General features: G+C 33.3%; 13 protein-coding genes across 20 annotated transcripts; 9 read left to right on the top strand and 4 right to left on the bottom strand.

Moving 5' to 3' along the window:
- Positions 1-3,674: 3,674 nt before the first annotated feature.
- LOC112777207 (uncharacterized) lies at positions 3,675-7,771 on the top strand. 3 transcript variants are annotated; one of them, XM_072227289.1, is made up of 4 exons: positions 3,675-3,865; positions 5,268-5,612; positions 6,823-6,924; positions 7,518-7,765. In XM_072227289.1, the coding sequence occupies exons 1-4, from the start codon at positions 3,706-3,708 to the stop codon at positions 7,553-7,555; spliced, it is 645 nt and encodes a 214-aa protein (XP_072083390.1). In that variant the 5' UTR covers positions 3,675-3,705; the 3' UTR covers positions 7,556-7,765. The 3 variants fall into 3 exon arrangements, 2 of the variants coding, with proteins under 2 accessions (XP_072083390.1, XP_072083389.1); XM_072227288.1 differs by having other exon boundaries at positions 3,677-3,865; positions 5,217-5,612; XR_011877347.1 differs by lacking the exon at positions 6,823-6,924 and having other exon boundaries at positions 3,678-3,865; positions 5,217-5,612; positions 7,518-7,771.
- A 17,678-nt stretch (positions 7,772-25,449) lies between these two features.
- LOC112777642 (uncharacterized) lies at positions 25,450-30,052 on the top strand. 3 transcript variants are annotated; one of them, XM_029295977.2, is made up of 5 exons: positions 25,450-25,591; positions 26,321-26,422; positions 26,776-27,075; positions 28,897-29,057; positions 29,465-30,052. In XM_029295977.2, exons 1-4 carry the CDS (start codon positions 25,504-25,506, stop codon positions 29,049-29,051), a joined length of 645 nt encoding a protein of 214 aa, XP_029151810.1. In that variant the 5' UTR covers positions 25,450-25,503; the 3' UTR covers positions 29,052-29,057; positions 29,465-30,052. The 3 variants fall into 3 exon arrangements, with proteins under 3 accessions (XP_029151810.1, XP_025677804.1, XP_025677805.1); XM_025822019.2 differs by having other exon boundaries at positions 26,773-27,075; XM_025822020.2 differs by lacking the exon at positions 28,897-29,057 and having other exon boundaries at positions 26,773-27,075.
- Positions 30,053-30,603: 551 nt separating this feature from the next.
- LOC112777641 (anoctamin-like protein At1g73020) lies at positions 30,604-35,754 on the bottom strand. Its single transcript, XM_025822016.3, has 16 exons — positions 35,282-35,754; positions 34,911-34,980; positions 34,713-34,828; positions 34,399-34,525; positions 34,209-34,309; positions 34,032-34,123; positions 33,766-33,870; positions 33,374-33,649; positions 33,072-33,204; positions 32,870-32,983; positions 32,688-32,755; positions 32,460-32,590; positions 32,179-32,261; positions 31,957-32,064; positions 31,233-31,391; positions 30,604-31,137 (listed from the first exon to the last, which is right to left on the bottom strand). The coding sequence occupies exons 1-16, from the start codon at positions 35,450-35,452 to the stop codon at positions 31,012-31,014; spliced, it is 1,980 nt and encodes a 659-aa protein (XP_025677801.1). The 5' UTR covers positions 35,453-35,754; the 3' UTR covers positions 30,604-31,011.
- Positions 35,755-37,911: 2,157 nt separating this feature from the next.
- LOC112779887 (IAA-amino acid hydrolase ILR1-like 4) lies at positions 37,912-41,368 on the top strand. Its single transcript, XM_025824244.2, has 5 exons — positions 37,912-38,403; positions 38,875-39,000; positions 39,540-39,854; positions 40,405-40,533; positions 40,923-41,368. Exons 1-5 carry the CDS (start codon positions 37,951-37,953, stop codon positions 41,328-41,330), a joined length of 1,431 nt encoding a protein of 476 aa, XP_025680029.2. The 5' UTR covers positions 37,912-37,950; the 3' UTR covers positions 41,331-41,368.
- A 1,590-nt stretch (positions 41,369-42,958) lies between these two features.
- On the top strand, positions 42,959-47,526 carry LOC112779886 (IAA-amino acid hydrolase ILR1-like 4). The gene is made up of 5 exons (XM_025824243.3): positions 42,959-43,401; positions 43,699-43,824; positions 45,038-45,352; positions 45,868-45,996; positions 46,928-47,526. Exons 1-5 carry the CDS (start codon positions 43,039-43,041, stop codon positions 47,333-47,335), a joined length of 1,341 nt encoding a protein of 446 aa, XP_025680028.1. The 5' UTR covers positions 42,959-43,038; the 3' UTR covers positions 47,336-47,526.
- A 6,025-nt stretch (positions 47,527-53,551) lies between these two features.
- Positions 53,552-56,669, top strand: LOC140182096 (uncharacterized). Its single transcript, XM_072228202.1, has 3 exons — positions 53,552-54,710; positions 55,434-55,453; positions 55,569-56,669. Exons 1-3 carry the CDS (start codon positions 53,552-53,554, stop codon positions 56,667-56,669), a joined length of 2,280 nt encoding a protein of 759 aa, XP_072084303.1.
- Positions 56,670-56,781: 112 nt separating this feature from the next.
- Positions 56,782-58,006, bottom strand: LOC112777771 (uncharacterized). Its single transcript, XM_025822161.1, has 2 exons — positions 57,400-58,006; positions 56,782-56,924 (listed from the first exon to the last, which is right to left on the bottom strand). The coding sequence occupies exons 1-2, from the start codon at positions 58,004-58,006 to the stop codon at positions 56,782-56,784; spliced, it is 750 nt and encodes a 249-aa protein (XP_025677946.1).
- A 30,879-nt stretch (positions 58,007-88,885) lies between these two features.
- On the top strand, positions 88,886-93,013 carry LOC112779884 (IAA-amino acid hydrolase ILR1-like 4). The gene is made up of 4 exons (XM_025824241.2): positions 88,886-89,363; positions 89,962-90,087; positions 90,793-91,236; positions 92,344-93,013. Exons 1-4 carry the CDS (start codon positions 89,004-89,006, stop codon positions 92,737-92,739), a joined length of 1,326 nt encoding a protein of 441 aa, XP_025680026.1. The 5' UTR covers positions 88,886-89,003; the 3' UTR covers positions 92,740-93,013.
- Positions 93,014-94,648: 1,635 nt separating this feature from the next.
- Positions 94,649-95,107, bottom strand: LOC112777770 (uncharacterized mitochondrial protein AtMg00810-like). Its single transcript, XM_025822160.1, has one exon. It carries the CDS (start codon positions 95,105-95,107, stop codon positions 94,649-94,651), a length of 459 nt encoding a protein of 152 aa, XP_025677945.1.
- An 8,778-nt stretch (positions 95,108-103,885) lies between these two features.
- Positions 103,886-120,593, top strand: LOC112779881 (IAA-amino acid hydrolase ILR1-like 4). 3 transcript variants are annotated; one of them, XM_072227892.1, is made up of 4 exons: positions 103,886-104,370; positions 105,055-105,180; positions 106,436-106,885; positions 120,014-120,593. In XM_072227892.1, the coding sequence occupies exons 1-4, from the start codon at positions 104,008-104,010 to the stop codon at positions 120,416-120,418; spliced, it is 1,344 nt and encodes a 447-aa protein (XP_072083993.1). In that variant the 5' UTR covers positions 103,886-104,007; the 3' UTR covers positions 120,419-120,593. The 3 variants fall into 3 exon arrangements, with proteins under 3 accessions (XP_072083993.1, XP_025680025.1, XP_025680024.1); XM_025824240.3 differs by lacking the exon at positions 120,014-120,593 and adding an exon at positions 107,141-107,630 and having other exon boundaries at positions 103,887-104,370; XM_025824239.2 differs by lacking the exons at positions 103,886-104,370; positions 105,055-105,180; positions 106,436-106,885 and adding exons at positions 116,371-116,843; positions 117,656-117,781; positions 119,250-119,699.
- On the top strand, positions 107,729-115,038 carry LOC112779885 (uncharacterized). Its single transcript, XM_072227384.1, has 7 exons — positions 107,729-107,758; positions 111,423-111,616; positions 111,708-111,801; positions 112,989-113,050; positions 113,214-113,273; positions 113,907-114,012; positions 114,614-115,038. Exons 1-5 carry the CDS (start codon positions 107,729-107,731, stop codon positions 113,260-113,262), a joined length of 429 nt encoding a protein of 142 aa, XP_072083485.1. The 3' UTR covers positions 113,263-113,273; positions 113,907-114,012; positions 114,614-115,038.
- Positions 120,594-130,398: 9,805 nt separating the features above from the next.
- LOC112777634 (IAA-amino acid hydrolase ILR1-like 4) lies at positions 130,399-133,841 on the top strand. 2 transcript variants are annotated; one of them, XM_072227891.1, is made up of 6 exons: positions 130,477-130,648; positions 130,758-130,990; positions 131,646-131,771; positions 131,870-132,184; positions 132,724-132,852; positions 133,283-133,841. In XM_072227891.1, the coding sequence occupies exons 2-6, from the start codon at positions 130,784-130,786 to the stop codon at positions 133,688-133,690; spliced, it is 1,185 nt and encodes a 394-aa protein (XP_072083992.1). In that variant the 5' UTR covers positions 130,477-130,648; positions 130,758-130,783; the 3' UTR covers positions 133,691-133,841. The 2 variants fall into 2 exon arrangements, with proteins under 2 accessions (XP_025677795.1, XP_072083992.1); XM_025822010.2 differs by having other exon boundaries at positions 130,399-130,990.
- Positions 133,842-135,132: 1,291 nt separating this feature from the next.
- LOC112776406 (glycosyltransferase BC10) lies at positions 135,133-138,654 on the bottom strand. The gene is made up of 2 exons (XM_025820567.3): positions 137,407-138,654; positions 135,133-136,167 (listed from the first exon to the last, which is right to left on the bottom strand). Exons 1-2 carry the CDS (start codon positions 137,908-137,910, stop codon positions 135,526-135,528), a joined length of 1,146 nt encoding a protein of 381 aa, XP_025676352.1. The 5' UTR covers positions 137,911-138,654; the 3' UTR covers positions 135,133-135,525.
- Positions 138,655-143,646: the final 4,992 nt, after the last annotated feature.

Below are 143,646 nucleotides of genomic sequence, written 5' to 3'. Positions count from 1 at the left end.
ATGTCTCAATTAAGATATTCCTAGAAATGCCAAATAGAGACTTTGTTTCATGGAGCACTTTGATCGGTGCCTATGGTCTTCATGGATGTGGTGACCAAGCATTGCAATTTTTTCATGAAATGCAAGAGAGAGGAGTGAAGTCAGACGTAATTACCTTACTCGCCATATTATCTGCTTGTAATCATGCCGGTCTTGTAACTGAGGCGCAACTGGTATTCAAACAAGTGAGTGCAGATTGTAAAATTCAATTAACCTTAGAGCACTATGCATGCCTAATTGATCTTCTAGGAAAGAAATATAAAAAAAATATTCATTTAATATGAAAAAAAAACATCCTAATACTTAACAAAAGAAATATCTAGTTATATTTTAGCAAAAATAATTAAATATCTATAAAATTAAAAAAAAATAAAATTCTTAAAGAAATAGAGACATTCACATTTACAATACAAAAAAATTCGAAAAATATATAAAAGAACATCCATTTAGTATAAAAAGAAACATTCTGATACTTAGTAAAAGAAACATCCATATATATTAACTCATAGAAATTTTGAATTCACCCAGAGGTATTTGGCTGGTTTTTGGCTAATACCCTCTTGGTTCCCTAGCATTGTTGTTACAATTTTAGTCTTTATTATTTTATCTTATCTTATCTTTATTTGCTTTTATCTTTCGTAGGTCAATGCTCTATATATATTTAGTTTTGCCTTCATAATTTAATTCAATTCAATCAATCAACAATCAATAAAATTTTTTCATCTATTCTTTTCCTATTCTTTCACAATTTTATCATGGTATCAGAGCCTTGGTATCCTCCCTGAAGATGAAACATAAGCTATTATTTTTCTGGTGAGAAATCACCCTACTTCTTTTTCAATCTCCTCCCACAATGAGTAATTAATTTTTCAATTTAACTCTGAATCCAACCAATCTCTATTACATCCATCCAAGTAAAAATCCAACATCAGTCTTGGTTACCCCTATTCTAACAGGAAACAACTATCATTCATGGAATAGTCACTATGGCCGCCTTCTTGCGGCAGTTTAATCTGCACTCTTATTGCGCTCCATGCTCCCTCTTTTCTTGCGCTCTATGCCCCTCTGAAAACCACTCTTATTGCGCCATACGTGCCTTCTGAAAATCAATCTTATCCCGCTCTATGCGGTTTTTTTTTGAAGATCGCTGCTCAAACACAACATCTCCTTTTATATTTTTGCTGTCGGCAGCTCAATCTCCGCCGCACGCATCTCCCTCTGCGTCACCACGTCAGACGCGTCTTCCTCAACAATTTCATCAGAACTTATCCAAATTGTGGATTATTGACATCTTCCATCCACCAGCTTGTGGGGGCGTATTAGACTACTCTTCCACCTTAGTCCATAACAACAATAAAGAAATTTCGTGACCCACAAATTCAACCCAACAAATTTAGTCTTTATTATCTTATCTTATATTATCTTCTTATCTTATCTTATCTTTTAACTTTTGAGGCAATGCTCTATATATATTTAGTTTTACCTTCATAATTTACACTACAATTCAATTCAATTCAATCAATCAAGAAATACAAAGTATAATATTCTTTCTCTCTTCTTTTACTTTATCATGATGATAAAGTCGTGAAAAAATAAGAAAAGAATAGATGAAGAAATTTTATTGATTGTTGATTGATTGAATTAAATTGAATTATGAAGGCAAAACTAAATATATATAGAGCATTGGTCTAAGAAAGATAAAAGCAAATAAAGATAAGATAAGAACAGTTAAAGATAAGATAAGATAAGATAAAATAATATAGACTAAAATTGTAATTGAATTTATGTATTCTGTTGGGCTGAATTTGTGGGCTACGAGACTTCTTTATTGTTGTCATGGGTTAAAGTAGAAGACTAGTTTAATACGCCCCCGCAAACTGGTGGATGGAAGATGTCAATAATCCACAGCTTGGATAAGTTCCTATGAAATCGTTGAGGAAGACGCGTCTGACGTGGTGACGCAGAAGGAGTTGCGTGTGGCGGAGCTACAGCTGGCGACGGCAAAAAATATAAAAGGAAATGCTGTGCTTGAGCAGCGATCTTCAAAAAAAAAAAAGCGCGCAGAGTGCGATAAGATTGATCTTTAGAGGGCGCGTATAGTGCAATAAGAGTGGGGCGCGTAGAGCGCAATAAAAGAGGGCAGATGGAATTGCTAAAATAGAGTGCAGATTGAACTATTGAAATAGAATGCAGGCATGACTGTTGAAACAGAATGCAGACGGAACTGTCAGAAGAAGGCGTGGATGCAACTGCTGGAAGAAGGCGCAGGCAGGTCATAGTGACTATTCCATGAATGATTATTGTTTCTGTTATAACAGGGTAACCAAGATTGATGTTGGAGTTTTACTTGGATGGATGTAATAGAGATTGGTTAGATTCTGAGCTAAATTGGAAGATTGATTATTTATTGTGGGAGGAGGATACCAAGGCTCTGATACCATGATAAAGTCGTGAAAGAATAGAAAAAGAATAGATAAAGAAATTTTATTGATTGTTGATTGATTGAATTGAATTGAATTATGAAGGCAAAATTAAATATATATAGAGCATTGACCTAAGAAAGATAAAAGCAAATAAAGATAATATAAGAACAACTAAAGATAAGATAAGATAAGATAAAATAATAAAGACTAAAATTGTAATTGAATTTATGTATTCTGTTGGGCTGAATTTGTGAGCCATGAGACTTCTTTATTGTTGTCATGGATTAAGGTGAAAGAGTAGTTTAATAAATAGAAAAAAAAGTCATTTCAAAGAAGGTTAAACAAAATTATTACTTAGTCCTAAACATTAGTTTATCACTATGAAGCACGAACACATTTTAGACACGTATTTGTCGATATTCGTTCGACACACATATCTGTTATGTTTAACTGTATCTTAATAAAAAATACAATTTTTTTTGGATACGGCTGAATACACCTATATAAATACAATTACCTGTCAGCATGTCCAGTCTTATTTTTAATATGTATTCTTGAAATAAATTTAGAAATAGTATATATTATTATTATTTATTAAAATAAAAAATATTTTAAATATTTTATATAATTAAAATAAAATATTAAAATATTATTATAATTTATCTAAAAATATTTTATATTATATATGTGTGTGTTTTTCTGTGTCTTATAAAATTTTTAAATTTGTGTATTGTCATATCCCATATCCCATATGGATAAGTACTAGGTGTATCTCTCGTCTGAAATAGAGAAGAAGAATGGAAATTTTTGCTACATGTAACAAAGAAAATGAAAACAAAAGTTGAGGTTTTTTTCTCTTTATCTAATATAAATATATAATAGATAATAGAATAGAATAGATGGTAATTTCAGCGATTTATTTCAATCTGCCATAAATCGAACAATATGGTGGATGAGAAATTAAACCGCTACAGTAACTGCCCCAAAATTATCAAATAGCGGCATTTTTTTAAATTGTCCCAAATTTATCGCTGCTAACTCCCACTTCTATTGTAGTGCATATTGTATCGTGTCTCGTCTTATATATATATATATCAGTATTTGTGTATCATAAGTTTACCCTTTTAATATATTTCTTTCTTGATATACTACTTGACTCTTGGCTTTCTATATTGGCTAGATAATTGACTAAACCTTCGTAATATAATCATTTGCTTGCGAGAGAAGGTATTGATGAAATGTTATGATGGATTCCGAACATTATAAGAAGGTATTGATGAATCACTACATTCCATTCAAGCCAGCGAGTTACAACATGATTAACCCAAAGCTCTACCTTCCCTTTATTCTTCTTTTTATTTTTCACTTATTCTCTCATGTCTTGACACGAAAAATATCTGAGGGTAAGTATGATCTTTTCTTTTCATTTCAATTTTGCACTCAAACAAAATAGTTGTACTATATATTGAATAAACTTTTTCCATCTATTTTATGTAAAAAATAATTACCCTTAAATTAAAAGTAATTGTATCTTAAACTTTAGTTTTAGAGAATTCCATGTTAATACTATATCTTGTTATATCCTTTATATATTTAAAAGAATAATGTAATATATTATTTAAAATATAAATATTTGTTTCAATTATATATATATGCATCATTAAAAAAAATCTTCATTATTTCTCAGAATTATGAATAATATATATAGATATAATACCAATTAATTTGGTCCATGAGGTTTTCACCTAATAATCAAATTGTTTTTTGAAGTTTAAATTGATTAAATTAATACTACTATGACTAGCCATTAGACTAGCTGATACGATACTAAAAATGTTGCATTAAAAATGGATAAAATAAGATATATTTTTAGAAATATTGGACGAACATTTTTTTTAATCAAGTTCTGACTAAGTCTCTAAAACATTATTTAAAAAAAAAAATAAAAACATAAAAATTTCTTATAACTAACATAAGATCGAATGTTTGAGAAAACTATTTTATAAAAACACAAATATTTTATATAAATAATAGAGTATGAATAAGAGAAGAAGAAGAAGAAATATGTTGAGAAGGAAGAAAATAAGAAGGAAAAAAAATCGCGATAATGGTGAAGAAGGGAAAAAAAAAACATGTTAGAAGATAAAGTAAGAGGGAAAAAAAAAAGAAAAAAAAAAAGAGAACAAGGCGGGAAGAAGAAGAGAAGATAAGAGAGAGCGAAGAAAAAGAAATAACATTAATTCTATGTTTTGGATTTTTTAAGATATTTTATTTTAAATTTGATTTAATAAAAAAATGACTTATTCACTTAACAGTATTCTTGTATTTTTAGTTTTTTTACATAATACAAAGACCAATAAAAAGACATTATACATTAAAATTGCCTTTACTTAATATGTAAATCCTAGAATTAAATTTATCGTAATCAATAATAGAAAAAATAAATTATATTTCTAATTGATAATTGAAATTATTTTAACTTTGCATCTTACCCAAACATATCCATTCATTTCTTTTTAAGCAACAATTGTCTGCAATTTTTTTTCGATAATATTTATTAATTTTAATAATAATTAAAAAATATTAAATAAAATAAATTTAAACTATTTTTTATTATTTTTTTTATCAAATATTTCTCTTTCTTTTGAAAAAAAAAAAAGAAATTTCTATTTTTGAAGCCTTCTTATTACTTTGACATTAAATTTAACTTTAATTTTAATTTTTAGTTGTTAATTTTTCATCCTACTCATTTAGTTAGCTATTATCTCATTTATCACCAAAGCGGATTCATGGTATATTCAATAGGATTAGAACCAATTCCTCTGCCGTCTCCGGGTTCACCTCCGCCGGCCCCCCCTCCATCACCTCCCGATTGGCCGCCTCCTCGGCGGCATCCTGGTCCACCTCCTCGGCGGCGTCCTGGTCCACGACCTCCTCGTCCTCGTCCTAATTATCATACTGATTTGTTGGGTTACCATTCTAATGCCTTTCAAGGGATTAAGAAAAACCCTATGTGTACGTCTCACCTAGTTGGTTACTATGCTTGTTATGATTATCAACCTTATATTCCTTTTCTGGTGCCTTCAACTAGAAGCAATCACTATACTCATGCATCTACCCCTCCTGCCTTAAGCATGCAAGATACTATTGGTAAGATATTCTAATATTTAAAACTTTATTTTCTTTCTGCCATAGACTTTTAATATTACAATTAGTATAACTTCATCTTAAAATGTTATTTATTATAGGTAATATATATATGCAGAGAGTTTAATTTTGATGTATTGAAAATGTAAAAAACGATTCCAATTAAATTCATATGTTTAGATAAAAATTTTAAATAATAAATTTAAAAGATAATTATTTTTGTTGATTTAAAAATATACAATTATATAAACTTTTTTTTGTATTAACAGTGTATAAAAATTAAATTCATATATCTAAAATATCTTTGCTTAATTAGGTACTAGTAGTTTTATTTGTTCATTCTCTTTTTTTAGTCCCTTAATTTATGTAAATTAGGGATGTCAATGAGGCAGGGCGGGAGCGGGAGATGCCTCCCTACTCCCCATCCCCGCCCTCAGATTTGCTTCCCATCCCCGCCCTCATTCTCTGCCGTGGGAGAATATTGCTCCCCATCCCCATTCTCCACAGGGCCCCATTTTCCGTGGGGATCCCATTTCCCATCTACATAATAGTTCTAACTAATTATTAATTTCCATATGAATAGAGCTGCAAGTATCTATCTTATACAAAAACTGTAAGATTTTATACAAAAAGTCTAAATGACGCGATGATGTCTTCTTTCGAAATAACGCAATGGGGGATGCAACGACGAGCCAAAGGACAAAGCAGTGGACAAGGTGGGAGACGTGGCAACAGAGAGGAGAATGGACACGACGGCAGAGTTACGAAAGGGAACGCCACAAATAAAAATTACGACGCGGTAAGGGTAATGGCACGGTGAGGTGTGACGATGCGGTGAGAAGGGTGACAAGGGGGTGGCTGCAGAGAGGTTGGATAGAGTATAGACAGCCTTAAGGATCTCTAAATTGAAGAAGGATTATGCAAATAAAGATTAGGAGTTTTGGGTTTCTATATATATGTGTGTGTGAGAAATGACTAAAAAATATATATGAAAAATAAACTATTAAGGATCATTCAAGGAATTCATAAATTTCGGGGAATAGCGGGACGGGGCGGGAATCCCCGCTCGGGTCCCCGTGCCTGCTTCGGAAAAATTTTGTCCCCCATTCCCATCCCTGCAGAAAAAATTTCCTACAATCGGATCTCCATTTGGGATAATCCCCGCAGGATCCTCACCTCTCGAAAAATTTTGCCATCCCTAATGTAAATGTAGGGGTAGAATACTTTGACAAGGATGTCGGAAACAATTTTTTCAAGCATCCAACATTGTTGAAGGATTTGGAAAGAGGACAAAGACATGACCCTGCATATGTAGGTATGGTGAATTTCCAAATAATCTTGGTTGCTTCTTAAATTAAAATAATTAATCATCATTCCAAGGACATTCCATGGATTATTCCTTCTTTATTACCTAAAGTTGAAAAGTGTGATTATTACACACATTTAACTATAAAAGAGTGCATTAATATATACGTAGATATAAAGACTATCTTGGCTATTTATTTTCCTATTAGTTCACTAATTTTATTTTTTTTTATCGTTCTCTATCATATCCTACATTTAGTTATTTGCACCAGAGAAAGTTTAGGGGATAACACTTTTATTAAAATCTGATCAACACTTAATCAACAAAAAAAAAATGAATAATTTTAAATTATTATATATAATCTCACACTATTAAAAATACTAATAATAACTAATTAATGACTACAAATTAAATCATAAAACCTAGCACTCCTCTTTGCACTAAAGTGCTTGATAAGTGAACTTTTTATTAAAATCATAATATTATTCTAATTAGCAATATTTCTTGTCGAAACAAACTAAATTTGTTATTATTTTATCCTCAAAAAAAATATATACATGGGTTTGGGTTCTCTAACTAACACAATAATAAAATCTTAACAGATAAATATGAGGATGATGGACATGATTACATGAAGTGAGGCATTCAGAAGTTGACTGTGAAACTTTCATGTATTTGCATCCAAAACATCTACCATGACACATAGCTAGAGTTAGAAAAAAAAAAAAAAAAAAAAAAGGCTACGCACACATTACTACGAATTAGCTAATGTGACTATGTGAGTCTATGCATGGAAATATAGATATTAGCTATGATGGATTGTTATATAACTTATTTATACATGTCCTAAATAATATTAGCTATGATGGATTTGAACATTTAATCTTCAATTAATAGAAGTTCTGATAATATATCATAATATTATTTCTATCAAAAGTTTGAGCAAAGAACTTATGAATGAACAGAGCAACAATGTAGAGACAGTGAAGCAAGAATAGAAATCTATTATTAGAAGTAAGAGTGAGTTGTTACAGCAAGCACAACATTACTTTATATAGCACTCTTGTGCACCAGAACTGAATAAACTTGTAACTAATTATGTTACTTGACACTTAAGGTATACGACCAACTAACCAATTTAGATTCTATTAGCCATTCTAATTAGTCTTCTCTATGTCATTGTTACCTTCACTATTACCCTCCTTAAATTAGTAAACAAATTTGCCTTCCAATTAAAAAAATCTATGTAATTTTTGTTGATTGACTACTTGTTGTCTAACAAAGTGTAAGTCAAACTCAAAGTGTTTGATTTTGTTACATAAAATTGAATTAACTGCTAAGAAAATATAGCACTGATATTATCATAAATCACAGTAGAAGATAGTGTTGGATTCCAGAGACACAGATTTGAACTCAATCGGGAGATTTGTATCCAAATTTAGTCCGAATTGTTACTAATCAAGTCTTCTATACTCAATCTTCAATGCTTGAATGGAAATATAATATTCATATGTTAATCTTCTATATTATCAATGTCATAGTCTCAATGTGAATCTTAAAAAGCAAAAAGCCCCAAATTAGTGCAAGGATGAAAAATAATTCCCTGATCGCTAGTCAAATATTTGATGTTTTTTTCACACAATTCCAATAGGAATTCTGTTGAGTTTGGAAAATTCTAAATTATTATGATGATTAAAATATTGTTAAAAATTATTATTAGAAATTATTAATTTGATTTTGGGTTCAAACTATTTGATAAATAATTTTTGTTTTATATGCAGAATTTTGACCATTGAACATAAACAACAAAAGTCCAAAATGTTGACAAACAATTCAGCCTTTGGTTCAAAAAATTCTATATGATATGTGGCTGATATATTTAATGATTAATAAATGTGAATTGGGCCAGAAAATTATGAAACAGCCCAAAATTTTGTGTTGAAAGACCAATTTTTTCATGGTCCGAATTTGAACAGAAAAAGAAAGGAAAGAGAAGTGGTTCGGTTATCCACTCCTCTCTTTTGGTGGAATTCAAATTCAATTAACTTGGTTTAATTGCATTGGTAACAGAAAAGAAAAAGTTTACATTGATTTGATAGCTTTCAATGTCTCACACGATACAATGCATAAGGATAGGAAATGGATTTTAATTGATTTTAATTTTACTCATTACTTCCAAAGTTTTTTTTTCATCTCTCTCTTATTTTGGTATGTCACTTCCATCAGAAAAAAAAAATGGAAGAAGTTATCAGAGGTAGAAGCAGAGAAGCTATGAACAAGCAAGTTGCCAAGGTGATGATGGCCCTTGCAAAAAGAAGATCTACAGCATGACGTGGCTAAGATTTTTGCCACTAAGAGCAAGATGTGGAGAAGAAGTTTCAAGATCTCCATGCCAAAAATGGTAGCAATCCGTTTCAGTTAGAGAAGAAGATCTCTGAAGTGAAACTCGTTTCCACTTTTGTTCATCCATCACAGAAGGTAGCTACAAAGGCTACGTGGAGGAGGAAGCAAAAATAGAACAGATGGAGCTGTCAAGGATCAAGAGTTCATCAAGGGTCAAAATTCCTTCTTGGGGACTAAGTCAAGATGGAAGACTCAGATTGATGAAGCTTGATGAGAAGGGATGAGAGAGAGGTACATGCATGTTGGTTTTGCTTTCGGTTTCCCTCTCTCCTCTCTCTGTCCGAACCGGTCTTGATATTGAAGAAGAAGAAGTTGGCTCGGTTGAACCGTTTCAACCTTGGAAGCTTCTCCTTCTATAATAAGGGTGAACGGCCAAGGCTTGAGATAAGGAGAGTAAGCACAGAGTTCTCATAGCTACGCAAAGCTAACAGAAGTTCTTCTCTTTCAATGTGTTCTATTTTATATTTCTTTCTTTAGTTTTGTCTGTCTGAATCTCATGGTGAAAAAGGCAAACAATGTGAGGTTTGTAAGAAAAAGCCAGTGAGAGAAAAAAGCCAGAGTGTACAAAATTAAAGAAAAAAAAAATCATAGGTATCTTAGAGGTCCTTTGTACATCTATGTGTTGTGTATCATGAGTCTATGGGAATTCCTTTGCAAGTTGGGTTAGCACTTAGCAGTTGAAAGTTTGGTAGGTGACCAAGTCAAGTTCAGGATTGGGGATAGATTCTGGACTTGTCCCGGATAGGGTAGTTCCTAGGGAAGAATTGGTGTCTGCAGTGACAGACACAGAAAAATTTAGCAATGAGGGCAAAAATATAATATAGTTTAGGTATAGATAACTTTTTTGGCCTCCCACGATACCCAATAAGTTAAGAACTAATTCGTCGTGAATTTGAGTTTCATTTAAGAGTCTGCAATTGGGCTGGCAATGAGTTGCTACACATACGAGACGGAATTCGAACTCCCAATAATTATTTAAGCGGAAGACTAAATTAATCACTTGACCAATTCAAATTGGTTTAGATATATTTAAATTTTTAAATTAGAACTATCTATACATATTAATAAAAACTAGAAATATATACACAATCACTTATTATAATATTTAAAATAATAAAAATATAATTTCATACACACAGTATAATATTTAAAATAACAAAAAAAAAATTATAATGACTTTTTTTTTATTTTTAACATGACTAAATATTATTTTTCTATATATATTTTTAAACAATTATTTTATTTATTTTTTATTATCTCATATTTAATTGTCAACTATATTTATTACAGTCTTTATGGTATAAATAATTTTTTAACCAAAATAATTACAATATATTAACATATAAATAATATTTTTTATTTTAAATATTTTTAAAAAATTACAAATAATTTAAGTTATATTTAATTAGAAAATTAAGTTTTAATTTTATTATTAATTAATTAACTAATATAATAAAGTTAATTATCATTATTTTTTTAGTTTATTTATTTTTTATATTAAATCAAATTTAATAATATAATAATTATTATTATGTGTTAAGTTTAACAAAATATTTTTTAATATAAAACACAAAAAAATTATTTATATTTTACTTTGGACAAACATAATATATATAACAAGTGGTAATGTGATATATATATATATTAGTTTTTAGTTTTTTTTTTAAATGCCCCCTCTTTTTTTAGTGTAGGTCCATTTTTGGATGTCTGTAATCAGTTTGATTATAGTGAAATTCCGTCACTGTTGTGATGGAGACTGGACGTAGGCTGCATTGCACTTAGCAGCTGAACCAGAATACTTCTTAATGTGATTCTCTCTTTCTCTTCTACTCCATTACAATTCCTGTTGCATAGGAGACAAAATTGAAAAACATCTCCTCATTGGTTACGAGACAAAAAAAAATGTCTCTTGACTAGTGACGAGACAAAAAACAGAAATATCTCCTAAAATATTCTTAAAAGGCATCAAATGTTACTCAGCAAAAAAGGGGCTAAAATTCACCCCCTTCTCTTAGCCACCAATAATCATCAAATTCAAGTGTGTGTGCATGTATTAATTGATTTTGTTTACAGAAGAAGCAATCTTGGATTTAGTGTATCAGGATATTCTATTCATTTTATTATTATTATTATTATTATTATTATTTTTTTTTTTTTTTTTTTTTTTTTTTTTTTTTTTTTTACATTTTACATCTTAGTAGCCATTCTTCATCCATTTTCACCACTTTGTTGAAGAAAAATAAGTACTTTCTTTATTCTCTCTAAGAAAAGTTCTACTCCTTCATCTTCATTTTTATAACCATTATTCTCTTGCACTTGCATTCTTCATATCTTCACTTCCGCAGCAGAGAATTCACATTTAATCTTGATTTTAATTAATTAATAATGGCTTCCAAAACCTCATCAACAGTCTTGCATAAACTAGATTCTCATTGTTCCTTGAATACACTTCAAGCTAATTATAGTTACTTGACAGTTAAGACATACAACCAACTAATCAATTTAGATTTTGTTAATTATTTTTTCTATTTCCTCATTATTATTATTATTATTATTATTATTATTATTATTATTATTATTATTATTATAAAATTATATAATTATAGTATTATTAAAGCTCTAACTAAATTTAATAAAGAAACACAAAAAACTAAAAAAAAATAAAAAACCATTGAAAATAGCCCGAGAAAATATACTTTGACCCGTTACTACTTGTCTTCAAACAATAAGAGATAAAACAGTCACCAAAAAGAAGAGAGATAAAACTTTAGAAGCATGGGAAATGGTCAAATTCAAGATTGAGAAATGGTAATATAAAATTCAGAAATACCTCAAAAGTATCTCATGGTTGGGAAAAATGCAAGTTAGGGCATTACACATTGGATCATGTTATAGTGAGATCACCTTTCAATAAAGAATAAATTAAAGAGTGTATATTAATTTTTTACAATGAATTTTTTTAAAAAAAATATATCATAAGCAATAAGCAATGCACGGTACTCTTCATACAAATTTAACTATAATTTCCACTTTTTACTTAATTCTGCCTTTCACAAAAAATTTGCCTTGCACATTTACCAAACCACTATCTATAGGCATCCCATGACAATAATATGAAAGATGTAGAGTACACGCATATCCCAATCTCCGTAGCATGCGATCTCCACCTCTTTATCTTTACTATAAATCTATAATGGCCAACAGATATTTGATTGGCTTGTACCATGGATGATTGGTGTTTGTTAGAGAATAAGGGATAAGAAAATATATTCAATGTGAGAAGCTTGTGATTCAAAAATCCATTATATTATTAATTTCAAACTAATTTTTTTTTGTCTAAATATGTAAAGAAACAAACTAAAATATATATATATATCAAGTCACAAAAAAAAAAAACTAAAATATATCACATATGACTCTTTTATTATAATGAAATTATTTTTTTAAATAAAAAATCTCTCCCCTTTTTTATCTCTCTTTTTTATTTATCTTTTTTATTTTTTTATATATTATTATTATTAAAGTTTAGTTACTCTATTGGTCCTTATAGTTTCACTAAATTTTTAATTAGGTCTTTATATTTTTTTTTTCCTTTCAATTGGGTCTTTACACTACTTTTAATTTTGTAATTATGTCATTTGCATGTTAAAAATGTTAAAATTAAAGTAGTGTAGAGACTCAATTGAAAAAAAAAATATAAAGACCTAATTAAAAATTTGATAAAACTTCATAGACCAACAAAATAATTAAACCTATTATTAACTATTAATTTTATAACTAAAATACATATATCATATGATCTTTTTTATTGTAATTGAAATTTAAATTTATTATATATTATTAATTTAAAAATCAAAATGTATTACATAACACTATTTTATTGTAATTGAAATAGTCCATTTGATTAGAAATGATGCCAAAACTAGGGGTGGCGGTCTTGAACCTCTATCCACTCCACCTAAAAATTAATAAATTCATTAAGCAATGGCAACACTCAATAAGCGAAACCAGATAAATGATTAGCAAATAAGCTGAAAAGGTATATATGACAAAAGAAACAAATCTCAAATTTCACTTATCAACAAAGACAGAAACAATACCTTCTAATCAGATGGAAGCCAAGAACCAAGGACAAGAGAGAAAATAATGCAATATGAGAAATGTGAACGAACCTGAAGAAGCTATGATGACCTAATGCGATATGAGTACGAACGAACCAGCGATGATGACCTAATGCGATGAACGACTGAAGAAGAAAACTAAAAATTGATTTTGCTTCTCAAACAAAAGGAAAGTAGAAAAAGACAGTGCATAATATTATTTAGTATATCTGAATATTTATTACAGGAGATTATGTCTTTATTATTACAATTCTTTTAGCATCTATAAATATCCTTCTATATTATATAATTTCAGACAATGCAATTTGAATATACTCAATAATATACCATCATTTCTTTAGTTAAGTCTCTTGTTTCTAACTACATCCTAAGATTAAAAGAGCTTTATCCTTTCAGTTTCACCAAAATTAATTAATGACCTATGACATTGTTTATTAATTTCTCTTATTTCTTTTATTTATTTATTTATATATTAATAAATATTATGGTTACTTAATTCTCCCGAAAAACTTTGCTTAATTTCATCAAAAACAGTAGTAACATAGAACTACTTTCTGTGCTTACTTAGCTTCGTGCTTACTTAGCTTCCTTAGGGTTTAATTTTCCACCACAAGATTACTTATTATTATGGTTATTGTTATTATGATTATCATTGATATCTTTTGCATTGAAAGTTGAAACTACCAACTCACTACCAATTCCTTCTACAGAAAGAAAAAAAAAAGGGAAAATAAAAAACTGCATTTAAGAATCTTATTGACTCTTCTTACCTTAACAGCAACTCAGCTATATATCACCACAGATCACAAAAGAAGAAAAAGAACAAGTATAATTTTTAGGATTTAAGGCCTTCACTCTATTTGGCAGTAGGATCAGAGTGGAAAAAAAGCCTATGATTTTCTCAGTCAATCAGCAACAAGAGAGGAGAAAAAGAAAAGAAAAAACCTTTCTTTTCATCACAAAGCAACATTATTGACTAAGATTAGGTAGCTTTTACTGTTAAATCTTATCAGATGTTTCATGTGGTGAGGAGGCTAGTGGCAAACATGTAAGCTTCATAAACTACATCTCTAGGTTCAAGTCTCAATAAAGGCAGTGGAGTGTTAGAAGGTGTGTGAGTGTGTGAGTTGTATGAAAAAATATTCGCATACAAATATTGTCTTGCAGGACCATTCTCCACATATATGTTTGAAATATGAAGTTAAAACCTGGCATATGCTTGTGATTAGACTTGATAGCTCTGCCTTGTTCATGGATATATCTACTGAGAAATATAAATTCAGAGACATTAAAAGAAAATAATGAATAAAGATGTGAAAAGATTGAAAAGCTTCTACCTATTCACTTCAACTTCAATTGGATGTGGGAGATTCTGGGCTTGATGGAGGGACGTGATAGCTCTGCTTAGTTTTGCTTCTGCATAAAATCTGACTTAGCTATCTTTTTAGGGCATGCTCCACATCATAAAGGCTATAAATGCCTTAAAAGAAGTGGTAAAATTTTCATCACAAGACATGTTTTGTTTGATGAAAAACAATTCCCTTATGCAGAATTTTTTCCATCAAATATCACTATATCAAACCCATCTCAGTTTCCTCATACTACTCTTTCTATACCAATACTTACCTTTCCAACTACTTCTAATCAAACACAACCTCCAATCCCTTCTATTCACACACAAACCAATAACTTATCAACTACTACTCAGTCTGCCCAAAACTCCCAAACACCTGTATCACCTATTCCTACCTCTTCTGTCTAAAATCAAGAATTACACAATATTAAACCTCCTGATAGTATTCCTATAGGTGGGGTAGTTGTTCAATTAGGGAATTCACCCTCTACAGTTAAACCTATTAACAAGTATCATATGCAGACGAGGGCCAAATCTGGCATTATTAATCCAGAAGGACTAATTGAATTATAAATCTTGTTAAAAAATCATTCATTGGCTGCAGTTAGGCACGAAAAATTAATGATAACATATTCCAAAAAGACATCTGTTGAGTTTGGAAACTAATTCTTGATTATTTTTTTTTTTTGGTGACTAACTAATTCTTGATTTTTTTTTTTTGTGACTTAAAAGAAAAATAAACAAAAACTAAGAAAGAGAAAAAAAAAACAAGAAACTGCTTAAGAAAGGCAGTCCCACTGAATACTACTCTCAAACTCCTTCCAAGGCAATGGAAACTCCACTTGGGGAGAAATAGTCCTCATTGCAGTCTTTGCCATGATGTCTGCTACTGTATTTGCATCTCTCAAGATCAACCGAAGATCAGCACGCCATTTCCAAGACATGATATCTCGAATTTTTAACACCAAAGGATCAGTAAACCCAGAGCAATCTTGTAAATTATTGACAATAGTAAAAGCCTCCACACAGTCTGTCTCACATATAATGTCTCTTTGTCCCGAGTCCCATGCTAAAAGAAAGCCTCTCCAAATAGCAAACAACTCTCCTTGCAAAATGCTACGACTCTCAATTGTTCCCAGACAGCCTCGTTGCCACCTTCCCTTCCAATCTCTGCTAACACAAGCAAAACCAACTCGAGCACCACTGCCAGGATAGCTAGCATCACAATTAATCTTAAAGGTACCCACTGAGGGGGGAATCCAAGAGCCACTAATGGTTGAGGGGATAGATAGTCGTTGCAACTCAAAAATATTTTGGAGCTCCTTTTCTAAGGACAAAGCCATACCAATCACCTTGTCTGTGGTCCAATGCTCGTGAGGATGAAAGATCTCGTTGTTTCTCGAACACCAAATCCACCAGAGACCAGAAAAGAATCTAAAGGGGCGCTGTTTGCTATTATGTAAGAACCAACTCATCAAATCCACTGGTTGATCGGAGATCCCTAAAGCTTGCCAAACAAGTTGGGCTTTTGGACAATCCCGAATACAATGTAAAACCGACTCCTGACTTGAGAAACATCGTGGACAGCTATCCGTGTGTGAAATGCCCCTTCTAAAACGAAATGCAGCAGTAGGAAGAGCCTCCCGAAGACATAGCCAGGCCAAAAATTTGTGCTTTTCCGGAACATGTTGACGCCAAAGCCAAAGCCAATTACCCCTATCCTCCCAACTAAACATCTTCTTACTGAGCCATAAATAACCACTATGAGCATCATAAACCTTTGAGGCCGCACCAGTCCAACACCAACCGACCTCTGAACCAGCTTGAACATCTGGGTTGTAAGAATTAATGTTGCTCTGCAGAGACTGATTCAGAGGAGAATAGATATTCTCAAGGTTCCACTGTCCAGATGACCAAAGGTCCAAGATCCTGAGATCCGAATCAGAAATGTGAACATAATCCATCTCCTGACACAGTCGCCCCTCTCTTCTCCATTTAGAAAACCAAAAGTTCTGTTCCAAATCCCCAATGCACCAACTAAAACCTTCCTTTAGGATATCCCAAGCTCGACATATACTCTTCCAAACATAAGATCCACTTCCTCGAGACCGACTAAAACAATCATCCTTAGAAGAATGGTATTTCTCCGTCAACAGTTGAACCCATAGCTTGTTGGGATGGTGAAAAAGTTGCCAAACTAGTTTTCCAAGAAGAGCAATATTGGCACAAAAGGGATCTCTAATTCCCAGACCTCCAAACTTCTTAGGAGTGACCAACACTTTCCAGTTAACTAGATTCAGGCCTCTACCATCAGCTTGACCCTTCCATAGAAAGTTTCGCATCATGGATTCTATCTTATTAGTTACCCCTTTAGGGAAGAGAGATACTTGCATGCGATAAGTAGGAATCGCAGTCACTACCGAGTTGAGCAAACAGAGTCTGCCTGCCTTATTAAGCAATCTTCCTTTCCAGCTGGCTAGCCTTCCCCGAATCTTGTCCAAAACATCGTTGAAAGTTGCGCGTGTCACCCGAGAGTGATTAAGGTTCACCCCTAAATACTTGCCCAAGTTCTGAACGAATCTGATGGAGGAGACTCCAGTGAAAATCTCTTTTCTTGTCGCTGAAACATTCTTGGAGCATAGCGCTTTAGATTTTTCCACATTAACCTTCATCCCAGAGGCTCTGCAGAAATTTTCCAAAGCTACCATTACAGTTTGAACTTGCTGTTTTTCAGCTTTACAGAAAAGAAGCAAATCATCGGCAAACATCAAATGAGAAATTCTTGGACCCCCTCTAGAAACCGCAACTGGCTTCCACACGCCCTTATCAACTTGCTGATTAATAGAACAGGACAATCTCTCCATACACAACACAAACAGATACGGTGATATAGGATCTCTTGATTAAAATGATGAACACATATTATTAGGATATTTGTTTATATAATTTTGTTGTTGTGTGCAAAAAATTAATTAAGTAACAAGGGCCCAAGAAAAAAGAAAACGAGCTCACATACATACTGGCCCAAAACACACAATCAAAGTCCAATGGTCAAATATTCTACCACAAATTTTCTCATCCGAAACAAAGGGGTAGTGAGTAAAACAATTGAATAAGAAATCAAATAGGCCCAAACAAAGATCCAAGCCCATTTGAAGAAGCTTCCAAAAACACCACTTTCAGAAACTTGAACCTCAAGTTTAATTCAATTAAAATTTCTTCTAGCTTCCAAGCCAAACTCTCTCTCCTCTCTCTGTCTCTTCTATCATGTCAATCTCTGAACAAAGAAGAAAGAAAGAATAGAAAAGTTCTGGGGCTAGGTTCGGCGAAGAACAAAAAATGTGTTACTAAGTTCAAGCAAGTTTTTGACCTACAACAAAAGAAAAGATTGCATCTGGTCAGAACATCTTCAAAATTTGATTTTCTCATTTGAGCTACTCCAACATATACATTGAAAAAATCCACCAAGTCTCAAGCACAAATCAAGCAATCATGGAAAAAAGTGAAGTCAAATATGGTAAGAAGCTCATCAGAAATAAATCTTGGGGCCAAAGCAAAACTCAACGGACAAGATCAAAAGAGTTTAAAGAAAAAAGATGAGAGAGACGGTAAGTTGCATGCAACAAATTCGAAGTCCCCTCTCTTTTGACATTGCCGCTGTGAACTCTGATGTTGGAGGAGAAGACAGCATTGGGTTTGAACTTGTTTCAACATTGGAAGTTTCACTCTTCTATTATAAGGGTGAACGGCCAATGGTTGAAGGTAATGAGAGAAAAACAGAGCACCGAGTTCAGTTCTCATAGCTACCTATGCTGTTCTAAGTTCTTCTCCTTCATAGTTTCTATTTCATATTTCTTTTTCTCAGTTTAGTCTGTCTGAGTCACATTGAAAAAGGCAAATATGGTGAGATTTGTAAGAAAAAGCCAATGAGAGGTAAAAGACAGTGAGTTAAAATTGGAGAAAAAGCCTTAAGATGTCTTAGATTTTCTTTGTACGTCTTTCTGTTTTGTGTCATGATCCTGTGGGGATTCCCTTACAAGTTAGGTTAGCACTTGGCTATTGAAAGTTAGGGTGAGTCCTAGTCAAATTCAGATTGGGTTAGAATCTGGATTTGTCCCAGATAGGATTTGGTAGATCCTAGGGAGAAATTGGTATTTGTAATCTTGTGAAAAAGATAGTGAAATTCCATCATAATTGTGATGGAGAATGGATGTAGGCTACATTGCACTGGTTAGCTGAACCAGAATACATCTGGGTGTAAATCTCTATTCTCAACTCTATTTCTGTTTCTGTAATTTAGGAGACAAAAGCAAAAATATCTCCTAAAGTCACTTGACGAAAGCAAAAGTAAAATTCAGTAGAAAATGAGGCCAAGATTCAACCATCCCTTTTCTTAGCCACTGATAACCATCAACATTAGTGCAACTCTAACAAAATGTGAAACAAAAATTTGAAAAATAATCCAAGTGACAGCATCACTGATGCATGCTCGATCTAATATAATTACAATTTACATTCATCAACCTAGTTTAGTTTATTATTCATTAAGCTATTATTCATCAAGAATCCTAACACTTTAATGTTACAAATGGATGAAAACTGAAACGAAAAATACAATCCCTAACATAAACGGAATACAAATGTGACCTTTGGAAGAGCGAGGGACGGTAGCAAAGGCACGAAGCAGAGGAATGGAGGAACGTCGGCAGTGGCAGCACAACGAGAGCGGCGGAACACAATTGCCGAGGAACGTTGTCGGTGGCACAAACTGCGAAACTGACTTCTCCACTCGCGATGAATCCTCGCAAACGGCCTAAAAAGAGAGACTCATCATAGAGGAAGGAAAGGAAAGGAAGAGAAGGAAAGGAAGCTAACCTGGATCGTCGCAGAGGAAGGCGTTGACGATTTTGGCGGAGAAGACACAGAGGACGACAAGGAGAGGAAGCTGGAGGAGACATCACCGGAGAAAATCGCCGTTGTAGGAGATGTCGCCGAAGGAGATCGATGTTTGAGAAGATGTCACCGGAGAAGATCGTCGGAGAAGGCAAGAGAATGGAGATCATCGCACAGGCCATCCAGGAGCAACAACGTCACGCGCGTAGCGTTTCAACTAATGTTTTCTGAAATTTAGGGATTGATAATTCTTCTTTTATACTTAGGTGATAACGGCGGTTCAAACCGCCATAATTATCAAAACCATCACAAATCCAAAAATTAATTATGACAGCAACAGAAAACCTCGGAGTATTCAAATATTATAGTGGTTCTTCAAAATCGCCGTAATATAAATGTCATTTTAACCTTTTTTTATAGTGAATAAAGTATTCTGTGATACTACATGTACAAACGTTCTTGTAACTAAGTTCAACCAAGTTGGCACAAATCTAGTGAAAAAATACGTGAATACGTCGTCACTTCTCCTTTTCTACGCTTTTGTAGCACAAAAAATTTGTTAAAAAGTGCATAAATTTATTGATATGGCACAAAAAATTGTGCACATAACACAGATCTATCAATATAGTATAGAAATGTTTGTACATAGCATGTAAAGTTTTGCTGCAAATGTATTTTATTAGTTGAGTGAATCAATATTTTGGGTATGTATTCCTTCAAAAATTTTTGTGCTGCACATCCAAACTTTTGTTCTATGCACTAAAATTTGTGTTGTACACTAAAATTATACGATGTGCGTATTTTGTTGGTTATGTGTCAATGTTTTGGGCATGTGATTATTCAAAAAATTTTATGTTGTATACTAAAATTTTGACTGTACACCAAAATTTATATAATGTGCATAAAAATTTTTATACTCTAATTTTTTAAATATATATAGGAGAAAAAAATATGAAGTGACGAGGACAATGATGATGAATTGATGATAATAAAGGATCGATGCATGAGGAGAAAAAACACAAGAGGAAAAATTAAACAATAACAACAAGACGATAGTGCGTGGTGGCAGTAGTGACAATGACAACACACTATAAAAAATTATCGGAATAGCGACTGATTTAGCGACCTATTCGGGTGGTCGATAAAACATAGGTCTCTAATAAAAAAATAGCGACCAACTTCAATCGCTAAATGTTAGCGACCGATTTGTGAACAAGGCCACCAAACCCTCACCAAAGAGTATCAATCGCTAAATCGGTCTCTGAGTAAATTAGTCGCTAAATAACGACCAACTTTTCAGTCGTTAAATCGGTCGATAATTTGCGACCAGTATTTCGGTCTCTAATTCGCGACTAATATTTCAGTCGCTAATTTGCGACCAACGTTTCAATCTCTAATTCGGTCGCTAAGTAGGGAACTATATTTTAGCAACCAACATTTCAATCGTCAAATCAGTCGTTAATTAGCAACCAAATATTTTAGTGACCAAATTTTCATAGCTGATCCTAATTTTTTAATTATCAATTTTTTTTTTTTAATTTTTACATCTAGGCCATCAAATATTGAAAAACAATCAACACAAAACCTACACCTTAACACATAAAAGCCAACCTATAAAAGATATATCTCAAATAACATGACACACTTAACCAATAACCAAAATAACTCATCAATTCAATATCATAGACAACAACAATAATAAGTAAACAACACTCTCAAATTACTAATTACATCATTTAAAGTCTATTAACTAACTAGCATCACAACTACAATAAAATAATCACTCTTCAGACGTACGTTCACCATCTTCATCCTCTCTTATATTTGTTTCTCCACCTTCTAGTTGAGAAATCGAAATTTTAAAATTAAACTTTTTCATCATTTGTTGAAGCAAATGGTTATTGAGTTCAAATTCTTTTTCTTTCTTTTCTAACCTAGTTTTCAAGTCATCGTTCTCTTGCATTTTCTTCAATATTTCTTGATGTTCTGACCTTCGCAACCAATCGGATGATTGAGGACTGGAGCCATGATAACTAGGTCTTTTTTCAATTGTAGTGGATTCTATTCGAAGTCTATAAATTATTCCCTTTTTAACTCCGGCTATTTCACACCATACATCCATCTCATTTGGTGCATTACTTCATCCTTCAGACGTTTTTTGCGTAGCCTATTCTATAGCATTCTTAAATTCATCCTGCCAATATTAAAATCAGATCAATTATTACACGAGACAATAAAAAGAATAAGAATCACTATTATGCAAACAAAACCACACACATCATACATCACATAATATGATATATAAGCACAGTCTTATCCTTTTTTTTTTCAATTACAATGGTACTAGCTAGTGAAATCATACATACAGCAAATTAAAGTATATGTTAAGTGTTTTTTTTAAAACTAAAAAATAAAGCATGTTAAAGTAACAAAAATAGAAATAAATCCAAAACTTCCCTCATTCTAAATTTAATAAAATGATGATATAAGGGAGATAATAATTTAATAAGTACCAAAAATAGAATAAGAAAAAAGTAAAATATGGAAAAAGAAATGGTCTGCATAATTTTATACTAACTAATTTATATTTACTTGTTATCATCATCATACAATAAAAAATGCGTCAGCAGGATCACACGCATTGCATCAAGCTATTAACTTCAATAACTAACCTTTTAACTTGTAAAGAGCTTAATCTCAATTTGCTTAGCAATACAACGTAGATAAAATACAACAACATCTAAAACTTTATTTTACAGAGTTAAATGTTTTAAATAATTGTAGAGTCAAAGTAAGGGAGAATTTTAAGATGAAGGTAAATTTTCATGTATTTATCTATTAAATAATATAATATTATTTAATACATATAGAGGGAGAGATATATATTTTAATTAAAATAGATTCACCTCAATATATTTTAAATTTTTATCCATCCATGTCTCATCTTTAGATTTGTGGGTCTTCGCAAACAATTCTAACTGTGTTGGAAATTGGAATCCTCTTTAATAATTTTTTCTACTAAACATATAAATTAAAAATTCTATGAATATCAACTACCTTTGAGTATGTGGAGATTTCTCAAGAAAGCAAAGGGTTGTGACTTATTCTCCTCTGATTTCTTTGAAGATTTCTTGATAGACGTCTGTTCACTGGACTGTCCAAGAATAAAAGCAGTTGAATTCAAATACCAGAAATAATTTCAGAAAGTATCCACTTTCTAGGATTTAACCAAAAACAATCATTATGGAAGATAAAAATCACAGTATGATAAAGTGAAACTGTGAAAGATGAGCTGCGCAATTGAAAAAATAAAAATAAATATTATGTTATTGTTTCAAAATAGAAGGATGCTGCGTTATATTATGTTATAATTATGCTTATTGGAATGGTATGTCCTTCTAATAAAAGCACAAAATGAAAACAGGGCTACGGGACTAAGGTTGACTCTTTCCACTTAACTACAAAAATTTTCCTATAAACAAAATATAATTCACTATACTTGATAGTTCAAATGTGATCTATGAAATACGGACACTTCGCTGAATTATCGTGTTCGTGTGTCGGACACATTTTGGACACGATATTCACCGACACTCGTCCGACACGCGTGTCTGCTGTGTCCAACCGTGTCTTAATAAAAAATAAAAAATTCTTCTTCGGACACTTTTGGACACACCTAAATACCATTATGTATATTATTCCTATTTACTTAACTGGAGATATAACGATATTACTCCCATAATTAATTGCATAGCCCAAATTAACATTACTTTGTAGAATGAATTCTTTTCACACAAAATATATAACCAACAAAAAGATTAACATATAAAAAAAGAAATTAGCTAGTGATAGATATTTTATTCTTAGAAAAGTGATGCCAAATTGCTGATAGAAAGTGAAAATTCGAGACATTATATAGAAATTATATTAGCTAGTCCCTTAGTTGCATAGTCCCTAATTAAAGCTATATCTATGCCAATTTAGTTATTTTGTAGCATAAATTCTTTGTTTAAATGATTTAAGAATCAAAATATATAATCAACAACACACAAGAATGCAGCATATTCACATTAAACAAAAAAACATAAATTAATTTCAATCTCTTCGTTCTGCATGTCCTGTTGTAATTTCATTGAGTTCATCGAAAAATCTCTATATTTTTATATTGGACTAGTTTTAGTGACTAATTTTATTCTGATTGTATAAAACTAATTGATCATTAATTCGGTGGCTATAACTGAAATCAGTCACTAACTTAACAATTAGCAACCAATTTAGCGATCAATGTGTTAGCGACCGAATTAGTGACCAAACAATTGTTCACCCTATTTCACTATCAGTTGCAAAATCGGTCGCTAAAATAAAAAAATAGCGATTGATTTTGTGACCAATAGTCTCAAAGACGTTACTTTCTGTTTTAGTTGCTAATTCGGTCGCTAAAATATAAAATAGTGACCAATTTTAGTGACCAATTTTATCTTGGTTGTATTAAAACATTATCGATCGCTAATTTGATAGCTATTAGTGACCGATTTTGTTGGTCGCTAAAATTGGTTGCTGAATGTAATTTAGCGACCAATATTTTTTTTGTCCTAGAAATTGTATATCAATCACTAAATCGATCGCTATTAACAACTAATTTTTTTTATCGCTATTTTAGTACTTTCTTATAGTGACAACGATAACAACAACATTGAAGAAAGAAGTGTGCAAAAAAGAAGACTATGATGACAATGAAGAAGTAGCGCCGCACGATGACTTGATTGAACGTGCAAAGAAGACGACGACGATAACGACGAAGAAGAAGTAGCGTCGTACGATGACTTGATTGAAAATTTGGTTTAAAAAATGACATTTACTTTTATTGTAAAATATTTTTCTCTAAAATAATTAAGGAGTTCTCTCTTTCATTTTTACTCCCTCTATTTTTCTTAGTTTTTTTAACTAATATACTCTAATATATCACAATTTCTAAAACTTGTTACTAAAATACCACTCTTTTCAAATTATTTACTCAAATGTCACCGTTGTCGCTGTGACACTTTTTTTTGGGTATTTCAAGTGGATACTTTTAATTTTTTTTAACAATTGAGTAAATAAAGTGTGATTTCTAATTCTTTTATGCTTTTTTTCTCATGTTTTTTTTATCCCATTTATAAAATTAATGGTGAGAGATCGCACTTTACTTTCTCAATTATTAAAAAAAATTGAAAGAATATATTCTCTTTAACTTAAAAGCGACTATCTAAAACACACTTCTAACAAGAAATACTAACCCATAAATCATTCACCGTACAAAAAGTGCTTAAGTAGAATACGAATCTCAATTTTTTTCCTTTCATTTGATAAAATCTTTAATATTTATTAAAAAATAGATATTACTATTTTTTAAATTTTATAATAAAAATACCAGTGCTATACATTTACAACCGATTTCTATATCTCACTCAATGCTTTCATTGTTAAATTGGGCTTCTATGCAATTTGCAAAGGACGTATAGAAGAGGAGCAAATTGCAAAGGTTTTTCACACGATCCATGCAAATTTACATAAAATATATAGAAAGGGAATTAAATAGAAAAATTAGAACGGTCCATTCACATGTTAATAACTATAAAAGTTGAAATAATGGTATTTTTCTAATTACATACTTGACTCTTGGCTTTCAATATTGGCTATTATTGTTATTAACGATTTTCGATTCTTAACCTTTATATATAATGAGGTATTGAATCACTTCATTATACATACTTTAATCCCTTGTCTTCTTTAATTAATTTCTTTCTATTAGCCTTGGCAAAGAGTTGTTATTACAACATGACTGACTCAAAGGCCTATCTTCCCTTCATTCTTTTTGTGTTTCTTCACTTGTGCTCTCATGCATTGACTCGTCAACTATCTGAGGGTGAGTTATTAGTTTTCTCTTTGATTTTTTTTTTTTTCATTTTTTTCTCCACACACACTCGATGTATATCAAAATAGTGTAGTGTTAATTAATTATAGGTTTTTTTTTTTTTTTTTACCAAATATATGGAAACTCGAACCCACAACCTCTTAATTGAGTATGGGGAGACTATGTCATTTGAGCTATTGCTTCTTGGCAAAAATTTGGAAAGATAGGAGACTCGAACCCGCAACTTCTTAATTGAGTATGGGGAGTCTATGCTATTTGAGCTATTACTCATTGGCTAAGATTTTAGAAAGATAGTAGACTCGAAGCCGCAACCTTATGGGGAGTCTATGCCATTTGAGCTATAACTCATTGGCAAAAATTTGGAAAGATAGAAGGCTCATTTTAATTAATTATAGTTAACAAGATAAGGCAAGTGTTAGTAACATTATTGTTAGTATCTCTCATGAATATTTTATAATAATGTTACTCTTACATATAAGTGTATATGGTGATTTTAACTAACTGTTCTAAAAATTATATTTTACTTAAAAGGTTAAATTGATATAAGAGGAGTCATATATATTTCGATTATAAAAGTTTTGATATTATGTAATAAAAGAATTTTTAAAAAAAAATTTAAACTAATAAAAATAGACATATGAATGAATAATTATATTTTTAATAAAAATAATATAACCTATTTAATTTTATTAATTAATTACTAATATATCATACATGTAGGGTTAAAATACTCTCACAAAGACAAAGGAAACAATTTGATGAAGCATCCAACATTGTTGCATGATATGGAAAGAGGGCAGAGACATGACCTTGTGGATACTGGTAATAATAATAATGTGACTACCAAATATAATAATATTACGAAAATATTTGATAAAAAAAACTTAAAAATAGATAGAATTTATTTTATTTAATATTCATTAATTATTATTAAAATTAATAAATATTAAATAAAATAAATTTGAGCTATTTTATTATCTTTTACTAACACTTTTATGCGTTTTTTATTATTTATTAAATCATAAATAATATGTTTGGTAATTAAATATTGATAAAATCAGTCATATCTTTAGCTTATCTTATTTACACTAGAAATGGTTTTTGTCAAGAAAATATTTATTTTACAATCTAAATTAATTTAACACATTGTTTTTTCGTTTATTATGCATTAGAAGATTCAACAAGTGGCGAAGCTGATTACTATAAAAAAGAGAGAACCATGGTATATCCAATGCAAATAAAACCGGTTGAACCGGTTCAACCAATTCCACCGATGGATCCATATCCAACACCGCCACAACGTCCATATCCAGAACCGGAGCAAGATTTTCTTTCTCGTCGCCATAATAATATTCATACAACTAATTATTTGATTGGATACTACCAACCTTTTATTACTTCTCCAATGTCTTCAACTAAAACGGATCACCATACTCATTCAAAGGTTCATCAGCCATTAAGCTTGGAAGATATTGGTGAGCATTCTAATAATATATACTTTTTAAGGTGTGATTGTTATAGTCACTAAGTTTAGTGGCTAATTATTGAAAAAAAAATTAAATAATTAATATTTAATTTAAAATAAAAAATTAATAAATTTTAAATATTTAAAATTTATTATAAAAAATAAGTTTAGATAAAATTTTGACATCAAATAATAGTCAGCCAGAAAATTGGCCATTATTTAAAATTTATTTTTTGTTTTTTTTTTTGTCTCCATTAGCAATAATATTGTCTTCTTTTGTTAACGATTTTATGGGTTGTTTATTATTTAATAAATTATAAATGATATGTTCGGTAAAAGTTAATTGATAAAATTAGTTGTATCTTTAGCTTAATTATCTTGTTTATACTGGAATAATAGCTACTGGTTTTTGTCAACAAAATATATTTTTAAAACATTCTGATTATTATGAAGAGAAGTTGCTTAGATTTTTAGCAAAACGAACCTTTAAGTACCAAACATTATTATGCACTCTTAAAAAAACTTATTTCATATCTTTTAATCTCAATATTTTTTTATTATCCATATTTAATTTATAAAAAATGGATTAGCAGGTAGGGCCGTCAAGATGGGCTAAATTCATCGGGCCAGTTCATTTACTTATTTAAATAGACGGATTTTGCCTCCAAAATTAAGCCTATTTAAATTTCGGGCTAAATAAGCTGAACCCGATTAATCCGAAAAAAATAACGGGTTAAACAGGTGGTCCGTTTAATTTTTTTTAAAAAAGTAGCACTTTTAGTATATATTTTTCTCTATCCGACCAAAAATCCGATCCATCAACAAAAAAATATTATTTTTTAAAAATTTTTGACCTAAAATTAATATTTTTTGTCAAAATATTTTTTAAAAAATAAAATAAAAGAATAAACGGGCTGGCCCATTTAACCTACGGGCTGATCATAAACGATCTGGGTTAAAAAATTATGACCCGCGAATAAAGCGAGTTTAAACGGTTCAGCCCATTTAACCCACGGGTTTAACGGGCCGAACCTAAATGAGTCGGGTTAACCCGTTTGACAGCCCTATTAGCAGGCAGTTATTGCCTATTAATATTAGGTATGTATTAAAATTAATTACCAAAATCAATTATTAGTATAAAATATATATTAAAATATAAAATATATATTAAAAATAAATTAAATAATATATATATATATATAATAATAATAATAATAATAATAATAATAATAATAATTAATTGTGATGATTAATTTGAGTGTAGACATAATATTTCTATAATTGAAATTAGTTTGACCTCACATTTTATACATCCAAATATATCCATTAATTTATAACTCTCCAAGGCGCAACTAACAAAAATGTCAACTTTAGACAAACTATATTATATTATATAAACCCCCCAAAAATCAACCACAAATGTTCCATATATTTACATTTAAAATCAAACTAATATCACATTTATAATCAAATTTCACAAAGAGTATAATAAAATTAGATTTATATTGATGATCAAAATACGAATAAAAATATCAAAATACATTGATGTCATTTTTGGTTGTTATGAAAATTTGATTTTACTATAAATGTCTGATTATTTGTTAGTTGAATACTTGAATTACTTCATTAAGAAAACGTGAAACACAAATGTATGTAAATATGTGATAATTGATTTTTAATCTTCATAAAAAAATTTTGTTTTTTCAACCTTCTTATATTATTTTGACATGAACTTTATTTTTATGTCTTGAAATTTAAAGACTTTACAATCTTAATACATCCTTTTGTTAATTTTTTTTAATTTATTAACTAGAGTATAAACTTCCAACAGATAATGCAAAGGTTTCTGAGTTATTAGAAGATTCAACAAATAACCAAATTGATTATCATCCCAGTTACTACCAACAAGACAGAACTATGAGATATCAAAATTTGCCATCAGTAGCAAAAAGAAAATATCCAAAAAATCCACATACAAATCCATAAGTGGTTGTAAGTGAATATTCTTTGGCAATTAGAAATTAAAACATAATAATTCTATTCTAACACTTCTTGAATTGTTATTAAGCAAATAAACTTGTTATAAAATATGATTAAGGATCAAAATGCTAGTAATTTTAAGTAAATGTTATGAGGCATTGAATAATTTTTTATTTGTTTAAATTTTTACAAAATCAATTATTAAATTAGAAGTTTATATCGTATATAGATAATTTCTATAAAACTTTATGTCAACTGAAAATGATCTAATATACTTTTTATATGCTTAAAAACCAACATATTATATTATGTTTTTAAATTAAAATGTATATTAATAAGAGTGATTCAATTATTTAGTGTGCATATCTATATATGAATTGGAGTCTTCTAATTAACTATTAGAATAAATAATATTGTAGAATCAAATAACTTTGAGGATGGACATAAACCAAGGTCTTCAGCTGATATTGATTGGAAGACTTTCATGCATTTCCAGCCAAATCTTTTACCATGATACATGAAGAAAATACAGGTATAGTTGTGACATTAAATAATTGAATCTATGGACCGTAATACAAATTAAGGAGTGAATACCTAACTCGGCCCTAACAATTACCTCAAAGGGATTACGAGGCCCCAAAACAAATATCTTTTCCAGTCCCTGATCTTTATTTTTATGGGACCGATTAGTCCCTGTACCAAAAAAAAATATTGACACAGTGACTAATCAGTCCTATAAAAATAAAGATCAAGAGTAGGAAAAAAATTTTTTTTATTAAGAATTTCATTGTCTTTTGAAGTAATTGTCAGGATCGTTTAGAATTTTTTTCTACAAAATTATGTGTGTCCTTTGTAATAAACTATGTAGCACCGTATGTTCTTTAAAAGTTTGAGATAGTTTGTATGTCTGTCTGTTTCAACTATTACTAAAAATGTAACTTTATATTATATTACTGATGGGGGCATTTGATATATTGAAGTATGTTATATAACTATTGCCGATTAAATCATCCGTGCACTGCAAATACTTCATTATTTTAACATCAGCAACAAAGTCTAGTAATTTTTCTACGAGCCAATATAAATTATGAGTTATCTTGACAAGCAATCTGCTACACACCCCTTAGTAAAGGATGTCATACATAATTGAATTTGTTGAAGACATAAATAACACGAGTTGATTTGATTGAAATTCCGGCATTGAAATATAGAATTTTGCCATCAGGATTGTTTTATTTAAAGGTTATGATTTTTTCAAAAATATCCCTAACGTTTAGTTGCATTCAATTTTATCTTTAACGTTTTCGATTTGTGTCAAAATTACTCTCAAATTGTTAACTTCATGTAAAATATTAGGGACAAAATTGAAAACTTTTAGAGATAGCTTTGACACAAATAAAAAACGTTAACGACAAAATTGAATGAAATTAAACATTAGGAGTATTTTTGAAAAAACTCGCAAATGTTAGGGACAAAAAGAACTCTTTACCCTGAATATAATTATATCACATTCCTTTTTAGTCCAAGAAAATCCAAAACAGAAAAATAAACATAAAAATGAGAGACTACATTTCACTGATATACTTATTAAAAAAAATTAAATTCATTCTAATACATGTATTCACAATTATAAGTAATGAGCTATATAGTATAAGTAGCATTACCAACATCTAAGGTCTGGAGTTTGAAACTTTATGAATGCAGCTATCCCTGTTGAAAGACTATCTATCAAAGCCAAAAATGCTACCGGCCGGGTTGGGTCCGGATTAGTCGAGGCCGAACCTCAGACACCGGTCGGAAAAAAAAAAAAAAAAGTCTACCTAGCATTTTCTTATCACCACAGTAAAAACAAAATCCCTTCCTAACAACATACAACAAAAATAACAAGCCTGGCTTGTGCAATTTTTCACCACCTTGCAGCATTGAAGTGACTTCTAAGATTCAAAAAAATAAACATCATCAAAACTTACTCAATCTTCTTCAGCTCTCTTGTCTTTTCTCCTCCAGAAATGGTCCTCAAGAGCCTCTTAGTATACATGTCTCGTGCTTGCGAACTGTTTTTCGCACGGGCTGCTCTAACCCAAGCTGGTTCCTGTGATGAAAAACAGTGACATAGAGCAACATAGTGTGTCATGTCACATGAAACAACTTGAATTGGAAAGTAATGAAATGTAGAATGTCCATTACCGAAGGAACCAAACGAGAGAAACCAAACTTAATCAACAATAGAGCATGCTCCATTATCAAAATCACCACGAGTCCCGGCTCGATCTTCCATTTTCCCTCCTCATCGAATAGCCATGCTAGAAGTGCACAATTAGTGCAAATGGACATCAATATGAGAAACTGCAAAACAGAGAAAATCTCTTCTCAGTGTGATATAAAATTAAAAACCAGGTATAGTAATTTATAACATGAAGAACAGGGTTTAGAGATGAAATACTCATTCATGTTAGAAAACAATCTGCCTATTTGACATGCAACTTTTATTACTAAAACACCCTCCAACCATTTTTGTTTTTTATTAGTATCTGTAATAACTTCCATGTTCTAATAATATTTTCCTAATATACTTAAAAACTGGATATCGGTAAGTTCCTATCTATCCACTAGTTAAGAAAATGAATCTTCTATATTACTAATTACTTGTTGAACACGTTGTAATCTATCAGTTGTAGGGGATTGTTGGAGGATGAAACTGGGCACAATAGTAGGATCTGTGGTGTCTTGCAAGTTGCAACCTAAGAGGTTAAGGATTCATATCTCCGAAACAATCTCTTTGCTTGTGCCGCAAGGGAGGGGGATTTGCCCTTCCCAAATGCTACCAAATGGCTTGTGCAATGAGACGCCCTCATGAAGAGGATCATCCAAAATAGTTGGCATTACGATCTAAAGTCAATTAACCAAATACCTGAAAAATGTTAAGCCAGGCTCCTACTGTTGCAGACGCACGAGGGACAGGCCGCTTCATCATTGCTAGTAGCTTCAAAGCATCTGTCCTGATTTCCATAATGTTGTTCTGAATATGTAGGAATTAAGTTGTCAATAACAATGTTTAATAAAAGATAGTTAAACTAAGGGCCATTTAAACGAAAAGAGAATACAAAAGGAAGGCAGACAAAAGCATTTATACCAGAGCAGACATAGCGAATGCAGGTGGGAATGCGCAAGCAAACATCAAAATCATTCCAAACTGCAGTGCCAACTCCAAAAAATCTGCAATCAAACAAGGATGTTCTAGTTAAATCCATTAAACAATGTTACTGTTGTAAACCCAATATATATACACACAAAATGTTTGTCTTGTGATGCTTTTGAGTTCTTACTGGTGCATACATTTGATCATCCAAAATGAAATTAACCAAGAACTACGTATTTATGTGCAATTTGAAAGACTAGTGGATTCAGAAGTACCATCAAATAACCCATCCTCAAGCTCCTCGCCAGTGCTGGCAGTGTAAGAAGCCTTAAGGAATTCTTTCTCTACTCTAGAAGTAAACTCGAATGTTCCAGCTGATCCTTTCTCCTCCTTCTCCTTATTTTGTCTTAACCAATGAACAGTAATTAGCTACTGCACAGTGGCAATCTCATAAACAAAGTAAACCTTGCATGATCCATGTCTAAAGCAACAAAAGCTCTTACCGAACGGCATATTTTTTGTAGTTGTAGTTGATATAAGGCAATGAAGTTTCTATCAAGTTTTGAACCACCTGAAAAATGTTTTCTTTTGTTCAAATAAGCTAAAATGGAAAACCTCAAAATGAAGTAGGAGAAAATTAGGTAAGCAAGGAGAAGGATAACAAAAGGAAATCATTCTATGGAACCTCCGAAATTAGAAGCCGCTGAATCAGAACTTTGCGAAGAGTACCAAAGTTTCGGTGCAACAACGCGTGATAAAAGATTCCAATGTATGTCTGCATAAAGTACAGACCAAACACCTGCAGAGGAGAGTAATCCCTTAAGTTCCATGTCCAGTAGTACTAAGGAAAGTAAGGCACACGGAACCTTTTAATTTCCCATTTTTACCTTGTAGACCAAGCTATCAGCTCGTGTTTCCGGGTTTTCATTGTGTTCAAACATGATAAGTTTAACAGAAACCTTACCACCAAGCTTAGTAATGTACTGAATGGTAGCAAGATAAATAGCAGTGAGCCCAAACCTGAACCGCAGCATTTGACAAGAGAGTCATCTTAGTAGTTATAAGGGAACAACCAAGAATTATTGAAGTAATACAGAACAACTCAAAGAAAGAATTAAGAAGTTGAATAAGAGAATAATAGATTAACACTAAAAAGTAGAAGCATGAAAAGAACGACCTGGATTCTTACTTAATTATATCTTTATTAAGAACTTCATAAAGATGAGCATATGCCAACTCAAATGGTAACTGGAGGCATATTATGCTGATGATAATGAGTGCATCGTTCCTGATTCGCAAGAGATGATTAAACCACTCATATTTCGTGAACACTTTCTTTCCCTTCACTCTATCAGCCTCGAGTAATTTTATGAGGTCCATTGGGTTCTGTCGGGGTTGAGCATTACCCTTCATGCCAGCAACCTTGTATTCTTCATCAACTGCATTTCCATAGGTAATAGGCCACCTGCAACACCAGACCACAGAGAAATGTGTGAAGAATCGCAGAAAGCGAAGGCGTTCATATCAAATTGAATGTGCTGATCCCAAGAGAAGCAAGACATACTATGTAAAAGATATTACCTGGCTAAAAGTGCAGCATTTTTCCGTTTCCAGAACTGAGAAAACATAATAGCCCATAGTATGACCGCAATGAAGAAAGCAGGGAGCACTACTAAATTCGCTGACCTAAATGTAATAAGGAAGTCTGAAGTCATTAATCATTCAAGTATGTGTTTTGTGTCATGTTCAAGTCGAGCAAAATTTTGAAGTTGGTGTGTCCCAATGTCCCTCGCCGTGCCGGTGCATCATAACAGAAACTATCAAACCAACTATTCATATTGGCTTACCCATAATCTATGAAGTACACAATAAGCCCAACCACAGCAGGGAAGAGCAGCCACTGTGTATACATTCCAAGAAAAGCAAAATAGATTGCAATCTGCAGTTGATCATTCGAAAATTGGATGAGGAGAATGCAAGTTAATGTTTTCAAAAAATGTTCCAAATCTCATAATCATGTTCACCTTTGAACCATAATATGCATAAATTTCATCTACTGGCTGAGTTGTGAAGTCCCACCATTGAAGAGCCCAGGTTTTAAGGAGTTTCTTTCTAATCTTGTCATCTATCAGCCAAAAGCAATATATATTAGCCCAAGCTTCAAGTAATGCAAAATCTAAAGTAAACATTAATGGATATGTAAGTGAAAAACACCATGCAAAGGAAAGATTTGCTTAATAATGATCTCTGATTCCAATTTTGGAAGGAGATGCTCTCCTACTTCCCAACGGATTTCTCTTCTATTGAATTTAAGGATTCTGCTTGATTTGCTGTTGTTTACCTGCATATTCAAGTTACAACAAGGATCGAAACATTGTTCATTATTCATCACAAGAGCGCATTTGCTAATTAGTACAACTAAATAAACAAACGAAAAAATATGGTATTAGTTAATAGCTAATGCCGAAGCACATCCTTGATTAGGACCATAATCGAAAATTTGATAAACGGCTATGACAAGAACTCACAATTCCGTGCATTAAGTGGCAGTAGCACTGAAAACGTTCATACCAACTAAAGAGTGAACCATCTGGCTGTTTGACAAAAGCATCAACCTCCACCATATCAAATTGCAAATCCATACCTGCAATTGAACATGAGATGCATTAACATAAACAATGAAGCGCCGCATCATTTCATCATGCTAGGTTGCAAATTTATCTTACCAATGTGAGTTCTTTTCATGATTCTTAGTTCAGCTGCAGCCCTCCCCAATGTCTCCAAAGGTGCAGCCACCTTAACAAACAACAACTAAGTTTCAATACTTAACAAGAAGCTTAACTTAGACACAACTGAAAACAAAAATAAGAATCACAAAATTGCTTGTTTGGTAACTGCAAATACAATGCAAAAAGACATAATTCTTTCCTATCTTGTCTCTATCTCACATTATAATTATAGAAATATTTCAAGAGAAATCAATCAATGAATCAATCATATTACCATAACAGAGGACAAAAAAAGAAAATAAAATAATGATATTCTGCCACAGTATATATATGAAGAATTAAGAAATTAGAGAAGAAATTGTTGTAACCTTGAAGAACTCATCTGAATTGCCAATAACTCTGTCAACAACCAAGCCTGCATTCTTAAGCTCCCTGGCAAAGACATTGCCGCAATCGAAGTCTTCCTCTCCTTTAAGAACCGCCTCTCTCTTGGGAATCACCACACAAATCTCAAATACCAGTTCCACATTCTCTTTCATTTTCCAAAACAAAAATTCCCCTCCTTCAAACAAGTATTTCCAAGAAGGGATTTAAAAAATAAAGAATGAAGCTTTAAATGAATGTGAAACTCAAATGGCGAGGCATTCTAAGAAACAAAATAATAATAAAATGGAAATAGAAAGAGAGAGATGAAGGAAGAAGGGAAAGGGAAATGAGAATTGGAAGGGAATGTTGTTGTGTCATAGAATGGAACGGCCATTCGGCAGAACGGAAGGGTGTTCTTGTCATTGTCCACGTCCATACATACATATAGATAACTAACAGAGTACATACTATCTTTGGCGGTTTCTTTCTATTTCACTTTCCCTATATTTTCTACTTCATTGCACTCCTGAGAGCTTTTGTTCCATTTCACTTGTCATGTGACAAATTAATAATACACTTACATTTTAAGGGGTTTTTTTAAATAAATAAAACATATTCATATTTACCATTTCTGCATTTCATATCATAATACAAATATTTACCGGATTTTTTTTAAGTTAGGAATGAGATTCGAATTCGTAACTTTTAGGTGAATATAGAGAGGTAAAAATTTAGATGTAGTCGACTTTACGTGAAGTTGATAATTGAGAGCAGTTAGATAATTGACTAATTTGATTTAATTTTTATCTAACAACTCTCAACTATCAACTTCACATGAAATCGACTGCACTTGAATTTCCATCATATAAAGATTATGCTATTTGAACTATATTTACGGTTTACTTAATACTTTTTAAACTTTTAACTTTGCAAAAACATCATTTTGCAGCCAATGTTTATAAAATAAAAAAATATATATATTGTTTATAATTCCACAATAGTACCAGCAAAATTATATTAGAGTAGCAGAACAAAAATCAGTTTATTAATATTTATATTTTAAAGTGAATGAGAAGTAAATAAATTATTAAATTACTCTTTAATAATTTTAAAATATAAATATTAATAAAAAATATTTATATTTAAATTTAAATAAAATATTAAAAAATTTAAAAGGAATAAAAATATAAATATAAATTTTATATTTTAGTTCAAATTTACAAAAATTTGAGTTTTTACAAATTTATAAATTAAAAAAAATTAAATTCATTAAAAATAATCTTTTAACTCGTTCGCATGGAAAGAATTATTATTGAAACTTTTAGCGTTAAAAAAGTTAATATAAAGATTTAAAATGTACTATAACAAAATTATTTTTTAAGTATTGAATTTAAAAATTATTTGTTTTTATTGATGTAGTAATATATAATAAGTTATTTACATAAAAGATTTTTGCATTTTTTAATTGGATTAAATATAAAATTTTTTAGGTTATTACTATATATATTAAAACAAAACTTTATTTTTATTTATTAAAATTTAATTTTTAAATATAAAAATTCAGATTTAACTCTTTTTTTTCCTTTGATCAATATTGTTAATGTGTCACAATATGAATAAAATAAAATAAAAACTCTTATTTATTTTTAGAACTCAAAAGATTCTCTTTTCGTTTCCTCCGTCTACATCACATTTCAAATTTACTTTTAACTATGAGACTAATAGACACTAATAATCAATATGTGAACTACTGTAATTAGGTGATTATTCATAATATTTTTATAATAGTTAAAAAATATTAGATAATTTGATATATTTAATTAATTTATTTAACATAATACATGTTTATGTATTAATTATTATTTTTATATAAAAATATCTTTATATGAATAATCATTCTCTAATTAATTTGTTTTTCTTTAAATTATTGCTAGCATGTAAAATAATAATTACGACGATTTTATAAATCAATGATTTACAGTATTGATCCTAACAGTAAAATACAAAATAAAAAAATAAAAAAACAATAAAGATGCCAAATATATTTCTCTTGTTATTCATTTTCTTCAAGTGGAATTTAATTTGTATACACAGTACTTAAATCATTAGAATATAGCAAAGGAAGCAGTTGTCTAATATCTATATTTTTTCAATTATGTTATGTGTATATTAAAATCAGTATAATATAAGATATATATATATTTAAATATAAATATATATTAAAAATAATTAAATAATCAACTATAATAAATATATATCAAAATTTATAACTAAAATTAGTTATCAGTATAAAATATATATTAAAAATAAATTAATAACTAAATTTAGTATACAAAATATTTTTATTAAATAATATATTTTTATATACAAATATATTGATAATTAATTTTAATATATAAATAATATTTTTTATTTTTTTTTCTTCTAATAATATACCAAATCGAGTTTCAAAGTATCAATCACTCACTTTGATTCTTTCTTATATTTTTTATTAGTTAACATTCGTCAATAATAGCCATTCATAAATAAGTATACATAATTAATTTTCTAAGTTGTTTTCTTAATGTTTATTTTAGATGGCCATTTAATTAGTTGATACATATACATAGTCGTTGATAATTATTGGTAGTAGAAACTTTGCCACGTGTCGTGTAGTGATAGGGAAGCTGTCATGGTTCCATTTCCGTTTCACTTTTGTGCTCTCTCTCTCCCTCACACACACATTCACTACAACTTAGTTGGAGTAGATACCATCATACCAATGGCTTCCTTCACTTTGTTCCATCTCTTCATTGCCATCATCCTCCATGTCTTTCTTGCCGCAACACCCATCTTCTCAGTTTCAGAACAACTCTCATCATCAACAATCCCCACCAGGTTTCTCGATTTTGCCAAAAAGCCTGAAACTTTCGATTGGATGGTGAACATCAGAAGGAAGATTCACGAGTACCCAGAATTGCTATATGAGGAATTTAAGACCAGTGAGCTCATAAGAATAGAGTTGGATAAATTGGGAATTTCATATAAGCATCCAGTTGCTGGAACTGGTGTTATTGGATACATTGGAACTCGAAAACCTCCTTTTGTTGCTCTAAGAGCTGATATGGATGCTCTTCCTATGCAGGTCATATTACATGAATTCCATAGTCTATAACTAAATATTCTTTACTTATCACATGCTTCATATCACGCCTTTAACTTTTGAATCCTGATACTATAGTACAATGTCTATTGATTCATGTAGTTGACCCTATTTCATGAAATTAGGTTATTATTGCTGTTACAAGTTTAAAAGCAATTTTGTCATGTCATGAAACCACTCGTTCCAAAAGTTTAGGCGGATAGGAAAAAAAAATTAATGGTTATATCTTTTAATACTCCCCTCAATTAAGAGCCTTTTTGGATTTGCTTGATTTTTGTATAGTGCTCTGATCCTATGTCATGAAATCACTCGTCTCTAAAGCTTAATCTGATGGGAGAAGTCAATATTAATAGTTATATCTCTATCATGTCATTCTTCAATTTTTGCAGATTCATTGAATTTTTTTCCCTTTTTTAATATATGTTATTGAATTATTGCTGTATGTAACCTTAGGAAATGGTGGAATGGGAGCACAAGAGTAAAGTACCAGGGAAGATGCATGCTTGTGGTCATGATGCTCATGTTACTATGGTTCTTGGTGCTGCTAACATTCTCAAACAGCATGAAAAAGAGATACAAGTTTGTTTTCTTATAGTTCCCTTTTTCTTTCTGCATAATGTTATGTTCTTTTTTTATTATGCTTATGTGTTTTTGGTTTTATAATTCTCATCATATTAAGATCAATGATGGCTTAAATTGTTCAACATATGGGATTGATGCCAAATTATTTCCAATTCCAATTTACCTACAGTTGTAATTTGTAAAATTATGATATTTATCATGTGCCATACATCTTAAATCGAAGAAATTATTAGCTGTTCATGGAATGGAACACTTAGGTAGTTAAGTGGATCATGTTAATGGCATTGATAGAGTAACATTTAAGCTTAACATACAAGATTATGGTAGGTCTTAGCTAAAATGTGACACCTAATACTTTCTCCTTAAATCATGAAAGAATTAATTGTTGGTGCTTTTTCTTAGAATATAGGAGAATAGAGAAAAGAAAACAAACAGATGAAGAAGTTCTTACTGAAGCATCATCCATCTCTCCCTGCCATTATCTTCTACATTGTTAATAGATCTTCGATGGACTAATTATTTCGTTGCGCAAACAGGGAACTGTTGTACTTGTTTTCCAACCAGCAGAGGAAGGAGGTGCAGGGGCTAAAAAGGTTATAGAAGCCGGAGCTTTAAAAGATGTAGGTGCTATCTTTGGATTGCATGTTGCCCCTAATATTCGTGTAGGCGAAGTAGGCTCAAGGTCTGGTACATTAATGGCAGCAAGTGGTTTCTTTGAAGCAACAATAAATGGAAAGGGGGGTCATGCAGCTATTCCTCAACATTCTATAGACCCTATTTTGGCAGCTTCTAATGTGATTGTTAGCTTACAACACCTTGTATCTCGTGAATCCGATCCTCTGGATTCCCAGGTAATTTCAGTTGATTTCTTCATTTTCTCTTCCCATGATTCTCTTATTTGCAATTGTTTCTGTGAAAAGTAGTTAGCCTCTCTTCTACATGCTGAATTGTGCTGTATATGTGCATCAGAATGAACAATAGAAAATGATGGCAAGGCCTGAGATAGCAACCTAATTTGTTTAGCTATTTTTCAGCTTTCATAATGTGTTATGCACATAAACTTCAGAAAGACCAGTTTGGAACAACATAATTTGAGATCTTAGTTTGTGGAACTGCTCCTAAATTGCCAGTCAAACCATTCAATATGTTGTCGTTGAAAGAACTGAAATGATTCTTTATGTCTTTCCTTCCTCACTCCCTCCCTTTTACTTCATTCCACTAACAAAGGGAACCTTGAAACAACGGTTAAGTTGTCTCTGTGTGACTTCAAGCTCAAGATAACATGTTCAAGCCAACAGTCAGCTATGTTGGATCTAGTGAAAGACTTGTTTCCCTAAGGGTTTTTCTTGTGTATGGAGACCATAACTCTTTTTCATACTAATGTAAAGCATGTCCCTGTAGGTTGTGACAGTTGCAAAATTCCAAGGAGGTGATGCATTCAATGTTATTCCAGATTCTGTCACAATTGGTGGCACCTTCCGAGCTTTCTCGAAAGAAAGTTTCTTGCAACTGAGACATCGCATTGAGCAGGTATGCTATGTAGCAGAATAAATTAATTTTTATGTGCTAAACATAAACTAAGATTAATGATCTATACTTTTTTTACATCCATCATAACCTCAGTAATTAACTTGTGTTCTTTCCTTCTTATGGTTGTTAAACCAAAAGGCTATTTCATGAAGGTGTTACTTAAATAAAATGAGTAATCACTACATGTATTATGAAAATTAAAACTGCCCCATTTTAATAAACTTATGAGTTATGTTGCAACTTAAAGAACTTGTTTATTCGCTGCAATTCGGAACTTGCTAAAGCCGATTTCATGAGGAAAGGTTCTGATATGTTTTTTCTGGTGTATGATTAATTTTGTTCTCTGGTTTTTTGTTCATGCTTTCTGCTTCTTCATGAATCATATGCAGGTTATTGTAGCGCAGGCCGCAGTGCAGCGGTGCAACGCAACAGTGAACTTCCTAGAGGGAGAGAAACCTTTCTATCCTGCTACCATAAATGATGGGAAACTACACAAGCATTTTCAAACTGTGGCAGGGACTTTGCTGGGTGCAAGTAAAGTTATTGAGGTTCCACCAATGATGGGAGCTGAAGACTATTCGTTCTATCAAGAGGTTATACCTGGCTACTTCTTTTGGCTTGGAATGCAGAATGCATCAAATGAAAGGCTTCACTCGTTACATTCACCTTTTTTCACAGTCAATGAAGATGCACTTCCTTATGGTGCTGCACTTCATGCATCACTAGCTGCTACTTACCTTCTAAAACATCAGAATGTTGTGCCATTTGTAGAAGCCATGTATAATGATGAATTGTAATTACTTCTCCCAGTAAATAGTCAAATTAATCTCTAAAATCTTTATTTAATCAAATCCATCCTTAAAAAGTTTTAACTTAATCATTTTAGTTTTTCGGTCATTTTCGTTGCTAACCGCGTCAAAATTTTTTTAATGTGATACATTAAGTGACACCACCACATACACCTAGTAGTCTTAATTAACGGCTAACATGATAAGTTTATGAAATTAGATCAAATCAACCCTAAATTGAGGGATTCCAATGCCTCAAGTTCTCCCCTAAATTAGGTTTTGGTTTGATCTAATTTTATAAACCTATCATGTTAATAGTCAATTAAGACTTCTATGTGTGTATTATAATATCACTTAACGTGTCAAACTAACAAATTTTGGCACTATCAACAAAGAAAATGACAGAAGGACTAACGCGATTAATTTAAAATATTTAAAAGACGAATTTAATTAAAAAAAAATTTTAAGAACTAATTTAAAAAACGAATGATATTTCAAGGATAAATTTAACCATTTAGCCTTACTTTCGCCCAATAAAATGATGAACTATAATAACACTCATCATCATAAAAGCCAATATTGGCTTAATTCTTGGGGCGTAACCTGATATTTGATGTTATAATAATTGTATTAATTTAGTTGAACGATATACGTATCTAGATTTTTGTCCATAAAAGTAATTTTATCTGACACAAACTTATAAATAGGAGAAGATTATATTATATGATATACAAAAGAAATTTATACATTATATTGGACTCTACTATACTATTATAGTATTATGTTGTTGAATTCTTCACTGGACCTTATAATTTAAACCACTGAATTATAATGAACACGGTTGAATATAGTTGTTAGATATAGTTATAAACATAGCATTCTTGAAACTAAAATGATGTGAAATCTATATATTCTCTGATTACTTGCTTTTAGTTTTCTCAAGACACCTTCTGAAAAAGTACTCTTTTGTTTTAAATAGTATCTATCAATATAAATTTTGGGAGTAATTACCATTTTGGTTTCAAAAGATCTTTGATAAAACGTTTCCAAAAAAAAAATTATATTTCGACTTTCTAAAAATAATTTCAGTATAATTAAATGTATTCAAGATAAAAACACATATTCGAAAAAAAATTCTAGAAATAAAATTTTGAAAAATGATTTCTGCAAACTTGTCTAGATAAATGAGATTTTTCCATTTTCCTGCTGAGCGATTTTTTTTCCAATTATTTTTAAATAAATAAAAAAAATTTTAAAAATATTGAAAGAAATTTAGTATCAAATTTTTTCTTTTTTGCATAAACTTCATAAATAATTCTTCAAATATTTCAACAAAAAATGGATCAAATACATGATATATTTGTCACTAAGAAAAAAAAAAGCACATTATGTCAAACTAAAATAATTTAAAAATCAGAAGTATCATTTTTTAAGGTGACTTTATCATTTTATCAAAAATTAATTTTTTTTCTAGAGCAAAAATGTAGTTTAATTCTTTAATATGAACAAAATATTTTTTTATTTAAGAAATTATAACTCAAATAATATAATTTTTTTATATTTATTTAAAAAATTATGAATTTAATTTTTTTTTTATAAATTAGAAGTGAGATTGGAATCTAAATTTTTTTAACAAAAATTGAAAACTAAAACATTGCCATTTTCACTTTTGCAGTCTCACTCCCACTCCCACTCAGTAGACACTAAGAGAGTGCCAATGGCTTCCTTCACTTTGTTCTTTCTCTCCATCACCATCATCCTCCATGTCTTTTTTGCCGCAACACCCTCCTCCTCAGTTTCAGAACAACTCTCATCATCAACAATCCCCACCAGGTTTCTCGATTTTGCCAAAAAGCCTGAAACTTTCGATTGGATGGTTGGGATCAGAAGGAAGATTCATGAGTACCCAGAATTGCTATATGAGGAATTTAAGACGAGTGAGGTCATAAGAGCAGAGTTGGACAAAATGGGAATTTCATATAAGCATCCAGTTGCTGAAACCGGTGTTATTGGATACATTGGAACTCGAAAACCTCCTTTTGTTGCTTTAAGAGGTGACATTGATGCTCTTCCTATGCAGGTTACATTACATTCATATTGATTCAAAATATGTTCTTTACTTATATTACTGTAGTAATTTATTCTCATATTCTTCATGTTAAGCAGTGAAATGAGGTAAGTAATCATAGAGGGTTCTATTCTATCTTGGGTTATTGTTGTTAGAATTTAAAATAATAGTTATTTAGGATTATTGTTTTTAGAACAATAGAAGTTAGAATAAAGGTGTTTTTTTATACATATTTTTTATGCTATTGACACTATTTCTTCTCTATGTCTATGTCATTGACTTGTTGATTGTTGGTGTATGTAACCTTAGGAAATGGTGGAGTGGGAGCACAAGAGTAAAGTACCTGGAAAGATGCATGCTTGTGGCCATGATGCTCACACTGCTATGCTTCTTGGTGCTGCTAAGATTCTCAAACAGCATGAAAAAGAGATACAGGTTTGTTTCTTTATATTGGATTTATTAATTTCATTTCCCTTTTTGACATAATGCTATTTTCTTCCTTAGCTTATCCTTTTCCAAGGTTTGGTAAAAATAAATTAATTTTTTAAAGGTTAACTTGGTATGCATTGATTACAATATAAGTTTGCAATTTTTTCTATTAGTAGATTCCTTAACTGCTTATCAGAACTCTTTTGCTTTCCTTTAATGATTATGTGTTAGTTTTATTTTTGTACTTCCGGTCATGTCAAAATCAATTATGGCTTCTGTTTCTGGTTTCTACTTTCTAGCATATGGAATTGATGCCAAATTATGATTAATTAGACTATTTAGACCCACGTGATGTGGAGAGCTAAACAAATTAGACTATATACATAGATTCGTATAATAATGAAGGTCTAATATTTTAAACCTACCTTGTTTGGAGATTGACTAGAAAATATGTTAAATTGATGTTTGAATGAACATGTAATTTTTTCATTTTATTTATAAAATTCACTATTTGGTTATTGTAATTATGTTCTTTTATGCAAAGAATATTTTATTATGTTAACGACTTCAATTTAACATCACTAACATAAAACACAGCAATAGATAGAGGTATAACTAAATTGACAATTTAAGAAAGGTGTAGTAGCTAAGGTTTTAAGTTTTCAAGAATGCCACAAGTTTTCTTGATGCACCTACATGCAAAATGGCACCAACATAAGCAAATTTATATATTGGAACAGAGAAGACAAGGGCATGATGAGAACATATTTTCTTCTTTCTTTGAGTTGATTATTGACATCTATTAAAAATTGCTGACATGCACAATTAGAAAGAGTAATATGACATAAGCTCATTTTATAATAACTTGGTATCAACTTTTATATAATATAAATAGGTTCTGAAAATTTTGAAAAAGCTAAGTTTACTATGCAGGGATTGCATTATAAGTTTAATTCCATGTTACCAGCATTTGTAAATTATAATATCTATCATCTGCCATACATCTTAAATCATGTCAAAGTATTCATTTCTTTGTATTTGCTCTTAGAACATAATCTAGAAGAAGGGAGAAAAAGGAAAAACAAAAGGGAAAAAAGTTCGTCATCTTTACATTCTACTACTGTGATGAGTGTCACCCATATCTGCTAGTATTTTCTGAATTCGTTTTGTTTTGTAATTTGGACCTTTTCATGGACTCATTATTTTGTTTTCTACACAGGGAACTGTTGTTCTTGTTTTCCAACCAGCAGAGGAAGGAGGTGCAGGTGCTAAAAGGATCATAGAAGCTGGAGCTTTAGAAAATGTTTCTGCCATCTTTGGATTGCATGTGATGCCTAACTATCGTGTAGGTGAAGTTGCCTCAAGGTCCGGTGCAATAATGGCAGCAAGTGGCAGATTTCAAGCGACGATAAGCGGAAAGGGGGGTCATGCAGCTATTCCTCAACATTCTATAGACCCTATATTGGCTGCTGCTAATGTGATTGTTAGCTTACAGCACCTTGTATCTCGTGAATCCGATCCTCTTGATTCCCAGGTAAGTCAGTTGTTTTCTTCATTTTCCCCTACATATTGCCCTTAGATTGAAGTTTTTGATACTTAGTTTTTCACTATAAATAATATGTTCTTTACATTTTGCCAGTCAAATAATCCACTGTCTCCTTGTTAAAATGGATCGGAAAAAATTAGAGAAAAGATAAAGAACTAGAATACTTACCGGTTTACCCTGTTTCGGTCCTGATCGAGCAAGCAGAGAACCACATAATTTACTACTTCTCTTTTACCAGTCCTGCTAAATAAATGTCTAGATCACAAAGATGATGGATAGATCTTTTAGGCAAGGATTTAATAGCAATGTCAATGCAAAAATGAGATAGAGCAAGACAAATCTAGATCTTTTGGAAGTTTGCCTTCACTTCTGCTCATAAACTCTTATTTTCCAGATGTGATGATTAGTGATTGTTGGATACATTAGTTTTATTTCCTGAAAGGTTTTTCTTGTGTATGACAACCTTGCTCTTTGTCTTACTGATATAAAGCATCTCCCCATAGGTTGTGACGGTTGCGAAATTCCAAGGAGGCGATGCATTCAACGTTATCCCAGATTCTGTCACTATTGGGGGCACCTTCCGAACTTTCTCAAAAGAAAGTTTCAAGCAGCTGAAACAGCGCATTGAGCAGGTATGTCATGTCAAAGAATAAATTCATTTATATGCATGACATATCCAATGTTAATGATCACTATTTTTGTTACATACATCATAATCTCTACTGTAACATTCATGCAATAACAAACAGTCAAGAACCATATAAATGCTGCACAAGCTTTATATATGTAGTTGTCATACAAAACAATAGTCAACTTCACTGCAAATAGATACATAAACTACACAAATTTGGGGGGATTATGCTAATATCCATTAGGGGGTCTTTGATCATTTGTTAGAATAATATGGGTTGAGAGGTTTCTCTAATACCCTATCTATATTGTAATTCTGTGCAATACATCAACAAACACTGATATTCTGATACCATTCCCATCATGCTAATTTCTGTGAGGTAGGTTTCATTTTTTCATAGTGTAAAATTGTGTATGGATGCATAATTCCTGGCTCACTAAAATCTCGTAAACTGCATTACAAGTCACGCATCTCTCAAAGATATAGTCTCTAGGTAGTTTATAGGTTTAATTACTCTGTTGGTCCTTATAGTTTCACCAAATTTTCAATTAGGTCCCTATACTTTTTTTCTTTTGAATTGGGTTCCTACATTGCTTTTACTTTTGTAATTATGCCTTTTCATACTAAAAACGTTAAAATTAACCGAATATTTTTCTCAAAATACATGCGGTCAAAGGTCTAGTTAGATTTTTAATTATGAATACCTTCAATTTACGAAGAAATATTCAGTTAATTTTAACGTTTTTGGTATGAAAATGCATAATTACAAAATTAAAAGCAGTGTAGGGACCCAATTGAAAAGAAAAAAAGTATAGGAACCTAATTGAAAATTTGGTGAAACTAGAAGGACCAACAAAGTAATTAAACCTAGTTTATAAGTATGATGCAATCTTCACCTCTTGAGCTAAGACCGATTCGTGAATCATATGCAGGTTATTGTAGGGCAAGCTGCAGTACAGAGGTGCAACGCAACAGTCGACTTCTTTCAGGAAAAGAAACCTTTCTATCCTGCTGTTATAAACGACGGCGGATTGCATAAACATTTCCAGAATGTTGCAGGGAGTTTGCTTGGAACCAATAAAGTTATGGAAATGCCACCAGTGATGGCAGCAGAAGACTTTGCATTCTATCAAGAGGTTATACCTGGCTACTTCTTTTTTCTTGGAATGCAGGATGATTCAAGTGAAAGGCTTCCATTAATACATTCACCATATTTCAGAGTCAATGAAGATGCACTTCCTTATGGTGCTTCCCTTCATGCATCATTGGCTGCTACTTACCTTCTAAAACATCACCATGATGTAACCATTGTAGAGGGCAAAAATCATGATGAATTATAGCTACTTCCCCACATAAACTGATTAAAAGCCAATATTGGCTTAATTCTTGAATCTTGAGCACAACCTAACATGTGATGTTGTAATAATTGTATTGCTCTATACTTTTAAATTGTAAGAACTTAATTGAAAAAATTGAAAAAATTATAAAGACTAACAGTAAATTTATTGGGGTAGAAACAATGCCAAAAAAATTATGAGTTATAAATTTATAATATTTTATATTGAAATGATTTTTTATATTATTCTATAGATATAAAATTGTTATTTGATATGGATCATGAAACCTTATAATCGCTTTCAAGTAATAGTGAAGTAATTGTCAATAAGTTGTAGCTCATGTGGCATTTGTCTCCCTTCTCCGCATAGATTTTGGATTTGAATTTCTAATGACGTAACTAAATATAAACAAATAGCGAACAAATTATTCACATCGAATTTGATAAAAAAAAAAAAAAAACTATTATAATGGAGAAGAAATGTTTGCAGCAGAGGCCTAACATAGATGGCATACCTATCTGCCTCATACAACGTTGCATCTGGATTTTAATCTCAGCTGAGGCTGGTTGTTGGTTTAAGAACCCATGATACTCATGGTAGTGTGTGTGAGTGTGTTGTGTGTGTAAAACATGAGTGTAATACCTAAAATTGAGAGTTGTTCAATCCACTTGATCAAAAAAAAAAAAAAGAGAGAAGAAACGTTTTGTTCTCTATGATGTTACAAGTACATTATTCATAGATAAAATTGGAAACAACGTAGAGGAAGCTTGTAATTATACAACATGATGATAATTTTTACTAAAATAGAAATGGTTTTTATATAAAAAAATGTAATAAGTCATTTATTGATGACTTTGGTTCTATGATTAAGATCTTTTGCTCCAAATGAGAGGTTCTTAGTTCAAAATCCACCTAAAACATATTTTTATATAAGTATATAACATATACATATATAAATTGCGAATTAATCGAATAACGTTGAGGCTCAACTCACACAAAAACTCGATCCGTATAGAGTGCATGCTGCCACCCCTACAACCATGCACATACACTAGGATTTAGGATAAGGAAGTTCAAACATTAGGCTTAAGGAAACGTTCCAAAGCTTAAGAGAAAGACAAGACATTACCATTTAGTTGTTGCAAAAGGGGATTTAAAGCGAGACCTTAGATTTGGATGCGAAGCAATGATTCTATTTGTGCTTAACTAATTTCATTTGATTAAATGATTAACTTCGCCTTTAAAAGATTATCCGTTTCTCAAATTAGTTCTTAAAAAATATTTTAATCCTTCAAAAATTTTAAGTTTGTTACATTAATCCTTCTGTCATCTTTGTTTTTTTTTAATAATTATTGTTAATTAAGAATCTCGACCCAAAGGGGAGGATTGTTTAGACAAATTACAAACAACTCATAATCTCAAAAAGATTAACTCCTAAACACCTATTATACTTAATCACCTAAAGAAATATTTTTCCTCAAAAAAATCACATAACCATTTCATTAATCTCCGTAGTGTCTCTTTGGTATTGCCATCAAAACACTAGAAGACTAATTATATATGTAAAATTATAGCTATTAAATCATATACAACACACATTACTAGTTATACCAGATCACACAGAATTCATCACTATCTTTTGCTATTTGTCTCAATTCTCAATCAAAGAAAATTTCTTGGGCTTTGTCAATATAAACTCGATGTTTCTGAACTCTTACAGCAAATTTCTTAGCCTGTTTCTTTTAAAATTTTGTGTCCAGCAACTCCTAGTATCCACCCTTTACCATTTGATGATACTTTCTTCTACAAATTTTATTACAAGTTCCTCAGGTTGTCCTAGTGATTCTTCAATAACAAATTGTACAACGACTTCAACACCATAGACAACCGCCATTAACCTATTACCTGCACATATTAGTTCACTGACAATGGCCAGCAAATTGTTATTAGTACTAAGAACATATTCGCCTACTGCATATCTCTGTTTTTCTGGAGTAAATTCAACACATAACCATCAATGTAGTTTATGAGCCGATTGCGGTATATAAAGAGAAAGAGTTGGACTCACTTGATTTTTTTTACACACAAATCTCTTACTTTGAACCTTTTTCCACTCCTTCCAATGACTCAATATCTCCTCCCATGCCTCCTCTTCCTTTGTTTCTTTCAACTCAAAGACTCTACGATTTCTAATCCTCCATGTCACCCATATAATTGCAAAGAAAAGATTAACCTATTTTCTAAATCTCATGGCCATATCCTTTTTCGCACACCAAACTTTAAAGAACTCTCTAATACTACTCGGACTTACCCACACCACATCCCCCAATATTAAAGCTAAACACCACAACTTGTAAATGAATTTACAATGCACAAATAAGTAATCCTCAACCTCTTCATCCACATTACACAAAATACATTTAGATTCATCTCTACTTATAATATTAATCCTAACTAGCCTTCCTTTTGTATTTAGTTTACCTATTAAAGTAACCCACCCCATCATCTCCACTCTAGGTGGTACTATTCGTCTCCAAATATTGTAAAAAAAATGCCTTGATTCTGTCACTGATGATGTTAGCATTTGTTGATAAGACACGCTAAATAATACCACGGTATACACATGATAATCTTAATTGGTTCCTGCCATGATAAGTTTATAAAATTATATCAAATCAATCCCAAATTGAAAGATTTTAATGCCTTAAAGTCTTCTCAAATTGTGATTGATTTAATCTAATTTCATAAACTTATCATGTTAACAGTCAAATGACATAGTCTTCTCATCCTCACCTAGAAGTCTCGGATTCGAGTCTCACTCCTAACTTTGGAAAAAAAAAAGTTAATTGGGACCGTTAGATATCTATTGGAGACTTGTGGTCAGTGTGGTGTCTGTCACATTAACAAATTGTGACGTCATCAGCAATAGAAATGATGGAATGACTAATGTGACTAATTTAAAATTTTTAAAGGATAAATTTAATTTAAAATAAATTTAAGTATTAATTTAAAAAATAAATAATTTTTTAGAGATAAATTTAATTATTTACTCAATTTTATTTTTATATATTTAATAAATATAAAATTAAATCAATAATGCCTATTAATGTACTAGTTTATTGTAATTCTAATTGGCACATTATTATGAAGATATAATTAGATATTTTCACATGTTAATTTTTTATGTACATTCAAGTATTCAACTGGACAAATTGAAAACTCCGAGAAAATAGGTTTGGACTTCGGAGGAGGCAATGCTTCAATGGTGTCCGAAACTATTAAAATTTAAAATTACTTCATTAATAATTATAAAAAAATACTTAATCTGAATATCGGACAGTTGACTTATTAATTGATTTGGATTTGGATTTGAATTTGATAAAATTACATGATTATTTTAAAAAATATATATATTATTAATCACTCTTGGTTATAATATATAGTAAGATTCACAAATAATAAATGTTATAAATTTAAAAATAATTAAAATATTATTTTATTATTTTATTAATATTATCGCTTTAGAAGATATTTTTTATTTAAATACTATCAGATTATTTTTCATAATTAATGTAATAATTGATCAAAGGGGCCTCACCAGATAGAGAAGGCATTAACTGAAACTTCTGCATTCTTGAGAGATATCCGGCCAAGAGAATCAGTGCCATAAAATAAACTCCCATGGTTTCACATTTTTCCTTTCTTTCTAATAAAGTAATAACAATTAGGAATATATCAAATTGGTTAATAATATAAAATATATATTAAAAATAAATTAAATTATATATATAATTATACATAAATATATATAATTTTACATAATATATGATAGTTGATTTTAATAACTAATTTTAATATATAAATAATATTTTTAAAGTAATAATAATAGAATTTAATTTTAATATACTATTAATGTAAAATTATTTTACACGTACATACATTTAATTACATAATGTTATATAAATAAAAATAATTATTTTTAAAATTGATGACGTGAATAATCATTCAAAAAAATTATTGTGATTATACGATCGTATAAAACTCATAATAATAAATCTTGTGAAGATTTAAAATAAGCAAAATATATATGTATTAAATTCATCATAATTAGTCTTTCCTCCACATGTATAAACATCGCGATCTTGCAATAATAAACCTAATAGTGCAAGCATGGGAAATGAGTTATTCTATCCTCTGTTATTTATATGTTGGCACGAAAATTGTCAAACCAAATTCAGTGGTGGAACAAAAAAAAATGATTATGAGAACGTTATATTAAGTACTATCGATGTATTCACATTTATATGAATGTCCAAATAAGATATAAAAATGTTACGGAAAACTCTTTGAATATTTTTAATATTTTTTGTCATTATTTGATCAATATAAATATTAAATTATTTTTAATAAATAAATTTTATTAATTTATATATATAAATTTTAAAAAATATAGACATGTATAAATTACGTGTAAAACTTTGATAAATATAAAATGTATACTTTTTATATACAAAATTTTTATAAATACGAGTACAAATTATTGCTATCTAAAATCATGTAGCATTGTTCAAATATTACTTAAACAATCAGAATTTTAAATAAATTTTACAAATCAAAGACCGAATCAACCATATGTCTCCTGTGCATCCTGCAGCATATCACCAAGGAAGATTTTCTCAAACGTTAATAAAAAAAAAAAAAAAAAGGTTTTGATGAGATACCAAGTTATCCAAATTTGGTTGGTTCTAATAGATCAGGCCACAATATCATCCACATTTCAAATTCTTGTTCATCGATTATTGATATATCCTTGCAAGGATTTATTGAAGAAACGATGAAAACTTTGATCATTATTTTTTTTCAATCCACCTAAATGTGAATCTTTGATATAATGTTGTCCTCCCTATAATTCTTTATATGGATAAAACAATATATTTGTAATATTGGAACAATGAATAAATATACAACAGTACCTTATTGATAAAAATAAATAAAGAAAATGCCGATCTCTATGCATCTGGTTTGAATGTTTGACTTTCTTTTGTTTATGAGTTGATATCAATACTCAAGGTGCTTTGATGAATTTTTTTCAATGGTTTGATTTTGTGGAATAAAATATTATAATTTAATTTATATATTCTCACGTTAAGTTGGGATCATTCCGCGTGGCTTTGATATTTTGCCACTAGAACTCATGCTTTTTTTTTTTTTTTTTCTGTTTTTGAAATGTTATTTTAACACAATCGGTTTCTTTATAATTTAATTGCAATTTTTAAGCTATTTATTCCATGCACATGCTCGCATGCAAAATTGCAAATTTGTCGGGCTGGCCGTGTGAAAGCTTTTTTAATTTTTTTTACACACGTGTTTGAATTATTGAGTTGTATAATACAGTTATCAAATACGAACTAACATTTTTTACATCCTTTTTAGTAAGGGTAATGCTATAGAATCGAGTTATGCTATATGTATACTAAAATTAGTCATTAAAATTATCTATTAGTATAAAATATATGTTGGAATATAAATACATATTGAAAATAAATTAAACCACATATATTTTTATATAAAAATATATTGATGGCTAATTTTAATAGTTGATTTTTGTGTATAAATAGCATTTTTTTACAGAGCCATATAATTTATTTTGAAGACTTACATAGAATTGTCTTCGTATGAAATTAATAGTTAAAAATTGTTAGATAATAATTTAGTTAAATTTGTTAAATCATCTGATAATTTTCAAATACCAACTTCACATAAAAATAACTATATGCAAATTTTTACCATAATTTATTATTTTTATTCAACAGATAATCAACAGTAATATTTAAAAGTATAAACTATATATATATATATATATATATATAGACTACTAACTGAAAATATTGATTAATATTGATAGAGGTTATGAGAACCAGTTGAGTCAGTTAGCGATTAGTTAATAGCATTTAGCTAAATTCTGTTAGTTGCCATCTGTCCTTACACCTCACTACACTATATATATAGTGCACTATATAATGAACAGTTCAGTTAGTTCAGATTCAACTAATTCAGTTTAACAAACCCTTCTCTAGAAACTTCTCCTCTCTTTTCTCAATCCCCAAACTCTTTTTCTCAGTTTCTATCGTTCTTCTTGAATTCATTCCTCCTTCAATTCTTCTCTGTCTAAATCTGATACCTTTTATGTTATCAGAGCTTAACGATTGTTCTGCTTCCATGGCTGCGGAACCCCAGAACAGTCACAGCTCAATCTCTCAGGCACCAATGCCCCCAAGCTTCACGTCTTCCCCAATTTCGATGAAATTGGATGAGGACAACTTTCTGCAATGGAAGGACCAGGCGGAATCAACCATTGAAGGCCACGACCTGCTTCACCACATCACTGGAGAAAGGATTCCAACGCGATTCTTACCTTCAGGAGAAACAAATCCTAGATATGCAGTGTGGAAAAGACAAGACTCGCTGCTAAAGTCGTGGTTGCTGGCTTTAATGACCAAGCCATTCACAACTCGAATGGTTGGGTGCGTATACGCATATGAGGTATGGAAAAGACTCGATGATCATTTCTCTTCTCAGATTAGGGCAAAAATAATGCAATTAAAACATAAGTTGAGTAGCATCAAGATAGGAAACTCTGTGAATGAGTATGTGTTTGCCCTGAAAAGCACAATAGATGCACTAGCCTCTGTTGGTGAACCAATGCGTGAAAGTGACCATGTAAATGCAATACTAAATAGTTTGACAGAAGAATATGCAAATGTAATCACGTCTGTAGTTGCAAGACCAGTAAGCATATCGGTAGGTGAACTAGAAGCGTTACTCCTGACTCATGAGAGTATTCTAGAAAGATTCAGGAAACCTGAGTCCTTTATCCAAGCAAATTTGGCCCAGCACACACAAGGATATAACATAAGAGGAGGCTCTAGAGGAGGAGACTACAGAAACAGAGGAGGAAGGTCAATAAGAAGTGGCAGGTTTGGAACTGGTCAATTTCAGAACAGAAATGTTGAAAGTGGACAAGGCAACAATTCAAGATTTGAAGAAAGGTTCCAAAATGATAACTCAAGATTCATGAATAACAGTGCAAGATCAAGTGAAAGGCCAATTTGCCAAGTGTGTGACAAAATTGGACATACAGCCAAAACCTGCTGGTATAGGTATGAAAGAGATGACAACCCAAGGTCCCAATATGCTGCTCAGAACTCCAGCAACAATTCGACTCCTCAAGCACTCCTAGCTACTCCCTCAACAGCCTATGATCCAAATTGGTATCCGGACTCAGGTGCAACACACCACATGACTTCAGACGAGCAGGACTTGACAGAAGGAGTGATGTATGAAGGATCTGATCAAGTAATAGTAGGAAACGGCTCAGGTTTGCACATCAACCTAATTGAAAAATCTAGCTTTAAAACTGATTTGAGCATTAGAGAGTTCCTATTACAAAAACTTTTGCATGTGCCTAATATTACCAAAAACTTACTTAGTGTGTATCAATTTTTCTGTGAAAATGAAGTATTTTTTGAATTTTATGCTGATGGCTGTTATGTCAAAACTCAGGAAACTAAGGAGATTGTCATTCATGGCAAAGTTGACAAAGGGATGTATAAGTTTGTCAACCTCACCCCCTTCACCCCCAAAAGCTGCCCATGTCTCTATAATGTCCAGTACAGATAACTTTCAGTTATGGCACAATAGACTAGGTCATCCCTCAAATAATGTCGTTTAAACAGTTTTACAATCCTGTAATCTTCCTTTCAATATCAATAAAGCAGTGTGTCCAGCTTGCTGCATTGGCAAGTCACATCAGCTACCTTTTTCAATTTCTCATACTAAATATATTGAACCACTTCAGCTTGTGTACTCTGACATATGGGGTCCTGCCCCTATGCCTGATTCTAATAGAAATTTTTATTTTGTCAACTTTATTGATGCCTACTTTAAGTTCACTTGGCTCTATCTGCTCAAAATCAGGTCCCAACTTAAATCAGTCTTTAAAGCTTTCCAAAATATGGTTGAATTACAATTAAATAGGAAAATTAAAATGCTACAAACGAATAATGCTGCTGAATATGTAAGCTTATCTAAAGAATTGCAGGGTCAAGGCTTAATTCACAGGTTCTCTTGTCCACATATACATTAGCAGAACGGCAATGCAGAAAGAAAACATCGACATGTTGTAGAGAAAGGCTTGTCTATGCTGGATGGAGCTGGAATGCGAACTCGATTATAGAGAGAAGCATTCACCTCTGCTGCTAACCTCATTAACCAATTGCCAACACCTACACTAGAAAACAAGCCCCCAGTTGAAAAGCTATTTGGAAAGAAACCTGACTACACCAGCTTTCGAGTCTTTGGCTGCCTATGCTTTCCTCACTTAAGGCCTTACAACAAGAATAAGTTAGAATTCAGATCCTCCCCCTGTGTCTTTACTGGTTACAGCCCACTTTACAAAGGGTACAGGTGCTTAACCCCTGGTGGTAAAACCATAATCACAAGGAATGTTGTGTTCGATGAAAGAAAATTTCCTTTTAAAGATGGCAAATTCCTACATGAAGACTCCAATCCTCCCCTACTAGCCCTGCAGCAATTCCCTACAATCCCAATTGTTTATGCTCATAAGCCTTCACCAGTTCCCTCACTCACACAAAGACAACCCAACACTTTTTCTTCTTCCCCCCTTACTTCTGCTACAACATCCACTGCCTCTCACGAACCTTCAGGCGCCCAATTTCCAACCTCACCAGCTATTAATGACAACAGTCAGTCCATTCCATCCACTCAACAACCCTTCCTGTCCACCCAGTCAGCAGCACCCTCAAACATCCCAATACCAATTCCAATTTCTGATATAGAAATCCTTCTACTAGCAGAACCTGCACCTCCTACCACGACCTCCTCAACTAACACACACTCAATGATCACAAGAAGCAAGTCTAACTGCCTTAGACCAAGGGCTTTTCATGTCTCAGTAGAACCTAGATCAGTCAAAGATGCAATGGCTCATCCACAATGGAAAGAAGCAATAGACCTTGAATACAATGCTCTCATGAAGAATCAAACCTGGAAGCTTGTTCCACTTCCCAAAGGTAGAGAGGCAATTGGGAGCAAATGGGTGTATCGGGTGAAGTACAATGCTGATGGGACACTACATAAATATAAGGCAAGATTAGTGGCTCAGGAATTTTCTCAAAGGCCGGGCTTCGATTTCACTGAAACATACAGTCTAGTTGTAAAGCCTACTTCTATTCGGATAGTCTTGACTGCAGCATTACATATGGCTGGAACATTAGGCAATTGGATGTTAATAATGCCTTCCTCCATGGAGATTTAGGTGAAGAGGTATACATGAAGCAACCTCAAGGATATTCTGTAGGTAATGGCAATCTGGTCTGTAAACTAACAAAGGCTTTATACGGACAAAAGCAGGCTCCCTGTGCCTAGTACTATAAATTGTCTACAGCACTGAGACATTTTGGTTTCACAACAACCAAGTCAGATGTGTTTGTATTTACCAGGTTCTCCAAAGAAGGCAACATCTTTGTCTTGGTATATGTAGATGACATCATCATTACAGGCAGCTCTAGCTCTGCCATAACTCAGTTAATCGAACAGTTGAATGCCAAATTTGCCTTGAAAGACATGGGAGAACTTCATTACTTCCTGGGGATTCATGTTGCAAAAACTAAATAAGGGAGCCTGATTCTGTCACAAGAAAAGTATGTTGGAGATCTTCTTGCTAAAGCTGGCATGACCGGGTGCAAACCCTGCACTACACCACTACCAGGGGCGGAGCTAGGCTAACTATTTAAGGGGGCGGTGTTATATTTTATATTACTATTTCTATTGATAAAATTTAAAAAAAATAAATATATAATCTCAATCAAAATAAGACAATAATATATAAAAATTACTACTTACAGTTTTGTATCATGAAAATGCTATTCGACGTTTTTTTCTATTTTCAAAATCATCTATAATTGAATTTGTGTCAAAAATAGCTGCTAATTCTTTTTCTATATAGATGACCAAATTGTCTGCAAGAAATTCATCAGCCATCTTACTTCGGAGTCTTGTCTTAACAATTTTCATTGCTAAAAAAGCTCTTTCTGTTGTTGCTGTAGACACTGGTAGAGTCAAAACAAGACGTATTAATCTATCAACCATGTGATAAGTTCTTGATTTTCCCGTTTCTTGCAACTTGTTGCACAATTCCGAAAGTGTACCAATGCCTTTCAAATGATTTGGTATATCATACTGATAATGTTGCAACTGAGATTTCAAAATATTTAGCTCATTAGAAGGAAAGTCAAGGGGATAAAACTTCTCTGCTAACTTGCTGATTTCTTCAATATTGAATGATTTGAAATTGTCCTTAGGATCCAAAGCACAACTCAAAGTCAAAAGCTCTATTGTTTGCTCATTAAATCTACTATTCAACTCTTGTATTTGAGAGTCAATTGTTGCCAAGAATACATCTATTCGATAATGATGCTCAACTGTCACACTTGGTTGACGAGATCGACCTCTTCCAAAAACATATTGTGCACTCATATTAGGGACTTCAATTTCATGTTTTTCACAAAAATCTTTAACATTTGCAAGAAAATTGCACCATCTACCATCTCTTAATTGTTGAAGAAGTAACTTTGATGTAGAAACAATATGCATTGCATTAAGAATATCTTGAGATTGTTGTTGCAGTGTGAAGGTTGTGGTAGGCTTAGAGAAGGGGAGGTTGAATCTATGCCTTCCTTTTAATTGCTGTTGTTACCCTTTTAAAACAGATTTGCAATTCTGATTCTGTTTTAACTTAGCAGCGGAAATTTATGAGACAATTTATTTTTGTCTCATGAATATCAGAAAACAGAACACAGCAGAGAAGAGAAAAGCTAACACCAGCATGTATCCTGGTTCGGTTGCCTTGTGCTATGCAACCTACATCCAGTCTCCTCCACAACTATGGAAGAATTTCACTATAGTTAACAGTATTACATACACCAATAACACAGGATTGACCCAATCCTTTCACACTCAAGTTCTAACCTAACTTGACATTGGCTATGCTAATACCTAACTATACCTCTTAGTGCTAACCCAACTAAGAAAGGGATACCTCACAGGTACAAGATACAAGACATAAACACACCTAAAGAAATCTGAAAATAACTCTAGGATTTTCTCTCAAGTGTTTCACTCAGCCTTTTTCCACTCATGGCTTTTACTTGAGTTTTCTCACAATGCCTTTTCTCACTAGGAATTACAGAATGATAAACATTGAAAAGAACATTACAATCAGTAAAACATGAAGGAGATTGACTTCATCAACAGCCTCTGTGATATGCGAAAAACCAGATTAGCAAGCCTCTGATTCAGTTCTTCATACTGGCGGAATGCACCTTTGATTAGGTTACACTGTCCAGTTAGTTGAACTTCTTCAAAGAGCTCTCTCAGAACAATAACCTCTATTCACTGGTTTTCTCTCCTTGCTTTCTGAATGAACAGCAAGCTTCTTTTATCTCCTTGCATGTGGCTGAGTTCTTCTTCCAAGGTCAACACCTTGAGCCTTGAGCTTCAACAACTCACAGATTCACTTTTTCACCTTAATCCTCAGAGAAGAAACTTTCCCTCTGACTTTCTCATTTTGACCGAAAGCCACAAAACAGTAACCATGGAAATCTTCTCATGGTCAACCAAATCTGAACCATAGAAATGCAACTTGGTCCCCAAGAATCTCTTGTGACCGTGGATTTGTAGCAGTGAAGAACAGATATCAACTTTCCCTTGAAAGCCATTTTCGGATAGTGCAGAGAGTTGGGAAGAGGGGATGAAGATCTGATGCATGCAAGATGAGATGGATTACCTTTATCCTAAGCTTGATTTGGATTAGATTTTCTGCTTTAGCTTCTGTGCTTCAAGTTTAGTTTTTCTCTTTCTTGCTTCTTTGGTTACTGGCTTATGGAGGAAGCTTTTCTTCTCTTTCTCTTTCTTACTTTACTGAAGTCTTGATGTGACTTGATTAGAGAGGAAAAGGAACGTTGCTTTTGGTTAAGCAAAAGAGAGGGATTTTCATTTCTGAAACCAGATCGGGCTTGGATCGGGTATTGGTATGCTTGGCCCGATTTAATTTCTTTGGTTTCTTTCTTTGCTTTTTGCTTGGGCTCTTTATTTTGCTTTCAGCCCAATACTCTTTGCTGATTGCTTTTTATTCCATTTGGGCTATTAACATTTGGCCTGCAACAATAAACAATTAGTTAATAAGTAAATATAATTAATCAACACTAATTATTTATTTTGCTCAAAAATAATGTTTGTCATCACTAATTAATTTAGTTAATTTCTTAACTCAACAATCTCCCCCTTGATGACAAACATGATTTAAGCAATAATCAAAAGGAAATGAGTTTGAGTCAGGTTTAGAAAACTCCCTTTGAATTTTGTCATTTGCTTTTATGTTGCTCCCCCTTTCCTTTTCAAGGTTAGCTCCCCCTGAATTTATGCTCTTCTCTTCTTTCCTGTTTACATATACTTATATGGAACTAAACAGATGCTATGTACCAACTAAAAGTATAGCAAACAGTGATAGTTTAAATGTCCAAAATAGAGCTTTAATACATCAGGGTCAGAATCAGATAGCAACATATCATAATCAGCCAACATCAAGCTATTACCATCAGTAAACAGATTCAGCATGTGAGAACAAGTATTAATGCAGCAAAGATTATTCAACATGCAAACTCAAGTATGGATGCAGTAAAAATCCCAAAAAAATACTAGGGTCCTATTGCTATTACTCCCCCTTTTGTCATCAAGGGCGGACAATAAACAAGATCAACAAAAGCAAAGTCTTGTATCCTGCAGAAAAGAGTTAGAGCAGATTTCAAAGTGCTAACTAAACTACCAAAGGTGCAGTAATATCCAGAGTTATTACAGTCATCCAAAATGAAACAGTTTAAAAGTACTAAAGAAGCAGAATTCATGAGACAAAAAGAGAGCAGCAACAACAGTTTTTATGAGACAAATCCTAGGCATCAGAACCATTCCCCTCCGAAGCAGCTTCCTCTTCAACATCCGTGGCAATGTCTTCATCATTTTGAAGGTTGTCAATGAAAGTCATCAGTACAGCCACCCTATCCCTTGATTTCTTCAGAAAGTTCTCATGCTTGCTAGCCAGCTTCCTTTTCTCTTTGCTCAATTCAATCAAGTGATTCGATTGGGAGACAAACTCTTGAGCAACATCCCTGACCACATTCAGCAGAGTGGATTTCTTCCCAGTGGAGATGGAAGTACCCTCAGTGGAAGGAGCAGTAGAATCATCTGGAATGAACTCTTCATCATCATCATCTAGAACCACTCTCTCAGATCAAGTTGGTCCTTTTTGCTGTTTCACTGAACCACCTCCCTTTAGATATGAATGTCTATTTTCATATTTTTCATTGGTCAAGTCAACACCAAAATACTCAAAAATGCAAGTTAGCAACATGCCATAAGGAAGAGCTTTGTCCTTTTCACTTCTAACAGAGTCAAACATGTATCTAACATCAAATATGCAAATGAAATTTCAGTTTTGGTGAGAAGGGCATATAAAACAAGTGTATCAGTGTAGGAAACCCTTTGATATGAGCCGCTTTGAGGCAAAATAATATGATTGACTATTCGGTGCAGTTGAGCACGCTCATATCCTAGGACTTTGTGAGTGGGTGTAATGCCATCTATTAAGGAGATATGTTCACAAATACTAGCCAGGGCATCATTGTAAGAAACACCAACTCCTTCATCCCACTTAACTGACGTGTAGGCACAGGGCCCAACATCAGTATACTTCAAAGCATCACTGATGGTCTCATTGTTTAAAACGATATCTCGGCCCTTGACATACGAATGAGCAGTGCCCTCATGATAAGTCATGTTTGCATAAAACTCTTTGACCAACAAGGGATAAACAGGTTTTTTGATATCAAAAAGGTGATTCCAGTACAGAAAAATCAAGTTATCAACAAAAGGAAAACCTTTTCTTTTCAAAGATGGCAAATCAGCGAGAAAAGAGGGACATAGGGTACGATACTGGATAACCTTCTCATAAAAATCATTGTTCATGGCAGATTTGAATCTATAAGGGTTATAGTTCGAATGAGAAGTCAAAAAGTGAGCTTTGTGATCAAAAGGTCCAATGTCTGGTTCTTTAACATTCTGGAGAGGGACTCGAGTGTTACCTCGTTGAGAGCGCATTGGAACAGACCTGGATTTGGGTTGTGTTGGTTCGGGTATAGGTTCCTCAGTCGCCTGACGTTTGCCTTTGGAGGAGCTAGGCTTTGCTGAACTTGGTTTTGAGGAGCCAGGCTTGGAAGGTGTGGCCTTTGGTGGTGGCGTCGGCTTGGCAGAGGCAGGAAACCTTGGAGTGTTTTTTGTCCGAGCCATGGGGTCACAGCGAGGAGGAGAGGTAGGAGGAGAAGGAGAAGGGGTAAAGGTCCGGTCTTGAGAGCGAGTGGAAGGCTTTGTGGGTAGCTTGAAAATCTTTTCACGAGGAGGCCTTTTAGGAATGGTTTTCTTCCTCATTTGGTTAGTTTCAGTCTTTTGAGGGAAGAGAAGCAGTAAAGTGAGTGGGAAGAAACCGAAGAGTGTGTGGAGAAGTTATGGAGGGAAGAGAGGGAGTGTTGGTAACCGTACCCAAAAAGTGGATTTCCAAAACCATGCAACTGCATCACCATTTGAAAAGACTTGAAAAGACATGACCTCATTCAAGAAAGATTTTATTTTATTTTAAAAATAAAAGGGAAGTTAATTTTAAAATTTGAGAAAAACAACAAAATTAACCTGAAACACCTTTTTGGGCCAAAATTAAATCCTCTTGAAAACCTTTTGGGCCACAAAACATTTATTGAAAATCTTTCATGAAACACACAAGTCATTAAAAACTAACAAACAAGATTGTAACATTCATATTTGGGCCTTGAGGTGATATGAAATTAATGAAACACATTTGAACCACTCTTGATCTGAATATTGAGGTTGGCCCAGATTGAGATTCATTTGAAACAAGCCCAGAACACGTTGACTTGATGGAAACGTTCATCACCTGCCTAGAATTGTCTCATGCCTGTTTATGAGACAAAAAGCTCCAGCAAATACATCATCATTTTTCAAACAAAGAATCATAACTCAAGATTCCTAGACAAGTCCTAAGCATGCAGAATCTATCCTCAACTAATGGTTTTGTAAAAATATCTGCTAATTGCTCCTCTGATTTAACAAATTGAATGCAAATATCCCCCTTTTGGACATGTTTTCTTATTGAGTGAAATTTCACTTCAATATGCTTAGTCCTAGAGTCCAAAACTGGATTTTTAGAAATATTAATGGCACTCATATTATCACACATCAGGGGAATATTTTCAGCCTTTAATTTGTAATCAGCAAGCTGTGTTTTTAACCATAAAAACTGAGAACAACAAGAAGAAGCAGCTATATACTCAGCCTCTGCAGTGGATAAGGCCACTGTTGGTTTCTTCTTACTTGACCAAACATTTAAGGACTTTCCAAGGAAGCAACATAAACCAGAAGTGCTCCTTCTGTCAACTCTATCACCAGCAAAATCTGCATCACAATAACCAACTACAGAAAAATCATCAATCTTAGGATACCAAAGACCAAAATTGGATGTGCCATGAACATATCTAATGATCCTTTTAACTGCAGAAAGATGTGACTCTTTTGGTTTGGATTGGAACCTAGAACACAATCCAACACTTTGCACAATATCGGGTCTAGAGGAAGTTAAGTACATAAGAGAGCCAATCATTCCTCTATACCTAGTCTCATCAACATCTTTCTCAGTTTCTCCCTTATCTAATTTAGAATTAGGATGCATGGGAGTTCCCATGAGTTTGGCATTTTCCATACCAAATTTCTTAACTAATTCCTTAGCATACTTCTCTTGATGAATGAAAATACCTTTTTCAGTTTGTTTAATTTGCAGCCCAAGGAAGAAATTAAGTTCACCCATCATACTCATGTCAAATTCACTTGTCATGAGTTTTCCAAATTCAGAACAAAGGGATTCATTTGCTGATCCAAAAATAATGTCATCAACATATATTTGGACTAGAATAAAAGAATCATTAGAGTTCTTGATGAATAGAGTTGTGTCAGTGGTGCCTCTTTGAAAACCATTTTTCAAAAGAAAAGAGCTAAGTCTCTCATACCAAGCTCTAGGAGCTTGTCTTAAACCATAGAGAGCTTTAGATAGTTTGAAAACATGATCAAAATACTCTTTATTTTCAAAACCAGGAGGCTGCTCCACATACACTTCTCTATCTATCACTCCATTCAAAAATGCACATTTCACATCCATTTGGTATAATTTAAAACCACAAAATGCAGCATAAGCTAAGAGAAGTCTTATGGCTTCCATTCGGGCAACAGGGGCAAAGGATTCATCAAAGTCGATTCCTTCTTCTTGGTCATATCCTTGTGCCACCAGCCTTGCCTTGTTCCTTGCAATGCTACCATCTTCTCCCAACTTGTTCCGGAATATCCACTTGGTGCCGGTCACTTTCTTTCCACTTGGCATTGGAACCAACGTCCACACTTGGTTCTTTTCAAACTCAAGAAGCTCATCCTCCATAGCCTTAGTCCAAGAGGGGTCACTAAGGGCTTCCTTGACGTTTTGAGGCTCTATTTGTGAAAGAAGAGCAATGTTTGAACCTTCATTTGCCTTTCTAGTGAAAGACCTAGTTTGCACTCCATGAGAGACGTCCCCAATGACAAATTCCTCAGGATAATTCTTCAAGAATCTCCATTCATGAGGTCTGGTGGACTTGGAGGCAGATTCAGTCACCAAGGGATTCTGTGTGCTGCTGTCTGCAGAATTTCCTTCAGATTCATGAGACAAAATGGAATTGTCTCTTGAATTTTCAGCATTAGCTGTTTCTGGTTCAGATTGTCCAGAATTTTCTTTTCCATGATTCTGAGCAGTTTCATCCTCATTTTGAGCTTGATTTCCTGCATCACCATCTTCCAAAATGCTTTGCACCAAGTTAGTATCACAGAATGTAACACGTATGGACTCTTCAATAATTCTAGCATCTTGATGATAAACCCTATATGCTTTACTAGTTGAGGAATATCCTACAAACAAACACTCATAAGCCTTTGGATCAAATTTTCCCAAATTTTCTTTGTTATTTAAAACAAAACATTTGCATCCAAAGATGTGCAAGTAATCTAAGTTTGGTGGGTAGCCTTTCCAAAGTTCATAAGGGGTTTTCTTCAAAAATTTCCTTATGATTGTTCTATTTAAAATGTGGCAAGCTGTGTTAACCGCTTCAGCCCAAAGGAATTTTGGAACATTGCTCTCACAAAGCATAGCTCTTGTCATTTCTTGTATGCTTCTATTTCTTCTTTCCACAACACCATTTTGTTGTGGTGTTCTTGGACAAGAGAAGTTGTGAGATATTCCAAATTCCTCACAAAAGGATTCAAACAAATTATTTTCAAATTCAGTTCCATGATCACTCCTTATAGAAGAGATTTTCAAATCCTTTTCATTTTGAATTTTCTTGCAAAAAGGTTCAAAGGCCGAAAAGGCTTCATTTTTGTGTGCAAGAAATAAAACCCAACCAAACCTAGTGTAGTCATCCACAATTACTAAACCATAATGTTTACCACCTAGGCTTTGAGTTCTTGTTGGACCAAATAAATCAATGTGTAGCAACTCAAGTGGTCTTTTAGTAGAGATATCTTCCTTTGGTTTAAAAGAACTTTTTGTTTGTTTTCCCATTTGGCAAGCATCACAAGTGATGTTTTTGTCAAACTTTATCAAAGGAAGACCTCTTACTAATTCTTTCTTTACAAGTTTGTTTATTTGAAACATACTTGCATGGCCCAATCTCTTGTGCCATAACCACTTTTCAGATTCTTTAGAGTGAAGACAATCTACATTTTGATTCTTTAGTTCATCAAGAGTAAGTCCATACATATTATTGAAACGCTTGGCAACAAACATCACTTCATTTGTCTTTTCATTAACAACACAGTATTCAAGCCTTTTGAAAACAACTAAATATCCCAAATCACACAGCTGACTTATACTTAAAAGATTGTGCTTTAAACCACATACCAAAAGTACATCATCAATGAAAGTAGATTGCTCATTACTTACTTTTCCAACAGCAATGATTTTACCTTTACCATCATCTCCAAAGGTCACAAAACCTCCATCATACTTATTTAGTTTGATGAAGTAGGTTGACCTTCCAGTCATGTGCCTTGAACATCCACTATCCATGTACCACATGTCCTTTTTGTTCTTGGATGCTAGGCAAATCTGCATGATGAGTTTCAAGTAGCCTTAGGTATCCAAATTAATTTGGATCCTTTGAAGTTAATCCATCATGGTTGCCCAAGTGCATTGAAATCACAAACAACATTGTAGACTTTGTTTCCTACAACTCTCTTTTCAATGAAGCATTGTGCATATGAGTGACCAAATTTCTTGCAATTAGCACAATGATTTTCTGGTGTGTGTTGCTGAAACTGATGTGAGTTATATTGCTTGAAATGATTAAAGCTTTGAAATTTTCTGGTTCTTGGAGGAGATGCACTTCTTTTGACAAACTGATTTTTAATAAAGTTATTCCTCTTTGCAAAAGCATTTTCACCAGAATTTTTTTGAATATTTTTGCCTTTCGAAAAAGAGGTTTTGTTGTAAAGAGGTGGTTTCTTGAAAACAGCCTCATTTTTCGAAACATAACCCAAACCTGGCCGGTTTGAACTCGGTTCAGTTTTTGGTGAAGGCTCAGTTTCACTTGTGTATACTTCATCAAATTTTTCTTCAAGTGTTGGAGCATTTTCAATACCAGATTTGTTTGGTATGGTTTTAGTATTTGATGAAGAAGCCACAAACTTTATAGAGGAAATATTAGAAAATGCATCTCCCTTGGCTATGTAGCCTAAACCAGATTTTTCAAACAATGGTCTTTGACTTGCAAGTAATTTGTCCAAGTTACTAGAACTTTGAGCAAATTTTGCTAAGTCACCATTCAGCCTTTTAATCATATCATTTAATCTTTTATTTTCAGCAATTAACTCATGTGAGGGATCCATAATGTGTTTTCCTTTTAATTTTTCAAGTTTAGATTTTAGAAATCTGTTTTCTTCAATGATGTCCAAAGCACATTCAGTTTTCTTCACTTTTTCTTTTAAAAAATCATTTTCAGCTCTTAACACATTTCTTTCAGATCTGCATTCATTGTATTTATCAAGCAGTTTTGATGTGTTTAAAGTGAGATCATCAATAATAACATGCAAATCCTCAATGGTCAAATCATAATAGTTTACCTCATCAAGATTGTTGTTTCCAGCCATGAAGCAGTCTTTGTCATCTCCTTCAGATTCTTCTTCTTCATTTGAGTCATTCTCAAGATCCTCCCAAGCTGCCATGAGTACTCTCTTCCTTTCCCTTTTGCCTTTGTCCTCCTTTTTGAGCTTTGGACAGTTTGACTTGAAGTGTCCAGCCTCCTTGCAATGATGGCATGTCACCTTGCTCAAGTCCATCTTTTGCTCCTTTGAACTTGAACCATTGTATTTGCCCTTGCTTTTCATCATCCTTCTAAATTTTCTAGCAAAAAACAAAAGTTCGTCATTTGAAATACCATCACTAGACTCACTCTCTTTTGGTTCTATTTGTGACTTGAGGGCTATTCCCTTTTTCTTCGAGTCTGTGTTTGTGTGTGTGGCTTCATAGGCAAGGAATTTTCCTCTCAGCTCATCATAGGTTATGGGACTTATGTTGTTACTCTCGGTTAGGACAGTGGCAGTGTTTTCCCACTCTTTTGTGAGGCTTCTAAGGAGTTTTCTCACCAAGGTTTGTTCTGCATAGTTTGTACCCATAGCATCAAGGTTGTTGATTATGATTGAGAATCTCTCAAATGCTTCATCAATGCTTTCTCCATCCTTCATGCTAAACATCTCATACTCTTTTCGCAGCATATCAATCCTCGTTTCTTTGACTTGTTTAGTGCCTTCGTGTGTAACATGGAGTTTTTCCCAGATTTCTTTGGCTGTCTTGCATCTAGACACCTTTCGGTACTCTTCAAAGCTGATAGCACAGTGAAGAAGGTTGATTGCTTTAGCGTTCAGCTCTATCTTCTTCTTGTCATCTTCATTCCATTCAGCTTCTTCTTTCGGAGTCACCACTCCATCAGCACTTATTTTTGTTGGGATCTTGGGGCCACTCACAATGATCTTCCATAAGTTGTAGTCAATGGATTGGATGAAGATCTGTATCCTTTCTTTCCAGTAGGAATAGTTCTTTCCGTTAAAGAAAGGTGGCCGGTTGTTTGACTGGCCTTCAGTGAGGGTGTAGGCAATTGTGGTTGTGCCCAGATTATTCGCCATTGGATCTTTGCTCCAAGCGGTTAAGCTTGATTCTTGAGACCTTAGCTCCTGATACCAATTGAAGGTTGTGGTAGGCTTAGAGAAGGGGGGTTGAATCTATGCCTTCCTTTTAATTGCTGTTGTTACCCTTTTAAAACAGATTTGCAATTCTGATTCTGTTTTAACTTAGCAGCGGAAATTTATGAGACAATTTATTTTTGTCTCATGAATATCAGAAAACAGAACACAGCAGAGAAGAGAAAAGCTAACACCAGCATGTATCCTGGTTCGGTTGCCTTGTGCTATGCAACCTACATCCAGTCTCCTCCACAACTATGGAAGAATTTCACTATAGTTAACAGTATTACATACACCAATAACACAGGATTGACCCAATCCTTTCACACTCAAGTTCTAACCAAACTTGACATTGGCTATGCTAATACCTAACTATACCTCTTAGTGCTAACCCAACTAAGAAAGGGAGAGGAAGAGACCGGTTGTATGTTGAAAAATAAAAAAAGGGCATTGGGGAACTGATTAGTGATTATACGTTGGGAAATAAAAAAGGGATAGGGATTGGGAAATAGAAAAAGGGATAGGGAATGGGCTATTGGGCTGGGTTTTGTAGGAATTAAAAGTGAGAGGGGGAGGGGGGTTGGAAAAGATAGAACAAAAAGAGAGGGGGGCTGGGAAATAACAAAAAGGGGGATCAGACTATTTTTTTTTTGAATAAAAACTAAAATTTTGGGGGGGCCATTGCCCCCCTCTTTTTATACGTACCTGCGCCCCTGACCACTACCTTCTCCAGTCAGGCTATCTGCATTTGGTGGGCCTACCTTCACTGATCCACGACTCTACAGATCTGTTGTTGGGAGCTTACAATACCTTATCATCACGAGGCCTAAGCTATCATACTGTGTCAGCAAGGTGTCTCAGTTTCTGCAGCACCCTTTGGAAGAGCACTGGAAATTGGTTAAACGTGTGCTTCGGTATGTCAGTGGAACATCCACTTATGGACTACAGCTGCATAGAGTTAAGGACATGACAGTCACAGCCTATAGTGACTCAGATTGGGGAGGAGATCCAGATGATCGCAAGTCTACTGGAGCTTTCTGTGTGTTCTTGGGGAAGAACCTGATCTCTTGGAGCTCCAAGAAGCAGTCAGTGGTTGCAAGATCCAGCACAGAGGCAGAGTATCGAGCAATGGCTGACTTGGTAGCTGAGCTTCTCTGGAATAAGCACTTGCTACATGAGTTAAAAATTTCACTAACTAAGTCTCCAATGATGTACTGTGACAATCTCAGCGCAGTCCTCCTAGCAGCTAACCCAATTTTACACTCAAAATCCAAGCATTTTGAGGCAGATTTGCACTTTGTCAGGGACTATGTCAATAACAAAACGATACAGGTGAGTCATATCCCAGGGTCGGTACAAGTGGCTGATGCCTTGACTAAGGCTCTGCCAAGCAGAAGTTTCCTGGAGTTTAGAAGCATGCTGAATATTGCTGATGCAATGTTATTTCTCAGCAAGAGTGATGGCAAATTCACCAAGACAGGCACTGAAAGAAAAGTAGAAGATTTGGAGAGCAGAGAGCATGAAGGTGTGTGTAAAGAGCCAACTAGCAAAGAAAGGAAGAAGATTAGAAAGCAGGGGTCATGATAGAGGTTATGAGAACCAGTTGAGTCAATTAGCGATTAATTAATAGCATTTAGCTCAATTATGTTAGTTGTCATCTGTCCTTACACCTCACTACATTATATATATAGTGCACTATGTAATGAACAGTTTAGTTCAGATTCAACTAATTCAGTTTAACAAACTCTTTTCTAAAAACTTCTCCTCTCTTTTCTCAATTCCCAAACTCTTCTTCTCAGTTTCTTTCGTTCTTCTTGAATTCATTCCTCCTTTAATTCTCCTCTATCTAAATCTGATACCTTTTAAATATAAATTAAAATTGTTTAACTCTTAAATTTTTCTCGTTTCCAAATTGTAGGTTCTTATTTGATGTTGCATACTTCATTTATTTTGAATATTGAGAACTCCATTCAATTATTAAAAGAGAAAAATTTAAAGGATTAACAATTTTAATTTATTTTTTTTTTACCACTAATTTTAGTCAGTAATTTAATATTTTTAACCCAATAATTTAATCCAATATTTTTACTAATACTTTTAAATATTATTGATTAATTATTAAATAAAAATAAGGGTAAAATATACTTTTTGTCCTTGAAGTTTGTTTTTGTCCTTGAAGTTTGGCAAAAGTTTCAAAAATATCCCTGTTCATACCCTGGCCCAATCATAAAGGCCCAGGATCCAAGCAAAGGAGCCCAACCCAAAGGGATGGCCTTCACCCCGTACCAGCCTTCATCCCAAGAAGTCGGTACTAAATATGACCTGCTCCAAAGAAGTCGGATACGAGGGTTAGCTGGCAGATAACACTCATTCGAATGAGTAACTGCTCCTAGAAACTCTCTAACCACTTCATAGAGCCATATCTTAACCTCCCTAAGATATGGGAACGGTTATCCACCTAAAAAGGTGGCACTACTTCAGCGGTGGTTATTGGTTCACCACTATAAATACCCTGACACCTCTCAGGTATCTCTAAGTCCCAATACTCTCTAACCTGCTCACACTCTTGCTAACTTAGGCATCGGAGTGTCTTTGCAGGTACCACCCCCCATTCTCTCATACGTACAAGTCGGACGGAGGGATACCGAGTAACAGACCCCCTCGAAAGCCACCTCCTTCATACGTTTGGGTCAGCCAATGCCATCCAGCCTACTAATCTCCGGTTACCCATCGTAACATTGGCGCCGTTGCCGAGGACCCGAGAGATCAACCAGTAATGGCGGATAGATCCCCTGAAGAGGGTCATGTGGAGACAGATTCTGAACAAGAGAATCTGGACACTGGAAACAATGAGGCAGACCAGACCCTTCACCAGGAAGCCAATGATCAACACAGGGAAGGCACCTCCGGAATCAAAAACCCGAAGGTAAATTCTTCGGAGGGGCGCGAATCAGAAAAAGAAGGACCATCCCACGCAATTGAGCTCATGGGATTAGTCCACAGTCACCTCGAGCAGCTAGAACAGGAACGGGAACGACAAAAGGAAACTGAAAAGAACCTAAAAGAGGAGATGGAGCGACGAAAAGAGTTAGAAAGAAAACTCTTAAAGTTAGAATCCTCCCTCAAAGGTCAGAACTCCCACGACGGTAGAGAAGATTCGCCCTTAGGGGAGAAAGATCCTTTTAGCGAGGACATAATGAGGGCAAAAGTTCCGAGAAACTTTAGAAGCCCCGATATGGACCTCTACGACGGAACCACTGATCCAAAGCATCATCTGAGCAACTTTAAAAGTTAGATGTATCTGGCTGACGCTTCTGACGCTACGAGATGCAAAGCCTTTCCGACGACTTTGTCAAAAGCAGCAATGAAGTGGTTCGACAGCCTCCCCCCGAGATCTGTCACCAGTTTTGAAGACCTCTCAAAGAAGTTCTTGATGAGGTTCTCCATCCAGAAAGACAAAGTAAAACATGCACCAAGTCTCCTGGGAATAAAACAGGAGGTCGGGGAGTCCTTACGGGCCTATATGGAAAGGTTCAACAAAGCATGTTTGGAGATTCAAGACCTGCCCACCGAGGCAGTCATCATGGGGCTAGTCAATGGTCTTAGAGAAGGTCCCTTCTCACAGTCCATATCAAAAAGACACCCCGCCTCTTTAAGTGATGTACAGGAAAGAGCTGAAAAGTACATCAATATGGAAGAAAATGCTAGGCTAAGAGACCCGAGTTGGCGACCTGGTCACCCTCCCTCAACGAAAGAGAGGGAGAGGAAAGCTAAGAAGAAGGAAGAACTCGGCCTCGATAGGTGACAAACCCCAATTTGACGGTTTGTTTTGTACTGATTTTTGGGGATTTTATCACCTTTTACCCATATTTATTCAAGAAATAGCATGGTTTTGTATATTCTCCTTTAATTGTGCTTGAATGTGAAAACATGCTTTTTAGGACTCAAAATAGCTAAATTTAATTCATCTTGATTCTATTAGATGCCTTGATATGTTTGTTAAGTGATTTAAGGTTTAGGAGGCAAAGATTGGATCAAGGGAATGAAGAAAGAAAGCATGAAAAGTTGGAGAACTCATGAAGAAATGGAAGAACCGGAAAGCTGTCAAGCCGACCTCTTCGCACTTAATCGGCCATAACTTGAGCTACAGAGGTCCAAATGACGCGGTTCCAGTTGGGTTGGAAAGCTAACATCCGGGACTTCGAAACGATATAAGATTTGCTATGGTTGAACCGCTCATGATGACGCGTACGCGCATAGTACGCGCACGCGCCGTTGCTGCCACCTGGTTCACTTAAAGCAAAACGTGGCCAACGAATTCTAAAGCCTTGTGGGCCCAATCCAACTCATTTCTGATGCTATTTAAGCCAAGGATTGAAGGGGGAATGAAGACTTTTTCATACTTTAGAAGTTAGTTACCAATTAGTTTAGTTTAGCTTTGTAATTAGTTTCTAGAGAGAGAAGCTCTCACTTCTCTCTAGAATTAGGGTTAGGTTTAGTTCTTAGATCTAGATTTTAATTCATCTTCTTCTTCTCAATTCCTTGTTGTTACATTCATTCTTCTTCCATCCTTTTGTTGTAATTTCCTTTATGTTGTTCTTGCATTTTGTTGTAGATCTACTTTTGTTCCTTCCTTTCTCTTTCAATTCAATTCAAGGTAAATCATAATAATTGTGTTCATTTGATTTGTTGTTGTTTAATTCCTTGCAAATTGAGTAGTGTAGATTTACTTTTCTTGCAATTTTACTATGTTTTTCTTTTGTGCCTTCCAAGTGTTTGATGAAATGCTTGGTTGGATTTTAGAGTAGAGTTTTATGTTCTTGGCTTGAAAAGGTAACTTAGGAACTCTTGAGTTACTAATGTCCAAGTAATTGATGATTGGGATTCATTGACTCTAGTTCTCACTAATTGAATTAGTGGAGAGTTAGGACTTATGGACTAGGATTGATATAGCTCATTTGACTTTCCTTTACTACTAGTTAGAGGATGATTTAATGAGATTAATCCTTGCCAATTCTCATATTGTGGTTAGTGATTAGGATAGAGATCTTTGACCACCAACCCTTGCCAAGACCTTTTTAGCCATTAGTTTACTTTCTTACCATTTATCTTTCATGCTTCATATCAAAACCCCAAATATAACTCACAACCGATAACAAGACACTTCATTACAATTCCTAGGGAGAACGACCCGAGGTTTGAATACTTCGGTTATTAATTTTAGGGGTTTGTTACTTGTGACAAACAATCTTTTGTATGAAAGGATTATTGTTTGGTTTAGGAACTATACTTACAACGAGAATTCATTTGTGAAATTCTAAACCATCAAAAATCCAATTCATCAAAATGGCGCCGTTGCCGGGGAATTGCAATGGTGTTATGTTATTGGTTATTGTACATATGTGAATAGTGTGAATATCTTGCTTTTTGCTTTATTTGCTAGTTGTAGAATTTTGTTTCTTTTGTTTTCTATTAGCTTTTGTTTTTATTTTATCTTTTCGCCATGAATTCTCATTTTGGCTATGAGTGTGATTACAACTATGTTGTAGGTGATGGGAGCTACAATGAAGATGTGTGTCAAGGATGGGATAACCAAAGGTGGGAGGAGCCATATGCTTATGATCAATCCTCTTGGCAACAACCTCCACCAATACACTATGAAGAAGAGCCATTCTATGATGCATATCAATCCAATGGCTATGGTGAATCTCCTTGTGACTTTCAAGAACCACCACCATATGCCTATGAGTCATATCCTCAACATGAACCTCAACCGCACTCACAAGCCTATTTTCAACAAACACCTCCATATGACCATGATCCTTACCTACCATACCAACCTTCTTTTGAACCATATGAGCCATACATGGAACAACAATTCCAAGATTACTACTCCCAAGAACCACCTCAATACACATCACCACCTTACCAAGAAGAACCACCTTCCTATAATGAACTCTTTCTCCAAGACAATGAACCCTCTTATCCACCCCAATTCTCAATGGATGAAACCCTTAGCCTTATACTTCAAGGGCAAGGAGAAATGCAAAGGGAGACACTAGAATTTATGGCTACCTTGACCAAGGTAGTAAGCATTTTAGCCTCCCAATGCTTGAGCACTCAAAGCACTCCCATGGTCACATGTGGAGAACCAATTAAAGAGCATAGCATGAAGGAAAGATTGGAAACTCCGGTGGAAAAGGAGGAATGCTACTTTGTGTTAGAACAATTGGAGGAGCCTATGATTATTAAAGAAAAGGAAGAAGTGGTTGAAGACTTAGGAGATGCGGAACCTCCATGGGAAGCTAAAATAAAAGAAAATCCCTCCAAGAAGAGTAAATTTGATGTTGAGGAGGAATGTGCACAACCTCCGAGGTATATTCTATATGAAGACTTGGAGAGAATGAAGCAAGAATTGAGTTCCCTTGGTGATGAAGATCATGCACCCAATCTTCTTGGTGAAGAATCCTTTGAATTTGAAGAACCTTCTCCCAATGAATTTAAAAGTGATGTGGAGGTAGATTTCTCTCAACCTCCCATTTATGACTTGAGTGATGTTGAAGAGTTAGAGGAAGTTGATGAACAAAGGATTGAAAATGAAGAAGTTTATGAAGAGGTGGAGATTGACAAGGAAGCAAACAAGGGAGTAGAGCTTGCAAGCACATTGGAGATACCTCTCCCCAAGCCACCACCATCCATTCTCTCATTAAAGAGGGTAAATTCCTTATACTTAAGCTTTGTTATTCCCCTTGAATATGGTTTGCTTGAGACGGATGGTCAACTTAGAAAAATTAGTGGCTTTAAGAGTAAAAAGGAGATGATTAGTGGTTGGAAGCATCCTTCTAGGTTCATTATGGTCACATGTCCAAAGCTTGATAGCAAAGGTTGGTGTATAACTAGAGTACATGGGTCTAGAAGGATGTTTAGTCACTTTGTTGAGAATTCACCTTGCTCACCACCCACATGGATTAATGATAATCAACTTGGAGATGGGTGTGAAGACAAAATATGGGATCCGGGAACACATGAGGATCAACATTGGGAGCCCATGGTTTGTGAAGAACTCCATCAAAGCTTGGAGATATTAATCTTGAATGATGGAGCTTATTGGAAGTCCAAGCATTGGTGGAAGTTCCAAGATGAGTACAAGCACAAGCCACCTTGAGAGAAGCTCCCCATAAGTCCAACTTAAGGACAATAAACAAAAGTGCTAGGTGGGAGACACCCCACCATGGTAACTTCTTTTCATTTATCTTTTTGTACATATTGGTAGAATTAGTTTAATTTCATATTTTGTTTAGTTAGTTAAGTATGTTTGGTAGTTTAAGTATGTTGAATAAGGTTTTATGGTGTTTTGGTAGCTGTTTGGAGGTTTGGAATGCTTGGATTGGTGCAAAAACATAGAAATTTTTTTTTGAAAAACAGAGCACCATCCACGCGTACGCGTACATGGCGCGTACGCGCACTTCCAGCATTTTCGACCATCCACGCGCGCGCGCCATGCATGCGTACGCGTGGATTGAGAAGTTCTACATTCCATACATTTTCCAGAGAGTTATGCCCACGCCGCGCCAACGTTGTGCCTTTGGCACAAACCTATTTGCGCGCTCGCGCACATGACGCGTACGCGTCACTCTCGAAATAAGCCATCCGCGCGCGCGCGACATGCGCGCGTACGCGCGGATTTCCTTCCTTCACCACATTTCTTTTCTTCTCCTCTTTCCAATTCTTTCCTTCTCCTTTCTTCTTCCCTTCTCCTACCCCTCATCCAACACTTCCAAACACCATGGATAACCATTTATTTTAGTTAGTTAATTAGTTAGTTGGTTAGTTGATTAGCTAGTTTTAGTTTAGTTTTCATTTTATTTTCTCTCTTTTCATCATAAGTGTTGGAGTATTGACTTTGTTTACTATACATTGCTATATCCCTTATTGCCTAAATGCTATTTTAGCATGAATGTTTTTAGATAATCTTTGTTGGATTCTATGATTGAGGTTATATTTTGTTACTTGGTTTTGAGTTCTTCATGCTTACCTTTTGAAAAAATACCAAGTGATGAGAATTGTCTTCGAGCTTATAACTCTTTTGAATTGCATGTTGTAGCTAGCCACCATGTGATTTGGATCCTTTTCCCTCGATTAGGCAATCTCTTGATGGATGATGTTGTGCATTTACCTTAATGCATTGTGTTCATGATTATATCCATCCATATGTTTGACTTGAATGCTTTCATGCTTCTCTAATGCTTGTCTTACCTTACAAGCTTACTTAAAGCATCTCAAGCACACTAGGATAAGTGAAGTGCATGCTTCTTTTGTGACATAGCTTTTATGCTAATGTGTATTCTAAACCGCGCAATTTAGAATTCACACACCTAATATTTCTTAATGTCACACTAATTCACTCACTCAATTCTAGTGATTTACCTCATTCCAACAATGTATGCTTCCTTGCTTTTATATCTTCTCATCTTATGGTGTTATATTTTTGTTTTTCATAACGAATGCACCACAAGCAACCATGGAAGCGGAAGAAAGAACACATAGCAATCCGGAGAGTCGCCGTACCCCCTTGCTCATCTTTGAGTGCACCGAGGACGGTGCAAACTTTTAAGTGTGGGGAGGTCGTCCGACCGGTCGGCGATTTTGGGTGACAAATTTCTAATCCCAACACTTTTGCATTTCATTTTAGGATTTTAGGATTTTTACTTGCATTTTCTTATTTTTGCATATGTATACACAATAAGCTTAGTCAAGATAATGAGAATTTTTCAAGATTTCTATCTATAGGGCATGTCAATTGATTTGAGTGAAAACTTTTCATAGAACTTGCTTGAATTATATATATTGTGGAACATGTTTTGAGCTAAGAACACAAGCTTGTGAGATTTGAGCCTAACGGTGTGGTTACATCTTACAACCACTTATTTTTCCTTCTTGTGTGCATTATTCTCTTTCTATGATTGTAATCTTTGATTTGTTTGATTCTTTATGTCCATTATTTGGTGTATTCATGCATTTATATGATTGAGGCCATCATTTCATTTAGCTCACTTACCCAAATAGCCTTACCTTTTATCTTCCTTTGTTAGCCAAATTTGAGCCTACGCTTAACCCACTTATTCTTATTTTAGCACATTACAAGCCTTAAAGCGAAAAACAATAATTGTCCCTTAATTTGGATCTTTGATTAGCTTAGGCTAGTGTGTGTGAGTATCATTAAAGTGTGGGAACCTTGGGACATTGGGTGAATAAAAGGGTATTTTGTATTGTTATTGAAAATATTGGGAATTGGGCACATACTCATGTATTGATCAAATGTAAAACCTTATGCATTGATGCTCTTGTATATAGAAAGAAAAAAAATGAGAAAAACAAAAGAAAAAGAAAAGAAAAATAATATGGAAAAGAAAACAAATAGAAAAAAAAAGAAGAAAAAAATAATAAAAAGGGGACAAAATGCCCCAAGGCAAGGTCCAATAAAATCAATGCATAAGTGTTGTGAAATGAAAAAGAAAATGCATGAGTATGTGAAAAAGTGAAGAATGGGTAGCTAGATTAGAACTTAATTGTATAGGATGTCATAGGTTAGGTGGGAAGTTTAAGCTTATCAAAGATTCAAATTTCAAGCTCACTTGACCAAATATGCATCCTACCTTGACCCTAGCCCCATTACAACCAATGAAAAGACCTCATGATACTTGTATGCATGCATGAAATAAATGTTGATTGTTAGAAGAAAAACAAATCTTGGAAAGCATGAAATAGAGGAGAATTGAGTGAATCAACCCTAAACACTTGAGCGAATAGAGTGCAAACACATTCGGTGAGGGTTTGATGCTCAATTACATGTTTTCACCTATGATCATCATTCTTCATGCAAGTTTGTAAAAATATTTAATAACTCAATTCAATTGTGGATTAGACTTGCTAGTCCTTAGCCTTGTGCATATATGTTTCTTGGGAATTGATTTATTTTGACCAAGCACTTGCATTCATTTAGATAGTTGCATATAGGTAGATTGCATTTAGTTAGTTTCCATTGAATAAATGCCATACCCTTACTTCATTCTTGGTTTAAGCATGAGGACATGCTTGGTTTAAGTGTGGGGAGGTTGACAAACCCCAATTTGACGGTTTGTTTTGTACTGATTTTTGGGGATTTTATCACCTTTTACCCATATTTATTCAAGAAATAGCATGGTTTTGTATATTCTCCTTTAATTGTGCTTGAATGTGAAAACATGCTTTTTAGGACTCAAAATAGCTAAATTTAATTCACCTTGATTCTATTAGATGCCTTGATATGTTTGTTAAGTGATTTAAGGTTTAGGAGGCAAAGATTGGATCAAGGGAATGAAGAAAGAAAGCATGAAAAGTTGGAGAACTCATGAAGAAATGGAAGAACCGGAAAGCTGTCAAGCCGACCTCTTCGCACTTAATCGGCCATAACTTGAGCTACAGAGGTCCAAATGACGCGGTTCCAGTTGGGTTGGAAAGCTAACATCCGGGGCTTCGAAACGATATAAGATTTGCTATGGTTGAACCGCTCATGATGACGCGTACGCGCATAGTACGCGCACGTGCCGTTGCTGCCACCTGGTTCACTTAAAGCAAAACGTGGCCAGCGAATTCTAAAGCCTTGTGGGCCCAATCCAACTCATTTCTGATGCTATTTAAGCCAAGGATTGAAGGGGGAATGAAGACTTTTTCATACTTTAGAAGTTAGTTACCAATTAGTTTAGTTTAGCTTTGTAATTAGTTTCTAGAGAGAGAAGCTCTCACTTCTCTCTAGAATTAGGGTTAGGTTTAGTTCTTAGATCTAGATTTTAATTCATCTTCTTCTTCTCAATTCCTTGTTGTTACATTCATTCTTCTTCCATCCTTTTGTTGTAATTTCCTTTATGTTGTTCTTGCATTTTGTTGTAGATCTACTTTTGTTCCTTCCTTTCTCTTTCAATTCAATTCAAGGTAAATCATAATAATTGTGTTCATTTGATTTGTTGTTGTTTAATTCCTTGCAAATTGAGTAGTGTAGATTTACTTTTCTTGCAATTTTACTATGTTTTTCTTTTGTGCCTTCCAAGTGTTTGATGAAATGCTTGGTTGGATTTTAGAGTAGAGTTTTATGTTCTTGGCTTGAAAAGGTAACTTAGGAACTCTTGAGTTACTAATGTCCAAGTAATTGATGATTGGGATTCATTGACTCTAGTTCTCACTAATTGAATTAGTGGAGAGTTAGGACTTATGGACTAGGATTGATATAGCTCATTTGACTTTCCTTTACTACTAGTTAGAGGATGATTTAATGAGATTAATCCTTGCCAATTCTCATATTGTGGTTAGTGATTAGGATAGAGATCTTTGACCACCAACCCTTGCCAAGACCTTTTTAGCCATTAGTTTACTTTCTTACCATTTATCTTTCATGCTTCATATCAAAACCCCAAATATAACTCACAACCGATAACAAGACACTTCATTACAATTCCTAGGGAGAACGACCCGAGGTTTGAATACTTCGGTTATTAATTTTAGGGGTTTGTTACTTGTGACAAACAATCTTTTGTATGAAAGGATTATTGTTTGGTTTAGGAACTATACTTACAACGAGAATTCATTTGTGAAATTCTAAACCATCAAAAATCCAATTCATCAATAGGCCAAGAAAATATCACTCTTATACTCCACTGAAAGTTCCTGTAGTGGATGTATACAGAGAAATTTGCAATACCGAAAGGCTGCCTCCTCCCAGGCCCATTAAAAATAAAAGAGGGGGGAGCCGCGATGATTACTGTGAGTACCATAAGATATATGGGCACTCCACAAACGACTGTTACGACCTTAAAAATGTGATAGAAAAGCTGGCCAGAGAAGGTCGGCTTGACAGATATCTCATAGAAAGGTCGGACAGTCATGGAAAAAGAAAGCGAGATGATATGGATAGAAGAGACCCACCACCACAAACTCCGGAGAGACACATCCATATGATCTCAGGAGGGTTTGCGGGAGGGAGACTCACAAAATCTTCTCGTAAAAGACATCTCAAGAGAGTTTACCAGGTCGGAGAGGGGTCATCCGACCTTCCAACCATTTCATTCACAAAGGAAGATGGGCGAGGAATAATCCCTGGGCACGACGACCCAGTGGTAATTACCATGATCCTGGCAAATGCCCATCTCCACAGAACACTAGTAGACCAAGGAAGCTCAGCGGACATCCTCTTTAAGCCCACTTTTGACAAACTAGGGTTAGATGAGAAAGAGTTAAGAGCCTACCCCGACACCTTGTACGGATTAGGCGACACGCCAATAAAGCCACTAGGATTTTTGTCCCTCCATACCACCTTTGGAAAGGGGGAGAAATCAAAGACTCTGAGTATAGACTTCATAGTCATCGACGTGGGGTCGGCCTATAATGCTTTAATCGGCAGAGCTACCCTTAATCGACTCGGAGCGGTGGTATCGACACCCCACCTCTACATGAAATTCCCAACCTCAACGGGGATAGCAACGGTGAGGGGAGATCAGAAGTTGGCAAGGAAATGCTACAATGAAAGCCTAAACCTGAGAGGAAAAGGAAAAGAAGTTCACACAATAGAGCTCAGTGGAGCAAGGATTAAAGAAGAGCTGCGACCACGACCCGGAGGAAAAACCGAGGAGATTCAGGTCGGAGAAGAGAAAGGAAAAAACACTCACATAGGAACCAACCTGGGGGAAACCCTAAGACAAGAATTGACTAAGCTCCTAAGAGATAATTCCGATCTCTTCGCCTAGAAGGCCTCCGACATGCCTGGGATAGATCCCGAGCTCATGTCCCACAAGCTCTCGGTCTACTCGGGATCTCGACCTGTACAACAACGAAGACGCAAGCTCGGCCCAGAGCGAGCTCTAATAGTAGAGGAGCAAGTACAAGCGCTCCTAGAAGCCGGTTTCATCAGAGAAGTCAAGTATCCAACATGGCTAGCCAATGTAGTGCTAGTCAAAAAACAAAATGGTAAATGGAGAATGTGCGTCGACTATACCGACTTAAATAAGGCATGTCCCAAGGACCCTTATCCACTACCAAGCATTGATGCCCTAGTAGACTCTAGCTCGGGGTATCAATACTTGTCGTTCATGGACGCCTACTCGGGGTATAACCAAATCCCGATGTATGAACCAGACCAGGAAAAAACATCATTCATCACGCCCAGAGCTAACTTTTGCTACATGGTCATGCCATTTGGATTGAAAAATGCAGGGGCCACATATCAGAGGCTGATGAATAAGGTGTTTGCCCCTCACCTAGGGAGCTTAATGGAAGTGTACGTCGACGATATGCTGGTAAAGACCAAGAAAGAAGTCGACCTCTTGTCTGACCTTTCACAAGTCTTTGACACCATAAGGCTGCACGGGATGAGACTAAATCCTGCAAAGTGCGCCTTCGCGGTGGAGGCAGGAAAATTTCTAGGATTCATGCTAACACAAAGAGGGATCGAAGCCAATCCCGACAAGTGTAGAGCTATCCTGGAAATGAAAAGCCCGACTTGTTTGAGAGAGGTCCAACAGCTGAATGGCCGGCTAGCAGCTCTCTCCAGATTTTTGGCAGGATCAGCACTAAGATCCCTTCCACTGTTCTCCCTGCTGAGAAAGGGACACCGGTTTGAATGGACTCCTGAATGTGAGGAGGCGTTCCAGGAGTTCAAAAAGTTTTTGAGCCAACCTCCTATTTTGACCCGACCTATGGCTGGAGAAGACCTCGTACTATACTTATCTGTAGCAGACAAGGCCATCTCATCCGCCCTGATAAGAGAAGACAAGGCCGGTCAGCACCCAGTATACTTCATCAGTAAAGTTCTACAAGGCCCTGAGCTAAGGTACCATAAACTAGAGAAGTTTGCCTACTCCTTAGTAGTAGCCTCACGAAGGCTACGGCCTTACTTTCAAGCTCACACAATAAGAGTCCGCACGAACCAACCCATGAAGCAAATCCTCCAAAAGACGGATGTTGCAGGAAGAATGGTTCAATGGGCAATAGAGCTCTCTGAGTTCGACTTGAAGTACGAAACTCGGATAGCGATTAAAGCCCAGTGCCTCGCCAACTTCATTGCAGAATATGCAGGAGATCAAGAGGATAAACCAACTACATGGGAACTCTATGTAGATAGATCCTCCAACAAAACAGGAAGCGGTACAGGCATAATATTGGTAGATGAAAGGGGAACCCAGATAGAGGTTTCCCTCAAGTTTGAATTCCTAGCTTCAAATAATCAGGCAGAGTATGAAGCCTTGATCGCAGGATTGAAGCTGGCAGAAGAAGTCGGTGCTACGAAGGTGATGATATACAGCGACTCCCAAGTGGTGACCTCCCAAATAAGTGGAGAATATCAGGCAAAGGACCCAAACATGAAGAGGTACTTGGAAAAAACTTTGGAGCACCTGGGGCGCTTTGTAGAAACCGAGGTGAAACATATAACTCGAGATCTAAACAGCAGAGCAGACGCCCTATCCAAGTTAGCAAGTACCAAGCCAGGAGGAAATAACAGAAGCCTGATTCAAGAGACTCTCCAGGAACCTTCAGTGGTAAAAATGGAAAACAAACAAGAAGTCTTTGAAGTGGTCGGATTAAACCTCGGATGGATGAACCCCTTAGTCGAATACCTGAAATTCGACATCCTCCCCAAGGAGGAAAAGGAGGCCAAGAAAATCCGAAGGGAAGCACAACACTATACCTTGGTGAAAAATATTCTCTATAGAAGGGGGATATCAACACCATTGTTAAAGTGTGTACCGACCTCAAGAGCCACCGAGGTATTAGAGGAGGTACATAGTGGAATCTGCGGGAACCATCTTGGAGCAAGGTCATTAGCCAGAAAGGTGATCCGAGCTGGATTCTACTGGCCAACCTTGCAGAAAGATGCCACAGACTTTGTGAAAAAGTGCCAACCGTGTCAAATGCATGCAAATTTTCACGTGGCCCCCCCAGACGAGCTCATTAGTATCACCTCCCCATGGCCCTTTGCAAAATGGGGAATGGATTTGTTAGGTCATTTTCCCCAGGCGCCAGGACAAGTCAAATACCTAATAGTGGGAATAGATTATTTCACAAAGTGGATAGAAGCAGAACCACTGGCCACCATCACTGCACAAATAAGTCGGAGGTTCCTCTACAAAAATATAATCACAAGGTATGGGATACCTTATTCCATTACCACAGATAACGGAACCCAGTTCACCGACTCCACCTTTAGAAGCCTAGTAGCCAGTATGAACATCAAACACCAGTTCACCTCAGTGGAACACCCACAAGCCAATGGGCAAGCCGAGGCAGCCAACAAAGTCATACTGGCAGGGCTGAAGAGAAGATTACAAGATGCAAAAGGGGCTTGGGCAGAAGAGCTCCCACAAGTACTATGGGCTTACAGAACAACCCCCCAATCCGCCACTGGAGAAACACCCTTCCGACTAGTTTACGGCGTAGAGTCCATGATCCCAATAGAGGTCAATGAGCAAAGTCCAAGAGTGATTTTCCACGACGAGATCGGAAATATACAAGGGCACAAAGAAGAGCTCGACTTGCTCCCCGAAGCCCGAGAAGAAGCACAGATAAGAGAAGCAGCGTTGAAGCAAAGGATGACTACAAGATACAACAAAAAAGTCATTCGAAGGAATTTCACCCCAGACGACTGGGTCTTAATTAGAAACGACATTGGAGTCAACAAATCTGGGGAAGGAAAGCTCGCTACAAATTGGAAAGGGCCATACAAGATCAACGAGGTCTTAGGAAAAGGCTATTATAGGGTAACCGACTTTGACAGCAACGAGTTACCAATATCATGGCATGCTTGTAATATGAAAATGTACTACAGCTAAAAAGCGAACCCTACTCCCTGATGTACTCTTTTCCCAACTTCATGATTTTTTCCCAAAATTAAAGGTTTTTTCTGGAGAAGGATTTTTAACGAGGCATCATAGTAGGGGCTAAGGGAAAATAAATTATCAAAAGCATTTAGTAGCAATAAGGTACCTCCTCAATTAATAAAGATCTCTTTCATTTTAAATATCTCTTTTAAATTCCATTTTTATTCTCTTTCTACGAAACGCGCCGATTTAAGCTCGACAAAACGTGAAAATCCCATGAACCGACCTAGACGGTCGTCAGGATAAAACGACGAGGTACAAGTCGGCGTAAAGAGGCTATAGAAGTTGATCATGATAAACTCGGGAGCAGTCCGACTCACAAGTCGGAATGCGAAACCGAGTAAAATTAAAATGAATCGCAAAAGTAGCCTAAGTCACGAAAAACTCAATGAAACAAAATTGAGTACTAGGAATAACAAAAAAGAGATAGGAAAAAACTAAGAAAAAGTTATAAGGCTGCCTTGAGGATCAAAAAGATTCAGAAAAGCAGGCAAGCCCCAAAGAATAGGTTTTTTCCAGAAAAGGTCAAAAGAATAGAAAAGCATGCGCGCATAAGGTAACTCAAAACCCTTATCCAAAAAGGGCATTTATTTAAAACGCTAAATTAAACCCTTATTAAAAAGGGTATCGTAAATTGTTTTGTTTACGGCCCTAAAAGGCCAAAAAAGTGTTGCAAACATCAACAAATAAATATAAAAGAGTTTAAAAAGAGGGGCCCACAGGCCAGGCCCCAATAGCCAAAATCACTTCTTAGCAAGAGGAGTAGAAGGAGCACCACCAGCAGAGTCGGAAGGAACGCCAGGAGCAAGGGCTGGAGAAGAAGTCGGAGGAGTAGTAGAAGAACCCGGAGCATCCTTAGAGCGAGGAGGGGATTCTATGATCCTCTGCCCCCGAGTCTTCAAATCGGACTCGGACTCCACCACGGGGACAGGAGGATCCACGATGGCACCATCAATAACAATCTTATCAGGGTCCAAAGGAGAAAGGTCCAAGTCAGGAGCAATGACTCCGACCTGCTCCTTAAAAACCCTCCAAGCCTCATCAGCACCATCTGCAATAGAGTCCTCCAACTCGGTATAGGCCTTCCGGGCATTCAGCAAGTCATTCTTTACAGACATAAGATCATCAAATAAACTGTTGTAGCTGGCTTGCGCTGCCTTCCTCAAATCCACCTCCATGTTGCATTGGGCTTGCAACTTCCTCTCACTCTCCCGGAGGTTATCTCTCTCCTCCCTCAGCTTGGCGACTTCCTCCTTCAACTTCCCCTCATGCTCCTGATATATGAGAAGCCTTCCTTCCAGCTCTTCAACCCTCGAGGTCATCCCTAAAGAGCTGAGAGGAGCCTTCTCGAAAATATCCAAGAGTTTGTCACAAACCCCCGCCGCCTTCAGGCTCTCCTCAACCAGAGTGGTAAGGTGGCGCCGAACAGAAACATCATACATGCTTATGCGAACGTTGGGATAGATGTTCTTTCGGACGAATGCAAGAGCATCCGCCTTCGCCTCACCAGAAGAGCCAGACTCTAAGGTCTTGCGCTTCTTATTATCTGGTTCAGAAGAAGGTCGAGCAGGGGGGGTGGCTGAGAGAAAGTTGAAGAAGAAATTACAATGGGCTGAGAGGGAGTCCCAACATTCCGAGGAGGAGGAGGAGGAGAGATAACTGCCCTGGCGCCACCAGTTCTGGCGCGAGACCTTGCTTTAGCCTCATGGACCCTTTGGTAAGATTCCTGAGCGTTTGCCTTTACCATCTCTGAAAAAAGCAACAAATGATAGATTAGACAAGTCGGATAATTCAGTCAGACAAGTTGGAAATCCAGCAAACAAATAAAAGCTACCTAGCTGTGCCTGGACAAAGGTCGGAGACTCCTGGAGAAACTTTTTTGTGTCCAAGTATGGGGCCCTCCCCGACGCTTCTCGGAGGAACCCCACAATGGCTGCTTCTACCTCATTTAGGTCATCCAGACCATATTTCTCGCAGGGAGAGGCCTCCAGCCAATATAAAGGAAAGCGGGGAGAAGAATTATCGTCCAGGAAAAAGGGGTGATGACCCTCTACAGCTTGCACTTTGAAAAAATAGTTCTTGAAGTCGTGAAAGGATTCGTCAAAAAGGGTGAAAATTCTCCGACCTTGTATGGCTCGGAACGACACCCACTGTTGTTTATTGTTTAGCCCACTGAAGGGTTTTGTCATATGAAAAAGATGGAAAAAAATCTTTAAAGAAGTCGGAAACTCTAAAGCCTGGCTGATGAATTGATAAATTTTCAAAAAACCCCAAGAGTTGGGGTGAAGCTGGGTAGGAGCGACTCGACAGTGACGCAAAACAGATATCTCAAAATTTGAAAAAGGAAGAAAAACACCCAAACGGGTGATCATGCACTCATACATAAAGAAAAAATGAGGGGCCGCCTCATTGACTCTTCCAAAACAAACCCGGTCTTCAGGACCCGGGACTACCAATTCATATTTTGGTTCGTCATCCTCAGAAGTGCAAATTCTGTGATGAGTGCGAAGGTTGGTAATGAACTCAGAATCGACTGAGGGCTCCTCCCCTAAGACCGTGACATCAACCCAGTGAGAGAGAGCATCTACAGAAGCCATTTCTTTTTCTAAAAAAGGGGTGACAAAACCTACAAGGGGAAAAGAAAAATCACCAACACGGTCTCTAAAGGGAGGAGGATGCGAAACTAAAGCCTGCAAATCAAATTTATCTACAAAGGCAAATTAAAGAACTAACCTTTATCTGGAAATAAGGATTGGAAACAAAAGCCTTCGAAAACGCAAGGATGCAGCACGAACGAATGCAAGGGAAATTTGAAAGATCGCAGAAACGAAACAATGAAAGAGAGGGAAAGTATTTATAAGAACGTTAGGGGCATAATGGTAAAATTGGGGCAATCATTAATGAAGATGCACCGTTACCAAGGCCATTAAACCCCTACGCACATCCCTAACGGACACGACGCTTGATTAGACGTAACTGTCAGAACCAAAAGGTCACAAAAAGTCACAAAAAGTCACGTCGGTTTCAAACCATCACGTCGGTCCTCTTATAAATCGGCTACGACCCCGAGTAGAATACTCGAACCCAAATCTTAAAAAGAAATTGGGCTCAAGTAGGGGCACTGTTCATACCTTGGCCCAATCATAAAGGCCCAGGATCCAAGCAAAGGAGCCCAACCCAAAGGGATGGCCTTCACCCAGTACGAGCCTTCATCCCAAGAAGTCGGTACTAAATCCTGCTCCAAAGAAGTCGGATACGAGGGTTAGCTGGCAGATAACACTCATTCGAATGAGTAACTGCTCCTAGAAACTCTCTAACCACTTCATAGAGCCATATCTTAACCTCTCTAAGATATGGGAACGGTTATCCACCTAAAAAGGTGGCACTACTTCAGCGGTGGTTATTGGTTCACCACTATAAATACCCTGACACCTCTCAGGTATCTCTAAGTCCCAATACTCTCTAACCTGCTCACACTCTTGCTAACTTAGGCATCGGAGTGTCTTTGCAGGTACCACCCCCCATTCTCTCATACGTACAAGTCGGACGGAGGGATACCGAGTAACAGACCCCCTCGAAAGCCACCTCCTTCATACGTTTGGGCCAGCCAACGCCATCCAGCCTACTAATCTCCGGTTACCCATCGTAACAATCCCTAAGTTTTATTTTGTTTCAATTTTGTCCCAAAAATTTTCGATTTGCATCAAATATACCATCGACAGCTAAATTTTTCAAAAAATTAAGACCAATCTAACAATAATACATGAAAATTATGTTTGATTTGCTTGTGATGAGGGTTGTTCTTGTGAAATTGTTGTTGAATTGGTCTTAAATTTTTTGAAAAATTAGCCGTCAGGGGTATATTTGATGCAAATCGAAAATTTTTAGTATAAAATAGAAACAAAATAAAATTTAAGGGTATTTTTAAAATTTTTGTCAAATTTCAGAGATAAAAAATATACTTTACCCTAAAAATAATAAATTGTACTTATTATTAGAATTACTGTTTGATTTGAGAATAAGTCATTTTAGAATCATTAACACAACCTCATCATTAATGAGGTGGTCTTAGACAATCTTAAGTAGTGTTTATTTTGAGATATTTAATAGAAATTAAAATTTTGTATTATATTTGTTGGTTCAGATATTGGTATTAAAATTTTAATCTCTGTCTTTAAAATTTTAATATTTCAATACCTCCAAAAAATAGAGACATAAGAAACTGAAATTTTTTAGGATAGAGACTGAAACTTTAATAACATTTTATACTTAAAATATTCTTATTTTAATTAATTAATTTCAATTTTATTTTTTGTACAAATTAAATTAAAATTTTATTCTTATTTCAATCTCTATCTTTTATTTTACACCAAATACAATATTAAAATTTATTTCAATTTCTATCTCTCTCCCAACCACTATCATAAAATACGGCCTTGCCTACATATTGGATATGGATATCTAATTATCTATGGGCTATGTTCATGTATGATGATTAATTGTCTAATGAGTAATTTTTGCATGATTGAAGTCATTTCCAAAATATTTGTAACTACTTGTTTTAATCTATATTTTTTCAAAAGAAATAAATATTCTTAATGCATATATTAAATATGTTGTGCAAACATAAATAAAAACATTAGAAGATATAAATATATTCATATAAGAAGATAAATATAGAAATATAATAGACCGATTATATGTGTTCTTAATAAGACAATTTGTCTGAATTTTTCTTTATCAAAATAAAAAAAATAGAAATGGCGAAACAAAAATAAAAAACACAACATTTTTCCCCTTTTCTTATTTTTCTATACGGTAAAACAAAAAAAAAAATAGTCAGAATTTACCTTATTTAACGTTCATTCATTAATTATCACAATAATTAATAAATATTAAATAAGATAAATTATAACTGTTTTTAGTTGATTTTTTTTTTATTAATTTTTTTTTTCCGTATCCGTGTTTTTTTAATTCTTATTCTTATTTTATTGGTCTTAGAACACATGTTTTAAAGGCATTATAAAAGACATAAAAAAAGCATTACTCAATCTTGAATGCAATACCTTAACACGTGGTGATATCTCATCAATCATCACTGCACATGATAATTACATGGATGCTCCTTTTGTCTTTTTTTATTTATGTTATTTCATGCAAGCACTGATGCACTACTATTATAAATTTGGATCATCACATACATTGATTGATTCAAGCCTTGCACTTCAATTCTAAACCTAATTGCTCTCATTTCTATCTATTGCAACATTTGAAACTTGCACTCTCTCTTTTCACACACTAATTCGTCCCTTATGGGTTTCTTTAACTTGTTCCTTTTTATCATAATCTTTCATGTCTTTGTTACAACACCCATATTCTCACATTCAAATAATAATAATGAACGTTCATCATCCTCAATCTCAAATTTTCTAGATTTGGCTAAGAGTCCTGAGGTATTTGATTGGATGGTTAGGATCAGAAGGAAGATTCATGAGTACCCAGAATTGCTCTATGAGGAATTTAACACTAGTGAAGTCATAAGAACCGAATTGGATAATTTGGGAATTTCATATAAGCATCCAGTTGCTGAAACGGGTGTTATTGGATACATTGGAACTGGAAAAGCTCCTTTTGTTGCTTTAAGAGCTGATATTGATGGTCTCCCAATCCAGGTTACTATATATATTAGTAATTACAAATAATAAGCTATCATCTTATATTTGGGTAATTTATTGAATATTTTAAATAATGTATTATCGAACTAATCTAATTTTTTGAGTATTGAGTTTGTTTATGTTTTTTATCACTGCACAAATAGCGATAAATAACGACGATTCTAAAATTGAGTATCTGCGATTTAAACTGTTTTAAATTTTTAGCAACAACCTTTTAAAATCGTTGCTAAAAAATCACTACTATTTATTGGTTTTTTTGTAATGTATACGTAAAATTGTGAATATTCAAATTTTTTCATGAAATATTGACATTTTATTATTATTATTATTATTTGTTCCTATGCAATATTGGATTCTATTAGCTAAGGAGATGCCTCTAATTTCTTCTCCTTTATTTGAGTATTTTTCATGTGGTTGGGTTCAAGCTAAGATGAAAATCCAGACAATCCAATCCAATATTATTATCTGTATATATTTAAGCATTTTTCTTGTTCAGGAATTAAAATAATAATTAAAAAATATTTAATTGAATATATTAGTATTGCTCTAATGAATGTTAAGTGTCACTGATTTGTTGCTATATATCCAAAACTAGGAAATGGTGGAGTGGGAGCACAAGAGTAAAGTAGATGAAAAGATGCATGCTTGTGCCCATGATGCTCACACTGCTATGCTTCTTGGTGCTGCTAAGATTCTCAAACAGCATGAACATCAGATAAAAGTATGATTTTCTTTATTAGTTGCCACTTTTTAACTACAAAAATTCCTTCAGTGCTAATTATATGCGATGATTTATATAACTAATTAATAAGTTATTAGACAAGTGATAAGCAACTTTGTTTTTCATAATAAAAACAGTGACATAAGTTTAACACTTGATTGAAATAAAAAAAAGGTAATACTAGGGAGACAAAAAAAATACAGCTAGAATTTGTCTTATTTAGCATTCATTAATTGTCGCAACAATTAATAAATACTAAATAAGGCAAGTTATGGCTGTTTTTGGCTAATTTTCTTTAGTTACCAAATATTTCCGTAAAAAAAAAGTAATTATCAAGAGAGGAAATAATGATAGGTAACCAATGACTTTTTTGAACAACATGAACAACTACCAATAAAATAAAAACACACTACACTTCCAAATTACTAACTTAAATCTTAATCTTAATATTAAAATAACCATCCGCACACCTAATAAAATGAACATCTAATATATCTATTGTTTATATTGTTCACCAATATTGTTACCTATATTTTTCCATATAGTATTTATTTGCGATGGTAAACTCTTAAAATATATTCCTTATAAAATTTTGCATAAATAAATAAATACCTAACGAATTAAACCAATTTTGTGAAACTGTATATTCTTCCAATTTTCATGGCATCATAATTCTCCATGACAAATTCATGACTATATATATAGGGCACCGTGGTTCTTGTTTTTCAACCAGCAGAGGAAGGAGGAGCAGGGGCAAAGAAAGTGTTAGAGGCAGGAGTATTAGACAAAGTTTCAGCCATCTTTGGATTGCACTTGGTACCTACATTACCCTTAGGACACGTGGCATCTAAGCCTGGTCCATTCATGGCGGGAAGTGGAACGTTTCATGCAACTATTCATGGAAGGGGAGGCCATGCAGCTATGCCTCACTTGTCCATTGATCCCCTTCTGGCAGCTTCTAGTGCCGTTGTCAACTTGCAACAACTTGTTTCTCGTGAAGCCGATCCTCTTGATCCCCAGGTAGTTACGGTTGCTAATTTCCACGGAGATGGTGCATTCAACGTTATTCCAGATTCTGTCACTATTGGAGGAACTTTCCGAGCTTTTTCACCTGAAAGCATCACACGTTTGAAAGAGCGCATTCAACAGGTACTAGTACTTAAGTGTAGTTATCTTTATGTTAAGTTGATAAAAAAGAATATTAAATAATCGAAAATGTTTGGTAATCAAAGAAAATCAACCAAAAATAGCCATAACTTACTTTATTTAGTATTCATTAATTATTACGATAATTAATTAATGCTAAATAAGACAAATTTTTGCTATTTTTTTTGTTAATAATAATTGCAAGTATATTTCTATCATATTATTTTAATATCTGTCCGTTTTCGTCTTCGTATAAAAACATACATTTTAGTTAACATCATTGTTATTTTATTTACATGTATGTGTGCATTTTAGCCTCCCATGTTAGTATTAAAAAAAGAGTTTAATTAGAGAGTTTCCTTTCTTTTTAAAATATTTAAAAAATAATAAAAATTAATTTAAATTAATCTAAAATTATTTTATTCTATATACATTAATTATTTTTAAAATAAGTATATAAGATGTAATAAATATATAATTTGAATATTAAGTACATAAAATTATAGGTATTAAGTGAAACAAAATAACTTTAAATTATTATCTTTATTTTTAGTATTATTGTTTGTTGTTATGTTATTTATACACTAAAAATTAGTTTTTAAATTAGTCATTTAACTTGTATAAAATATATATTAAAATACAAAATATATATTAAAAGTAAGTTAAAGAACATATTAATTTATGTACAAATGATTAATAATTTAACAATTAATTTTTAATATGCATATAATATTTTTATTTTTTATTAGCATGCTAACTTTTTTAATTCTAAATTTTAAACCTTAAATCTTAAATTTTGTGCTCTAAATTATAATTCTAAATTTAAATTATCTAAAATTAAAAAAATAATTTGTTAATAAAAAATTAACTAATATTATCTGCTTCAAAATGAATTTTTTATATTTTTTTTTAATAAAATTACATAATCAATATTTTTTTAACCAACACACCAATATCACAAGTGCAATTGTCAACCAATTATAATTCAAATAACATAATCTCCTTATATTCATCTAGAGGTTACGAGTTCGAGTTTTACTCCTAACTTAAAAAATAAAATAAACATTGCAAGTGCAATTATAGATCATAAATTGATTCATTATTGTACAGGTAATCACCGGAGTAGCGACCGTTCATAGGTGCACCGCGGAGGTTGATTTCCTTGAAGAACAGAAACCGTTCTATCCAGCAACCATAAACGATCAAAAGTTGCATGAGCATTTTCTTGAAGTGGCCAAGAATGTTGTTGGAAACGAGAATGTTTATGAAACACAACCTGTAACAGTATCTGAAGACTTTGCATTCTATCAAGAGGTTATACCTGGTTTCTTCTTCATGCTTGGATTCAAAAGTCTCACTTCAGTTGAACCACTTCCAATGTTGCACTCACCACATTTCACCGTCAATGAACATGCTTTTCCCTATGGTGCTGCTCTTCATGCTTCCTTAGCTACTACTTTTCTTCTCAACCTTGATGATGGAGGCAAATGTCATGATGAGTTATAAATTGTTAAGAATTGGAATAAGATGACTATTCACGTGACGAAGACGTCTTCCTGTATAGATAATAGTTAAAAACAGTTAGATGAATTAGTTAATATAATAAATTGTTTAACGACTATTATCTTTACATAAAGAAATTTCCATGTGAATAGCAAGTATTGTAATAAAGTCATCAATTAATATGTTATTGGTATGATGTACTATTTTATTTGCCTTAATTACTTGACAAATGTGCTTCAATTCAATGTATTATTGAGCTTAAATAAATTCAAACAAGCTTGGCTACCTTTCTTATTAATTAATTAATGTGTAAATTATATTTTTTATTCTTAAAATTTGTTAAAAATTTTAAAATTAATTTTAAAATTAATTTTAAATTTTATTTTATTTTAATTTTGTTTTTAAAAATTTTTATTTACATCAAATATACTTCTGACAGTCAAATTTCTAAAAAAATTAAAATTAATCCAACAATGATACATGACAATTATATATGTCTAATTTATTTATGTTAAAGGTTTTTTATGTAAAATTGTTATTAAATTAGTCTTAAATTTTTTTAAAAAAATCAACTATTAAGGATATATTATTTGATACCATTCGAAAATTTTTGGAACAAAATTAAAACAAATAAAACTTAAAAATATTTTTAAAATTTTAAACAAAATTTAAGACAAAAAAATATATTTTATCCTTAATTAATTAAATGCTTGAACTTTAGAATTCATATGCTAGTTTATTATATATAGTTCGCAGTTGGCAACATGCATGGATCCATCCTCCCATCAATTGAAAAATCCAATTGATGTGTTGTCTCATATCTCACCATAGATGCAGTGTTGTCTAACTGACTAAAACTGTAGTGTTTTATGACTTCTGTAAAATGAGTGCATTATTAAAATAAAAAGGTGAAGAGTTTATTTTTGAATCAATAACTTTTATATCATGTGAATTTCTTTACGTGATCCAAATAGTGGTTTTAAAAAAAAAATTTTTTAAGCTCTCAACATTTGAAGATGATTCAACTTTGAACTTTTAATCATTTTAGTTACATCTTTGCAGTACTGTCCATTAATGTATTAGATTTACAAAAATATTCTATGAAACATAAAGAGTTAATTATCGTAAGGTATCAGACTAAATATGATAAAGGTGAAGCAGAGAGAAAGCGAAGATGAATCTAAATTGTGAGAAGTGCGAATTTTTTTGTGATTTTACAAGTGAGACAGCTGTATATATAGATGTAGGTGTAACGATTAGTTAACTGAAAGGTAACTAACTGTTTCTAGAATTTTCTAGTAACTAATTTTCTAACTGTCACTTAGTTTACAAATTGTTTGTGTATCACTGCTACCATCAATCCTACTGTTTTGTTTGCTAAAATCTTATGAGATTCTATTAGCTTGCAATTTTTCTGTGATTCTGAGTTTGGTTCTGAATTTATGAAAGATGAGGCTGGAGACAGATTTTGTGAAACTGTCAGCTATTTGATCTTGAGAGGGAATGTGCAGGATGTTGATTTTCTTTTGGGCAACATGGTCTCTTACAAAATAAAGGTCAAGCTCAAAATGTTTGCTCTTGTTGTGGAGAATTGGATTTGCAGCCATTAAGACTGCACTCTGGCTGTCACAGTAGAAGTTTGGTGTGGTGGAGCATTGGATTTTCATCTCACTCAGTAGGTTTTGGATCCAGATGATTTCAGTTAGGCCAGCAGCTAATCCTCAGTACTTTGGTTCTGTAGAGCTTCTTAAGACTGCCGTTTGTTTTCTGCTTGACCATGAGACTAAATTTGGTCCTAGAAATATACATAACCCACTTGTAGACTTTCTGTCATCAATGTCACTGCCCCAATCTGAGTCACTGAAGCCATAGATTCGACATTCATCGGCTCTTTGGAACCTTAGGCCATAGTTTATATTGTTCCAGTAAGGTATTGTAGAATTCGCTTGACTGCTTTCCAGTGACTTTGCAAAGGGGTATGCATGAACTTGGATACTTTGTTTACAGCAAAGGTGATTTCAGGTCTAGTGATTGTAGCATATTGTAGGCTTCCCACTATAGATCTGTACAAGGCTGGGTTTTGGTGAACATCCTCACCATGGGCTGAGAGTTTGAGACTGGACACCATTGGGGTTGGGACTGCCTTGGCATCCCGCATTCCTGCTTTGCTTAATAGATCCTGAATGTATTTAGTTTGACATAGGAGCATTTCACTGTCATTTAGTTTCACGGCCTCAATTCCCAAGAAATAGTTCATTTCCCCCAAATCCTTGAGAGCAAACACAGCATTCAATTGAATAACAAGATTGGAGATTTCAGCTTGAGAGCTCTCAGTGACCAAAATGTCATCCACATACACCAGAATATACATCACAGAAGAGGGAGAGAGGGAGAGAATCTGGTGAAGAGAGATGTATCTGATTTGGTATTTGTGAAACCAAATTGCTTAAGGATGCTAGCGAGCTTTGTGAACCATGCACGGGGAGCCTGCTTCAAGCCATATAGGGATCTCTGGAGCTTGCAGACATGGTGGGGTTGGTCGAGAGAGGTGAAACCTTCAGGCTGAGACATGAAAATGGTCTCATGCAAGTCCCCATTGAGGAATGCGTTGTTGAAGTCGAATTGCCAAATCGACCAGCCCCTGGAAAGTGCCAAGCTGAGCATGATGCGGATTGTGGGCGGACGAACAACTGGGCTGAAGACTTGGTCATAGTTGACCCCTTCTCGTTGGTGAAACCCCTTTGCAACGAGGCGAGCTTTGTACTTTTGAATGGTGCCATTTGGGTGTCTCTTAATGCGAAATACCCATTTGGAGCCAATCACTGGGTCAGGGTTGATGGGAGGCCTGGGAACCAGCTGCCAGGTGTTGTTGGTCATCAGGGCATCAAATTCCTCTTGCATGGCTTGCTTCCAGTGGGGACAGGCTAGTGCTTGTTGTGTAGAGATAGGTAGGGACTCAGTGAGGTCAGGGGCAAGGGTAGGGGCAGAAAGGACCGCAGCATAGGTCCTGGGTTTAAGATTCCCTGTCTTGCTGCGTGTTTGCATAGGATGGTGATTCGCTGGAGTAGAGGGAGGAAGTGGTAGCACGATCTCAAGTCGTCCTGGCTGGAGAGTACCTGCACTGAGTGAAAAACCACTAGCAGAGGCATTAGTAGTCGCAGAGGCATCAGGAATAGTAGTTGCAGAATCAGAATTGTGAAGTACAGAAACATGCAAAGCAGGTAATGTTTCAGGTATGAAATTAACTATATTGAAAGTATCATGTAATGTATGCAATGGTAATTGAGGATTAGGGGTTACGGTTTGAGTGGGGGGTAGAATGGGTAGAGATGGCTGTGGTGAGGGATGAAGGGCTGCTAGATTAGTAGGTGGTACTGCTGGAGTAGCAGGTGTGGAGAGATAGATGAGAGGAGAGGGATGGTTTGAGGGGGTGCTGGGTTGGTAATGGTTTGGAAGGAGAAAAGTTCATTGTAGGAAAATTCATGTTCATTGAAAATTACATCTCTAGAGATGAATTCTTTGTTATTTAGGGAGAGGCAAATATATCCCTTGTGATTAGGAGCATACCCAAGGAAGATGCACTTTTGGGATCGATAGTTGAATTTTGTTTGATTGTATGGTCTGAGGAACGGATAGCAGGTGCAGGCGAAAGGCTTTCGGAAAGAGTAATCTGGTTTGTTTTGGGTGAGGGCTTCATAAGGTGAGATATTGTTCAGCTCTGGGTTTGGGAGCAGGTTGATGAGATAGGTAGATGAGAGAGGTGCTTCACCCCAGAAGGTTAAGGGAAGAGTTGCTTGGGCTAGGAGGGTTAAAGTAATTTCTGTTATGTGTCTATGCTTTCTCTCTATTTTTCCATTTTGTTGGTGCGAGTAAGGACATGTAAGCCTGTGTTGTATACCATTGGTTTCAAGAAATTGAATGAATGCTGCTGAGAGGTATTCTCTTCCATTATCAGTTTGTAGGGCTTTTATTTTCATTCCAGTTTTAAGTTCAACTGCAGCTTTGTATTTTTGAAAAGTAATAAAGGATTGGCTTTTTGTTTGCAGTAAGTAGATGCTGGAGTATCTGGTGCTTGCATCAATGAAGCAGATGTAGTACCTGCAACCAGTTCTACTATACACAGGTGCAGGACCCCAGTAGATCTAAAGGTGCATAGCTGGTAAGGGAGTCAAAATGAGGTAATTGAAACATGCATGACACAATGAAGGTAATGAGGATTCAAGATTGTTTTTATTGATTGAATTATTGTCAATGACATTACATTGCTTCATTACAATAGAGGTAACTTTGTCAGATGGGTGGCCTAGTTTTCTATGCCACAATTGTGCAGTAAGACTCTTATTGTTACAAGTAATTAGTGCATTTGCATTTGACAGACTTGTATTTGTGGTTGGCCTGTTTACATTTACATTGGTAGGGGGTAAGACACTAGTAGAATGCGACTCTGTATTCTTGATTGACTGTTGAACTGCTTGTGTATTGCTTGAGGGCTTGTTGTGTGACTGTGCTGGTGTAATCAAGGACTGAGGTGTTGTGTTACTAGTGAGGGGCTTATCTTGTGTTTCTGTAATAGAGGGTGCAGATTTAGTTTTTGGTATGGTGAGTGTGGGTGGGTTGAATTTGGTGGTGGGGGGGGGGGCTGTTTTAGGTTAGTAGTTGTATGGTCTGGTTTAGTATTAGTGAGGGTGATTGTGCTGTAGCATGTTGGTTTTGTAATGCTGTGTTTATTGGACTGAGAGTTCTTGGAACAATTTGAACTCCCTCAAATTTGTATAGGCTATCTTTAAGTAGTCCTTGGAGGAGGATTTTCTTGGAGATCTGGCATTTGACATTACACAAGTAAGGCCAGAATTCAAAAAAGACACAGTTGTCTAATGCAAACTTAGCTACACTTACTAAAATTTTTAGAGATGGTAGGGACATGAAGCAGGTTTTGTAACTAAAAGGGTTTGTTTGATAATGATGCATGCATTAATGTACTTCCAATATGCCTAATTGTCATACCTTGGCCATTACCTCCAAAAACCTGCTTTGTGCCTTCATAATCTGTTCCAGTGGCCAAGTTTCTTGCATCATAGGTGATGTGATGTGGGGCTCCCAAATCAGGGTACCACGCAGTGTTTGGTACTGGTGAGGGCATAGTGAGGAGTGCTTGGGGATTGGAAGGGTTGGATTGTAGTGTGTTTAGAGACTGTTGTTGCTGTGGAGAAGGTCTTGGACTTGGGTTGTTGTGGAAAGCAAGGGATGGTGGCTGGGCTATGTTTAGGCGTTGAAGGTGGGGATTCATGAATTCTTGATCGAAGCGGTGGTAACATTGAACAACTGTGTGCCCGATCTTGCCACAGAGTTGACATTGTGGTCGGCTGCCTTGCCACCATGAGGAACTTCCACCTCTCCCTTTGAACTGTCCTCTGCCTTCTGAAGCCTCCTCTGCTATTATAGTTGTTGTAGCCTCTTCTTTAGGAACCTTCTTGAATTTCATTGCTTTGATCTATGTTCACTTGCATTAATCCCAGCTCTGTTTTCCTGAACCTTTTAATTAGCTCTTCTTGAGTCAAAAGTTGTGTTTCAAGCTCGCTTTCAGTGGTGTGATCGATTCTTGATGTTGCAATAGTGACAAAGGTGTTGTATTCTTCACCAAGGCCTGCTAGGGTTACTTCGATGAATTCTTCTCGAGAGAGTGGTGCTCCTAGCGCTTTCAGTGAATCTGCTACCTGATTGATCTTTGACATGTACCCCATTACTATTGAATTGTACTTTTGGGATCGATGGTTGAACTTTGTTTGATTGTATGGTCTGAGGAACGGATAGCAGGTGCAGCCGAAAGGCCTTAGAAAGGAGTAATCTGGTTTGTTTTGGGTGAGGGCTTCATAAGGTGAGATATTGTTCAGCTTTGGGTTTGGAAGCAGGTTGATGAGATAGGTAGCTGAGAGTGCTGCTTCACCCCAGAAGGTTAAGGGAAGGGTTGCTTGGGCTAGGAGGGTTAAAGTAGTTTTTGCTATATGTCTATGCTTTCTCTCTATTTTTTCATTTTGTTGGTGCGAGTAGAGACATGTAAGCCTGTGTTGTATACCATTGGTTTCAAGAAATTGAGTGAATGCTGCTGAGAGGTATTCTCTTCCATTGTCAGTTTGTAGGGCTTTTATTTTCAGTCCAGTCTTAAGTTCAACTGCAGCTTTGTATTTTTAAAAAGCAATACAAAACTTGGCTCCATTGATGCAATTAACCAGGCGACTAGCCATTGATCCTGAACTTCCCATTTTGCATATTCTTGACTTTCATTTTCATTTATGCGATCTAATTCTGAGCTGAACTTTGTTGGAATCTTTGCAGGGTTTAGGTGATTCTGTAACTTGTTGACTTTGATGCACGCAAGGGCTTGCTGCTTCCAAACTTTGAAGTTGTTTTCGTTGAGTTTATTTGCAGAAAACACAGCAAATACATTTTGGTTTGTCACATTCATTGGTGCGTTGGTGGTGAATTGAGACACTGGCTCCATGGATCTGAAGCTTTGATACCATGTAAGGTATCAGGCTAAAGATAATGAAAGTGGAGTAGAGAGAAAGAGAAAATGGATCTAAATTATGAAAAGTGTGAATTTTTTTTGTGGTTTTACAAGTGATGAGACAGCTGTATAAATAGATGTAAATGTAACTGATTAGCTAACTGAAAGGTAACTAACTGCTTTTAGAATCTTCTAGTAACTAATTTTTTAACTGTCACTTAGTTTACAAATTGCTTGTGTATTACTGCTGACAATTATCAAATTAATTATTATATATAAATACTAAATACATATTAATATACAATTGTTGATTGATATTGATTATTTTTTATTTTGGTTAATATGGATTATATTTGTTAAGCTTATTCATGCATGCACAACGTCATAAACTAGGAGTGTGGGAATAGATTAAATATGCTGGTTGGGTCGATTCGCCAAAATTAAAAAAAAAAAAGAAAAAAAAGAAAACATAGGGCAATTTAAAATTTAGAAGTTGCCCAAAAAACAAAAAAACTTATTAAACACACATGGTCAAATCTGTAATTTTTGGCAGGATGCGATAGATTGGTCTGTAGGGTCATAGTTTTTTTCTCTATAAAATTATTGTGAGTGTTATACAAGAATATATATATATATATATATATATATATATATATATATATATATATATATATATATATATATATATATATATATATATATATATTAAAAATTATGATTTTTAGATATACTTTATTCTTTTTTGTTGTTTTTTCTATTTATTTATTTTTTTTATTTAATTTTATTTTGCACTTTTATATGTAACTTATGTTTTTTATTTATTTTTTGTTTGAATTTCTTTACACTAAGTCCTAGTGATGCATGTAGATAGGCGAATAATTGTTTTTACTAGCTATCACTTGAAAGGGATTGCAAGGTATCATTATATATGATCCATATCAAACAAGATCTTTATTTATATCTACAGAATAATATAAAAGTATTAAAATGTTGAACATTATGAATTTAATTCATGATATTTTGGCATCATTCGGAACGTGAGATACAGGAAAAGACAATCGTGCAAAGTAACATGTCCCAAACAATTATATGTATGTGTCTATTTAAAATTAGAAACGTTCTTATATAACACGTGTTGTTTTGCCAAGACCACCTAATAAGAAGAAAAATTTAAAGAAGACAATTTTCAAGTTTAGAGAGAGCTTAGTTTTAGCTCTCTCATTGCACCAGAGAAGAGAAGTAACAAGGAAAATAACCTGTGTAGTTTATTGTATTTAATTGGTGAGATACTTCATACTTGTGAAGTGAAGATAATGGGCTTGTTTGGATGTTATTTTTAAAAAATATTTTTTTTTAAAGTAAAAGTGATTTTATGTTTAAATTTTTTATATAATTTTTTTATTTATTAATTATATTTAAATAAAATAAGATAAAATAAAATACTTTTTGTTCATTTATTATGTGAAAAATATATTTTTTAAAAAAATTATAAATTATAACTTTTTAAAAAAAATATTTTTTTAATTTTTTTAGTGATTTTATTTTTACTATTAAAAATTTGTCAAACATACTAAAAAATAAAAAAAATCATTTAAAAAAGTTTTTTTTTACTAATTTAATGGTGTCCAAATAAATATAATATTTTAATACGTGCAATATAAAATTGGACTGTTACAAGAAATTGATACTAAATTTTAAGTTAATTGTTTAGTATTTATTAATTATTATAAATTATAGTAGAAAATAGATATTGAAATTACGTCATATTGTATTTATATACTAAATATTATTTTAGTGGACCATCTTTTAATTTCAACCATTTATTCTTAAGAGATATTTTCATAATACCTGCCTACAATTATTGACCTCGTGTCCAGACAACAGAAAAAAAAATTATATATTGTGCTTGTGTTGTGACTTTAATTTGTCTCAAATCAATAATTTCCACAGTTTGTTGATAATTTTTTCTCTTGGAGTAGGTCCCCTCTTCAGAAATTAGAGTTGTAACTATTGCAATTGAGTAATCCGTATGAGCTTTTGTTTGATACAAATTAACTAAAAATGGATAAAAATTAAACTTTTTATGCTGAATTAGAATTGAATTTTTTGTCACATCTTATATTAATAGAGTTGATAGTCAAAATCGTCTTTTTGAAAGAAGAAATACAAAATTAGATAAAGTTAATTTTATACGTAATTAATTTTAGATCAAGTAAAGATTATTATATAGACAGATAAATAGAACAATTGATTGATGAAATTTTCATTCAAACTGTGTTAGAAAAACAAATGCAGCCTATTCTTCGTAGCTTATATATCAGCGTTATATTGTACCCATGATCAAAATAATGAGGATGTGGAATAAAACATGTGATATAAATCGATTGGAATGGGAGGCTCTAGAATCCAGATGCATGAAGCCAAAAGTAGTTGCGTTGTCTCATACTTTTATAACACATTGTGCTTTCCTCCATTATTGTAAATTTAATTATTATTATATATTTCCCTATTGTTCCAATAACCAGCAATCAATAATGTTGCAATGTATAAGATGTAACTCCCCAGGCCCTACTCATGGGCTTTTTCTTTTTCACGTGAGAGAGAGGAGTGTATCTCACAATGATGTGAGAAGAGATAAATTTTATATTGGTATGGCCTAAATAATTTGGTGTTTTCGATTTGTTTCATTTTTTAAACTAACAATCATAAATCGGACGGTACGATTTGCGATTTCGAAAATAAAAAAAATTTTAATGTTAAAATCGGACCGTCCGATTTTAATTTTAAAAAACAAAAAATTAAAAAATACAAATCGGATCCTCTAATTTATAATTTATTTTTTTTCTTTAAACAAATCAGACCGTCTAATTTAAATAAAACACTATATAAAAAAAACAACAAATCTTTCAATAACAATATATTTCACATATATTTAATTAATATAAAAAAAATTAGCCCAACTCATGCAGTTCCTGATTATTGTGAAATAGGTTGGTCCCACATGTAGTAGTTTATCATCTACCCAATCATACTCTATATATTATATTTTATTTAAAAATTTAAGTGGTTTAAGCAAGATATTATTCCATCAAAAAAATATAATATAATACTCCAGTTTCAATAACAGCTTAATTAAAGGACACTTGTACATTTTTTGCCCCTAGCATTCCCCATTTAAATTTACAGAATATATACTTTATTATCTATATTAAGCTAACATTTGGTTGACTAATTATATTATATATCGATCTAACTGAATTATCACTTGTTTGGTTTAATTTGGTTGTTAGCTTTCACCTAATATCTATCTATTCCTAGCCAATTTCAGCAGCTTGTATGTCAAGGTACCAAAAGTTGATGATGCAATCTTAATTAATTTGTAACTGAGTTAAGATTGCACTTGTCAAAGTCTTTTTCTATTAAAAACAAATTGAGTATAGAGCGAGCTACTAGCTAGTCCAGGTTTTTTTTTTCGCTAGGGACCCCGCTTATGTCTTGTAGTTTATATATAATAAATTTAATTCTCTTTTGCTTGTTATTTTGAGTATCTGAGAGCTTTTTTCACATATTTAAAGGGTGCATATATATATATTGCATGTTTTATAAATTTGAGTTGATCTATCCTCATAAAAGAACATTTGTTATTTCTTATGACTAAGGAGGATGAAAATATTCATGACTTATGACTTATTTTTATGACAAACTAGAGAAGTTTAGATTTTATATTTAAATTTATTTGTTTGAACTAGTAATATTGATTGATGATGATAAGTTAAAAAATATTATTTTTTAAATTAAAATATTCACGCTTAAGGATTAATTAAATTTGCAAACTTGAACGGCTTTTTTTAGAATATTCTGATAATTTTAATAATTTTTGTATAAAAGGACTTAATTATAAAATTTAAAATGGTACGAATTTAATTAAAATTTTTTAAATTAAAAAAATTAATTATAAATTTGATAAAATTATAAAAATTAATAAAATAAAATAAATTAAAATAAATTTTATTATTATTATTATTATTATTATTATTAACAGTAGTAGTAGTTGTTGTTATTATTATTGTCAAACGGATCAGTCCGACCTACTTAAATTTGTGGGTTATATAGGTGGGTTGTTTATTTTTTTTTTCTTTGTTTATATGAGGTTTAATTTTTAAATTTGGATCATTTATGACTAGACTATAATAGGTTAAACGAGTTGGCTCATCTATTTTTTTATTTTTTATTTAACAAAAAAAAAATAAAATTCTGATTTTAGCCTAAAAACCTTTAACAAAAAATGGTACTTATTGCATAAAATATTAAATAAAAAAATATTTTAGTAAGATTGAATTGGGTTTTTCAATAAAAAAAAAAGGAGAATATTAAAAAATTATTAATTTTTATTTAAAAAATACAAAAAAAAAAAAAAAAAGTAAATTAGCTGACTCAATAGATTCAGAACATGAACAATGTTACATGACTAATAAAAGAAGCATTACACAATCTTTGAATGCAATACTTAACACGTGTTCTTATCTCATCAGTCATCACTGTACATGGTAATTACAATGATGCCACTGTTGTCTTTTATTGCATCGTTATGTCCTGCATGCACTGATGCACCATTGTATTATAAATATGGACCACATACATTGATTATTCAATCCTTCAATTCAACCTTGCACTTCAATTCTAAACCTAATTTCTCTCATCAGTAGCTATTTGCTTTAAGTAATTTGAACTTCCATTTTCTCTTTTCACACACAAATCCGTTCCTTATGGGTTTCTTCAACTTTTTTTGTTTCTTCATCATCATCTTTCACGTCTTTGTTGCAACACCCATATTCTCAGATTCAAATAACAATGAACATACATCATCGTCAATCTCTACAAAATTTCTAGATTTGGCAAAGAGTCCTGAAGTATTTGATTGGATGGTTGGGATCAGAAGAAAGATTCATGAGTACCCAGAATTGTCCTATGAGGAATTTAAGACGAGTGAGGTCATAAGAGCAGAGTTGGACAAATTGGGAATTTCATATAAGCATCCAGTTGCTGAAACCGGTGTTATTGGATATATTGGAACTGGAGAACCTCCTTTTGTTGCTTTAAGAGCTGATATTGATGGTCTCCCTATTCAGGTTACTTATAAAATAATTTTATTCACAAAAAAATGATTTATCATTTTATATATATTACTATTTTCGGTAGTGACGTTGGATATATAATTTTATTAAATATTTTAGATAATCTTATCAAACTAACTCAATTTTTTATGTATATCGATTTATTTTATATTTTTTATAAATATTATTAAAAAATAAATTTTTTATTTTTAAAATTTAATAATTTTATATCAAGTATTTTTTTTTAAAAAAATTATTGTGAATCACCAATTTTTTTTTTTTGAAAAATAAAAATTTAAAGATAAATTTTTGTTTTAATTTTTTGTGTGCACCTTCTAATTCAATATTACCACAAAAATTTGGATTAAATAATGAATAAATCGTTTGATAAATATAAAAATTTCTTTACCGTTTATAAAAAAATATGTTATTTATAATTTTTTTTTTAATTTTTAAATCATTCAAGAATTTATTTAATTTGTTGTTAGTATTTTTAAAGATTATTTTTGAGAACCCTATAAACTTTTGGATACTATTATTTTGGTAACTTATTACCCATTTAAGTATTTTTTTTTTGTTCAAAATTAAAATAATAATTAAAAAATATTTAATTGAATATATATATAGTATCGCTGTGATGGATGTGACATGTCACTTACTCATTGACTTGTTGACGACTGTTGTTGTATGTAACCTTAGGAAATGGTGGAGTGGGAGCACAAGAGTAAAGTGCCTGGAAAGATGCATGCTTGTGGCCATGATGCTCACACAGCTATGGTTCTTGGTGCTGCTAAGATTCTCAAACAACATGAAGATCAGATAAAAGTATGATGTTCTTTCTTAACTAATAATTAACAAGCCAAGTTAAATAAAACAAAAATGCTATTGAGAGAGAAAAAAATAAATATAATATTTATTCTATAGTAAACACTTAAAATATGTTCTTTATAAAAACTTTTTGCACATAAATAAATAAGTCCTTAATGAAAAATTCGTTAATACTTAACCTTTTTAAATATTTGATATATAAGTATTTAATAAATAGAATGACAGATTAGTTTGTAAATTTTTTTAAAAACTGACAAAATTAATGATCTTTGATTTTGTTTGGGGTATTTAGGAAAAAAGTTTGATATATAGAATGGCTAAATCATCTAAAATTTCAAACATATATAAAAACTAATATCTTTTTTATTATATTAATTATTACATACTAATATGTCTCATCTTTTAAAAAAATGTAGACTAATTTATTAGTTTTTCATTATTAAAAATTAATTTATCCAATACAAAAATTCTACAATTATAATAATACTTTGGGAGCTTATTAATTATTACTCCATATTTCAATATTATTTGTAAACAATATATTCGCATATAGTAGAAAATTATAACAGGATCAAGTTCTTATAATTATTTTCTTTTAATTTATAATGTTTTTAATTTAATTTTTTATTATAATTAACTTGTTTGTGTCTGCAAACTATTGTTTAAAAAATAAAAATAAATAAATTTTATACTAAAATTATGTTTAATAAACAAGAAAAAAAAATCTAAAAAAACAAATACCAATTATATGTGTGTTAGAGACCATGTCCCAGGTTGGCCCCATAGGTTTCTCACTATTCACACATCACATGTATAATCCGTCATGCCTATACATCAAAGATCAATATTTAAATTAATTATTCATATAAAATATATATATGAAAAATAAATTAATTACATAGTAACGGATGATTTTTATATGGATTATGTTAGGTAATTAATAATTTTTTTGAACAACATGAACACCACCAATCAAATAAAAATACACTACACTTTTAATTAAATTATTTATTTAAATTTTAATATTAGAATATTCATCTGTACACTTAGTAAAAAGAACATCCGATATATTTATTGTTCACATTGTTTAGTATTTTCATTGTAATACTTTTTCTTTTTATATAAACTAAACATTTTTGTGTGTCATCACAATCCCTAGAAATTAAACCAATTTTGTGAAACTGTATATTCTTCCAATTTTCATGGCATCATAATTCTCCACCCTCTGACAAATCCATGACTATATATATAGGGCACCGTTGTTCTTGTTTTTCAACCAGCAGAGGAAGGAGGGGCAGGGGCAAAGAGAGTCTTAGAGTCAGGAGTATTAGACAAAGTGTCAGCCATCTTTGGATTGCACGTGGCGCCGGTACGTGAATTACCCGTAGGACACGTGGCATCTAAGGCTGGTCCATTATTGGCAGGAACTGCAATGTTTGATGCAACTATACATGGAAGGGGAGGCCATGCAGCTATGCCTCATTTCGCCATTGATCCCGTTTTGGCAGCTTCTAGTGCTGTTGTCAACTTGCAACAACTTGTTTCTCGTGAAGCTGATCCTCTTGATCCCCAGGTTCTCACGGTTGCCAATTTCCATGCAGATGGTGCATACAACGTTATTCCAGATTCTGTCACTTTTGGAGGAACCATCCGAGCTTTATTACCTGAAAGCATCGCGCGTTTGAAGGAGCGCATTCACCAGGTACATAACGGTAAAAACACACGTATAATTGTCTTCGCGAAAAATTGATAGACGAGAGTCGTTAGTTAAATAACAATTTAGTTAAATATGTCAAATTATTAAGAACCGTCAGATGATTTGACATATTTGACTAAATTATTATCTAACGACTCTCGACTTTCAACTTTAAATAAAGGCAATTGCATGTCACTATCAGGGGTATGACATAAATATGTTTCAACATATTTGATTAAACTGTTTAATATCATTGCATAGGTTGTCACCGGACAGGCGGCAGTCCATAGGTGCACCGCGGAGGTCAACTTCCATGAACCGTCCTATCCGGCAACCATAAACGACGACAAGTTGCACGAGCATTTTCTTGAAGTGGCGAAGAAAGTTGTTGGAAACAATAATGTTCATGGGATGGAACCTGTAACAGTATCTGAAGACTTCTCATTCTATCAAGAGGCTTTACCTGGTTACTTCTTCATGCTTGGAATGCAGAGTCTCACTGGTGAACCACTACAATCGTTGCATTCACCACATTTCACTGTCAATGAAGATGCTTTACCCTATGGTGCTGCACTTCATGCTTCCTTAGCTACTACTTATCTTCTAAACCATGATGGAGCCAACAAGGTGGGAGGGAAATATCATGATGAATTATAAATTGTAAGAACGAAATTGTAATAAGGTGGATTACGAAAATATAAAAAAAAAGTGATTTTAATAAAGGATTGTTATGTTGTATTTTTGAAAAAAACTTGAACGGTGTCTAATTTAGATTTGCAAAAGAGATCAATCATATCGAACAACGATACCTCCACCTTAATTAAAGTTATAGAATTATTCTTTGTGAAAATGGAGGACATGAACATTGCATATTGTTCCGTAAGACTTTCATTGAAGGCCGAAACATGATCATCAAGACTCAAGAGGCAGTGGATGACCAATATCAGCGAGTGAATCCACAATAGGTGAAATTTTTTTCAAGTATTCTTGATGGAGTTCAATTGATTCTTGAGAGATTAAACTTTATTATTGGAGATCTTTGCAAAATATCCTGTGATTTTGGACCAAACTTGATATGAGCAAATTGCATTGGCAATCAGATCATGAGATAATAATCCTTTTGCTTCCATTCTTTGAAAGTTTTGGATTCTGTTCCAGATTAGTTTCATTATTAAATTGTAAAGAGATTTTGTTAGGACGAAGATGATCTATCTTGCAGTTCATGGACATTATTGATAACGTGTATACTAATTGTTGCCACATTTTGTAAGTGTACGTTTTCAATTTGATCAAGGACATGAAAGCTTTAGAAAAAGAAGGAGAAGATGGAAGTCGAATTAGGACGGCCATGGTTGACCGCAATGAGCTCTATAATAAAAGGGTTTCAGAGAGAATTGAAAACAAAGTGAAATAAAGTGCAATAGCACGAATGAGTATTGAATTGAGTTGGTTATGTGATATATATATATAAGTTTTTTGGTGATTTTAGTTTTGGTGACTAAAGGTGACATGAATTTGACTTACAAGTAAAATGTTGATACATGGCAAGAAAATTAAATCTAATACTAAAATAATTCTCTCTTTCTTTTATGATTTTTTATAATTATTTTTATTAAAATAATTTTAAAAAAATAACACCAAAATAATTTTTTAATTATATTTATAATTATTATTTTATTATTTTTATTTTTTAAAAAATTCCTATAATTATTTTTATGGTTATTTTTATTAAAATAATTTTTTATAATTATTTTTATTTTTTAATTATTTTTTATTATTATTATTCTTAATAATTTCTAAAAATAAAATCAAAATTATTTTTTAATTATTTTTATTTTTAAAAAATAATTTTTTATAATTATTTTTATTATTATTTTTACCAAAATGATTTTCTCTCTTATAATTTCTTATGATTATTTTTATCAAAATAATTTTTTATAATTATTTTTATAAAATAATTTCAAAAAACTAACACTAAAATAATTCTCTCTCTTCTAATTTTTTATAATTATTTTTATCAAAATAATTTTTTGTACTTCTCATTTGTCAAATCTTGACGAATATTGTGATTTCACAAATTTGTCTAAACATTTCTAATCTTATACTCAAAATGAGAAATTATGGAGACAAATTTGTGAAATCACAACTTTGATCAAGATTGGATAAGTGAAAAGTATAAAAAATTATTTTGATAAAAATAATTATAAAAAATTATGGAAGAGAATTATTTTGGTGTTAATTTTTGAAATTTTTTATCAAAATAATTATAAAAATTTATTTTGATAAAAATAATCATAAGAAATTATTTTGATGAAAATAATCATAAGAAATTATAAGAGAGAGAAAATATCATTTTGGTGTTAGTTTTTCGAAATTACAAAAAAAAATTATAAAAAATTTATTTTGGTAAAAATAATAATAAAAATAATTATAAGAAATTATTTTTTAAAAATAAAAATATTTAAAAAATAATTTTTATTTTATTTTTAGAAATTATTAAAAATAAAAATAATTAAAAATAAAAATAATTAAAAAAATTATTTTAATAAAAATAATCATAAAAATAATTATAAAAAATTATTTTTAAAATAAAAATAATAATAAAATAATAATTATAAAAAATTATAAAAGAAAATGATTTTCTTGTCATGTGTCAATATTTTCCTTTTAAATCAAATTCATGCCACCTTTAATCACCATATATATATATATATATATATATATTTCGAAACTCTGATCTGTAGAAGTTTAATTTTGTTATAACAGACTTATGAGAACTAACTCTAAATATCAAGACTCATTTAAGACTAACTAATTATCCTTGAAAGTTACTTCAATTCTGAGGAGTGTTAGCAGGCAATAAGTTTTGTAATTGAGGAGTGATAGGGGCCAGCAACTTTTGGTATTTGTAGTTATCAAATAGTCATAAATTATAATTTAATGGTGTGAGATTGGTGTGAGATTTCATCTAATGACTCACTTTTTCTTGCTGGTTACATGCTGGCCAGAATTTGAAAAAGTTGCTGGCCCCCTAGACTTTTTCTTTGTGATTTATAACTATCAATTAATTATCATTGGTATTTTTAATGGTGTGAGATTTTATCTAATGGTATAGAATTATTCACTTTTCTTTTACTAATTAAGTGCTGACCAAATTTTAATAAAAGTACTGATCCCTTAGACTTTTTCTTTCAACTATATCTAACTTTCTTTTACGAGTCTGAACTATATCAGTATTATATCCCTTATTAGCTAGAGAAACACGCTAGAGGAATCTTAGAAATTATTATTTTTAACAATTAATTAATCATTAATATTTAAAAGTAAAAAAATATAAAATAAAAAATATTATTAAATTACTAAATTAAAAAATTAAATTAAAAAAATTGAGTTAATAATTAAATAATAACTAAAAATAATAAATTTTGATAACTTCCTAATATTTCTCTTATAAAATATCTTCATGATTAATATCAAACAAGATTTTTATATCAATAGAATAACATAAAAGAAATAAAGTATTAAAATATCCAACATTATAAATTTATAATTCGTAATTTTTTTGGAGTTGTTTCCTCCACAATAAATTAAAATATGATAAACAAACCTTTAAATTTTTATGTATATCATAAATTCTCAATTTTTAGAGATAGCATATAAGATATAACACTAAAGAAAAAAAATCAGAAAGATAATAATCTTACTCATTTATATATAGGTCTCCCATCACTAAAAGAAAAAGTAAACAATGAACTAAAAAAAATGTTAAATTAATTTTAAATATCAAATTTTTAATTAATTAAAATAATCAGATTTTTGAATTTAAATAATTATATATAACAACCAAACTTTCTTTAAATACACTTAGGTTCCGTTCTCTCTCATCACACTGCGTCTTGTCTCCACCTTTACAGTTCGCTTTCACCGCCAAAGCGAACTCTGATACAAAGTACGCGTTAAAAAAAACAACTAGTATAGTATATAGATAAGAAAGAAACACCTAGGATATATAAAAAAACATCCAGTATCCTATATGTATAAAAAAAAATCCATGGCATATAAAAAGAAAAATACAGTTTAACAAAAAAAGAAACATCCTCCTTAACCTAAAACTCTAATTATATACTAATCTATTGTATATCAATGGAATGAACGAAGACCAGAAATGCATGGTGGAAGACAGGAAAGACTCGACGGCTTGGCGTGGTGACTTGGCCAGAGATGTGGCTTCAGAACAGTGGTAGAATGAAGATTCTGGCGCGGCGAGGTAGAGGAAGACACTATTAGAAAATTAGTTATTACAGATAGATATTTTCGACAGATTTTATCCCACGGAAATACAGACAAAATTTGCGAGAGATTTTTTGTCGAAAACAAAAAAAAATGAATTAGCATAAATTACAGACGGAAAAGAGAATACGTCGATAATTCTATCGAAAAAATTAATTTTATTAAATTATTACAGACAAAAAATCTATCTGTAATTTAAAATATTCCGTTGGAAATGTTGAGTTAAACCTAACTCTGCCCCTACCCTCTCGAGTTCCATTCACACTCCACACAAGTGAAGAGCTTCTTCCTCTCTTCGTCCACGCTCTCTCCATTGCACGAGCTTCTTTCACCGCTGCCACCGCCGCTCGCGTTGCATGATCTCATCAATGACCTCTGCAACGGCCATTCGCTGGTCATCCTTATCCACCGGTTCAGAAATCACTGCACTCATCCTAATTCAAATTGGTATATATGGTTTCGCATCGCTTTCAATTTTTGAATTCTTTTCATTTGAAATTTTTTATGTTTGTTCTTTTGTGAATTTTGAACGATGCAGCTTTTGTGGCTCCAATCTGCTATGCGAGAAGAATCTTCTCACTCTCTGCAGGGAATCACACGTACACAGAATATGTCACTTCATCTCTACTTCGGTCTCTATCTTTCAATTTTTCGCTAATTTGAATTTCCTAAACTGCTTAATACTAGTTTGGAATCATCAATCTCAGCTTTCTGCTATCAATTTAATTCAGTTAATTCTAGCTTGTCTAATGTGTCATTTGATTTGTGTAAATTTCACTAGGTTCTGAAACTTTATCGCCCTTGTTACGGAACCAGAATAGCAACTTTTAAGGTTTCATTATGAGATTTCATATTTTTTACTCTTAGCAGATTTCTTATTTGATATGATTACTAAACTCGTGTTAGGTTGTGTTGGGTCTTCCTCCTCGTAAACCAATTTTATGCATGTTTTCCTCTTCGTTAATTGAAGTTTTATGTGTTGTTCATGTTAGGTGTTTGTACTTTTCTTTTTTTTTCTTTTAGTTGAACTTAATCTGTTTTACCGTTGATTTATTTTATGCCTCAGAAGTTTGAACAAGTGTAGAAAATAAATTGAATTTTGTACTACTTTATTATTCATTTATTATTATTATTATTGTTTTTTGGATTATGTGGTGTGGTCATTCTAAAAATTTAATTACATTTCAAAGTAATATAAGCATTCCATTTGGTGTGAGCGCTGCTTAAGAATCCAATGCTTTGTTATAACTTCTAGATTAGGTGTGATGTTGATATTATGTCCTAGCTGTTATGCTTATGTTTTTGTGGTTTTTGCACACAATTTCGTAATGGTTCCACTTGGTACTAGGTATCTGGTGTTCAGTTGCTTGCCTTCTCTATAGCCACTTCTGCTATTTTTGTTTGGAGTAACCAACGAGATTTACTCAACTTCGCCTTCTCTTATTCTCATAAATTATCAGAAATTTTTTCCCCCTCTTCTGAGCAAGATGATGAAGTGGATAGAAAACGAAAAGCTTTTATTTTGTGTATGCTTATTATCTCAAGTTTTCAACAATGTTTGAGAGATATATCCGTAAAGCTGTTTTCTCCTCCAAGCAGAGTCCATTTTGCTCTATTATAGACCTTTTTTTTTTCTATCACTAGATGTAATCGCCTAGCAATAGAAAATAATATTCCCATAGAAGTAGCTTTATTGAATAAATTGCATAGTGTGCTAATAAGCAGTAACTTTCCTTAAAACTACTACCATATATGTTAATGCTACATCTCAGATTGTAAATGCTTCAATCTTGTTAAACCTTGTGACAATGTGTCCCAGATTCAGTCTCACGGTGCAGCTGGTTATGCCACGGCCACTACTACTGGCGATAGCATCCAGAGGTTAGTTGGTGTAAATTCAAAGCATTCAATGCTAAAATTGATTTTAGCTGGTTATGCCACTTTCACTCTAACTTCAAATGTGACTCAATCTGCCATTTCTAATAAGTTCTTGTATATACAAACAGTACATTGTGAAATAATTGGTTTTCTTTGGATTATGAAGTTGGCAAATTGTGTTGAAATTGGGCTCCCTGCATTGGTTATTCTGGTGATATTGTCCCAGGTATGTTACTTTCTTAAAAGATGTCATATTCTATTATTTTAATTGTATCAACATGTCCTATTTTAATACTGCAACTTTCCTGCACCTATAATATATGACTTGAGTTTCTAATATATGACTAAGTTTAAATACCATAGTTTGAGGCAAATAAAGCTTGTTTAAACCCTTTCTGTCGTTCACTATTTTACTTCAATCTTGTTTTTCTAGTTTTTGTTTTATTTGATTTGGTGAGTTTTTTTTTTTTTTATTTCTTAGCTTATTTTAGTGTTGCTTTTAAGGAAGATAAAAGTGTGAAGTTGACCCTTGGTTGGTGCTGTTTAGAATTAATTAAAATTCTACTATCCCATTCATTTTTCTTTTATTTCGTTTTTGTTTGCATTTGAATATTGGTTTGTAGTTTTAGCTCTTGTCTTTATTGAACAATAAATTGGCAGTAGGTGAAAAGATTGACCTTTGATTGATTTCATTTATATTTTCACTTCTTTTATTCATGCCACCATTATTCTTGAGTAAATTCTAATTTATAAATTTCCAAACAAGCTCTAATAATATTTTTTTTAAAATGTTTATTTAATTTTTTAATTTCTAAATTTATCTCGAAAAATCTTTGCATTTTTCTTAAATTAGTTACAGTTTTTACCGTGCAGATAAAGTCACTGCCTCTTTGTAAAGCTCCAAGGCAATACAAGTATGACTCACAAGGCTAAGCTTATAGGAGGATATTCTATTCAATAGAAAGGTGAATAATTTCTCTTCTCTGTAGGAATTGTTAGTTTTGTATTGTTGCTTTGCTTCGTTTGAGTATTGGTGTTGCCCTTTTCATAAATTACAATTTTTGTTTTACCTTTTATACTTGCTTTCTACTGCAAAATTCAAAAGAGAATGAAAATTTAATGCAGTTTAATTGACAAGGATCAGAATTGCTATGTTATTTACTTACTTACATCTTGATTATTATCTCATGACATGTCATGAATGATGTCATGGTTTTTCTCTTTTCTATCTCAATAATAGTTGAATGTTTAGGGTTCAAATTTTAATTATAGGTTTTAGCATACTTTTCTGGCGTAAGAGTAATCATCATCATTCTTCATTTTGGATTGATCTGTGTCTGAGATAATAAACTAGTAATGTTTGTCTGTTAATTCTTTTCTTTTTCTTGTCATACTCCCATACTCATAGTCATAAATAGCTAAAAACAAAAACTTGGTATTACCTTTGTTTTTCTTAATTGTTTAAAATTTTTTCTTGGGTATATTGTTCTGTGTTGAAATTTTTGCTAGATTCTTGTGTTCTTGATAAAAGAATATTTCATTAATTGTTTTTGTGTTTTGACAAAGTTGGAACGGACAATTGAAAAAGTCAAGAAGGAAAAACTGAAACAGAAGAGATAGAATGAGGCTTATGTTAGCTATTATGAGAAGGTTAGAGCGTCAAGTAGTTTTAGTGTTGTTCCTCTACCACCACCACCACCGCCACCCTCAATCTCTTTGGATGGGGACTATGATGATGATGAGGATGAAGATGACACTAAAGACTATAGCTGATAGTTTTAGTATGGTTGAACAATATATTCTGAAAATTATAGTTGATGATCAATACACTTTGTTTATGTTTTGAATTATATTGACTTGCTTGTTTATAATACTTTTCTTTTAGTTTGATAATACGATGAATTTGTTTATTTTTTGAAATATTATAAATATTTGAATACAAATTAGATAAAAATTTGTATTAAATTATATTTGTTTTGTATGAAAACAAATTTATTTTGCAATGAAAAAATCCAAAAAAAATCTATTTTACCTTACTGATGGATTTACAGACGGATTTTCTGTCTGTATTCAGAGTTTGGGATGGTTTTCCAAGGTTCTAATTACAGACGGAAAATCTGTCAGAAAATATGTTGCCAATTACCGACGAAAAATCCGTCGAAAAATCTGTTGCCAATTACCGACAGAAAATCCGTCAGAAAATCTGTCTCTAATTACCAACAGAAAATTCGTTGGAAAATATGTCTCTAATTACCGACGAAAAATCTATCGAAAAATCTTTCTCTAATTACCGACGAAAAATCCATCGAAAAGTTCGACGTTTTAGAAAAATGGTGGGGAGAATTTACCGAAGGAAAATCTATCGGTAACTGGTAAAAATCCGTCGGTAAATAATTTTCGACGAGACTTTTACAGAAGGACAAAATCCATCGGTAACCAAAAATCCATTTGTAATAAAAACCAAATCTATCTGTAAATCTGTCTGTATTAAGCAATTTTCTAGTTGTGAGAGAGGCGCACTTCGTGGATTTCAAAAGCGAATGAACAACAGTGCGCGAGGGAAGAGGAAGAAACACAGCGGCGTGGCGTGGAGGGGGAGGCAGCAATAATGTGATGTCATGCAGCAACAATAAACCATGTAAGTGGAGCAGTGGCGCAAAGAAGCTTTGTGACCGGCGACGGTGGACAATAATATAGGAAGAGACAGGGTTGAGAAGGATGAAATTAGGATTTAATAGAGATAAAAAAATAAAAGTGAAAATAGGGATAGATAATTAAGTTAGATTTCATAATTATTAGACTTAAAAGTGTACCTCATTGTTCATAAACCTCTTTCTCTATCTAGCTAGCATATCATTTTGAAAAAGTATAGGTAGACAATGAAAATACTAAACAATGTGAATAATGAATATATCAGATGTTCAATTCACTAGGTGTACAGATGATTATCCTAGTATTAAGATTTATGTGGGTAATTTAGGAGTGTAGTATGTTTTTACTTTATTGAGCCAATTTTAAAGTTTATTGTTCATATTATTTACAAAAGTCATTGTCTAGTTAGCAAATCCTATCATTTTTGGCCTATTATTGTTGTTGTCGTTGATGTTAAAACGCATGTTAAACTCATTGTAAATAAAAGACATAAAAGAAGCATTACACAATCTTGAATGCAATACTTAACACGTGATCTTATCTCATCAATCATCACTGTACATGATAATTACAATGATGCCACTTTTGTCTTTTATTTCATTTATGTCCTGCATGGACTGGTGCACCATTGTATTATAAATATGGACCACATACATTGATTATTCAATCCTTCAATTCAACCTTGCACTCTAATTCTAAACCTAATTTCTCTCATCAGTAGCTATTTGCTTTAAGTAATTTGAACTTGCATTTTCTCTTTTCACACACAAATCCGTTCCTTATGGGTTCCTTCAACTTGTTTTGTTTCTTCAACATCATCTTTCACGTCTTTGTTGCAACACCCATATTCTCAGATTCAAATAATAATGAACACTTATCATCGTCAATCTCCACAAAATTTCTAGATTTGGCAAAGAGTCCTGAAGTATTTGATTGGATGGTTGGGATCAGAAGGAAGATTCATGAGTACCCAGAATTGCAATATGAGGAATATAAGACGAGTGAGGTCATAAGAGAAGAGTTGGACAAATTGGGAATTCCATATAAGCATCCAGTTGCTGAAACGGGTGTTATTGGATACATTGGAACTGGAAACGCTCCTTTTGTTGCGTTAAGAGCTGATATTGATGGTCTCCCTATTCAGGTTACTTATAAAATAATTTTATTCACAAATAATAATTTACCATCATATATTATTATTTTGAGAAAAACTCAAATTTACCTCAAAAGACAATGGATCCTTGACAAAAAAAAAAAAAAATATTCAATCCAATCTCCAAGCTTTATTTTTATAGGACTGATTAGTCCTATGCTAAAAAAAGTTAATATTATTTTTTTGCATAGGGACTAATTAATAAGAAAAAAGATTAGGGGTTGGGTTGGATGTTTTTTTTAGGAACCTTACTGTCCTTTTGAGATAATTGTCAGAAGTCAATAGGATATTCACTTTATTATTTTCGATAGTTATATTGGGTAATTTTGTTGAATGTTTAGATAGTTTTGCCAAACTAATTAACCTAATCTTTAATTATATATCGAGTTAGTTTATAGTGTTTCATACATAAAATTGTCAACACTCAAGTTTTTCAATTATATTAAAGGTACAAGTATATATTAAAATCGGTCATTAAAATTAATTATTAATATAAAATATATATTAAAATATACAATATATATAAATGATTTAAATTGTATATATATTTACGAATATGAAATTATTAATTTAATGACTAATTTTTAGCGTAAAGGAGATGTCTTTTCTTCTCTGAGTATTTTTCAAGTGGTTGGATTTAAGCTAAGATAAAAATCTGGACTATCCAATCATTATGTATATATTTAAGTATTTTTCTTGTTCAGAAATTAAAATAATAATTAAAAAACATTTAATTGAATATATTAGTGTTGATCTAATGAAAGTTAAGTGTCACTGACTTGTTGCTATATATCCAAAATTAGGAAATGGTGGAGTGGGAGCACAAGAGTAAAGTAGATGGAAAGATGCATGCTTGTGGCCATGATGCTCATACTGCTATGGTTCTTGGTGCTGCTAAGATTCTCAAACAACATGAAGATCAGATAAAAGTATCATTTTCTTTCTTAATTGCCACTTTTTAATTAGATGATTTATGTAATTAATCATTAACAAGTTATTATTAGACTGGTGACAAGCAACATATATAGTTTTTCATAAAGACATTGACATCAGATTAGACAAAAAAATATTATTAAGAGAAAAAATAAATATAATATTTATTATATAGTAAACACTTAAAATATGTTCTTTATAAATTTTTGCATATAAATAAATAGTATAAGTTCCTAATGAAAAATTCATTAATATTTAACTTTTTAAATATTTGAAATATAAGTATTTAATAAAATAAAATGAAAGATTATTAGTTTGTAATATTTTTTAAAAATGAAAAAATTGATGGTCTTTTATTTTGTTTGGGGGTTTAAGAAAATTTTTTGATAGAATGGCTAAATTATTTAAAATTTCAAAGATATAAAAACTAATATCTTTTTTATTATATAACTTATTACACGTTAATATCTCTAATCTTTAAAACAAAATTATAGAGAAATCTATTAGTTTTTCATTATTAATAATTAATTTATCCAATGCAAAAATTTTATAAATATAATATTATTTTGGGAGCTTATTAGTTATTATTCCATATTTCAGTATTATTTGTGAACCGTATTCACATGTAGAGAATTAAAATTCTAACTCTAAGAGGTCAAGTTCTTATATTTAACTTTTTTAAGAAAAAAATTTGTAATATTTTTAGGTTCAAATTTTTATTATAATTAATTTATTAATATTTATAAAATTAAAAATAAATAAATTTATACTAAAATGATGTTCAATAAATAAGGAAAAAATCTAAAAGCAAATACCAATTACATGCGTGTGTTAAGTGTGAGAAATACCAGGTCCCACGTTGGCTGCATAGTTTTGTCACTGTTCACCCATGCCAAGAGACATGTATGATTTAGTTACATTAAGTGTAAATATAAAATAGTTATTTGTATAAATATATGTTAAAAATATAAAATATATTTAAAAAATAAAATAAATATCATATATATTTATATATAAATTAACTGATTTAGTAATTGATAGTTTTTGTGCACAAAATATTTTTATTGTATTATTACATTAGCTAAAAATTAAACCAATTTCATAAATTAAAGAGTGATGGTTAAAAATTTTAATTATTCTGTTAATATTTAAATTAGTAAAAATTTAAATATATATTATTTTTTAAAAATTAAAGAAAAAAATTTTAAAAATTAAAATTTTATTTAGAAATTAGGAGGATGGCTAAGGTTCCTAATATTTTTTTCTTTTGTAGAAACTGTACTGTAAAAAAGATTTGTGTATTATTGAGTATATTTAAATTGTCTATTTAAATTATTTGAAATAATACAATATAAAAAAGTATTTATAAGTACTAAGAGAATCATAATAATAAAGACATAATAAATATTCAGATATACTAAATAATACTAATCGATCCTAATTATATTCTAACAATATATACAGGGCACTGTTGTTCTTGTTTTTCAACCAGCGGAGGAAGGAGGGGCAGGGGCAAAGAGAGTCTTAGAGTCAGGAGTATTAGACAAAGTCTCAGCCATCTTTGGATTGCACGTGGCGCCGGTACATGAATTACCAGTAGGACACGTGGCATCTAAGGCTGGTCCATTAATGGCAGGAAGTGGAATGTTTGATGCAACTATACATGGAAAGGGAGGCCATGCAGCTATGCCTCAATTCGCCATTGATCCCGTTCTGGCAGCTTCTAGTATCGTTGTCAACTTGCAACAACTTGTTTCTCGTGAAGCCGATCCTCTTGATCCCCAGGTACTCACGGTTGCTAATTTCCATGGAGATGGTGCATTCAACGTTATTCCAGATTCTGTCACTATTGGAGGAACCTTCCGAGCTTTTTCAACCAAAAGCATCACGTGTTTGAAGAAGCGCATACACCAGGTACATAAGGATGAAAGTTTAGATACAGTTAATTTGATGCGATATTAATAGTTAAGAATCGAATTTAAATATCTAAAATATTTTTTATTTTTTAAAAATAAAATATTATTAACTTTTAAAAGAAATAAATAATTAATATTTTAATAAAAAATTTTTTAGATGTGTTTATATTCACATAAAGACAATGTTTTTTTTAACCAAAAATAAAGAAATTTGAACTTTGAATCTCTTAAGTGAGTATGGAGAAACTGTACCATTTGATGTAGAAGACAATGTTTTAATATTTGATTAAACGGTTTAATATCGTTGGATAGGTTATCACCGGACAAGCGGCAGTTCATAGGTGCACCGCGGAGGTGGACTTCCATGAAGATAAGAAACCGTTGTATCCGGCAACCATAAACGACGACAAGTTGCACGAGCATTTTCTTGAAGTGGCCAAGAAAGTTGTTGGAAACAATAATGTTCATGGGATGGAACCTGTAACAGTATCTGAAGACTTCTCATTCTATCAAGAGGCTTTACCTGGTTACTTCTTCATGCTTGGAATGCAGAGTCTCACTGGTGAACCACTACAATCGTTGCATTCACCACATTTCACAGTCAACGAAGATGCTTTACCCTATGGTGCTGCACTTCATGCTTCCTTAGCTACTACTTATCTTTTAAACCATGATGGAGCCAACAAAGTGGGAGGGAAATATCATGATGAGTTATAGATTGTTAGCAATTTTAATAAAGCCAATTAATATGTTATTTATTGGCTTATTATTAGTTCTATATTTAATAAAGAATTTAGGTGTTTGCATGATAAATTCATATGTATCGATACGTTTAAAATATGGACAAATAATAACAATTCATGTGGAATTTATTTTCCACATCAACATTTAATTTTTATTTTTTAAATATATATTATATCACCATTTTTATTAATACACCTTTTTAATTAAATAAAAATAAAAAATATTTTTTATTTAATTTTATAAAAAGTCTTAAACATCCTTCTTATTTGATTAGACAAAAATATCTTTTTAAATTAATGAAATTTTAAAATTCAATTAATCCTAATTTTATAGTTTCAAATAATTTAAACAACAAAACAAAAACATATTAAAAAAATAAAAAATCAAAATTTCTTCATCTTCTCTAATTTCCCTAATCATTCGTGCCCCCTCTAAGCAAAACATATTAAAGAAACAAAAAATCAACCGTTTTTCATCTTCTCCAATTATCCCTCTGAAGCAAAGCAATGAAAATCCTAAACCAAAACCCTAGGTTCTTCGTCGCTGCCGTCCCAATGGCTTCATCCGCGTCGTCCAACCATTTCAGCACACGACCTTCAATTTTTTTCAAATCCCTTCTTTCGTTCTGAACACGATGCTTGGTTTCATCTCTTTTACCTTTAAGACCAGTAACACAGTCACTCAACTCTTTAAAATTGGCTTTGTAGAATATTACATAACTGAATTACCTTCCAATGGCACCCACAGTATAGTCTGCCACTTTTCCGGCAAGAGAAATTAGAATTTTCATTGACTGTTTTGATTCAAGAGCTGAGACTACAAACAAAAGTCGAAAAATTTTGAATGAGAAAAAGAGTTCAAAACATATTTGGTTTGGGACTTTTACTGCTTTGTTTCATAGGGGTAATTGGAGAAGATGAAGAACGATCGAATTTTTTGTTTCTTTGATATGTTTTGCTTAGAGGGGCACCAATAATTAGAGAAATTGGAGAAGATGAAGAAATTTTGATTTTTGTTTTTTTAATATGTTTTTGTTTTGTTGTTTAAATTATTTGAAGCTATAAATTTAGGATTAATTGAATTCTAAAATTTCATTAATTTAAAAGGATATTTTTGTCTGATCAAATAAAAGAAGGATGTTTAAAATTTTTTATAAAATTAAATAAAAATTTTTTTATTTTTATTTAATTAAAGGAATTTATTAGTAAAATTGGTGATATAATATATATTTAAAAAAACAAAAATTAAATGTTGATGTGGAAAATAAATTCCACGTAGCTTGTTATTATTTGTCTATATTTTAAACGTATCGGTACGTATGAATTTATCATCGTACCATAATAAACACCAAAAATTTATATCTCCTACTATTTTATTGCCTTAATTACTTAAAAAATAATTGTGAGATAACTTTTATGTGAAGTGGATAATTAAAAATTATTAAATAATTTGACAAATTTGACTAAATTATCATATATATATATATATAAAATAATTTTTAACTATCAACTTTATATAAATATCACTGCACATAAATTTCTATTAAAAATCAATTAGAATGTTACGGTTATTTATTGGCTTATTATTAGCTTTATGTTTAATAAAGAATCTATATGTTCAACTATTTTATTTCCTTAATTACTTAGAAAATGATTATGAGATATTTTATAAAAGTTAATTAGAATGTTACGATTATTAAGTGTAACCGTTTGTGACTAATCGTTTTTTTGGTTGCCGTTTGTGACTAATCGTTTGAAACTTGAAATTGTATTTTAAGAGGATGTGTTATTTCATTAATTCGAATATTATACGACACAATTATTTAAAGTAAGGTTCTGAAAACCGAATCGGTCATTGAACCGCTTTAATTATTAGTTCACTGATTTATAGGTTCAACCGATTCAACTGTGGTTGAACCGAAAAAACCGTTTTATAATAAAATAATAAATAAAATATAAATAAACACATTAAAACATAATTATAGTCTAATATAAACCTTAAAATATTATCCAAATTAAAGTACTACATAAACGAGAATGTTATGATCTTATTCAAGTACAAACTCAAAAGTCAAATAACAAAATAAGACAACCAAACATAAAATTCCAACATCCAAACTTATCATCAATCATGAAAATCCACTATAAATCACAATGTTATTGATACTAATGCTGCATGCCATTAATTCTGGATAGAGTCATAAATTAAGGAATGGAATAATATATATCATCCGGCTTTCAGTTTGCTTATTGATTCCATAATATATATCTGTTCACCAGTTTTGTAATTTATCATCCACAAAAGGGAAATTACAATCCAGTGAATCCACAAAGACCTCAAACTTGTCAAGTTTCAAAAATTTAACAGCAGCAATTCAATCTCCAGCAGCACATCACTAGGCAAAGAAATCACAAAATCCTACATAACTAAAATAAAAAATCATGAAGACAGTCACCATTTAAGCATAATTAAATCGTAAAACAGTAAAACAAACACAAACACACACAAAATAGCAGCAACTTCAGTTTCCAGCAGCACATCACTATGCAAAGAAATCACAAAACACAACATCACCAGAGCAGAACATATGCTGAATTAACTAACTTAACAATCTAAGCACAATAAAGCCCAAAGCATAGTTTTAATTGACTTAATTAAATACAAAAATGCTCAGCAGTCAGCAATGAACAACAGAGAGCCAAAAAAGCATAGCACAGCAGCAGCGAAGAAGACACAAACCAGGGTACAACATAGCATAGCAGTAGTGAGCAAAGCCATTCAATAATCAATATAATTTGATAATTTATGAACTAAAAAATAAACACGAACAGCAGGCACTAGTAGTGAGCTATGTGATACAAGTATTCCTTTAGGCAATGAGTACAATCAAGAAACTTTAACAAAATTTAACAGCAGAAAAAAATAAAAGCATGTACAAACCAGTATCAATTTATCATTAATCAGTAGGAGGATTGGCGTTGGGGGAATGGAAGGGCCTTTGAACACCACGAAATAGGAGGATTGAAGAACGATCACGACGAACCAGGCGGCGACAATGCGACCAACGGGGGAGCGATGGAGGCTAGGGTTGTGTTTTGGGGAGAAATAATGAGAGTATGTATGAGACTGAGGAATCAGGAATGGGGCTCGAGACAAGGGCAAGGGCTTCAGGTCACTCAGGACGACACTGCGCGACGGCAAGGAGTGGTGGCGGTGGCTGCGATTTCCACGGCTGACTTCGACGGAAAGGGCTGCGCGAATCTCCAAGCTGGCTCCACGAACTTGCGACGTTGAGTGACTTCGATGGAGGTGTTGCGACGGCGGCGGTGGCTCGAGGTAGAGACTGCATACGTGGCCACTGAGTGCGAGAGGCGAGAGTGGAGGGCTGCAGGGTGGAGGCTCGAGAGTGGAGGGCTGCAGGGGAGTGAACTGAAGAGTGAGGAGACCGAAAACTGAAGGCTAGGGTTGGTTTCTGGATCAAAACGCATCGTTTTTGACAAAATTTAAAAAACCGGCTGGATCACGGTTCGGTTCGACCGACCGATTCCCGGCCGGTTCGACGGTTCAATTTCGGTTCTTAAATTTAGCGGTTTTGCCTTCTGTCCGAACCGTATTTGTTAACGGTTTCCGGTTCGACCGATTCGACCGGCCGGTTCGAACCGGTTTTCAGAACATATTTTAAACAAATACAATGGTTCAAACATAGTATTTTGGGACATGATGCTTTATGTTCATTAATCATATACGTGCATTGGTTGGTTCTATAAACAGTAGCAGATCTTGAAAAAAAAATTTAGGAGAGCCAAAAATATATATATTCAAGTATATAAATTATGTAAAACTATTTATATTCAAATTAAATATGTCAATTTTTTTTTATTTTTCAATTGTCATAAATTCTAACTATAGGATTGTAATAAATTCTTAAAAAATTAAAAAATTATAATTACCATAATAGCTTTTAGAATTATATTTTTGTTTGTCCAAATTATTTTTTTAAATATTTAAGATCAATAAGAAAAATATAAAATGATAAACTTAAAATCGAACAAGATTTTTTTTCATTTGATTTTATAATATCACTTATTCTATTGTGCAATATATTTTGACAATAACATAGATAATTAAAAAATTGGACTTATTTAAATAATATATGTATTTTATCTGATAAATCATATGAAATTAAATTATCTATTTTATAGTTTATTTATTATTTTATAGTTGCATTTTATTTAGTAAAATCATTATAATTTAAAATAATTAGCTTATCCTTCTAATTATAAACTTAAAAAATATTACTTATAATTATAATATGAAATCAAGTATAAATAAATAAAAATAAAAAAATAAAGATTTGATTTCATTCGAAGAAAGAGAAAAGAAAATATATCTCCAATGGACAATAAAAGAAGAAAATGTGGTTGAAGTAAGAATTGAACCAATGGTGACAATAGCATTGTGAAGGACTTATGAGAATAATGAACATTAATCCAACAACTTTATATATTTAAAACAAGTAAAAATTATTTTTTGAGTTAATACTCAAATTCGTCCCGGAAAGATACATTGATCTTTATTTTAGTCTCCGAAAGATAAAGTTAATCAAAAGAGTTCTTGAAAAATACCCAAGTTAATCACGTTTGTCCTTCCGTCAACTCCGTTGATGAGCTGGCTAACGTCTGATGACGTGTGACGTTAGCTGCCTACGTGGAAGAGTCCAACGTGTCATTAGCAGTTGCTGACAAGGTAAGTTTGGGAAAACAGTTCAAATCAATCCCTCAGTGTTTGAAACTTAATCATAATTTCGACGATAAATACTTCGCGTTCAACAATCAGAGGGCCATATGCCTGGGTAAGTGTTGAAATTGGCTGGTTTGGGGTGACAATGGAGGCAGCAAATGGAGGCCGTGGCGGTGGTGTGTCGTTTTCGTCGAATAGCAGTAATGGTTCCAGCGCTTCAATGTGAACCAGGAGGAAAACCCATGAGAAATCATGTTACTGTGGATTGAAGGCTACGATAAGAAAATCTGGGACAACAGAGAACCCAGATAGACTATTCCGTGCATGTCCAAGGTACCGGGTGAGTGTTGTGTAAGAAGTTAAAGGTTTTCCATGTTGTTTTATGTTTTGGGGTTTTATTCAATTTTTTGTTTTCTGATTTTTGAATTTGCAGAAGGCAGTCACTGCAATTACTTTAAGTGGGTTGACGATGATGACTATGAAGGGGTGGGCGAACGTGGAACAAAGAAAGATTATTGGGCTGAGTTGCACGTTGAAAGTGACTATGATAAATGGAGGTTGAAGGTGGCATGGAGACTGGGCAGCTTGGAAGCTGAAGTAAAAGCGTTGAAAATGTTAATAGTTTTCCTGTTTGTGGTAGTTGTCGTTAATGTGATCGTTTGTTGTTTGTTATCTTGTTCCAAGTAAAACAAATTCTGTTGATATGTCATGGTGTAATGAGATGAATCTCTTGAATGAGAATAGATGTTGCATTTGGTTTTTTTAGATTAAGACAACACAATCCAATTCAAATGTTCCAAACCAATTCAAATCACTGTTACAGTAAGATGTACTAAGGAATTAACATAATCAGTAGTCAAAGTACTCTTAAACATTGAGTTGCCATAGAAGGCTAGATGTCACATTGTCTTAAGGATAAAAACAACAGCAAAGTCATAAGGTTTTACATGAGGATACAAACCTAAAAAGTAGGCTAGACCAAAATAAAAGGGCATAGTACAACTTTCAATTACATAGATAAGCAAAATATTGATAATGGAACTTCAATTGCCCAGTGCAAAAAAATATAAAGTATCCTCACACAAAAACAAATTCAACCAGAATACATTTCAACACCAATCAAAGTCATTTATCAGTCTTTCTTGGGAGCTTGAAGCCTGGAGTAGGAACGAAGGTCATAAAGTTGGCCAACTTTTTAGCAGTTGCTGAACTAGTCCCCTTGATTGTCTCAGCAGAGATAGCGACTGGTGCAGCTACAGTAGGTTTAGGAGAGGACTGAAGTCTGGCTTTTCCTTTAATGACCTTTAACTTGGGTGGCCTAGCTGTGACTTGTTCCTACATAATTTAATGGCAGATTTAAATTTAGATTTAGATTATAAAAGAAATCACATATGTTTAAAAGAAATCACATATGGAAGATTACCTGTTGTGTTTCTTGGGTTGGTGGTATGCTTTCAGATTGGCTAATGTCAATTACTGTTGGAGGCTGTGTTGGTGATGGAGCTATATCTACTGGAGCTGGATTATGTTCAGCTGAGACAGAGCTTACTTGAGGGTCAGCCCCATCTGCAGCAGGGGCAACCACAGCTAGTTGCAACTGCAGCTGCCTGGCATGCTCCTCAGCTTCCGTAGCTTTCTTCTTTGCACAGCTTCTCTTATTGTGTCCTATCTCACTACAATACATGCATCTGATAGGGTTATACTTCCTCTTTATCTTTGTCTTTGACCCAGTAGATTGCTCCTCTTTGTCCCTTCTCCTTTTCTTCGTTAGTCTTCCAGGCTTGGCCTTAAATGGTGGTGGCACGGGAGCTGGGTATGGAGTGTTTTTTCCTACAGATCCTGTCCTTTCACTGGATTGACATTGAAGCAATAGGTCTTCCTGTACGCTTCCATCTTCAACCAGTCATGACAATAGTCTTCAGCGCGTTTGTCATTCTTATCCTGTATGGGCGATATTGCATGCATACACGGCATCCCTTACAAAGACAAATCAATAATTATTTAAAGATCGTGCATGAAAGTAGATGACAATAAGTAACTGTTGAATTTGTTACCTGTGAGTTGCCAAAAGCGACAGCTGCATGTGTGCTTTTCCAGGTCAACCACCATATTGGTTGGCCAGCCATGAACTTTATAGAGTTCTTCTTTTTCATCGCCGGACCATTGAGGAGCCCAGTGGCTAGACAACGCTGTCATGGCTTCAAGTCTACTCTGCTGAACAGGGGGAGAATTCCTTGATAGTTCTGTAGCTTCTTCCGATTGTCAACAATACTCTTCATGATGATTCTTCTAACTTCCTCAGCTAATGTCAGAATGGGCTTGCCCCTGTCATGCTTGATTTTAACGTTGAAAGACTCGCAAGCATTGTTGTAGATGTTATCCACCTTTGGCAGTTCACTAAAGTGCGCCTTTGTCCATGCATCCTTAGGCCATTTGTCGAGATATTCCCAGGCTTTTTGATTGATTAGCTTCACTCTGTTCATGTTTCGATTGAATTTAACTGTTGTCCTCGACCGAGCACATTCCCAAACCATATCTTTCAGTTCATTATTTGACCATTGTTTTGAGAAATTGCGCCATAAATGTCAGACACAGAATCGATGGTGTACCTTAGGAAACACTTCCTGAACAGCTGGTATTAAACCCTGCAAGTAAACAAAGACATGAAAAGATGTTAAATCAAATTCGTCCCTCAGATAACTTCATTAAATCAAATTCGTCCCTCAGTGTTATTCATTAAATCAAAAGAGTCCTAATAGTTTCTTGTCGTAAGTCAATAACATTCTCACCTTCTGCATGTCTGAAATGAAGCACCATTTGTTCTCCCTGTAGTCTCCCAGGTCGTTGTACAGTAACTCAAGGAACAACTTCCAATTGTCTTTGTTTTCGACACTGACAATGGCATAAGCAATCACAAATATGTGATTGTTAACATCCTGTCCACACGATGTCAAAATTTGTTTATCCTTATTCCCTTGTGAGTTATTGGCTGCTTCTGATGATGCATTTGATTGAGGTGGAACTGATTTGGCCTGATAAATGGTCTTCTTGGCCTGAGGAACAGGCTTCATGGGCTGAGATGTTGTCTTCTTGGGCTGATGGACTGGTTTATTGGGCTGAGAATTGGGCTTCATCTTTGGTTGGTTGGGCTCAGATATGAGCTTCATTGTTGGTTTGCTGGGCTGTGACTTGGGCTGTAAGGTTGTTCTGTTGGGGTGAGAGGATTGCTTCTTGGACTCAGGAACCATTGTTGTGGGTTTCTTCACAGGTTGGGAACTGCACTTCTTAGCTTCCAAAGACTTCCTCTGTTTTAAGCTATCTGCTTCCACATTCACTACTTCGTCCTCCATGTTGTCTACTATACAAGGCTGAGAAATACAATTCTCCAGGTAGATATTGATTAGATTGTAGTTTCTCCTGCAATCCTTGCACATGACAACCAAGTCTGCGTCTGTGACTAACCTTCTCAACCCGGATGAAAGGGGAACTCCAGGATCTTTCTACCAACAGTTTCCAGCTTCAATGTAATCCAACTCCCTATAGTAACCCCTTACAAAGAAGACGTCAAGCGTGTCTCCTTCAACCCCCATCAACACCTCTGTATTATCAGGTTCATATACCATATCTTCTTCCACATTCTTTTTAAACAATCCACTATGGTGAAACACAAAAGTCATCGGAGGACCTTCCATCTACAATAACAAAAAAGAAAACATCCTTAGCCCACATAGATTGCCACTAGCTATTCTCAATCATAACATAACAAACCCTAACCCCAAAACAAACATGCAACAAGGAAAAATAACCATCACTAAAATGAAAGACCCATAACTAAATATCATCACAACGGCAGTCAAAGCAATGCATTATGACACACTCAAAATCTTTCACAATAGTCACACAAACCCTTAGCCTCCTCAAACCCCTACTCGAAATCAGACAAAGACATACAAAACGCCACCCTTAAGTCATCAGGCCACAATCTGACTCAAAAAAAATGAAAAAACTTTAATGCTTACCTCTAACCGTCACAATTGCTTCTTCCACAATCAATATTGCTAACAGAGCCGACGACCTCTGTTCTCAGTAGCAACACCTACTCTGCTTTGATCGTCAACAAACAATGACAAACGTGGATAGCGACGTTCGAATGCAAGGTGAAAGGGTTAGGGCATGGCTTGAGGGAGACGAAACATTTTGGAGCCAAACATGGAGATAGTTGTTATGGAATGAGGTGAGAGCCTGCAACGTTTTGAATCCACTCTGGCCACAAAACGACGCCGAATCATGACTAGCAGGGCATTCAATTAAAACGGCGTCGTTTTCCTTCTCTGCTAGCGTGGCAGTTAACGTCACACGTCAGCAGACGTTAGCCAAGTCATCAAGAGAATTGACGGAAGGACGAACCTGATCCAGTTGTGTATCTTTCGAGGACTTTTTTTATTAACTTTATCTTTCGGAGACTAAAATGAAGATCGATGTATCTTTAAGGGACAAATTTAAGTATTAACTCATTATTTTTTTTATAAAATTTTTCTGGAGGCCATAGCCCATTGGCCTACCTAAGCTCCGTCTTTGTCTATAAATATATGTCTAAATATAAGAGAATTTTATTGGGTTAATTTTTTTATATGAAAAAAATATTGGCATTTTATTAAAAATAAAATTATTTGATGTAATTATATGTAGATAGATTTTGTAGGTAGAAAGTCAATACGTAAAGTGTGTATTAAACACGTGTTATCATCCTGATAACATATAGGATGCGTATTAGATACGTGTTAATATTCTGACTAACACATATTTTGCATATTAAACACCCATTTTACATATTTACAATACTGCAATATATTTTAAATATTAATATTCAACTAAAATATTATTTTCATCTTTCATATTAAAAATAATTTCTGATTTTATTAATTTTCAAGTTTTAAATATAAGAAAATTTTTTGATAATTGATATTCAAGCAATTCATTGATTTCATTGTATTATAAAAAAGTATCATAATAAATCTTATAATAACTTAAGTATGAGAGGTGAATATTTTTCTAAAAATAACGATTTAATCATGTCTTGAAATTAAAATTAAATTAAATTTTATTATTTTTTTTATAATATCACTATATATAATATTTTTGTATCGTATATTTGTATAAATTTATAAAAAAAAATCATATTATCAAAATAAAAATGACAATATTCATTTTCTAATTCCTTGACAAATAAATGAGTTAAAAATTATGATTATTGGAAATTTTTTTGGGTACAAATTTATAGAGAGGACAATAGATTATTCAGATTGGTGAGAGTATAGATATGGATTCTGGTTTGGCAATGTAACACATTGCACACGGTTGCAAGAGGCGGCTGTAGGGACCACATGATCTAACAAAGTCTACTGTTCTAGTTTCTGTCGCTTGAACCACTTCACTCTCTGACCCTGTTACCCATTTTTTGATGTAACTATGTGTTCCTCTTTCAAGTACTTCTACTTCCACTTACTCCCTATTTTCTATTTCCTTATTATTATTGCTGCCACAACAACCGAATTCAAGTTTCTTGATTCAGCTAAGAGTCCTGAGGTTTTTGATTGGATGGTGAACATCAGAAGAAAGATTCATGAGAATCCGGAATTGGGGTATCAGGAATTTGAGACCAGTGAGGTCATAAGAGCAGAGTTGGACAAATTGGGAATTTCATATAAGCATCCAATTGCTGAAACCGGTGTCATTGGATACATTGGAACTGGAAAACCTCCTTTTGTTGCTCTAAGAGCTGACATGGATGCTCTTGCTTTACAGGTCTCAAATCCTTTTTTTTTTTTTTGCACATGACTCTTTTCCAAGGTTTTGGCTTTTAGAACTTTATCTAGGTTTGAGTAGGTACCTTTCTTCTATTATTTATTTAACTTCAATTTTGTTTTAGATGATTGCAATTTAGCTCCATGATATCTTACTCTGCAGTCTGCACCATGTGTAGTTTTAACCCTACCTTGGAAATTTGTTCCTAAAAGATAATTGTGGTGAGTTGAAAATTTCATGAGTAATACTCCAATTTAGTCTTAAAAGAATTCTAATTGAACAACTTAGTGTTAATGTTGCAAGTGTGACGTGTAGTGTATGAAATTAGTCACACATTGAAGAAAGTAAGGAAGAGTGAGGAGTTTGTAAGATGAGAAAAACTAGCTTTCAAGATTGTGTTATTTTAAAATAGTTCACCAAGATGTGATGTTTTGAAAATGGAGATGAATTAAACTCGTCAAAACCTGTGTAACAAAAGTAACATGATGGACATTTCTAATTAATAGGAACCATGTTAGGATTTTTTTTTTTTCTTCAAGAACTAATGTGTGTGATGCTGTTTAATAGGAAAATTTAGAGAGTAATTTTCTGTGTTTCCTATTTCATGGTCTATGTATTGTATATTTCACTGATTTATTGTAATGTCTATACATAGGAAATGGTGGATTGGGAGCACAAGAGTAAAGTACCTGGAAAGATGCACGCATGCGGTCATGATGCTCATGTTGCTATGCTTCTCGGTGCTGCAATGATCCTCAAACAAAATGAAAATGAGATAAAAGTGTGATTTTCTCTATTAGCTAACTTACTTTTCCTCTGTTCTAAGACTCTCTCCAGATTTTCCTCAATCATTCATTATTTTCTTGTCTAAATATATAGGGAACTGTTATTCTTGTTTTCCAACCGGCTGAGGAAGGGGGTGCAGGGGCTAAGAAAATTGTAGAATCCGGAGTCTTAGAAAATGTTAATGCTATCTTTGGATTGCATATCACAGGAAAGTTTCTAATAGGCGAAGTAGGTTCTCGATCTGGTCTCATGTATGCAAATTCTGGTTTCTTTGAAGCAACGATAAGTGGAAAGGGAGGTCATGCAGCTATTCCTCAACATTCTATAGACCCCATATTGGCAGCTTCTAATGTAATTGTTAGCTTACAGCACCTTATTTCTCGAGAAGCCGATCCTCTTGACTCCCAGGTAAATTCATCTTATTTCCCTCCTTTCCTGCACTTTTGGCTTACATTGTTGTTGATTTACCATATTCCGAACCAATACCTCGTTACAACACTCAACCTCTGGCCTTAATGTTTGTTTAAGCTACATATTACCGGAGCCTAATTAAGCCGGAAGCCTAAGGTATTATATGCATATTTTGAATCCACCTATTCATCACTTTACTCAAACTGAGAACTTATGATTTACACTTGTAATAATTACTAGAAATTGCAATGCAGGTATAAGCTGTATAGAGAAAGTCAAGCATGAATTTTTTTTTTTTCCCACTTAAAGTCTTTAAACTGGGAATAATTTTAAAAGCTAATCTATAAAATTAAGCATATGAAATTTTCCATAGAAGTGGTTCATTTCTATGTGCATATGGGTGTATGAGTTAGCTGATGTGCAAGCATTTTCGGTGTGTGCTAATTGAAAATGATGAAAGGCTTGTATACCGAAGGCCCTTCATTGTTTATGAGAAGAAACTATTATGTCTCCCTAACATAGGCATTTACCTGCAGGTTGTGACAGTAGGAAAAGTCGAAGGAGGCAGTGCGTTCAATATTATTCCCGATACTGTCACGATTGGTGGCACCTTCCGGGCATTTTCAAAAGAAGGCTTCAAGCAACTGCAGCAGCGTATTGAGCAGGTATGCCATTGAGAATTTTATATTAATTTTTCCTATCTATGTTGATACTATTTTATTTTTAATGTCATAATTCCCCTCAGAAGAGATCACTGCTCAACAAAATTGTAAGTAATATGTGGGACTAGTTACATTGTTGTGGCTTGTTTTGTAGCTTACTTACCATTGCATCTAAGCCTTTCTAGTCCTTTTTAACAAGCTAGTTGGTTTTGTCGCCACTTCAAATCACCCTTTAGGTGCGGTTCTTCCCTGAACTCTATGTTAACGTGAGATGCTTGTGCACGAGTTTCAAAAGTATATATGTGCAATGTCATGAACTATTTCTTTCAAAACCTTGAACTCTTTGGTAGAAAGTAGAAACCCGAGAATAATTTTACATCAATCACATTCTTTTGATGGAGACCAGGGCTGATTCATTTGAGTCTGTGTCTAGGTTATTATTGGCCAAGCCGCCGTCCATAGGTGTAACGCAACAGTGGACTTCCTTCAAGAAGAGAAACCTTTCTACCCTGCAACCATAAACAATGGTGACTTGCACAAACATTTTCTTGACATTGCCACAAAATCTCTTGGCATCCAAAAATTTAATGAGATGCGACCATCAATGGGAGCCGAAGACTTCTCGTTCTATCAAGAGGTTATACCTGGATACTACTTCGTGCTTGGAATGCAGAACGCGTCGCATGAACGGCTTGCCGGCGGACACTCACCTTATTATAAAGTCAATGAAGATGCACTTCCTTTAGGAGCTGCACTTCATGCATCCTTGGCTTCTACTTACCTTCTAAAACTTCAGCAGGATATACCTCTTGTAGAGGGTCAATATCATGATGAGTTGTAAAGTATTTCATTTTCATGTGTTGTTCATATTTAAAGGCTTTTTGCATTGATCTCTCTTCATGTATTAATGCAGCAATAATTCACTGTATAGACACAATTTACATACAATTTTAATAACAAAAAGAAAATACTTTTTACTGTTTTTAACGAAATATTGTTGAATTTATCAACTAATCCTGTCATGTCCAAGTCATTTAAATTCAGATCTTCTTTATTATTGACTATTTAAGGCTCATTTTTTTTGTTATTGGAGGCATGCATGTGATGTGCTGTGTTATGGGGTATAGTGGTGCTAGACCAAGATGTGGACGCAGCCTTTTCTGACTTGTGCTTTAACAAGTCGGACGCGAGTTGTTTTGGAAAGAAAATATCATGGTTAAATCGGATGGTCCGAGTTGCAAAGAGAAAATTTTGAATTTTGGAAGAAGCAAATCGGACCATTCGTGTTGTACAAAAAGGTTTTTTTTTTTTTAATAAAATGAAAATCGGACCGTCCGATTTCTCTGGGAGCACTCGTACCGTCCGATTTGTAGTTCCCTGACACCACACGCCTGTAAAACACGCTGCTTCTCCATGTTGCTGTCCTACACCATTACCTTCTCCATAATAAAATTAAAAAGCGACTATTTAAAGGTGGAAGTTCGCATGCAATTGTCTTCATGTGAAATTTGAAATTGCTAGTTGAGAATTGTTAGATAACAATTTAGTTAAACACGTCAAATCATCTAATAGTTCTTAACTAGCAACTTCACATGAAAACAACTACTTCACATGAAAACAACTGCATATGAGTCTTCGCCTTAATTAAAATACTCTTACTGAATTTTTAACTTCAATAGCTTTATTTACATCTCTGTCACTATCATACTATGCGTCTTAGTTAACCATAATTTATAAATCATAAAATCAAAACATTAATTATAAATCCATGTCACATGACTATGACAATAATATATATAAAATTTTCCTGAAACAAGAAGTAAAAATAGATCATAGAAGCAATTAGAAAGTCAAACGTGATAAACTAAGGAGGCCGGCTTTATGATAAGCAAGCCTTAACAAGGACAATAATGCATTACATCAAAATCAAAATTATAAAAATAATCAACAATTAGGAGTTAGAAAATAGAAGTCTAGTGTGATGGATTCATGATCAAAAAAAGAAAAGAATGGGAGACTGGGAGTGCCTAACAAAAGCAATTAAGATGATATCAAATCAAGATCATTTTCATCACTATTTAAATATCATTGTTTAATCTTATTGTTGCACCTCAAAATCACTATTTGACACCAATGCATAACTGAAATTGTTTGCATCATAGTAACAGTAAGCATATCTTATCACTTCTCACAAAATTAGGCGAACATTTTGTGTGGAGAAATTGTAACAGCCATAGCTAGACTTGTATAAGAATAGAGCATTCATATATTTAACAAAAATAATTAAAAAGAAAAAAGAAAGCTAAGATATTTATTCAGTTAACAAGTAATCCAATAAAAATATTACTCTATATTTTGAACTAATACTAGTATAAAATATGGTTTAGATTCAATGTTCTACACACCTAAAGGCTGGAGTGGTAACTCAAAATTTCTGCAGCATATAGAAACAATACAAAGATCAATCATGTGACTAAGATGGAGTCAGCTGATATAGCTAACTAACATGCTCCAATCAGAAGCACTCCGTCAAGGATTCGCCGCCGAACCCAGGCATCGTTTCTACTGACAGTGTCGGCCATTGGCATACATAACTACCTGTCACGATTTCTCACTTTCTTGTAATTTTGATTGGGTGACACTGTAAAACGTAGCGCACGAAAACTGATCTCCTTTTCAAATTCCTAGAACTCTCGGTGCGATATCTAAAAGAGGTTCCAAAGCATTAGGAGCAAACTTTCTGGCAAATAAGAAACATGTGGATGTTGGCTGGCCATTGTAAATACATGTCTGATCTACCTTGATTCTCCTGAAGAAATCTTCCTTGATGTCGTCTTTTCCAAATGTAGCCGGATGAGCACCACCCCTCGACCAGTCCACATAAGTGAGGCTCCGGTTCGCCAAAAGATGAGGCATTGTAATGGTCAACATTGTCTGGAAATAGTGCTCGTCAACATAGCATTTGTGCGGCAAACAGAAGTCTCTGAGCTTTGGATAATAAGTGCTGTCTTCAACTATTCGAATGGCAAGTTTGCGGTTGATTTCAAACCACTGAGACCCCTTACGCCAGTCGCTGATGTTGATCTCGGGTGCCATGCTGTCCTCGTAGCGTCCTCTCCCGTAAGGACCAGGTTCGTCAACTGCTCCCATAAAGCTGTACCATGATCGTGATATGTATCGGTAGATAATGCTGAAGTTCTGGAGAGGAATGCAAGACTCTGATAAAAGGATAAACCATTCATTTGAGATGTCGAGCAATGCGTTAGCAAGCAGCCGTCTTTCGGCATCACACATACTCATCATTCCCCACTCTGCCACCTGTGAAGGAGACAGAAGCTGCTTAGAAATTACTTAAAAACACAAAAATATTCAACCTGAATTCTATTTTTCTAATCTTGGTCTGGAAATAACATTATTAAAATTGGAAAGCAGTGCACTATGAAAGGAACATTTCAAGGAGTTTAAATATCTTGACAAACTTTCTATGATTCTTTGGTTATAGAAGCATGTTCTCCGAATAAATTGCAGGATAATAAGAAAACCATAAAATAGCAGAGTAGCTGACATGTTTGATTGCTAAGTTGAACTACTTTTTCTTGTATAGAAAGCTCCTGAATTGGCCAAGTAACAATGACAAAAGTTTCTCTTTTCATTTCAAGTGTTTCCTATTTTCAACATTTTGTGAAGAGTGAAAACATAAAATGAAAAAGTGAACAATATTATTTTGCTTGTACTGTTTCTCACTTTTTTTTTTCTTCGCAAAGTTCTGAAAACGAAATAACACATAAACCAAATAGGAAAAAAAATCCAAGATAAATCCTATCCCTCCTTGGCAATTGATGCAATATTTAAATATGACTACAATAATGAATGGTGCAGATCAACACTATCCACTTTCCTCCAACACATTATCAAGATTGTTAGAAATCTTGGTTAGCTGGTTGAATTGACCTTCTATCACATCATAAAAAAGGGATGTTGTTTCTAATTGCTACATATAGTAAATTTTGTGCATAAACATAAATGCAACAACCACAACATCATAATGAGGCTGATCAATTCCCCCAGTCTAAGATGGTGTGCTTAGGAAGATGACCAGTTCTCTAGTATATTTTATATCGATAGAGTAACATAATGTGGCTGGAATGTTTACTCTTTCTTAGAAAACTCTATTAAACAGAACAAAGCAAAGGGATTTCCACTCTTACCATGATCTTACTCATGAAGAATATGAAAAATGATTTGTGTCCAAATTGTATCTTATTCCAGTAAAGAAGGCAACACTTAGATCCACATGTTACATAGTTCCAATAAAAAACTTATTGACAAAAATGGCAATATTTCCTGTCTTATGTTCGACATAAAAGTAATAGTTATATTTTATACCAATCAAAATTTGTCTGACAAAATTAGCAACAACCACAAAACTCTTATAACAGATAATGGTGATTAAGTCCATAACTAATTGATAACTAGCATTACATTATAAAGACTAACATTATGCCATTCAGTCATAAACATGTGACATGTTTGAAATTAGATAAAGCAAGCTCATACCTGGCTTGGGATATGCCTCCTATAAAACACCGAGGATGGCGGAAAATCAGGTGTATAAGACGGCAGCGAATGAACATATATAGAATACAGCTGCTCATGGCCTTTAAAGAACTTCTCCCAAAGTGGTGCCATTGGCAAGGGTCCCTTGGTCAAGAACATGAAGGCAATCTTAGGAACTCTTCGAAACGGATAATCTTTAATCCTCGTATCAAAAGAAGCTCTCCAGAAGAGTTCAGTGTCATTCATCTTATGCATCAAATTCACAGGAGGCATAATGAAACTCTCTATTGTTCCTGGTGTCTGAAAACAAGGCCTAAAGGTGGATTGCACCAGAGCAACATTGTGAATACCAAAATGGCGAATCATGTACATACTAAGAAACGAAGCACCTATGCCTATAACCAAAAACAGCAAGAAGAACTGCAGAAGCCTCACAGGGAAGGGCCTAGAAGAACTAATTCTTGCTGCAGAAGGGTCCTTCACTTCCTCCAACCTAGATTGCATTTTGTTTCCTCTATTCTAAGTTTCTAATCTAACCAAATCTAAAAGATCTGTCTACTCTTCTTGTGCCTTCACATACATAACCAAACCTCAAAAGCATCATCAAAATTCTCACCTTTCATGGCAAAACCAGATCAAAAACAAGCATATCATACTATTCTGCCACATGGGTATACCTCCAAAATTGATGAGAATCAATCAAAACCCCCACATACCAATAGATCAAATCCTGCAGCCCCGGATCAAATAAACTCATACAACATGAAAAACCTGGCACCCCACAAAAGCAACAATTGTCTAAATGGTTAAAAACCAAAACTTTCCTTTTCCTATGTTCTTGGCACCAAATATGGTGTATTCAAAAGGGAATAATAAAAACAAAACAAAAAGCAGAGAAACGTGAGAAGCGCATCACCGTGGTGCCATGTTTGAGAGAATAATCCAGCTATATAGAGATAGAGAGAGAGAAAGAGAGTTCAATTAATTCCAAAATGAAAGACGTTTGAGGAACAAAGTAGTGGGTCCCGTTCACACTTTTCTCCTCTCTACAACCGAATTGCGCCAGATTTCAGTGGAAGAGTGTGTGTGTGTGTTTGAGAGAGAGAGAGAGATTATTGTTTTGTTAATCTCTGCAAGCTCTCTAATGGCTCTTACCTTCGGCTCAAACACTAGGCAAAGTAATCGATGGAGCTATCAATAATAATTTGAAAATAGCCCCCGATCACGTTTTTGCTTATTTGCAACTTGGTCCCTGTCTTCTTTTAATCTTCAAACAGAATCACAATTAGTCAGGGTTGGTGATAACGGAATAACGGATCACCGGAAAAAAAAATTTTCTAAATGACTTTGACGTTCGCTAAATTTTTTACTTTTTTTTTAAATAGTTTATAAAAATTAATTTTTAAAAATATTTTTTTAAAAATGATAAAATTTATGTTTGGTAAATTAAATAAAAATAATATTTAATAAACACAATAAATAATAATTATATTTAGAATATTATAATAAATCTAAATATAAGTATTAATTTAAAAGTTAGTTAACATATAATGTTATATTAGATTTTTAAATTTTTAAAAAGTACAAACTAAATTTAAAAAGTTTTACTTTAGTTGCTTTCAAAAGTATTTTGAACTTTTGAAAAGCACAAGTATTTTTTCGAAAAATTTTACCAAACCAAGTCTTAGACAATTACTTCAAAAGACAACGAGTCATCAATAAAAAAATATTTTTTTCGGTTCTTGATCTTTATTTATGAGAGACTGATTAACTTCTTTGTCAATATTTTCTCTCTGTATTAATAGTATAAGCTTACATGACATGTTAAACTATAGTTTATCCGTTAAGAATTAACTAGGATTGATAAATTCTTTTTTTTTTTAGTCTCGCTGTTTTTTAAAGTAATTGTTAAGGCTTTTTTTTGTTATTTTTTTAAATACATTGGCCAAATTTATTATGTAAACTAAAAAATATTAGTAATTTTTAAATTATTTTTATTTATAAAAATAAATAGAGAATATATTAGTGATTAATGTATGATATAAACATATTCTAAAAAGAGATCATTGACACTTACAAAATTAAATATCAAAAGACAAAATATGTATTTTTTTATTGGAGATCAGACTTCGTAATTTTTCAAAAAAAATTATCAGAGACCGAGATGGATATTCACTCATGGATAACCCTAATCAAATTTATTTATTTATTTGCAACTTGGTCCCGTATATTTTCTAATATTTAATCAGCATCATAGACAAGTTTGGTGGTAAACCCTGAAACAACCTAACATTTTCACAATGATAATGCGAAATGTGAGTAGCCGCTACTAATAGTGGTCATGAGTTGTGTGAAAAAAAAATATAAATAGTGATCAAAATGAAGAAATACTTGGTTGTAATTTTGTGAACGATTGCTTGCTTCTTGTAGGACCACATTACACTTTCTATTTTAATTTAGTAGGTACTAACTATGACAAGGTTTTCATTGTTCACATTCAATGGACATCTTGAAAAGCAACAAATTCTTAATTTCGATTATATAGATTTCATTCCTTTTCGGTTGTGTTCGAAGAACTAGAGTTGATATTAGTTTATTATGGGCATAGATAATCTAATTATCTTGCTAAAACTGATTATATTAATTATGGAGATGCTACACATCCATGTAACCATGTAACCAAATTAGTCCAACACCAAAAAAACTCAATACCATTAAATGAAATGTGAAATACACGTGCTCAATACACACGAAATCGCCCAATGTTTCTTCTCCCCCACGCTTCTTCTTCTTCTTCTTCTTCTTCTTCTTCTTCTTCTTCTTCTTCTTCTTCTTCTTCTTCTCACGCTCATTTACACACGGAGCGTCTTCTTCTTCTTCTTCGCCTTCCTCCTTCTCCTCCTTCTCCTCCTTTTTCGCGTTCCTTCTTCTTTACGTGTTTTCTCCTTATCATCATTCTTTTGTTGTTATTGCTGTTGTATTTTTTGTCTTTTCCTCCTTTGTGAAGAAGCAGTAGAAGGTGAGGAAGAAGAGTTTTGAATAGTTTAGGATGAACTGAACACAGTACTAATGGTGAACCGAATACAGTACTCATGGTGAACCGAACATAGTACTCATGGTGAACCGAAAACAATACAATTGTATAGTACTGAGTAAACGAAACATAATCCATTATATAAAATCAAATTCAAACAGCTTTCTGCAGAATGAACCGAACACAGTACTCATGGTGAACCGAAAATAATACAATTGTATAGTACTGAGTGAACGAAACATAATCCATTATATAAAATCAAATTCAAATAACTCTGCCTACAATTTACATATTATCAATTCAATTCAATTCAGTACACCTCCGTCCATTTAATTTAATTCAAATTAGCAATTGCATTCCATTCAATTCAATTCAAAATTGAATAATCTAAACTTTGTGAGTTTGATTCGTTTCAGAAGAGTAATCCAAATCGCTTTCCTGTTTATCAAAAAATTATGAACCCCTAAACACTGAACCCTAAACCCTAAACACTAAAACCAGAACCCTGATCACTGAATCCTGAACCCATAAACCCTAAAACCTAAACCCTAAATCTTACACCCTAAAACCTAAACCCTACACCCTAAACCCTGAACCCAAACCTTGAACTCTGAACTCTAAACCCTAAACGCTAAACTCTAAACCCTGAACCCGAACCCTAAACACTGAACTTTGAACCCTAAATGCTAAACCCTAAACCCTAAACTCTGAACCCTACCGTAAACCCTAAACCCCTAAAACCCTGAACCCTGAACCCTAAACCCTAAACCCTCAACCATGAACACGGTGAACCGAAATTAATACACGGGACGAACCGAAAGTTTAAAACACACTGAACCCTGAACCCATAAATCTTAAACCCTAAAACCCTAAACCCTGAAATCATATCGTTATTCTTTTGTTGTTGTTGCTGCTGCATTTTTTTGTCTTTTTCTCCTTCTCTCTCTGGTGAAGAAGCAGTAGAAGGTGAGGAAGAAGAGTTTTGAATAGTGTAGAATGAACCGAACACAGTACTTATAGTGAACCGAACACAGTACTCATGGTGAACCGAAATCTTAGTTATGGTGAACCGAAATCTTAATTACGGTGAAACAATTATATAGTGCTTAGGGAAGAAAACAGAACATATTGGTCTAATTTTTGTTAGAATCCTTTCTGCGGACCGAACCGAAAATATGAAAGTGATGAACTGCCTCTTTAGTACTTACCGAACCGAAAAGTTACTCAGAGTTACTCACAATTACTGACACTCACAATTACTCACAGTTACATATTATCAATTGAATTGAATTCAATTCGGATGTAGATCACCTCAGTCCATTCAATTCACTTCAAATAAAATTAGAAATTTCATTCCATTAAATTCGATTCAGAATTTAATAATCTAAACCTCATCAAAATTTTTTTTAGAAGAATCATCAAAATCGCACTCATTCAACTGATTTGAAGTTGATTCATTCATTGTTTCAATTCAAAAGTGCAGATCGAAGAAGAAAACGAAGAAGAAGATGAACGACGAAGATAATTGCGTTGAATCAATCCAAATCCATAATGCAGAGAAGAAAAACGCGAAAGAGGAGAACAATGAATTTAATTAGGTTGAAGAGGTTTACGTTGTATGAAAAAGTTTACGTTGAGAAACGTTGATAACGCAAAATAAAGATTCGTTATATAGGTTATAAGAGGCGCGTGTAAAACAAATAGGGTGTGGGGCGTGGAGTGAAAAACTGAAAATTACTTGGATACCATCCATGTAATTTTTATATGGATGTAGAGTATATATTTGATGGATAATTGAGACTTAATTATATTAGTTTTGAGATTATAGAATTCGAACCAATTCAATAATTAAATTAATTTAATTTAATTTAAAAACAATATATAATAATAATATATATACAATTTTATAAAAATATGTCAACTTATGATTTTTATTTAAATATAAATTAGATGATGTATTATTTTTTTATTATTATATATTATTTACATATTTTTTTTTATTTTTTCAAAATTTTATCTTCAACCGAATATCCAATTACTTAAACTGATCCAACTCTAGTTTAATCAATTCAGATGATTCAAATTTACTCAAAAAATCCAAATTCGAACAAACTAAATCCATTAAAATTGTTTGATTCTTTTTCTTTTTTTTTTTTTCCAAATTTAAATCACGCCGATCCGTAAACACCCTTAATAGGGATGTCAATGGGGCAGGGCGGGGGCGGGGGATGCCTCCCTGCTCCCCATCCCCGCCCTCAGATTTACTCCCCATCCCCGCCCCATTCCCCGCCGTGGGGGAAAATTGCTCCCCATCCCCATTCCCCACGGAGCCCCATTCCCCGCGGGGATCCCATTCCCCATCTACATAATAGTTCTAACTAATTTTTAATTTTCATATGAATAGAGCTACAAGTATCTATCTTATACAAAAACTGCAAGATTTTATACAAAAAGTCTAAATAACACGATGGTGACTTCTTTCGAAATAATGCAATGAGGAGACGCAACGACGAGCCAAAGAAAAAAGCAGTGGACGAGGTGGGAGACGCGACAACAGAGAGGAGAATGGACACGACGGCAGAGTTACAAAAAGGAACGCCGCAAATAGAAATTACGACGCGGTAAGGGTGATGGCACGGTGAGGTGTGACGATGCGGTGAGAAGAGGGACGAGGGGGTGGCTGCAGAGAGGTTGGATGGAGTATGGACAGCTTTAGGGATCTCTGAATTGAAGAGAGGTTATGCAAATAAAGATTAGGAGTTTTGGGTTTCTATATATATGTGTGTGTGAGAAATGACTAAAAAACATATATGAGAAATAAACTATTAAGGATAATTTAAGGAATTCATAAACTTCGGGGAATAGCGGGGACGGGGCGGGGATCCCCGCTCGGGTCCCCACACCTGCTTCAGGGGAATTTTGTCCCCCATCCCCATCCCCGTGGGGAAAATTCCCCACAATCGGATCCCCATTCGGGGCAGTCCCCGCAGGGATCCCCGCGTCTCGGGGAATTTTGCCATCCCTAACCCTTAACTCTCACTAGTTGTGATGTTGATTCAAAATTGCCAAATTGGAGAAAACGTGAGGACCAAGTTGCAAATAAGTAAAAGTATGACGGGGGCTATTTTTTAATTATTGTTGGTTGGCAGCTCCTTGGAATCTCCAAACACTAACTAAAAAATTCAAAAACATGTGGAAACTGGAAA

This window comes from Arachis hypogaea, chromosome 19 (assembly GCF_003086295.3).
Source record: "Arachis hypogaea cultivar Tifrunner chromosome 19, arahy.Tifrunner.gnm2.J5K5, whole genome shotgun sequence".
NCBI classification, from domain to species: Eukaryota; Viridiplantae; Streptophyta; class Magnoliopsida; order Fabales; family Fabaceae; genus Arachis; species Arachis hypogaea.
This window is presented reverse-complemented; position numbering and strand designations above follow the sequence as displayed.

Bases quoted from the DNA above. Each gene is read 5' to 3' on its own strand.
- LOC140182096 (XM_072228202.1), top strand. From the start codon at position 53,552: ATGGCTGCGGAACCCCAGAACAGTCACAGCTCAATCTCTCAGGCACCA. The intron at 54,711-55,433 runs GTTTGCACATCA...AAAGAATTGCAG, and splicing joins AATAGTAGGAAACGGCTCAG to GGTCAAGGCTTAATTCACAG. The intron at 55,454-55,568 runs GTTCTCTTGTCC...ACTCGATTATAG, and splicing joins GGTCAAGGCTTAATTCACAG to AGAGAAGCATTCACCTCTGC.
- LOC112779881 (XM_072227892.1), top strand. From the start codon at position 104,008: ATGGGTTTCTTCAACTTTTTTTGTTTCTTCATCATCATCTTTCACGTC. The intron at 105,181-106,435 runs GTATGATGTTCT...CTATATATATAG, and splicing joins AACATGAAGATCAGATAAAA to GGCACCGTTGTTCTTGTTTT. The intron at 106,886-120,013 runs GTACATAACGGT...ATCGTTGGATAG, and splicing joins TGAAGGAGCGCATTCACCAG to GTTATCACCGGACAAGCGGC.
- LOC112777642 (XM_025822019.2), top strand. From the start codon at position 25,504: ATGACTGACTCAAAGGCCTATCTTCCCTTCATTCTTTTTGTGTTTCTT. The intron at 26,423-26,772 runs GTAATAATAATA...ATTATGCATTAG, and splicing joins ACATGACCTTGTGGATACTG to AAGATTCAACAAGTGGCGAA. The intron at 27,076-28,896 runs GTGAGCATTCTA...AACTTCCAACAG, and splicing joins ATTAAGCTTGGAAGATATTG to ATAATGCAAAGGTTTCTGAG.
- LOC112779887 (XM_025824244.2), top strand. From the start codon at position 37,951: ATGGTTCCATTTCCGTTTCACTTTTGTGCTCTCTCTCTCCCTCACACA. The intron at 38,404-38,874 runs GTCATATTACAT...ATGTAACCTTAG, and splicing joins TGGATGCTCTTCCTATGCAG to GAAATGGTGGAATGGGAGCA. The intron at 39,855-40,404 runs GTAATTTCAGTT...ATGTCCCTGTAG, and splicing joins CCGATCCTCTGGATTCCCAG to GTTGTGACAGTTGCAAAATT.
- LOC112777770 (XM_025822160.1), bottom strand. From the start codon at position 95,107: ATGTATATTCTGGTGTATGTGGATGACATTTTGGTCACTGAGAGCTCT.
- LOC112779886 (XM_025824243.3), top strand. From the start codon at position 43,039: ATGGCTTCCTTCACTTTGTTCTTTCTCTCCATCACCATCATCCTCCAT. The intron at 45,353-45,867 runs GTAAGTCAGTTG...ATCTCCCCATAG, and splicing joins CCGATCCTCTTGATTCCCAG to GTTGTGACGGTTGCGAAATT. The intron at 45,997-46,927 runs GTATGTCATGTC...AATCATATGCAG, and splicing joins TGAAACAGCGCATTGAGCAG to GTTATTGTAGGGCAAGCTGC.
- LOC112777771 (XM_025822161.1), bottom strand. From the start codon at position 58,006: ATGCATATTGTTTCTACATCAAAGTTACTTCTTCAACAATTAAGAGAT. The intron at 56,925-57,399 runs GTAAGATGGCTG...GAGTTATGGCAG, and splicing joins TGTTAAGACAAGACTCCGAA to AGCTAGAGCTGCCTGTAATG.
- LOC112777641 (XM_025822016.3), bottom strand. From the start codon at position 35,452: ATGAAAGAGAATGTGGAACTGGTATTTGAGATTTGTGTGGTGATTCCC. The intron at 34,981-35,281 runs GTTACAACAATT...TTGTTTGTTAAG, and splicing joins ATTCAGATGAGTTCTTCAAG to GTGGCTGCACCTTTGGAGAC. The intron at 32,984-33,071 runs GTAAAAATGGGA...TCTCCTCTGCAG, and splicing joins CTGATAGCTTGGTCTACAAG to GTGTTTGGTCTGTACTTTAT.
- LOC112776406 (XM_025820567.3), bottom strand. From the start codon at position 137,910: ATGCAATCTAGGTTGGAGGAAGTGAAGGACCCTTCTGCAGCAAGAATT. The intron at 136,168-137,406 runs GTATGAGCTTGC...TCTCCTTCACAG, and splicing joins GGAGGCATATCCCAAGCCAG to GTGGCAGAGTGGGGAATGAT.
- LOC112777207 (XM_072227288.1), top strand. From the start codon at position 3,706: ATGATGGATTCCGAACATTATAAGAAGGTATTGATGAATCACTACATT. The intron at 3,866-5,216 runs GTAAGTATGATC...CTACTCATTTAG, and splicing joins GACACGAAAAATATCTGAGG to TTAGCTATTATCTCATTTAT. The intron at 6,925-7,517 runs GTATGGTGAATT...AAATCTTAACAG, and splicing joins ACATGACCCTGCATATGTAG to ATAAATATGAGGATGATGGA.
- LOC112779885 (XM_072227384.1), top strand. From the start codon at position 107,729: ATGGAGGACATGAACATTGCATATTGTTCC. The intron at 107,759-111,422 runs GTAAGACTTTCA...TACCCTCTCGAG, and splicing joins TGAACATTGCATATTGTTCC to TTCCATTCACACTCCACACA. The intron at 111,617-111,707 runs GTATATATGGTT...TGAACGATGCAG, and splicing joins ACTCATCCTAATTCAAATTG to CTTTTGTGGCTCCAATCTGC.
- LOC112777634 (XM_025822010.2), top strand. From the start codon at position 130,655: ATGTGTTCCTCTTTCAAGTACTTCTACTTCCACTTACTCCCTATTTTC. The intron at 130,991-131,645 runs GTCTCAAATCCT...GTCTATACATAG, and splicing joins TGGATGCTCTTGCTTTACAG to GAAATGGTGGATTGGGAGCA. The intron at 131,772-131,869 runs GTGTGATTTTCT...CTAAATATATAG, and splicing joins AAAATGAAAATGAGATAAAA to GGAACTGTTATTCTTGTTTT.
- LOC112779884 (XM_025824241.2), top strand. From the start codon at position 89,004: ATGGGTTTCTTTAACTTGTTCCTTTTTATCATAATCTTTCATGTCTTT. The intron at 89,364-89,961 runs GTTACTATATAT...ATCCAAAACTAG, and splicing joins TTGATGGTCTCCCAATCCAG to GAAATGGTGGAGTGGGAGCA. The intron at 90,088-90,792 runs GTATGATTTTCT...CTATATATATAG, and splicing joins AGCATGAACATCAGATAAAA to GGCACCGTGGTTCTTGTTTT.